Source organism: Capra hircus, chromosome 5 (genome assembly GCF_001704415.2).
Source record: "Capra hircus breed San Clemente chromosome 5, ASM170441v1, whole genome shotgun sequence".
In the NCBI taxonomy this organism is placed as follows: Eukaryota; Metazoa; Chordata; class Mammalia; order Artiodactyla; family Bovidae; genus Capra; species Capra hircus.
The window spans coordinates 73410284-73553635 of NC_030812.1; the positions used below are offsets into that span (position 1 = coordinate 73410284).

The 143352-nt window shown below is 50.2% G+C and overlaps 1 protein-coding gene across 1 annotated transcript; it reads right to left on the minus strand.

The window, feature by feature from the left end:
* MYH9 (myosin heavy chain 9) lies at window positions 6158-91602 on the minus strand. The gene is made up of 41 exons (XM_018048283.1): window positions 91442-91602; window positions 61186-61537; window positions 57224-57380; window positions 44031-44058; window positions 42944-43037; window positions 38742-38834; window positions 38207-38270; window positions 37343-37441; window positions 36837-36980; window positions 36030-36125; window positions 35152-35270; window positions 34217-34369; window positions 32857-33030; window positions 32009-32182; window positions 30088-30202; window positions 27673-27866; window positions 27224-27345; window positions 25862-25931; window positions 23938-24098; window positions 22978-23086; window positions 21835-21966; window positions 21178-21384; window positions 20521-20658; window positions 19778-19901; window positions 19355-19526; window positions 18465-18677; window positions 17587-17731; window positions 16135-16341; window positions 15827-15931; window positions 15408-15560; window positions 14087-14335; window positions 13736-13948; window positions 13384-13596; window positions 12934-13095; window positions 11567-11695; window positions 10591-10679; window positions 10366-10489; window positions 9941-10149; window positions 9153-9261; window positions 8876-9048; window positions 6158-7718 (listed from the first exon to the last, which is right to left on the minus strand). Exons 2-41 carry the CDS (start codon window positions 61516-61518, stop codon window positions 7586-7588), a joined length of 5898 nt encoding a protein of 1965 aa, XP_017903772.1. The 5' UTR covers window positions 61519-61537; window positions 91442-91602; the 3' UTR covers window positions 6158-7585.

Sequence of the window (143352 nt, forward strand, 5' to 3'; positions counted from 1 at the left end):
TGATTTCTAGTATCATAGTGTCGTGGTTGGAAAGATGCTTGATATGATTTCAGTTTTCTTAAATTTTCCAAGGCTTGCTTTGTAATCCAGCATGTGATCTATCCTGGAGACAGTTGCGTGTACATTTGAAAAGAGTTCATTTTCTGCTGCTTTCAGATGAAATGCTTTATAAAGTCCATCTGGTCTAATGTGCCATTTAAGGCCTGTGTTTCCTTATTAATCTTCCGTCTGGATGATCTGTCCATTGGTGTAAGTGGAGTGTTAAAGTCCCCCACTAGCTCAGATGGTAAAGAATCTGCCTGCAATGGAGGAGACCCACATTTCATCCCTGGGCTGGCAAGATCCCCTGAAGAAGGGAATGGCTAGCCACTCCAGTATTCTTGCCTGGAGAATTCCATGGACAGAGGAGCCTGGTGGGCTACAGTCCATGGGGTCACAAAGAGTCAGACACGACTGAGCTACTGACACACACACGTTATTTTGTTACCGTCAGTGTCTCCTTTTATGTCTGATAACTTTTGCCTTATATATTGAGGTGCTCTTACAGTGGGTGCATATAAATTTACAATTCTTATATCTTCTTCTTGGATTGAATCCTCAATCATATGTAGTGTTCTTCTCACTGCTATGTTTAAATGGATAACCAACAAGGACCTACTCATGATACATGAATGGATACATGAATGGATACATGTATATGTATGGCTGAATCCCTTTGCTATTTACCTGAAACTATCACAACATTGCTAATTGGCTACACCTCAATACAAACTAAAAAGTTAAGAAAATCATATGTGGTGTCCTTCTTTGTCTCTTGTAACAGTCTTTATTTTAAAGGCTATTTTGTCTGATGTGAGTATTACTACTCCAGCTTTCTTTTTTGTACGCATATAATTCTATTCATTCGTTTCGTTTCTGGTTGTGCTGGGTCTTAGTTGCCGTGCGGACTTTCCTCTAGCTGCAGCGAGTGGGGACAGCTCACTAGTGGTGTGCAGGCTTCTCACTGTGGCACCTTCCCTTGTCGGGGGCCGCAGGCTCTAGGGCAAGCGGGCTTCAGTGGGCTCTGCGGTTGCAGCTCGTGGACTCTCTAGGGCTCAATAGTTGTGATACACCGGCTTAGTTGCTTCACAGTATGTGGGATCTTCCCGGATCAGGTGCTGAACTTGTGTCTCCTGCATTGGCAGGCAGAGTCTTTACCACTGAGCCACCAGGGAAGCCCCCACACTCCAGCTTTCTTTTGCTTTCCATTTGCATGGAATACCTTTTTCCATCCCCTCACTTTGAGTCTATGTGTGTCTCTAGATCTGAAGTGGGTCTCTTGTAGACAGCATAAATATTGGTCTTGTTTTTCTATCCATTCAGCCAAGCTATGTCTATTGGTGGAGCATTTAATCAGTTTACATTCAAGGTAATTATTGTGATGAGTGTTCTTATTTTGTTATTTTGAATTTGTTTCAATAGGTCTTTCTTTTCCCTTTTCCTCTTTTGTTCTCTTATGATTTGATGCCTATCTTCAGTGTTGTGTTTGATTCTTTTTTCTTTTTTGTGTGTAAACTCATTATAGATTTTTGATTTGTTACCTTTAAGTTTTGGTATAGCAGTATATATATATATATATATATATCATCCTTTTAAGGTGGTCTCTTAATTTCAAATACATTTAAATACCTTGCATTTGTACCCTCCTCCTATCATGATTATTCATTTTGATATCATATTTGTATGTGAATAGTTTCCTGCCTTTACTGTATGTTGGCATTTACCAGTGAGCTTTTCCATAATTTTTCTTGATTCCTAATTGTGGTCTTTTGTTTTCCGTTAAGAAATTCTTTAGTATTTGTTGTAAAGCTGGATTGTTGGTATGAATCCTTTTAGCTTTTGCTTGTCTGTGAAGATTTTTACTTCTCCAACAAATCTGAATCAGAGCCTTGCTGGGAGGAGTATCCTTGGTTGTAGGTTTTCCCTATCATAACTTTAAATATACAGTGGCACTCCCATCTGGCCTGCAGGGTGTCTGCTAAAAGATTAGCTGATAGTCTTATGAATATTCCCTAGTATATGCATATTTTTTCTCATAGTGATGCATCCTGAAACAGGTCTGTCTCTCCCGCCTCCCCTCAGACTGTGGTCCTTGACAGCAGTGCTGTGTTGTCCTTTTATAATTTATTATTATTACTGCTTTGGCTGCACTGGGTTTTTGTTGTTGTGTGCAGGTTTTCTCCAGTCGCAGCGAGCAAGGGCTGCTCTTCCTTGTGGTGTGTGGGCTTCTCACTGCCGTGGCTTCTTCTGTTGCAGAGCATGGCCTCAGTACTTGTGGTGCATGGGCTCAGTTGCCTCACAGCAAGAATCTTCCCAGATCAGGGATTGAATCCATGTCCCCTGCATGGGAAAGCAGATTCTAAGCTATCGGACCATCGGGGATGTCCTCCTTGTATATTATTTGTAGCTTTTAATATTTTCTCTTTGTTTTTCATTTTTTTTCAGTGTAATTATTATGTGTCTCAGCATGTTCCTCCTGGTTAATCCTGTATGGGACTCTCTATTTCTATTTCTAAATTTCTATTTGTGTTCTTATGTATATAGTGGGTGAGTTATGTTTCACTCTGAACTTGAGTAACTGTTACCTTTCCCATGTTAGGGAAGTTTTCAGCTGTTATCTCTTCAAATATTTTCTGAGGCCCTTTCTCTTCTCCTTCTGGGAGTCCTATAATGCAAATATTGGTCCATCTGATATGGTCCCAAAAGTCCATTAAACTCTCATTTCTTTTCGTTCTTTATTCTGCTCTAAAGCAGTGGTTTCTACCTCTCTTCCAGCTCACTGATTCGTTTTTCTGCCTCACTTATTGTGCTATTCTTTTTAGTGTATTTTTCATTTCGGTTATCATATTCTTCAACTCTGATTGTTTTTTTTTTCTTTTCTAATCCTTTGCTAAAAATTTCTTGTAACTTCTCATTCTGTTTATCCATTCTTTTCCCAAGTTCTTGGATCACCTTTACACCCTGAACTCTTTCTCGAGTAGATTGCCTATCTCCACATCACTTCGTTCTTTTGGGATTTTGTCTTTTTCCTTCATCTGGAACGTATTTCTTTGCCATCTCACTTTGTTTAAATTTCTATTTGTATGTAGTGGGTGAGTTATGTTTCTCAACTTTGGAGAACTGACCCTTTGTGAGCGACTGAACTGAACTGAAATGTCCTGAGTCCCAGCAATATACTCCCCTCTCGTCACCCAAGGGCCAGGAACCAGCTGGTGCAGGTAGTTCTGACCTGCATTTGCACACTCGCTTCCACAGCTACAAGATCAGTTTTCCTGCTTCTGGTGTCTGCCCCCTGGTGGATGAGGCTGGTGGAGAGGCTTGTGCAGGCTTTCTGCAGGGAGGGGCCCGCGTCTGCCCACTGATGTGTGGAGCCAGGTCTTGGCCCTCCGGTGGGCAGGGCTCTGTCAAGAAGTGGCTGTGGGCTCAGGAAGTCTAGGAAACCTGTGTGCTGATGGATGGGCCTGTGTTCCCAACTTGTTGGCTGTCTGGCCTGAGGATTTCTAGTAGCAGGATGAGATCAGGTCTCAGTGCCAAGGACCCAGGATACCTGCCTGCAGCAAGTTCACATAGGTGAACACTCCCCGCTTTGTGCACCACCAGATTTTATGACCCCAGAGAGAGCCACAGCTGCCCCCACCTCCCCAGGAGATCCTCCAAGACCAGCAGCTAGGTCTGGCCCAGGCTGCTATGGAGTCACTGCTTTTGCCCTGGGTCCTGGTGTGTGACATCTTGCGTGCACCCTCTAAGAGTGGAGTCTTTCCCTCAGTCCTGTGGAGCTCCTACAATCAAGCGCCACTGGCCTTGAAAGCCAAGAGTCTGGGGGCTCCTCCTCCTGAGGCCAGACCCCTATGCCGGGAAGATGGGGGCTCGTCCTCCTGAGGCCGGACCCCTGTGCCGGGAAGATGGGGGCTCCTCCTCCTGAGGCCGGACCCCTGTGCTGGGAAGACTAGCGCAGGGTTCAGAGCTCTTGCTCCTGTAGGACTTCTGCAATATCGTCATTCTCCAGTTTGTGAAGTACTCACCGGGTGAGATGGGATTTGACTATATTGTAAACACACACCTTCTACTGTCTCGTGATTTCTCCTAATTCAGGTCTTTGGATGAGTTCAAGGTTCATTCTACTTAACCAACTTGTCCCCCTTCCAGTGGTTCATCGATTTTAATTATCCACATGCCCATCCTTTCCATTAGTAGTCAAGATTTAACTGATAAACTTCTAAAAACAGACTCTTCCAATACCAGAAATCACCAGTGTCACTGGCAAAGCCCACTCGGGTCCCCAGGAAAAATAAGATGGAATCTAGGTGATAAGGTCTACCCTCTTTTTTTGTGATTAGTGTAGTTTGACTTAGGTACAGAGGGCCCTGTGCAGGGGCCTTGCACGTAGCACATTGGATTAACATTCTCAGCACAGAACCACTGGGCCAGACACTTGCCAGCCATGTGCAGAAGCCAGCTTTTGTGTTCATAACCATAGTCTGGATGCAAGATTTGGAATTTTCTGGAAAAAATAAGCAATTGAGCAGAGTTAGGGATGAAGAGGTCTCTGATGCCAGCAATCAGAGACCACTGGGAAAGCTGATTGCTCAGTGGAGGCAAATGAAGAGGTGAGCACTTGCGGGGACCAGGGTGGATGGTCCACTTCAGGGGCCGGCAGTGAGGAGGGATGAGCAGGGGGAACGAGAGAGGCTGGATGAGGGGAGGCATTAGCATGCTTTAGGCTCCACAGACACACATGGATGCCTGGAGAGGGAGCCAGGACCCCTCCCTTCCACAAGGGACTTTGAAATCTGCAGACCCCGGGCTCTCATGCTTGTGCATGGTGGGCGGTCAAGCAGCCGACTGCTCCCTTCCTCCTGATGTGCAGCGGCGGGCACCCCCCAGCACTTCCTAGGCACAAGGTGAACAGCCAATCCACAGGACCTCAAGGGGGAGAACTAATATTTACGGGTCCTGTACTGAGTTAAATGGTGGCTCCCCAAATAGTATGTCCACGACCTAATCTCTGCAACTGTGTATTGACCTTAGGTGGAAACATGTCTCTGAAAATCCTTTGAGTGAAATATCTTGAGATCAACATTGATTACCTAAATCCAATAACTAGCATCCCTATAAGAGACACAGAGACAACAGAGAGTAGGTGGAGAAGGCCACAAAGAGACAGAGGCAGGATGGAGGGGTGCAGCCGCAGCCAAGGAACGCTGCAGGCACCACCAGCTGGGAGAGGCGGGGAAGGCCCCCAGAACTTCTATAGGAGTGGCCCCCGCTGACAGGAAGAAGGGCCCCAGACTCCAGTGCTGGCCCTCACCCACCTCTCCCATCACCTCCTGCCACTCCTTTCCCAGGGCCTGAAAGTGCACCTGCTCAGAGGCTGGACGGGTCAGCTGCTGGAGGCCTGGCAAGCATCCAGTCTAGGAGCCTGCAGCTCTCCTGAGCAGCCAGGCTGGGCAAACAGTGACCTGGGTTGGTTGGGGAGAGGAGGCCTGCATACAGATAGGCTGCTAGAGTCCACATCTTGAATCAAGTGCGAGCCCAATCCCTTCTCTAAGGAGAGCCTTTTTCTCCCTCCCCTCTCACCTGCAACTGCAGGGACATCTGTCTTTACTGCCCTCACACTCCCAGTGCCCGGCGAGGGGCCTGGTTTCCACCCAGCCTTTGTTGAAAGAATGAACAAAAGCTGACAGTCCTTGGAGAGCCTCTGCCGCAGCACCCACAGGCTTAGGCACCAACTCCCTCATTCCTTCTTCTGCAGCCCCTGGGACGAACCTCCAGAGGGCAGGCTTTGCCTTGTCTGATGACTAAGGAACCTCGAGAAGCTGGCGTCTCTAGCCCCTGAGCCAGCTCGGCGTCCAACACATAGTACGTGCTCAGTAACTGAAAGGAATCAAGATTTATAAGACACTTGTAGCATCCTTGAATCTGGCCAGCCTACCTTTCTGCATGACCACCACCCCCTATTAAAGCCTGGCCCCAACCATGCTACACTCCTGGAAGCTTCCAGAAATTGCCCAAAGGAGGTATCTGCTGCAGAAGCAAAGCACAGTCCCTTCCAGGGGAGCCCAGATACAGTGCCCTCTAGGCCACCTGCTCCCGTGCACAGACAGCCCCCAGACACGTGTCTCGTAGCACAAGGATCTCTTTATTGTGACGCTCAGTGGAAAACATCTGTAAACCAGCTCACTGTAGTGGTGACAGCTGCAACCATGCTAAGGCACTTTCATTATATAAAAAAAGGGCGGGGGTGGGAGTTCTGTCCACTCCTTTGTGACAGCAACTGGGACCTGAATTCAGAGCTTTTTAGGCATATGTAGCTTTAATATATCTTCATGATTTCTTGAGAGTTTGTTTCCTTAAAAAAAAAAAAATGCCTTCTTTGCCATAAGTAAGTCTAAATGCAGCATATACAGAATAGTTAGGAATACAAGGAAATCCAGCCACCAGTGTAGACCAGTGCAGGACAAGCTGCTCTCTCCTAGACGTGCTTCTGAAGGAAAGGCAGTGATGAAGACTGGGAATTTCATCACTAATTACAGTGAGAGGGAGAAAAGACAACAACGTTTTCTGTTTCTTTTAAAAATGTCTGTGCAGACGGCAGCATCTTGAGTTATACTGAGTCAACGGTGCTGATCAACTACCCTCGGGCCCCAGTCCTGGCCCTTTCCGCTGCTCTGGCTGTCAGACTTGGGACAAGTCCATTAACCATTAAATATATTTGGTCCCCAAGAGTGTTGGGAGAGGCCACTGCTGGCCTTTCCAGCTTGGCCCCTAGGCCCTGCCTGCTCAGCCCAACAGCCCCGCTGCGGCAGGGATGGGCTGCCCTGGGCCAAGGAGGGGAAGGGGTCATCATTGCACTTGAGACATTTGAGAAGCAGGAAGGGGACAGTGGCGCTGCCCAGCGGGGTAGGGAGGAAGGCCCTCCCCTCCCGCCCCCGGCATCCTGTGCCCTGCACAGAGGTGGACCCCCTGGGGCTGCTCATGTTAGACCACCCAGAGTCCACGGGAGCAGGGGGGCCGGTGGGGCAGAGGGTGTGAGGTCACCGAGTGTGATTGCCAACAGCAAAGGAGGGAGAGGGGACAGCTGGTGGCAGAGGCGGGGGGGAGGTTACAACTCTTCCTGGGGCGTTGGGCTAGCGAAACTCCTTAGTCTAAAGAAAAATAGATTCATAGAAAACTCTCTTGCCCATCCCCGGAGGCCTGCTCCTGCCTTCCTCGCCTCACCATCTTGTGCTCTGTGGCGAGAAGGCGGGAGACCCAGCTGGTCGCTCTGTCCCTGGGCCCGGGCCCAGGACCCTGACTCTTTGGTATCAGATTCGGGGTGGGGGTGGAGGGGAGCAAGGGGGCTGCAGCAGAGGAAGCCGAACGCCCTCAAGGAGGCCTGGGGGACAGGCGGGGTGGTAAGGGGGGGCCTGAGGTCCCCAGCCTGGGGGGACAAGATGGGGTCACAGTCACAGCAGTCCCCAGAGGGAGGAGGGGGTGCTGTGGGGGCTGGGGAGGGGAGGCGGAGTCGCTGATGTCCGTCTCCAGGCAGCAGGAGAAGAAGAGCCGGTTACTCGGCAGCTCTGGCCTCGGCGGCTTTGGCCTCTGCCCCGTCGGCTTTGCCATCCATCTCATCATCCGAGCAGTCGCTGGCACCTTTCCGGGCCATTCGGCGGGGCACAACAAACGGCAGGTCCCCACGCCTGGGGGCAGAGGTAGCGGTTAGCAAGGCTGGCAGGCGGCCACAGCACAGCTCATGTGTTTCAAAGCAACCTCAGAGGAAGACTAGCTCCTGACATCCCACAGGGAGAAGCAACGGGGTGGGGGGCCTCAGGGGCAGGACAGGAGGGCTCACGATAAGGGGGTGACTGAAGCTTCCTGCTCTCACCCCAAACACCAGCAAAAAATTGTCAGGTAATAGGGGCTGATTAAAGGAGGCACAGTGGTAAAGAATCCGCCTGCCAATGCAGGAAATATGGGGGACACGGGTTCAATCCCTGGGTCGGGAAGACCCCCTAGAGAAGGAAATGGCAACCCGCTCCAGTATTGTTGCCTGGAGAATCCCACAAAGGAGCCTGCTGGACTGCAGTCCACGGGGTCGCAAAGAGTCGGGCACGACTGAGCGACTAAACAACAGAAGGAGGCCCAGGAGCAGCAGGAGCCACCTCTGCAAAACACCACCCTCTGGCCACACTTGGCACCGAACAGGTGAGACCGTGAGACAGAGGCCGACAGTGCAGTGCACACAAACGGGCATCTCTCCCAGTCCCGGATAAGAAGACCAACAACAGACACACTGGCTAGGCTGCTGCTTGCATGCTTGAAAAAAGGAAAAGGATCACTGGGAAAAGGAGGCCAACAATGAGAATGTCGACAAAAAAGGCCCTCTGCCTCAACCATTTCACACTGCCTGATCAGGACACTCCTTTGAGAAATGCCAATCAGCCCTCTCCACCTGATCAGGGTTGGAAGACAGACCTGAGCTGTGCCAGAGACTGGCTGGGTGGCCTTGAGCAACTTCTAGTTCACAAAACCTGAAAACGTTCTCAGCGGGCTTAAGGGCCGTGACAGGAACAGACTTTTCAGGCAGGATGGGAATCAATCACCCAGAGAGATTATTCAAAAGGCTGGGCTACAGCCTAGGAGGCTGGAGAACCAGGAAGGGCTCTCTGACAAGCACCCTTCTGGTGTCTGTAAGTGCCCTGCCCACTGACAGGGCTGAGAAAGGGACTGAGTTTACAACAGCCTCATGATGAAATTCTGCTTTTCAGGACAAAGGAACTTTTCGGAAGAGAAAGGGTCACGTGGCGGGGTGGGTGTGGGTGAGGGAGTGGGGTGGGGGGCGATTGGCGGGGCTCACCTGAGCTTGTTCTTGAGGGAGCTGACCTCGCGGTTCATGGCATCCGCCGTCTCAGTGGCATCCTCCAGCTCACGCTGCAGTTTCCGGCGGGAGGCATTGGCCCGCTGGGCCTCCTCCTCCGCCTCCTCCAGCTGCCGCTTGAGCTGCTTCAGGCGGGTGGATGCCTTGTCCGCCTGGAGAGACGCAAGGCCAGGGGCCCAGGTCAGGACTCCACGTGCCGGTGGCCCACCCCGCCCTCAGCTGCCTCGGGGCAGGGCCCTGCTCCGCCCCAGCTCACCTGGTCCTTGTACTGCTCAGCGTTCCTCCGCTCGTCATCCACCTGCAGCAGCACGTCCTTCAGCTTCTTCTCGGCCCGACGCACCTGCTTGCAGGCTGCCTGGCGCTCCCTGCGAGGCACAAACACAGTGGCTCAGGGGCACCCGCTCTTTCAGAGGGTCTGGTGGACAAACCCACAAACTGGGCCACCCACATCTGGGTCTCACTGGCCTGTCCCCTGTAGGGAGGCCTTGATCAATGCTCTTATGAAGGCATTAGGATTGGTCCCATTTCACAGATGAGGAAACTGAGGCTCAAGGAAGTGACACATCTCAGAGAGCACAGATAAAGCTAGAAAAAAAAAACGACTGACGCCCATTAGACCCGGGTTCGATCCCTGGCTTGGGAAGGTCCCTTGGAGAAGGGAATAGCAACCCACTCCAATATTCGTGCCTGGAGAATCCCATGGACAGAAGAGCCTGGTGGGCTACAATCCATGGGGTCGCAAAGAGTCAGACATGACTGAGTGACTTTCACTTTCACCCCTAAAGAAGTCTTGTCTTGCTGAGCCCACAGATGGGCTGCCCAGGGAGTGGGAACTACCACCTCTCTCTGATTCAGCCCTGAGTCACCAGGCTCAACTTTAGAAGTGGGCCGTGGGTTCCTCTTCAAACTCTAAAGCCCTAGCAAAAGGCCCCAGGAAAAAAGATGAGAGCCCCGCCCCCTCCTTAGGACAGGGGAAACAGCATCAGGGACGGGCACACAGAGAGGCCCGCAGATGGTGCTGGGTGGCGGGCGAGGGACACCCACTTGGTCTCGTTGTCCAGCTGCTCCTCCAGCTGTGCAATCTTGGCCTCCAGGGCAGTGATGGAGGCCTTGTACTTGGACTTGACAGTACCCTCCATCTCCTGCAGCTTGACCTTGAGCTCCTTGTTCTGGCGCTCCAGCTGCTGCCTTGCGTTCTCGTTCTTCTGGGTGTGGCTGCGCTCCAGGTTCAGGTCGGTGTTGAGCTGGTCGATCTGTGGGAAGAAGGGCTGGTGACCTCAAGGAAGGCGGGGACCCTCATCACCAGACCCTCCTGGAAGAGGGAGCTGCCCAATGGGAAGGGTTCAGAAGCAGCTCGACCCCTGAAAGAGAGGAACCAAGGAGAGGGTGCAGGCGCCAGGATGTCCTCCTCTAAGCATCGGATGGCTTCTGCTGGGGGCCCCGGTGTGGAGGGAGGCCCGGCTGCCCACCTGCAGGTTCGCCTTCTTCAGCCTGTCGTTCACCAGCTCCGTGTTGCCCTGCTCCTCCTCCAGCTCCTCCTCCAGCTGTGCGATGCGGGCCTCCAGCCGCCGCTTCTCCTCCAACGCCAGGGCACTGGGGAGGGTGGAGAAAGGTAAGAGGGGCTAAGCTGGAGCGGTGAGCCCCCACACCCACCACCTCCTCCAGTGGAACACGCCACACTTGCCCCAGCTCACCCCTTGCCGCTGCTGTTGGCTATCTCGTCGGCCAGCTCGTCCCGTTCCTGCTGGGCCTGGCGCTTGGCGCGCTCGGCAGCTGCCAGCTCCTGGCACGGGAACCCAGAACATGACCCATGGGGGTCCCCACAGCCGACAGCACCCCTTCTCCATTCCCAGTACTCTGAGCCCCTGGCCTCCTCTTCTCAAACCCCTTTCCCAGGCCTACCTCCTCCATGAAGCCCATTCTCATGAGCCCCTCTGAGGTCACAGCTTAGGCACCGTTGTTTACACAGCCCTCATATCTAAGTGCTAAAAACTAAGCCAGGGGTGTTGTAACAAATAAGAAATCACCCTGGCCTGATGGAATGCTGGTCCCTCTGCTTTCCAACGAGACAGGAAGCAGGGGCAACAGGACAGAGATGTGAGTTAAGGCCAGGGTGCCAGGGCTCTGAAAGCCAGAAGGGGAGAGGGCTTCACCCTGAGGCTGAGGAGGCCTCGCCAGAAGCACACGCACGCAAGAGGGCACAGCCAGTCTTGACAGGAAACCTGGCTACCTGGCCCAGTCAGGAGCAGGCTCGGCTGCCAGCATCCTCTCTGCAGAAGACGGCCTGGAGCCTGGGGAATGCTTTCACAGTCAGCCTTGCATGAGGCAAGAGGCCGCCAGGGGACATTCAGTGCAGGAAGCCTCTGGGAGGGCCCCCTGCTCACCAGGCGGCAAGTCACAGTGGGCAGCGGTGGTTACTACAGAGCCCCGGCTTGTGCAAGGGAGTCAGCCCCAAATGGTGACAATCTAATTCACACACGATTTAATCACACCAGGAAGCCTTCCAACTTAATGAAACCTTGCACGGCAACCTTTCAGAAAACAAGAACCAGCCCTGCCCACGTCTGGAGCTTGGCCCCTTTTTCAAAGCCTTCCCCGGTGACCCAGGCTGGGGAGTGGAGGCTCTGGGCTGCCACCTGCTGGTCAGAGGGCGCACTGCACCCGGCCCACCTCCTGCAGCTGGATCATCTCGGCCTCCATGCTCTTCAGCTTCTTCTCGTTCTCCTTGGCCTGCGCCAGGATCTCCTCGCGGGAGGCACGTGTGTCGTCCAGCTCCCGCATGTAGTCCTTCATCTGCGCCTGGGGGCGGAGAGGAGAGGCTTGGCACCACCACCCCAGCCACTCCCGCGCACCACCCACTCCTGCCCCCAGCCCCAGAAGACACCTCACCAACAGGGACCGGTGGCTGGTTCTCAGCCTGCACCCATGTTCAGCTCACACAGATATCAAAGGGCAAGAGGGAAGACAAAACGTCCCTGTTCTACACCACTGGCAGTCTTTGACCGTTAGGGTTTACAAAGGACACCTGTGGCAGCGTTAGGCCCTGGGTGTGTGTTAGTGCAGCTGCATTTCTGTTTACTTTCTACCACTTCTGGTTGACTTGGATCCCGTGCTCCAGGTCAAGGGCCACCTGCCAGGTTAGCCCCAACCACAAGACATAAGCCTATGTCCTTTGTTCTCCTGTGATTCATTCTAACTCTAAAGATCCTGGGACATACTTTTTCCCTCTCTTTTCTTTTGTAGGTAAATCCCAAACTGGGATTCCCCAGGCCCGAGGGTACAAGCTTTGTTGTGTGTGGCCAGGTGGTGTCAGCTAAACTGCCACCATCAATGCATCTACAGCCCACGACCTTGCCAGCACCAGATGTTGACATGTGTTACTGTTGTTGGTTTGCGGGGTATAATGAGGCATCTCAGAGCTGGGTTGTTTTTTTTTTAACTTGTTATTTTTAATTATTGACAAGGCCAAGCATGTGTTCTGTTTCTGGACTGCTGCACTGATTCATCAGCTTGGAACCTTCTGTCACTGTCCATTAAGGCTGGATTGAGTCATGTCTGGCTTACTCTAGAAAACTGCCACTAAGTGACTAAGTGACTGTAACGCCATTGCACTTTTAGCTTTACACTTGTTTCTTTGTTTAACGTGAAGTCAACAATGTTTGACTACTGCAAGTTTGCTTCTGACTATAATATTTTGTCTCCACTTGGCCTCTGGGTCTGCATCTGTGTAGCAGCAGTAGTCTCTCAGTCGTGTCCGACTCTGACCCCATGGACTGTAGCCCGCCAGGCTCCTCTGTCCATGGGATTCTCCAGGCAAGAATACTGGAGTGGGTAGCCATTCCCTTCTCCAGGGGATCTTTCCTACGCAGGGGTCGAACACAGGTCTCCCACAGTCAGGCAGATTCTTTACCACTGCGCCACACCCAAGACCTTCAACGTGGCACTTCCCAGCACTCACAGGCCAGCCCAGCAGTGTCCAGCCCCGTGCTGGGCCCAATGCTGCCGTGTGCGGCTGGATCAGACCAGCCTGAGCTCACCTGCAGCTTCCGCAGCTGCTTGATGGCTTCGTCCCGGTTCTTGTTGGCTGAGTCGATGTGGGCCTCCAGGTCCTTCAAGTCCATCTCCAGCTTCTTCCGAGCGGCCACAGCTATCGAGCGCTGCTTCCTCTCATCCTCCAGCTCGGCCTCCATCTCCCGCACCTGGGGAGGTGCCGACAGCTCAGGGGCCCAGACGGACCCGAAGATACCGCCTCAGCTCAGGGCCCAGGTGGGCTTGGTCCAGTCCCAGGGAGTCCACAGGGCCTCCAGGGACAGTGAGGATTACTGACCATAAAACCCTGGTAGAGGGGGTCACTAACCCCCAGGCAGAGAACTAGGACGCAAGGACGTGGAGGACACTCCCACAGACCTGTGGAAGCAGAAAGGAGCCCCCGAACTCTGGGGCATCCCTGCCCGCCTCTGCCCAGGGAGTGGGCAGGCCCTCCGCACCTGTTTGACCAGCTGCTTTTTCTTCTCCTCGCTCTGCTCGTCACGGCCCTGCAGGTCCCTCTCGAACTGGGCCTTCATGGCCTGCAGGTTGACCTCCAGCCGCAGCTTGGCGTCCTCGGTGGCCTGCAGCTCGTCCTCCAGCTCCTCAAGCTGCGTCTTCATCTCCTCCACCTGCTGCTCCAGGGCCCGCTTGGACTTCTCCAGCTCATGGACCTGTCACCAGGGGTCCGGGTCAGGCCCCAAGGGGAGCCAGGCCCCCAGGTCCCCGGCCCCAGTGTCTGTGAGGCCCTAACTCTTGGTGTCTGGAGGCCGCCCCCGACCCCGAGAGCCAGCCATGGGCTCAGGGACTCACGCTCTTGCCCACGTCATCCTTAGAGCTCATGAGGTCTTCCATCTCGGCGCGGAACTGCTTGTTGAGCCGCTCCAGTTCTGCCTTCTGTTCCATGGCCTCCTCCAGGGCCCGGGCCAGAGACAGCGCCTTGGTCTCCTTCTCCCGGGCCTCCGCCTCCGCCCGGTCACGCTCCTCCGCATACTTGGCGGAGATGGTCTTCTCCTCGGCCAGGAGCTGGGGGACAGGCGGGCACCATGAGTGCGAGCAACGGGCTCTCGGAAAGGGTCAGAGCCTGACAGACAGCAGCCTCTGCCCGCGGCAGGGTATCTGCAGCCGGACGAGAGGAGGGACTGATGCACTGGCGGCACCCACCTGGTCGAACTTCTTCTGCTTCTTCTCCAGGCTGGAGACGCTCTGCCGCTGGTGGTCGAGATCCACGAGCAGGTCGTCCAGCTCCTGCTGCAGCCGCGTCTTGGTCTTCTCCAGCTTGTCGTAGGCAGCCACCTTCTCCTCGTAGCGCTGGCTCAGCCCCTCCAGGTCCTTCTGCAGCTTCCTCTTGGCCTCCTCGGCCGTCTCCAGGCACCCCACACTGTCATCCATCTTCTTCCTCATGTCGGTGACCTGGGCGGGAGCAGGGAGTAAGGAGGATCCAGTTGGCACCTGCTCCGGGAGCTGGGCTGCCACTGCGAGCAGAGTTATGGGGCACCAACTCAGTTATGGAAACAGCTTCCCAGCCGCTTCTCTATTCCTCTGGGGCCAGGGAAATGGGACGCTCCACAGAGTGCAGGTGCCTAGCACACGGAGCCCAAGGCAGGTGGACGTGCTGGCCAGCTTGGAAAGGGCACTCAACACTGACCTGACCAGCCGCTTGTACCAAGACTGAGGCCCAGAGGAGGGAGCCTCCATCCCTCCCCTCTCCCAGGCAGTAGCCTGGCGTCCCTGGTCCATAGGTGTCCATTCCGCAGCCCCCTCCTCCCACCCAGACACACAGCCGCCACCATAGGAACGTGCTCCCTGTCCCGACCCAGGTGTGGACCCGACTCCGCACCCTCCCCTGAGCTGGTGCAGCTCTGCGGGCACATTTAAGTAAGTCCTAAGACAGGATCCACAAGAGGGCTCTCCATCTATCTTTGGCCCCAGATCCTTTAGGGGCCAAAGAAGACCACGGCCTTCTTCCCATGACGATGTTTTAATAGGCATAAAGCGAAATATATGGGGCCACTGTGAAAGAGCGCAGTTGTCAGGTATTTTTAAGACAATGGTTCGGTAACTGGTGTGCTTCTTTAGCACAGCAGAGAGCAGGCTCTTGAGTAGCGAGGAGCACAGTGACCTTCCCAAAGCCTGGCCTCAGCTCAGACACAATGACCAGTGGTTTCCACTCAACACGCCACAGGCGCTGCTACCGTCACGGCTTGTTGCCCACATCCAAAAGGGAACAGAATGCTGAGGGTCAGCTGGAGACTGGTGAAATGAAGATGAACTCCAGCCAAGTTCACGGATCCCTGAATTCTCCTTGGGGACCCCAGGAGTAAGCCCTGGTCTGGGGAGGGCAGGAGCTCCCTGAGGGAGGGCGGCCAGCTTGGGGAGGCCTGGCTGTGCTTCCAGGTCCAGGTGGCTACCCGGCCAGAAGCTCCCCAGACTGCAGGCTCCGACCACCGTTTCCGGGGCGATCTGAGGGGAGCCAGCTCCGAACCTGGGCGTGGAGGGTGGAGATCTGCTTCTCTAGGTTCCGCTTGGCCTCCTCCTCCTCCTCCAGCTGCTCCTTGAGAGAATTCTTCTCATCCTCCACCTGCTTCAGTTTGGTGCTCAGACTCAGCTTTTGCCGGTTCTCCTCCTGCAGCAGCTCCTGCTCAGCAGACAAGGGGGGCAAGGGCTCAGGACCCACGCTGTCAGAGCCTTGTGGTCCCCATGCTCTTGGTGGGAGAGAGAAGCAGGCCCCAGATTCAGAGGGCAGCCAGCAAAGGTCTGGCAGGGAGCCAGGAGGTCCCAGAGAGCCTGGGGACGCTGGGGAGGACACTGTGAGGAAGGCCCAGAGGCCTGGCAGCTAAGGCCGTGTGAGCACAGGGTCCTCCCAGGATAAGAACAGCTGCGGGGGGCCATTGCTGCCCTTACCTGCGTGTCCTGCAGCTGTGACTCCAGAGCAGAGAAGTCCTTGGTGAGCTTGCTAGACTTGCTGTCCGACTGGGTGAGAAGACCCGTCACATTGTCCAGCTCGACCTGTGCGTGGACGGGAGACAAAGCCCCATGAGCTTGACCAGGATTGCTCGGGGCCCACCTCGGCTCTCTCAGCTATGCTGGACCTGAGCCACAGGCTGAACCCCAGGGGGCTCACAGATGAGCCGGGTCATGGAGAGAGCGAGAGAAGACCAGGGGCCCTGGCAGCAGGGGCCAGGACCCAGGCAGTCCGGTGGGGGCCTCACCTGCAGCTTGGAGACCTTGTCAGCCAGCTCCGTGCGCACACGCTCGCCCTCAGTGAACTTCAGCTGCAGCTCCTGCAGCTGGGCCTCCACCTTCTTGCGCTTGTGCTCGGTGTCCGCCTTGCCCTGCTGCAGCACCTTCACCTCGTTGGCCAGCTCCCCTCGCTCGTTCTCCAGGGTCTGCTTGGCCTTCTCGAGGTTGGCTTTCACCTGCGAGGGGAGAAAGCAAAGACATAAAAGGGGGAGCCTGTGACATGAGGCTGGTTTTCCCAACATCATCAAAGAGCCGGTGGAGCCAGACTCGGAATCTGCCGCCCTGCAGCAAAAGCGACACCGGGCAAGTCCAGGGGGCAGCGAGCTGGCGAGGACCGTGGACTTGGAGGGCTCAGGCCGGATGTGGACTCATCACCCAGCTGGGACAGGACGCCTGGCGCGTGGCCTCACCTGAGGACCACTGTTCCCCTGGCTCTCAAACCATCCCTGCCTGGCCTCCCGCACAGGGCACAGGGAATGTCCAAGGGCAAGACACTGCCATTGCTGATGTTAAGATTTTAGTAATGTTATTATAGGCTTAGGGAAACTATAACTGTTCATAGTTAGACTTCCAGGAAAGCCTCTTAGAAATTTGATGTTCACCATAACACTGAAATGTTCTTCCAAAAAATATAAAAGCCAAGTTTACAGAACAAACACAATCCCAATCTATTCTATATCAAGCCAGTCACAGTATGAAAGGCAAGTTCAAGGGTAAATCAGACCCCAAGTGCATGCAAAAGCTCTTTGGGTGAAAACAGCTAGAGGAAAAGGCAAGGGTTCAACCTGCCCAGAACCAGGAGGAAGTCAAAGGGAAACAGAGGGACAAGGCATGTTTCTGAAAATATCGTACAGGCTGCCACACAGAAGAGCCTCTGTCTTCTTGGGCTACCAACAAGGGTGGCCATGAGCTGGAAACCACAGGAGGCAGGACTGGGCTTGTTCAGGAACTGCCTGGTCACAGTCCCCTGGCTGAGAAACCAGCCGGGTCAACATCCCCAGGGTTCTCCCTGAAGATTCCAGTTGACCATGTGTTGGAGGTGTTCTAAAGAAGGGCTGGGCTTCAGGAAAGGGACCCAGTGGCCCTCTGAGACTTGTTTCAGAGTCACTCCAATTCCATGAAACTTTGGTCTGGCAGGGTGTTGAACAGGATAATAATGGTAAGACTAGAACAACTTACTGAGCCCTCACCGACTGTGCACTGTCACGCGTTACCAACTCCAACTCTCACGTAATTGCATGCAATGGGCTCTCACTAGCCTCCCTCACAGAAGAGGAAACTGAAGCACAGAGGGACCTGTATGGCCCCCAAGTCACGCAGTCAGGAAGGGCTGGAGCCTGGACTACGCGAGGGTCCCCCAACCCTCCCCCCGGCCCACAGTGGCCGAGCCTCACGGAGCCAGTCCCGGGGGGCCCACGCACCCGCTTCGTCTGCTCCAGCTGCTCAGCCAGCTCCTCCACGGCCTGCGAGTGCTTCTGTCTCATGTCCTGGATCTGGGCCTCATGGGTCCTGGCCTCCTCCTCAAGGGTCTTCTTCAGGATGTTCACTTCTTGTTCACGTTTGGACCTGAACAGAGAAACGCCTTCAGGAGGGAGGCCAGGGCCCAGGAGCGACGCTGCCCTGGTGGCACAGAGTCCGGTGGGGAGCACTGGCCATTCCAGGCAGCTTTCTGCCTGCTGGCTTCCCTCCTCAGCTGTCCATCCTATAGCACAGGCTCACAGACACACTTTTTTTCTCTCCATTAAAAAAAAAAAATGTAATATAGACCTTTTATGCAAGGAATTGGATTTTATTCTAAATATGGGGAGCCAAGAGTAATTTATAAGATTTTTTTTTGGCTGCACCACAAAGCATGCTGGAGCTTAGCTCCCCGACCAGCGACTGAACCATGCCCCCTGCAGTGGAAGCACAGTCTTAACCACTAGGGAGCCAGGAAGTCCCCACAGACACACCCTGTAGGGGCTTCCGCAGCCTTTCAGCCTTAAAGCCCACCCTTGCCTCAGCCCAACTCCAAGCTAGGTTCTTCAGCTCTAGAGAGAAGCTGCTGAGGCACCATCAGCTTCCATCTGTTCTTGTTGTTCACTCACTAAACTGTGTCTGACGCTTTGCAACTCCACGGACTACATCACACCAGGCCTCCCAGTCCCTCACTATCTCCTGGAGCTTCCAGGCTCCATGACAACAGGCCACACTGAGTGTGTGCAGAGGCCCTGGGGTCCCCCCTCTGAGGCCAGGGGCCCCCTTTCCCTGCACCACCACCCCCATCCTCAGTGACGAGGCAGTCAGCCCCAAGGCACACCTGAGCTCCTGCTGCGCAGCTGTGGAATCCAGAGTGTCCTCCAGCTCCGTTTTCAGAGCCTCCAGCTCTTCCCCGAGGTCTCGTTTCTGCTTCTCGGCTTTATTCCTAGCAGCACGCTCAGATTCCAGGTCTTCTTGGAGTTCCGAAATCTGAGATTCCAGCTCCCGAATCTTCTTCAGGGCCATGTTCTTCTGGGTGGTTTCTTCTTCCACTCTGCCAAAGAGAGCACCAACGTCAGGATGAGGTTGCTGTCACCTTCAGAGAGCAGAGTCTGCAGAAAAGGCTTAGAGAGATGCAGCCGAAGCCAGTCCTGCTGGTGACAATCATAGCCCCTTAGGAGCTCTTCTTGGCAAAGACACTGAGGCATCCGGAAGACTTAAGGGCTATTCCACTAGGAGACTTCAAAAGCCTCACAGAGGAAAAATTTCATTTTCCAAATTAAACTTCAGTGCTTTAAACATTTTTTTTAATTGAAATGTTAAATGAAAAAAACAAAAAGGAAATAAAATGCTACAGTCTATGATTACAATATCAAAGTAGAAACACAAATGTGCTCTGGACTTAGGGTGATATTCGAACATTAGAGCAGCTTCATGAGTTGTAACAAATGTATCACTTTTGTGGGGGCAGTTGCTAATTGCGGGTTCTTGGGAAAGCACAGAATTGCTGTGATTGGATGACTAGGACTGTAGATGACTTCTGGGCGGTATTACAGACGACCAAGAAGCCCAGACTGCACTTTCAGTGAACAGAAAACGCTTTGCTGTAAACTAGCTTCCCAGACAACAGTGGAGTGCCTGCCCACAGTTCACTGATGCACCAAGAACCACAGCAGGAAGCCTGCTGAGAACGCAGGCACTGGCCATCCGGCCTGAGGCTCTGACCCTCACCTGGCCAGGGCGGCCTGGAGCTCCTCCTCCTTCTTGGCCAGCTGCATCTTGAGCTCGGCGATCTGAGCCTGCAGCTCGGCAATCTGGTCATTGAGGTCAGTGGAGTCTCCTTCCAGCTTCCGGCGGGTCTTCTCCAGCTCCTGGCGCTGCTTCTCCTCTCTTCGCAGGCGTTCTGAGAAGGAAGAGCGGAAAGATGCCAAGAGTCTTCAGTAGCTTCTCTTTGTCTTCAAATCTTACATAAAATACCAGGCTTCACAGGGAGCAGCTGCCGTGTCCCACGTCTGGAGGGCAGTGGCTGAATGCCACAGGCCCCGGGAGACCTGCTTACCACCTCAGCTCCTGGCAGTGAGGCCCATGCTGGTCCTCGAGTGGTGGGTACCCCGGCAACCCCAAGTCCAACAGTCCCTGCGTCCCACCACTTACCTTCCAGGTCGGTGATCATCGCCTCATGCTTGTTCTTGAGTTTGGCGAGGCTCTTCGATTTCTCCTCCTCTTCCATGAGGTTGGTGGTGAACTCGGCTATTCTGTCTTCCAGCAGCTTCTTCTCCTGGGGTGCGAGGGTGGGTCAGGGCTTAAAGTTAGTTGAGTGCAGAAGGCACTGGGTCTCCTCAAGCATGACTCACCCAGACACTAAGGTCTGAATGGAGGGGCAGGGCCTTAAACATTTGTCAAGTGCATTAGGATTTCTCAAGTCAAAGGGGTCATTTTTAAAGTCACTAGCTCCTCTGAAACAGCTGGGTAAGCTTCCTTGGGACCCATAAACGGAGTGCCCAAAGCCTTTCCTGTATTATCCCTTTCTGCACAGATAAAAAGACCTCCCAGGTGATGGTGAGTGTCAGTGAGAGAACTTGGGGCAGGAGGACGCTACCTTCTCAATGCCTGTGACCTCGCCCTTCCTCATCCCCTAAAGTCCCGCTACTCTTCTCACTTTCTCCTTTGTGTGGCCACCACTGGAGTCCTAATTCCGCAACAGCAACCACACAGCTCGCTTACCCCCCACGTGGCAGGGTTCCGGACAGCCATCCTGCCCTGTGAAGCTGGCCACCCCCATCCTCCTGAGATGAAGGTCAGCATCCTGACGGGGTCTCTCCCACTCCTCTAAAGTGATGCCCAGCTATCATCTGTGGCCAGGAAGACATTGACAGGGGCCCGGCCACCGGCCTCACCTTGGCCAGCTTGCAGTTCTGGTCCTCCATGATGATCTGGTCCTCCTCCAGCTTCTTCAGCTTGGCCTCAGTGGTCACTTTCTCCAGCTGAAGCTTCTGCCGGGCGCTCTCCTCCTCCTCCAGCTGCTCCTCCAGCTCCTGCCACGAGCCAGGGCAACCGTGAGCAGATGGGACGGGGCCCAGTGCCCACGTGTGGAGTCACATATTTAAAACTGGGGTGCAGGGATGAGAATCCCAAGTCCTGGTTCCAATACAAGGTCATGTGTTCTGAGGGACCACCTCTAGTGAGTGTCCACCCTCAGCTCCTCAGACCAGCCAGAGTGATCACAGAGGAGGGGAATTAAATCGGATTCAATGCTCAGCGGGGTAGTGCTCATGAACACCTGACAGGTGTCAGAAATAATGAGCCAGGGAATTCCTCGGCGGTCCAGTGATTAGAATTCTGAGCTCTCGCTGCCAAGCGAGAACTAAGATCCCACAAGCCACAGAGCATAGCAAACAAACAAACAACAAAAAAACTGCTTCAAAGAGAACACCTCCCCAAGGCTGCCCCCAGGACAGAGACTGTCCTTCCATAGCACTTGGGACACCCCTGCTCCCCACCCGCCCTGCCCCCAACTCCCCTCCTGGGCCCGGCCCAGCCCCTCCTCCAGGCACCTGGATGTTCTGCTGCATCTTCTTCTTCTCGGCCTGCAGGTGCTGGCATCGCTCCTCCTCCTCCTCCACCCTAGCCTCTAGGTCATGGCAGATCTCTTCCAGCTCCTGCTTCTTGGCTGTCAGACGGGCGCGGAGCTCCTCAGCCTCGGCACATAGTTCCGTTTCCGCCTGGAGCTGCTCCTGGAGCTGCAGCTTCTCAGCCATGAGCTGCGGGAACACAGAAGGAATGTGAGCTCTGACAGCTGCTTGCGGGCTGCCTGGCCCCATGGGAGAGCTGGCCCCCAGCGAAGGCTCCATCTCAGGATGCTTAAGCTGCCAGGCATGTCTAAACATCACATCCTGCATCAAGGAAATTACCCCCCAGTTTCCCTTCAATGCCAAGTTTATGCTTTGTCTACTGGGGCTTCCCGGTGGCTCAGTGATAAAGAATCTGCCTGCAATGCAGGAAACCCGGGTTCGATCCCTGGGTTGGGAAGATCCCCTGAAGGGCACGGCAACCCACTCCAGTATTCTTGCTTCGAGAATCCCATGGACAGAGGAGCCTGGCACGCTGTAGTCCGTAGGGTTGCACAGTCAGACACAACTGAAGCGGCTAAGCAGTAGCCCTGGTGGCCAGCAGGAGGCAGCACTACGCAGGCAGAGTCTGCAGACACCCACCTGGGACTGGAGGGTCTCCATCTCTGAGAGCCTGTTCTCAGCAGCCAGCTGCTTCTCCCGCACCTTCACCAGCTCCTCCTCCTTGGCCATCATCTCCTCCTCCTGCCGGCTCACCTGCAGCAGCGGCTTAACCTAGGAGAGGAGGTGGAGGAGACAAGCTCAGGGAAAGAGGCCCGTCCAGGCCAAGAGTTGGGGGCTTCCTCCTCACTTGGGGAAGCGCCAGGGCACGAGAACAAGGAGCGGGCAGGACCCTGGGCGGAGCAGGTACGCCCGGGTACAGCTTTTCAGGAAATCAATCTGGTGCTGTGCTCCATAGGCCTCTGACCCACTAATTACTATTCAGGGAAACTAGCCCTGTATGTGCGTGAAGATTTTCAGAACAGCATTGTTTACAACAGTGAACATTTAGCAAAGAAATATAGATCCACTGCTGGAAAAGTAGCCAGATAAATTATGAAACATCTCTAGGGAACAGTGCGCTGACTTTTAAAAAATTACGCTCATGAAAAAATTTTAAATGGAAAATGCAAAAAAAAAAAAAAATGTTTACACAAGTCAAAAAGCTCAGCTATGTAAGAAGGTGTATGGTTTACACAGCAGAGATTTAATGGGAGTGTTTAAAAGAAAACGGAATAAATATTGAAACATCTATTCAATATTGATGTTGGCTCAAGGTTGAAGGGATTATAGCTGAATTTTTACTTTCTTATTTATCCTTTTTGTTGGTATGGTATTTTGCAGTTACCACAAATTATGTACCATAAACAAAAGTAGCTTGACCAACATTAAATGCAAGAGAATTTTTTTGTAAAGGCTAGGGAGGACCTAGCCAGCGTACAGACCGCGGTTTCCTGAGTGGGCAGCCCTGTCATCACACAGAGCCGTGGTGGGCAGGCAGGGCCTTGACATCCCAGGAGCTGCCCCTGGAGCTGCTCCAGCCCAGCCCCGCAGCACCTCGGCCATCCACGCTGGACACACACCCCAGCTCACGCCCCTCTAGACCCCACAGGGCAGGAACATCCTGGGTCAAGTTCTGGGTTTGGAGACACAATGGCGAAGCGCCAGCCCCGGGGCCTGAGCCCCGCAGGAGGCCAGCGTGAGGCCCGCTCGTCCCTGTGCCACGCGGAGCCCCTCCAGACCCACCTTGGTGAAGAGCCGCCACCACTGCCAGTTGCGCAGCTTGAGGTAGGCGGCGCAGTTCCTCTGCAGGACCTTCATGGCCGTCAGCTGCTGCTGCCGCTTGGCGAAGGCCCTGTGGGGCGAGGGGCACCGTCAGCGCCTCCAGGCGGAGGCCGGCCAACCTCCCTGCCCACAGTCCTGACCTCGCTCCTGGGGGCTTTTCTGGAGGGACTGACCCCTGCCCGGAGCACTTCAAAATAGATGTGGGGGGAAGGAGGCAGGCTTGGGGTGGAGTCCTACAGGTGACCTTGCAGTGGTGACCAGGACAAGGTCACAACCACCTTCCTTCACTAAAGGGTGAGTGAGGTCCCTACAGAGTCACTTGTAACCACTGGTCATTAAGGCCACCTGTCAACTGCAGCTCCCCACCCTCGTGTCACCCACAACCTTGGGGCTTTTGTTTGGGGAGAGAACGTCAGCAGCTCATGTCCTGCAAATGTCCATCTATCCAAACACCCACACTCATGCTCTCTCCACAACGTTCAGAGCTCAGGCTGGAACAGACGCCCCAGAGCCCAGACACAGAGGAGTCAAGGGGCAAATGTGCAGCTGCCCCGCCCACTGTCCTGCACAAGTCAGCCCCTGACCCCACAGGAGCTGCCAGGACTCAAGGGCACCTCCTCCTCGGAGCTCAGGGTCCTCTGGGGACAGCCAGCTCTGGGTGTCACTCCTACAGAGGGACACAGTGAGGAACAGTGGGAGGCAGGGGCTTTCTTGGAGGGAAAATCTGAACACAGTCACTCCTTCCTTCAGCTCACTTTAAACCTCAGGCAGAAATCCAGGAAGCAGAGGGCAGGGAAAGCTATGTGGGTCTCCCCAGGGGACACCTCCTGCCATGAGGGCGCCCAGGCCCTGCTTCCTCAGTGCCCTCCACTACAGGAGAGCCGGGAGTCCCGAGCAAGGTGTGGGCGTCCCGGGACTCACTTCCTGGCCAGGTAGCCCCTGCAGCAGGCCTGGAAGCCGATGATGACGTCGGTGATCTTCAGGTCCCGCTCCTCCTCCAGGTGGGCCAGCACGCCGGCCCGGAAGAAGACCTTGCTCTGCCCAATGCGGTACAGGTTGCTGTCGAGCTCCAGGGCTTTGATCTAGAGGAGGAGAGCCGGCTGCTGACCATGTGCCACCCCCACCACCACGGACCCCTGGAGCAAGGCCAAGGCCAGGGAAGGGGCCTGGAGCCAGGGCTGGCCCTGTTGCTCTATGAGCAGCCTTCTGGTGCAGGGAAAGTGGAGCTGGGGAAACGCCGGCATGGGGAAGGTGGGGGCCAGCAAGGAGCAGGTAAGGAGTCAGACTTGCAGAGAAACACAGGATCTCAGCCCTGAAGGGACCCTGTAGGTCTCCTCTTTCTTCTCTGCCCCGCCCCCTCACTACAGGCCTGTTCTACAAGCACCCAGTCAGGTCACCCTCTGAGCAGAGGTGGTCAAGCATCATTGCTTTGTTCAAGCCCAGCACCAATTCCAGCTCAGACCAGGATCAAATACTAACTAGGTGACCCCAGGCATTAACCTTTGTGGGCTCACATTTCTGCAGCTGTAAAATGGAAATAATGGTCTCTTTAATTAAAAGATAAGTTAACAAAGCAAATAAATAGAACTTCCTTCCTAGCAGAGCTGTGGTAATGAAACCAGAAGAAGGCACACAAGGCACTGAGCACGGGGTCACACTTGGGACCATTGCTGAATAAGCTTTAGCCAAAGTGTCATTACCATCACAGGGCTGTTTCGGTACAGTAACAAGGCTCTCTTATTAAGCCCACTGGTAACAGTCTGTCTGTCCATCTGTCTGCCTGGGAGAGAGGGGATTTAGAACAAGCTCCAAGAGGCAGAGCCTTCAATAGGGTAAGAGGAATCTCGGGCCCTTGATGCTCAACGAAAGGCCCTGCATGTCTGGAGGAGGCCCTGGGAGAAGGGCAGGCCAGGGAGGGCAGAATCGCTGGGTGCCCCACCTCCCGTCATGACGACCTGGCCAACTGTCTTCCCTACAGAGCTAGAGGGAGGAAACCTGCTTATATCTAAAAGGGGGACACCCCTCACTGACCAGTAGCTGAGTCTCCGGAGAAACAGTGGCCCAAACACGAGCTGAGGGCGTACCTCTGTCCTTCACACCTCCCTTCCACCGGGTGACAAGCATCACAGAGCAGAGACCCCTGTCTCCTCCCTCCTTCTCTAGGCTCCACCTCCCCGTCCCTTACAGGGCTGCTCTGAACAAAGGTGGTACTGAATTTTTCTTCCCTTTTCTCTTTCCTCCCCGATGCCCACCCATCCTCTGCTGACTCTTTGGCAAAGATGCAAAGTAAAGAAAGCAGGGGGCGCTGGCTGCTGACCCTGGACACAGGAGACCCAGCCAGATGCCTGTCTGCGAAGCAGAAGAATGACCGAGTGGGTAGAGCCCCAGTGTGGCCACTGGGTCATCTCAGGGCCTTCATTCACTAAGCACAATCCAGTGCCCACTGCCAGTTGAACACTGGCCAGTGGCGGGGAAGAGAGGAAAGGGCCAGAAACTCAGACTCTGCTAGCTTTGGGCCAGTTGTGGGGCCCTGGTGGTGAGCTGCCCCCTGTGAAGATTAGAGGAGATGGGAGCAAGAAAGAACCAAATGTACCCAGAAGGAAGGGTCTCGCCTCACACCACAGCCTTGCTATCTGAGCCCTGGCCTCCTCCTCCCCTCCCCACTCCCACACACCATCCTGACCACCTGATGCTCAGTGCGCCTGGCAGAACCAGAACAGGCTCACTGGAGGATCAAGAGAGCACAGGCGTCAACAGATCCAAAGGGCCCTGAGCAGGCACGTGGGCACTGGCCACTCAGGTGTTCATACCAGCCACATGTCACCCACCAGAAGAGCCCACTCACCATGAGCACACACGCCTGCTTTCCGTCCATGAAGCCCTTAGGAATGGAATTTGGAGTCAGGATCTCGTATCTGAGGAGGAAAAGGGCGGCAGGTCAGTACACCCTTTGCTCGGATTCTATGTGGCCTGGAATATCCACAAGACGAGGGCCATCCCTACAGTGGAGCAGGTGTAGGATTTTTCCACAGAGTGTCTGAGGGAAAGAGGACATTCAGAGAATCATAGCCTGCTCTTTCCTGAGGCTGAACGGCACGAGGAAGGCCTGGCATTTTCCAGAAAGTGAATGGAAACTTATGTCAGACTGTTTCATTCACCTATGGGTGAGCTCTGAAGTGGGCTTATTAACTGCTAAGCAGCACCTGCGTCTTTAGCCCCAGAAGTTTTTTAAATTAAATGTCTCGTTTTACAAATCGGAGAAGGCAATGGCATCCCACTCCAGTACTCTTGCCTGGAAAATCCCATGGACAGAGGAGCCTGGTAGGCTGCAGTCCATGGGGTCGCTAAGAGTCAGACACGACTTAGCATCTTCACTTTCACTTTTTTCACTTTCCTGCATTGGAGAAGGAAATGGCAACCCACTCCAGTGTTCTTGCCTGGAGAATCCCAGGGACGGGGGAGCCTGGTGGGCTGCCGTCTCTGGGGTCGCACAGAGTCGGACACAACTGAAGCGACTTAGCTGCAGCAGTTTTACAAATATCATCTGATACAAATCAGAAAACACCTCATGATCTCATGATTAGAAAGATATGTGGAGTTCAGGCATTGTCAGAAAAAAAATCAAGTCATGCTATGTCTAAAGCCACCATTTCCCACTTCCAAACACATCCTCCATATTTGTTACCAAGAAGGAGAAAAACGAAATAAACGGCATATATTGAGTACAAAGAGAAAACCATTTGCTGCAGAACGTTTTCCTAACAATCTCTGTCTATATAACAGACCACAATTGGTGAACACGGCCAAGCCCGTCTCTGCTGAGATGCTGCAGAGAACCGCTAATCAGCTGGGTGGTCCAAGAAATTAACCAGAGGGCTGCGACAGACAGCAACCAAGGCTAAACACGTCATTAGGCAAATAAGCCGGTGTCACGACTGTCCCCCTCCGCACACAGAGCAGACATCCAATTCCATCAATTTTTTTCATACTCAAGGCTCCAGCTGATCCTCCTTTAATGTCTTTTCAGAGCTCCTCTAATTAGAGCAAACAGCACCCGGCCCCCACAGTGACTGGGAGCGGAAGCCAACATGATAACTTGCATTTAAGCAACAAAACAGAAGTCCTTCCTCACGTGGAGCGCGGCACAGAGGACCCCAGCTCAGTGTGAACAAGGAGGTGGCTCCCCCACTAAAGGCTCTCCACTCACCTCTGCCGGAACTCCTGGAAGACCACGCGGTTGGGGAAGCCCTGGCGACAGATCCGGATGCCTTCAAGAACCCCGTTGCAACGCAGCTGATCCAGCACCAGATGGGGGTCCAGCTTGCCGGCCTAGGAAAGAAATCCACGCACGTGCTCTTCTGTATGCTGTGGGACTGATGGAGAAAGGGCGGGCCCCTCTGGACACAACAGGACACACACCGCCCCCAGGAAGGAGCAGTCACTGCCCGCCCACCCATAGTAGTGACAGCTCAGTTACATGATCCAGGTCTGAGAGGCAGAAACACAGGCTCTATGGGCAGGCTGTACCCTAAGAGTGCCCGAGCCAGCGGGCAGGGTGACTGAACCAATGGCGCTGTGTGCCGCGGGCAAGGGGTTTCTGCTCAGGGAGACAGACGAGGGCTGGGCGGCCCGCGCCACACTACCAAGCAGCCGCACCTTCTTCTCGTGGTTGGGGATGATGCAGCGGACGAAGTTGGGGTTGGTGTTCCTCAGCGTGGCCATGAGTTTGGCCAGCTGCTCCTTGTACAGCTGCCCCACCGTGCGGAACATGCCTTTGCGTGTCTTGAAGGCCCCGGGCATCGCTGTCTCCGACATGCCAGCCACCTGGTCCAGGCCGATGATGCGGTCCACTGGAGGGAATAGGCAAGAGCACGTGAGTGCCCGGCAGTCCGGGCCGGGGCAGAGGGGCGGGACAGACAGACAGGCCAATCTGATTAGAGAAAGAGGAGACTACAGAGTGGCAGGCCGTTTCTACGTGGAGCTTACGAAGCAGGCTAAGGTCATCTCCAAAGGCTGAGAGCAAAGGTGACCTTGTGAGCAGAGAGGAGGGAGGAGGAAAGGCTTTGGAAAGACTGCACAGCCGCAAAGTGGGGAAGCACATCCGTGAAGGCTGACTCCACGCTGTCACTTATCTCAGCCACCCTGGGACGCTCCTAACCCAGAGACACAAGAGCTGATGATGCATTCTGGAGGAGCGAGCAGAGCTGGTCCACTAGCCTGGCTCTGAGGAGCTGTTCAGACTTGACTGACAGGAACCCGATACTCCATTCAGTCATTTGAAAAAAGCAGACCAGTATCCTGAACTCACACTGACCGTTACCTGAGAGCACTGGGCTAGGTCAGAAGGCAGGAGCTCTAAAGCTACTCAGCCTGCAGGAGTCTGGCCCACCCTCTCTCTGTCAGCAATCCCCCCATGCAGAGCTCTCTACATCAGGGGCCTAGAGCAACATGCACGGTGCCAGGGCAGAGAGTTCCAGAGAACCACCACTGCCCACGGCTACCCCAAAGGCCGAGGATCCTTCTCCCTCTCAGGTCTCGCCTGGTCTCCAAGATCACAGGTCTTTCTCATCTAGACCAACCCTCCAAGGAAGCAGCCATCATCACCGTGGCTCCTGCCCAGAACAATGAAATGAACCGCCTCCTCCTGGGCAAAAGCCAAATGATGAACAAGCCCAACCTAAGTGGCCAGTGATCTGAGGTCAGGCTGACACCAGAGCCAGTATTAAATTTGAAGACTTCCATTGCTGGATGCAAAAGTTAAGAATTCTATAACAAAGTCAGGTTCTTGTCCCTTTGTGGCCAGATCTCTTTTATTTGAAAGCAACAAGAGGGAAGCCAGGAGTGAGGATAGACCCAATGAACCCCTCAGTTAAAACAGGAGGCAACTGTACCTCTTGCAGCCCCCACAGGGCCCCTCTGGCCACCAAAGGTGTCCTGGGACTGGGTGGCTTGTGAAAGTCACTCAGGTTGTCCAGGGGAAGGTTGAACACAACCCCAAACAACTGGTCATTTCATGTAAGGGTGTCTTGGCCCTAAAAGACCCTGCCCAGGAGGAGAGGTAACGCTGCATAGACACACAGGTGCCCTTGTCAGCACTGAAGTGTCTGGGCCCACACGCATGCACACGCACACACACGGCAGCGCCCCCCCCCCACACACACACACACAGCAGCACACAGCACCCTGTGCTGGGACACAGCAGTCATCACACACACACGCACACATGCACGCATACACGCACGCACACCCACACAGCACCTTGTGCTGAGACACAGCAGCCATCCAAGCGGTGAGATGCCACCTTCATGAGGGGAGTTCTGAAGGGGACTTTGGACTGTGAATTTTTTTTTCTCCTTTTAACATCTATAACATGAAGCTGTCAATATCAAACCACAGCCCAGATGGGCTTGGCTTTCTACTGGAGGCCTGTGACAGGGAGGGGGCCAGAGCCTGCACACAAGCCCAGGGCAAAGACCAGGGAAGGAGCACAGGCAGGCAGGAACAGCCAGGCAGAGCAAGCAAGCTCAGCAAAAGTGCCAGCCACGCAGCCCAGGGTGCAGCACACGTTGGCGCCGCGCCAGGCGGCCAGTCACCTGGTTCTAGGTGGAGGATAGGAAAGCGCTGATAGAAATAGGCTCTCTGGGTGCTCTGCATCTCTGCAACAGAGAGGTTAAAGCAAAACCCAGGCAGAGGGAAGGAGAAACTGGCAGAAACAAGGAAAAGAACGGCTTCCAGAGGTACTGGCTACCAAGGAGATGCAAGAAGGCAGTGAGGAGTTGGACAGAACCCAGGCGGCCGAGTGCTGGGCCACCGCACGACCCCCTACAAGGGAAGGGTCTGTGGCCTCAGAGCCTGGAGAAGCCTCTGCCCCAGAGGAAGTTCAAGGATGCTTGGGGCTCAAGGACACCAGGATTCAGGGACAGGGTGACCCTCAGGGCTGGAGGAGCCCATGCTCCTGGGAGCTAAGTGGGCAAAAACCCTCTGGCTTGAGCCCTGCACTCAGCCAGTGGCCAGGAAGGGAAAGGGCCTAGCTGTGGGCACAGGGAGGCAGGGTGAGGGCCAAGAGCGTACCATCCTTCCACAGCTCCGAGACAAACTTGTCCGAGGACTGGTGCAGCAGTGTGGCGATGTTGTCGTTCAGTGGGTCCATGTTCTTCATCAGCCACTCATCAGCTTTGTAATCCACCTGTAAGATCAGACCTCTAGTCACAGGCTGCTCAGGGCACACTGGTGCGCACAGGCTCTACGGCAGCAGGCTGACCCCATGGGCGGAAACATCAAAAACAGCGAAGACCCTCAACCTGGTATTTTCATCCCCAAGAAGGAAATAATGAGTGATCAGGGTGAAAGCCTCGAGATGTTCTCTGCAGAGCTACGTGAAGGCAAAATATTTAAACAGCAGCAACGTCTGGCTGCAGGGAACAGGCTAAGAAAACTATGTTGCAGCTACATAGTAGAATGTTCTGTTTTTAAAAATGTTTACGGTAATGTGAACGTTAGGGGAAAAAAATCCTAATCCTTTTAGCAACAGGACAAGTAGTTTTTGTTTTGTTTTTCTCAGGATATTCAGGTTTTCTCAGAGCATATATTCTTATCTTTTTTGAAATATGTTCTCAAAAACAAGAGTAATAAAACACTATATATTGTAACAATACAAACAGAGTGACTGGCCACCACAGCCTGCTTCCTAACTAACACAGCGTAACTCAGCCTGTGGTCCCCTCCTGGCCCCTTTCTGCAGGTTTTCCCACATGCAAGGCTGTCAATGATGAGGTGCAAGATTGTGACGTCTTTCTCCCTAGAGGCAGAATGACCTCCTGGGAGAGGACAAACCCTAGAGTTGGGTGTCTTGGCATCTGTCCCCTGGGCACAGCCAGCATCCTTGTCCTTTGAGCTGCTGCAGTGCAGGCCGGACGACGATGCACATGGCCAGTTTCACCATTCAGCCCTTCGTGGGCTTTCAGGTGTGCCCAGGTTTTGCATCACCTACAACAGTGCAACAAAAGCCTGCCTGCGTTTCTAACAAAGGCGGCGGGAGACGTGGGCATTCGGGGGGGCATGACCTCAGGTAACTAGGAAAAAAGAGATCTCCTTAACAAGTAGTTTAAAATCAAGAGTGGCTTTAACAGCCTTAGGAGACAAAGGAGCTAAGCAGGGGAGGCCAAACAGTGCAGGGCCACGTGCAGGGTAGGAGAGGACCACGGGTGGCCTGGGAGCACCGCTGTGACAGCACAAGTTTCTCATCAGCGGTCCTCACTGATGGGCAGGCTGAGGACCGACCCGCTCGTCACACATCCAAGTGCTACGCATTCTGTGCAAGCAACACAACCTCCTGAGAAGAGCCAGCTTTGGTCTCAGCTTGGACCTCTGCAGACTCAGGACACCCCTGTTCAGGTCCAAGCCCTGGGATCAAGCCCACTGGAGGACGTCTGACAGCTGGTATGAAGACAGCTCGGCTACTTCCTGGCCAGTGGTCTTGGCAATAACAAAGCCAACAACACCTACAGGCATGACTCTCATCCAGGGGACCAGGTTACCCCTCAATCCCACCCAGCAGATGTTCCAGGATGTCTGGAGACATTTCTGGTTGTCGCAAGTAGGGAAGGTGCTACTGACCTCTGGTGGGGAGAAGCCAGGTCTGCTGCTAAATACCCTACAACATGTAGGAGGGTCCCTGACAATAAAGACTGATCTGGCCACTGAGGTGGGCAGTGTGGAGGCTGAGAGGCCCTGCCCCAGAGCACTGACTGCCCAGCAGTGGGCTTTGTGAGCTCCTTTAATACACATTCCCCAGTACAGTGGTGGTCACCTCCATCTTCCAGATGAGGCAACCAAGGCTCAGAGAGGTGAAGTAACTGGCCCAAAGTCACACAGGAGCAGAGCCCTAATTCAGACTGCAGAGCCCATGACTTTAGCACCAACAGCACATCTACACCTGGAAAACACACTTAATACTAACACACCGCATGACACCAGGGTGTGCGCTCCTCACCTTGCCAGCGTAGTGGATGATGCAGAAATCTGCCTTGTCCTTCAGCTGCTTGGGCTTCTGGAACTTGGGGTGAGTGCCCTGCTCCTGCATCACCTTTTCCACGAAACTCTTGTCCGTGGCTTTGGGGAACCAGCACTCCTCGTCCAGCAGGGCCAGGATGCCAGGAGGGCCTGCCTGGAGCAAGCATAGAATCACAGAGGTCAGCTTGACCTGGAAACCCACCAACTCTCACCCTTGTAAAGAAGTCACAGCCTGGTTTTCAGAAACTCAAGAGAAGGTGGGCAGTGCTTTCCTCACACGAGAAAAAAATAAGGAGCATGACTGAAAGCACTCCAACTACAACTTGTAGCTGAAAAAGAAATTTCTGAGGTCCAGGCTATGTCCAACACACCTTAATCCAATGATCCATTGTAAGATTCTCCCATGAGAACACTGGAAATCACGTGGTGGCTTGATGGGCCACGCAGACCGCTGACCCATGTTCAGAGGCTGCCCCTCAACAGGGATCCTGGCCCCTCGAGTCCCTCTCAGACCCCACTCGACACACAGTGTGTCCACACAACTACGTGGTGAGCGGGGACATTTAGGATAAGGCTCCTGAGGAAAAGGAAGCACCCCAGGGCCCCAAAGCCTTCCAAACTCTGAGTTTATAAGAGAGCAGACTCGGGCACTGTGGGACGGGCTGACAGGCCTGGGAACCAAATACCATCTTGTTTGTTGGAAAACAAAACTGATTTAAACAAAACACTCATCGTCAAAGTAAACCATTTGGTATTAGGATCACAGATGGTTCCGTCCCCAGAGGGGCGGAGCAACGGTGGGGCGAGGCGCAGCCGCACGGCTCTTACTGGCTTCTCGATGAGGTCGATGCAAGGCTGCAGGTCAAGGCCGAAGTCGATGAAGTTCCACTCGATGCCCTCGCGCTGGTACTCCTCCTGCTCCAGGATGAACATCGTGTGGTTGAAGAGCTGCTGCAGCTTCTCGTTGGTGTAGTTGATGCAGAGCTGCTCGAAGGAGTTCAGCTGCAAGAGGGAGATGGGGTCAGACAGATCCCTGTTGTTGCCGGCGAGCCCCCAGGAAGGACCGGAGGAGTGTCTGGGCAGAATCTCCTGGGGCCCCACTGTGCCGCCCCCGTGGGCCTTCCCTCATCACACCCACAGCAGGGGCTGCACTGCTGGGGCCCATGGACCCCACCAGCAGTCTGGTGGAGCCCCTGTATCAAGGTGATGTTTTCAAATGCACAAAGGAGATCAAAAGAGAAAGAAGTTATCTTGAAATGTAATTATGAAACACAGTAACATAGAAATCAATAGTGCTTTTTAATTAACAAGCACAGGTCCAAGCTGTCGGGTTCTAACACCTAGAATTTGAAGTAGAGGTGAATGCAGACAGTATCCATGTGGGCCAAGTCACTTCATTCGTGTCCAACTCTGCGACCCCGTGGACTGCAGCCCACCAGGCTCCTCTGTCCGTAGGATTCTCCGGGCAAGAATACTGGAGTGGGTTGCCGTTCCCTTCTCCAGGGGATCTTTCCTATCCAGGGATCAAACACACATCTCTTATGTCTCCTGCATTGGCAGGCAGCTTCTTTACCACTAGCACCACCTGGGAACCGAAACAATTCGACAACAGGCAATGAGTGCTATGATGCGGAAACACCTGATTTCCACTAGAGACAGAACACAAGCACTGCTAGTGCAGCTGTGGTGTGTGTACCCTGCTGAATCCACAGCTGATGAAACGGCACCATATACTGAGAGGTCAGCGAAAATAAAGAGGCAATTCTCTCCCCACCCAAGTTTACGGCTCCTCTGAAAACAGCCATGGACCCTAGGCTGAAGAATCTGGGCTCCTGCAATTACCAGTTTTTGCTACCTGACCTCAAAGTCTTTATGGGCAGGGACAAAGTCATGTCACAACACTCAAAATCAATATTTGAGAAAACATAAACAATAATTGAACAGAAAGCCCCTGCCTGTGAGGCCTCCTAGAACACCGTCTAGATGGTGCTATTCTCGCCAGCATTTCTGTTTGGGGAAGGGCACTTTGTTTAAGCTTTAAATACACCCAACTGCTGTCTCCTGTCTCCACACGAGCAAGGGGGCGCCCAGCTCAAATTGCTGTGGGACCAGGTGAGAGAGGACCCCAGCCCAAGAAGGCAGCCCCAGAGGCTCGGGAGGTGGGAGGGGTCTCGAGGGAGAAGCTCACATCGAAGATCTCGAAGCCAGCAATGTCCAGGATCCCGATGAACGAGGCGCCCTGCCTCTTGGTCTTGTCCAGAGCCTTGTTGATGCGCAGGACCAGCCAGCGGAACATGCGCTCGTAGGTGGCCTTGGCCAAGGCCTCGATGGCAAAGTCAGCCTGCGGGGACACCCGGGGTGGAGGGGAAGGGTCAGACACAGGGAGTGCGCTCATTTCTTTTACCCCAACAATGTCACCTGCAGGGCCCACCCCCAGGAAAACAGCCTCAAAGATGAGAAAAAACCTTAAAGCACAGATACGTTCACTGCAGTGTTGTTTATAATGAAGGAAGTGGCAAGAGCCTAAACTTTCAACATTAAATGCCGAGTGAACTTGTGTGCGTGCATGCTAAGTCGCTTCAGTCATGTCTGACTCTTTGCAACCCCATGAACTATGGCCCGCCAGGCTCCCCTGTACATGGGATTCTCCAGGCAAGATATCAGAGCAGGTTGCCATGTCCTCCTCCAGGGGATCTTCCCCACTCAGGGATCAAACCCGGGTCTCCTGCACTGGCAGGCAGGTTCTTTACCACGAGTGCCACCTGGGAAGCCCCCGAATGAACCTAGAGCTTTGCAAAGACTTTTTTTTAAATAAATGGATATGAACTGAAGTAGCTACAGAAGAAATGACATCTGAGATGTGCTTCAAGTAACACAGCTAGGGGTATGGAGACCAGATTAACCAGGAGCCAAGACCAGCCATGAGTCAGTGACTCCTGCAGCCTGGACCCTGGGCCCAGCTTCCTCCTGCTCTCAGTGGGGGTGGCACCACCTGCTCTCCAAGGTTCCATGAGGACTCAGAGAGGTGACAGCGCTAACACAGGGGACGCCCCAGGGCAGGCCTCAATGTGGCCACTGCAACCTCCTCGCCAACGCAGCCCAGCCCCCCAGCCGAGGGCTCACCTGCTCCTTCGTCTGCGCCTTCTGGACGTAATCCCGTCCCACCTTGATGCGCGGGGTGAGGATTCCTCGGGTGAAATCGGTCACATTGATACCCAACAGGTGGGATACTTTCTGGGCAGCTAATATTTTTCAAAGAGTAAGGAAGGAAGGGGTAAAAGGTTTTAATTAAACCCAAGAGAACGAGTCCCTCTGCTCAACCTGCGAAAGGTGTGGTAACTGAGTGATTGTTACCAGGACAATCAACCCAGGCCCGGCCCTTCCTCCACAGGGCACAGAACAGCCGGCTCTCCCCTTAGACAGGCCAGCGGGCATGGCTCCCAACTCAGGGCCCCACACTGGGACCTCTGCACACCCTTGGCCACATCCTGAGTGTATAAGAGGGTCCTGAACACAAACAGCACCACCCTAGACATAGGGACAGAACAGGACAACTCACACACCCATGCATTAAATTCTTCTGAAAGCCCCTCAGAAGCACATGTTAAGGCTAACTTAAGTAGGGTTGCTTGCAATGACCTGAGGACTAGCAATGGCTGAAGAGCTAGGGTGAGGACAGTGTTTCACATCCTCCCAAGTCCACAGGCAAGTCGAACGACAGCAGAAATGACCGTTTTACAAACGGAGACAACCGGTCTGGCCTCAGCATAAATGAGAGAAACTCGGGGCCACAGATCATGGGTTTTCTAGCTCATGCTGACACTCCACGAAGGAGCATCAGGGTCATGTTCACAAGTATTTTACAAAAATACGGAGTGACAGGCAGCCATACAGGTGCAGTAAAAAAGAAGAGTGTCTAAGATCTCTCCAAGACTCCTTCTCCTGAGCCATCTCACCCAGGCCCCTACCCGCATAGTCAGGTGAGGGGCCCACGGGGTTACCTGTGTTGTCGGGCATGGAGGCCTGGTCGCTGTTACGCTCCTTCTTGAAGACAATGTTGCCGAGCTGGAGGACCCCTGAGATGACTCGCAGCAAGCCTTGGGGTGCAATGAAAGGCAGCTCAGAACCAGGTGGGGTGTCACCCCTCAGAGGCCCTCGGGTAAGATAAACCACGTGGGGCACCAGGCCTTGGCCTAAAGCACATCTCCAGGGCCTCCGCTGGGGCAGCCTCGTGCTTAGATACAAGCTCTGTTAATGCTTCTAAGTTCAAATGTGCCTCCACCTAGGGCCCACAGTCTGTTTCTAAAAATAAAGTTTTATTGGAACACAGCCAGGCCTGTCCATGTACATGCTGTCGGTGGGAAAGCAAAAGCGACCCTGACTCTAATGCTGGAGAACAGGGTACACACGCCCCAGCCCCTAATCTTCCTAAAACACAGCATCAAGGCCCCCCTCACCTCCCTCTAGAGAAACAGGAAGACACAGGCAAGCTCCACACCACTTCCACTCTGGGCGTCACCAGTGCAGAAGCCCCGGCCCCTTCCACACTCAGCTCAGACAAAGCAGGAATATTCCACTTCCAGCAAATGGCAAGGACAGGAGCAGCAGACCCAGGCCCTGGGCAGTTAGGAGTCTGTTGTTTGTCCTCATATGCCCCGGGCAATATGACCAAGAAGAAATAACCCTGAATCTCAAATCTGCGGGCCCACCTCCCACCACTCAGCCTTCCTCCAGTCTCTATGGACTTCCTAATGCCCAGCGCCAACAGGAAGCACTCCCCAGCCTCCCCGGGGAGGGCTGGCCCATACCCATCTGCTCTTCCTCTGGGATGCCCATAATCCGAAAGGCCTCCATGGTCTCCTGGAACATGTCCTTGTCCTGTTGCCCGGGGATGGTGACATGCCCGTTGGACAGGAAGCGGTATTTGTTGTATGACTCCAGCAGGAGATCAGCTGTAGGGGGCAGAGCGCAAAGTTCAGTGAGGGTCAGGAGGCTCCAGTCAACCCTGTGACCTCAAAGGTGTGGGAGATTGGGAAGCACCCCGAAACACCCCAGGAATGCTGACTCTCCCCAGCATGTGAGACGGGCACACACAGGGCTCCCCCCACCCAAGAGCATCAAGGCCCAGAAGTCTGCAGCTGCACAGTGACCTGCCCAGGCTCCCTCTGGCCTGGTTCGAAACAGGGGCCAAGCCCGCAGCTGGTCCAGGAACAGAAGTCAGGCTCGCCTTGCCTGCCCCCAGGCAGAGTTCATTTCCTGACTGCAGTGTGTGGCCTGACTGCAGGGGGATCCCCTGGGTGGGCCCACAACTCACACTTGAGGTGCTCCCCAGCCCCAGACAGCAGGTAGTAGAAGATGTGGAAGGTCCGCTCTTCCTTGGCTTGGCGGATGGCACGCGATTTCTCCAGGAGATCTTCAAGGACGTTAAGGAAGTGTGCACACTGTTGGGAAGGCAGCCTGCCACATTCCCCCATTCAAAAGCCATGGAACTTCACCAGTAGAAAACAGCAAAACAAAACAAGGGCAAACTACCCTGGCTCTGTCCCTCATGGCGTATAGCCCGTCCAAACAGCAGCCCTCACACTTGGGAGTCTCATCTGTGTAAAGGACCCCCCTCGTCTGTGTAAAGGGACCCCTTCTCACGAGAGAAGGGAGCTAAGAACACTTCCCCAGGCTATTAAGATAAAGGAGCATCCACTCAACACTACCTTCAGGGAACCACACTGGAAGACCTTCTCTAGCTCCATCCTATTCGAAGATCAACTTTGCACATATGCTCAGTCATGTCCAACTCTTTGTGACCCCATGGACTGTAGCCCGCCAGGCTCCTCTGGCCATGAGATTCTCCAGGCAAGAACACTGGAGTGGGTTGTCATTTCTTTCTCCAGGGAATCTTTTCAACTCAGGGATGAAACTCATGTCTCCTGTGTCTCCTTCACTGGCAGGCGGATTCTTTACCACTGAGCCACCTGCAAAACCCTAAGCTCAATTTTATCCCTCCTATAAACAAAAATCAACTTATCCTTATCCTGGTCCTTTCCCTCGTGCCATAGACAAGGCGTCGTAAGAGGCCGGTAAAGAGGAAACTGCAGGAATCAGGAAGCAGCCTCTTCTCCATCAAGGTCACTTCCCCCAACCCCAGACCCAGAACACTTTTTACAGTTAACCACAAGGATACAGGTCTCAATGTTGGCTCCCACAATGTAGCCATTGACATCAAAGTTGATGCGGATGAACTTGCCCTGAGGAAAGACAGATGAAGAGATCAGAGCCCCATCGTCCAGCCCCTTCCCCAGTGGCACAGCCTGGAGGCAGGAAACCAAGAGACTGAGCCTGCGTCAGGCAGCCAGGGACCCGGCACCCCAACCGCACAGGAACTCAGAAGGGCCACACAGCCAAGCATGAGCGGGACCAGCTCCAGGGGCACCCAAATTCCTCCACAGAGGGGAGGAGGGAAGCAGTTATCTGGAGGCGCTCCTCCTGCTTGGTCTGACTCTGGGTTCTAACTGGCTGCGGTTACAGTAGGACAAGCAGGGGACCGGTGGGGACTCCCTGCTGCCTCGCTGTCTTCACCTGAGCTGAGGAAGCTCCTTACGCAGGTGTGTGACCTAGTCTATTGCCTGCAACAGGCCCAGAAGCACCAAGTCTGACCCTTCTCTACATCTGGGGCACAAACACCCGGTGGGAAGGTGCCCATGAGCACCACCACTCACAAATCGAGAGGAGTTGTCGTTCTTGACAGTCTTGGCATTCCCGAAGGCCTCCAGGATGGGGTTGGCCTGCAGCAGCTGCCGCTCCAGCTCACCCTGGAAAGGAACCCAGAGGCGTGGTGAGGGCCAGACAGTGGCACGGCTGCCAGATCTGCTCTGCCAGGCGGAGGGGAGGCGGCAGAGCCGTATCCACACGCCCCACGTGCCAGGGATGGGGGCTTCCGGACTCCGACCACGCCAGCCTTGGCCTGGTCCCCACTGTCACTCCAAAGCGACCTTCCTGCCAGATGTCTGGAAATGCTGCCTGACTTGAACTTGCTTCCTGGGCTAATCAACCAGCGGCCCTAGAAAGGGAAAGCAGGCTGCCCATCCAGCTTGGGGACCTGGCGGGACGGCCTGGATCAGCCCTGGAGGATGCACTGGGAAGCAGCACTGGAAACAAGAAAAGACACAGAGGCATCAATCCTTCCCCTGGAGCGTTTCCATCCAGGACGCTGCCCTTCCTCTGTCCCACGGGCCTCTACTCCCCACCCAACAGCCCACAAAAAAATTTTCCCTTTTCACAGGACAAGGAGAGAGGGAACCAGATCTGCAAGACACCACCTGTCACATCTGTGTCCTAATAAACTCTGCATTTTCCCTGCTGGTCCCCTGTCCTGCCATTCCCTAAGCTCCCCCACCCCCCTAAACCTTCCCCCAGCAAATCAGGTATCTGAGCATGGGATTAGCAAGGCCCAGTTTGAGTTCTAATTATTTATTGATAACATCAATAAGCCCTACTACGGTCTCATGATACTTGGTGGTTGGCAAAAATGTCCCCTTATTTACGCCTTCTTATCCCTGGGTCCTTGTGATACTTAAGAGTAGGAAAGACAAGAGTAGCCCCATTTCACAGAAGAGAAAACTGAAGCCGAGGGAACGGGAATGAACTGCCTGAGGTCATCCAGCCATCATCCAGCAAAGCAGGTCATCGAATGCAAGGTTTCTACCTCACACCCGTCAGTTACCACACCGTCCCTCGCCACGCCCCAGCCCTACCTGGGGAGCTCCCTGCTATCAGGTGGGCAGGACTTTGGAAGCAGTTATCATCCTCCTGGCAGGCCAGGTAATAACTGACACTGCCTGAGGAAAAGACGGCTCTTGTTCACCTTAATACCTGGGCACTCTAGGGAGACAGCACATCACACAAGGGCCAGGTGAGGTTTTCTAATTTATCGGCAGGGCTGGAGTCAAGCCAGGACTTTCTGAGAATAAAGGCTGCCTGCCTGTAATCTGTGATGAAAGAAAGAACTGGCGGCAGATGCTCCCCGAAGAGCCATGAGCTACAGCCTCCCAGGGACGCCTGCGTCACACAAGGCCACTCAGGCACACCATTCTGTACATAAGTCTGCAGAACACTGAGGATACTCTGGGGTCTGGAAAGGCCACCAGAGACTGGAGGGGACCCCACTACAGCCATCCCTGATCAGAGATCCTCCCAGGGTTGGAGAGTATTGATTTTGGACTGTATAGATTAAGCGGAGGAGGGTCAGTGCAGCCAGGTCAAGGGGCAGAGGTCAAGCCCACAGAGCAGGCCCTACAGGAGTGCAGGGCACCAGCAGTCACAGGACACTGGCTTCCATCCCCCAGCTCAGCTGGGCTGGGAAGACAGCGAGGCAGCCCACGGATCCAGAGTTGGTTTCAGCGCTGCTCCCTCATCCACTGAAACACCTTCTCCAAGCACAGGCCAGGCTGCCAGGCTGGCCGAGCCACTCCTGTTCCCACAGTCAGATGGGAGCTTGGTCCCCACCGGAGCAGGCAGCCTGCTTAGAGGCAAAGCTAAGGCCTCTGTTGGGGCCACAGGCTGCTGCTGTGGAAACACAGGGGCCCCAGGCCAACGCAGGAGCAACCAGCTTGGATTCCTGAGCTGAACTCAGCCGAAATGAATTGAATGGTGGCGGCTAACCTACAGGTTTCTCTTCATTGATGCCTAACCGGGCACAGGAGAGACCTTTATTTGTCAATGAAACCTGCATACTGTGAAATTACGAGGCACTGCTATAGGCAGAGTGTGCTCGTGAGATTTGGGATTATCTGCATGGTCTCTGAAGGGCTTCCCTGGGTGGAGTTTCTGCCAGGGGCCTCCAACTAGCACACAAAAACCAGAGGGAGGAAGAGCATCAGAGGTGGCTGTTCAGACTCCGGAAGTCCATCTGGAAAGTCCCTTCACCCTGCACCGCTTTGCCAGCTTGCCGTCTGGCCAAAGCCTTGACCCCCATAAGGTGAGGTTTGGGGTATCCCAATGGGTGGTCTTGGGATAAGCACTTGGGTCACTGCGGGGAGCAAGCTCCCCAGCGTATGCCGCGACAGGCCTAGAACACAAGGCACAAAACAAGTTCAAGAGTGTCTCGTGGCCTGGCTGTGTGTGGAAAATCACTGCACAGCTTTAGGCAAGGAAATCAAACAAACTGGTCAATGGCCTTTACAACTGAGGGCCTGGACAGTCATGAGAAGCCAAGGGCAGCCTATTCAATCATTCGAGTTGAGCTTGGAGCTGGGTACTGGGTGCCCATCACACATCAGTCTGAGAAAGAGGACGTGCCAAGTTCACCTCCACTCATCTCAGCTCCCACATGCCGTCGTGAGTGCTGGGGGCCTGCCTCTCCCCGCAGATGGATCAGCCCCAGACATAATGCACGTGGGTCGATGTCACTGCTCTGTAACTGCGGTCTCCCCACTCCTGTCCCACAGGGCAGCGACACCAAGGCCACCCTCCGGAGATCCAGACATATACTAGGCATTCAACCAGTAGCTGGGAAGTGGATTTTCCTACAAATCCAGAGATGGAAAACCGCAGCTAGAGAACTCCTAACCTCCCCGGGCCTGTTTTTAAAATAGGTCCCTTAAAAAGAATGGAAAATGGGGGAAGGGGTGGGGAGAGAGAGAGAGCAAAAGAAAACTTCACTCGTTTCTAAATATAACTCCTGACACCCCTTGGAAAAAGATTCAGAATGTCTGGCAAAGTCTGGCACATGAAAAGTTACTTCTGGTTTGATTCCAGAAGACTATGCTCTTTAGAACATTCTGCAGGACACACCCCAGGTCTGCATGCAAGGAGACACACACCGCTACTTACTTACACACGCTGCACATGGCGCCCTGGGAAGTGGGGGGCGCCCAGATGGCTGCCGGGGACACCGGTGGCACTTAGATTTCATAGGGAAGTTCAGGAGTGTGTACTTGAGAGACAGACAGAGCGCACCACAGGGGCATGCTTCAGACTGACCACACCCGGCTCTGGGGAAGCCCAGTGAGCAGATTCTTGGCACTGCTTCCGGCCAGTGCGGGAAGGGCTGCCCACCCCATCTGGTCCTGCACGCTGAGCGTGTGGGGGTTTGGTCAGGCAGACGCTCACTCCGCTGTGCCTCGGTCAGGGCTCCGCACGGGGACTTCCGCCCCTTATGCTCCTGGGAACTCTGAGCTTCTGAGAACAGCTGGGCGGTGAGACTGGTCCCCTTCCTGCCAGGGCCGTCATTGCAGAGTGCACGCGTGGTCACCGTGTGTCACAACCCAGCCCCTCCTCCCAAGACAGTCAGTGAACCGAGCCTATAAGAAGAGGTCTAGCCGCAGAGTGACAATGGTGTGGAGTGAAAAGCTGCTCAGAGAAAAATCGTAATTCAAGGGCACACGATGGGCAGAACACGCATTCCTGGTGTACAACGTGCAGTGAACGTGCAGCTCACCTAGCGAGGACACCGCTGGGTTCGACCACAGTCCACCAAGGGGGAGAGGGGGAAAAAAAGGGACGTGAGATGACTTTGCAGCTGCCTTTTCTCTCTTCACTGAGGGATGTCCACCCAGAGGCATTTCAACACCAGGGAACAGAAGCAGGGGTTCCAATGCCAGCCTGCCCGAGATCCTTCAAGTCTCCATCGACTTGAGAACCAAGCTTTGGAATCTGTCTTCCAACCTCAGAAGTGGAGGCCACACAGCAGGGGCTGCAAACTTCCAGCAGTCTCCAGTTTCCACAGCAACTCAGGGTTAGGGCCGGTCAAGGAGGAAGTGGGCTGGCTCTCACCAGACCCACTCCCAGGATGGCCAGGACGCAGGCTCGGGCAAAGTGGGCCTGGCCTCTACTTCAGTCCCCCAAACGCCAAGCCATGGATCATTAAGTGCTCCTCCTTGGGGAAACCAGGCACGTCCGTGGGGAGGAAGGCCACACTCACCTGGTCCTTCTTGCTCTTGTGTGATGAGGCCACGTGAGCCAGGTACTGAATGACCTTCTTGGTGTTCTCCGTCTTGCCAGCTCCAGACTCACCCCTGCCAGGAGAGCCAGACAAGTTCTCAGGGGAGAAGTGGCCACATCTTTGGTGTCTCCCCTTTCCCCCTGCAGGCTCTACTGTCTCCCATTCTGTGGGTGCCAAGGTGGGACACCCTCCCACCCCTGCAACAGCCCGTGGCAGGAAAGGGACAGGTTAAACTCTGGAATCCTCACTGGGGTCCTTTCCCACGGCCCTCCAGAGGCGTGACAAGAGTAAACTTCGGTCCACTGCCTGCCCTGGTCACTTGGCAGCCTTTGCTTCCAAAAGTCTCAGGAATAAGTTTTCGGCAGCTATTGACTCAGGGGTCAAAGGCACTTATACATCTTCCCTTGAAACTTCACTTGAAGGAATGTTCTGTACCATTAACTTTCTCGGCAGTGGGTTGATTTATCAGCTCCTCGTTAGGTTCAGAGGACGGAAGTGAGAAGCCCAGGTAAAGAAAGCTGAGGTTCAAAGCAGGAGAATGCATTCTGGGGGCCATCAGCTCCCAACCCTGCCTCGTTGAGAAAATGCTTGCTTTTCTTCTTGGCTATAAACCCCAGCCCCGCCCCCTCCTTTGAGGAAGGAGATTAAATCTTTGAAATAAAGCTCATTCATACCGGGACCACTGAGTAGCAAACATTAAGCCTGTTCCTTGGGGAAGTGGGGGCTTCCCTGGTGACTCAGACAGTAAAGAATCTGCCTGCAATGCAGGAGACCCAGGTTCAATCCCTGGGTCAGGAAGATCCCCTTGAGAAGGGAATGGCAATTCACTCCAGTATGCTTGCTTGGAGAATTCCACGGACAGAGGAGCCTGGTGGGCTACAGTCCATGAGGTCACAAAGAGTCAGACGTGACTGAGCAGCTCACACTTTCACTTTTCACTTTTTGGGGAAGGGGTAGGGGATTGACTTGGGAATGGATCTCGTGGACCTCGGTTTTGGTAGGAGTCCCAAAGAGTATGAACAGAACAGAGTGACCCAGGCCCCGCCACCCGGACAGAAACACTTACGTGCACAAAATGGACTGGTCCTCTCGGTCTGAAACAAAAGAGACACGGGGTTAACCTCCAGGAGAGTAAAGCATCCCCCTCCAGTTTCTGAAGAGCTGCCCACTGCCCCCAACCCCACCTTCCATGAGCAGAAAGCCTCAGACGCTGGCCTTGCAAGGGGATTGAGGGTTCCACACTACCAACACACGCTGACCCCCTGCCTCACTGGGAGGAGGGACATTCCCCGGTGGCAGCTGCTCCCTCCTCCAGGGACTCAGACTGCCTGCCCTGGCTGCCCACCCAGCCCCAGTTCCATCTGTCCACCTCTGAGGAAGCCAACCTCTGGAAAGCTCCCTGGAAATTACTTTCCTGAGTGCTAAGGTGGGGCCTGCCCTGTGCACTTCTAACTTGGGGTTGTTGGAAACAAGGTCTGTAGCAGATGTTTAAAAACACTGTCCCCATCCAGGTAAGAGGCACAAGTAAGACGTTGGGTGAGAGGTGGGGTCAAGGCTGGCTTTGCAGCGGGACAGCCCTGGGCTAAGATGCTGCCTTGGCGTGGCCTTCTCGGAGCCCAGCCTCCTCCCGTGATGTGGGATAAGAGTGTATACGGAAATTACACGTGAGAAAGCACTGGTGTGGCATCTGGCATGGGGAAAGTGCTCAGTAATGTGAGTTCGGAGGCAGGTCAGAAAGAACAGAAGCTCTTCATAATCAGCTCCTGACCAGTTTCTGTGACAACTGGGGTCTCCCGGCCTGGGGGTCAGAAACTCTCAGCCACTCTCCTAGCTCTGTGAGCCACTCAGTCAGCAAGGATGTAAACAGTGCTCTCCCCTTGGGGCAGGCAGAACAGTAACGTTCAGCTCTGAAAGCAAAGTTTGACAGAAATGCTTTATTTAAGATATCAGGGTTGGCCTGGCTCAGTCCTCAGTGCGCAATTTTAAGCAACAGCTAAAATTAAAACCTTTTTTTTTTTTCCCTTTTTATCCCATCGCATAGAACACCCCACCCACCTCCTTGAGGTCAAGTCAGCCTGAATCCAGGACCAGGCTACTAATGGACACTTGGCTGCAGTGAGGTCTGCGGTTCCTAAGTCCTGGTTTCCTTACCCATTCGTAAACATGCTACTAACTCCCTGACAGGATTAGTTTGAAAAACAGAAAGAATGTACAAAGGACCCAGCCTGGAAGCCTGTGCAAGGAATGGACTTCACAGGCAGCTGCTGTCCATCTACCTCCCCATCAAGAAGTCACCACGATGGGTGGTGCTGACTCGGTCAGGGACGTGGAGGAACTAGTTGACAAGTAACCAGGGTTCCAGCAGTTGTCAGGAGCCTCAGTGCTGGAGAGAAACTGACATCAGCCATCTGGAAGAACACCCTCACGGGCTCGACTGCCCAGCCAGGACCCTGCAGGACAGGGCATCTCGAGGCAGACTCAGGGCGGCCTGTGCGTTCAGGCTCGAGAGATGGATTTAGCTGTTGGGCACCAGCAGATACTGCGCAGCAGGGTCACGTGCCTCTCTGCGAGGGGGACCCTCCTGCATGCTGATCCCAGCACCCCACTCGGCTGCACATTTCTGATAATCACCTCTTCTCCTGTCTCGAGAGGGAGAAAGGGAGTCCAGCCAGGGAGGAGCAACAAGAAAGCTCACGTCCAACACAAGCTGCAGTGGCCCCTCCAGCCCTGAGAAATATCAACAGTGCGAGGGTGTGGAGGGAACTCGGCCGCTCACACGGACATAGCCTGCACCCTGCCCCCCGCTGGGCAAGAGTTCAGAGCAGACCCGGAGGGTGACCTTGCTTCCAGCTCTCGACTTTCCCAAAGAACAAGGCCCTTAAAGGCTGCACAGCAGAGCCTGAGACAGACCCAGAGGGGTTCCCGATAAGGCAGCAGGGAAGGGAAGGCAGGGGGAGGGTAAGGAGGGAGGTGCTAAAGGTGGGGGAAGCCAGGGCAGAATAAGAGAATAAGGGGACTGGGGGGGTGGGGGGCGGCACAGATCTGAAAGAACACAGCTGTGATGGGGTCAGGCCTCCCTCCCCCACCCCCTGCTCCATCTCAGAGGCTGCCCAGCAGCTAGCGTGTTCAGTCCCGCTCCCTGGGAGCAGGCAAGAATGTACCTGCGCGGCGCGGCAAGTCTGCAGGCAGTGGCGGCTGAGGCTACCATAAAAGGAAACATTCCCATCCCTTCCAGAGGAACCGTTTTCCCAGGGCTGTCCGGGCCTGGTCCCTGGGACGGCTGGAATTCCTCTGATTGTGTGAGGGGGAGTCAGATGCTGAACGGCTGAACAACAGGAAGCAGAGGCCCCAAACATACACGTGTGGGCACGCACACACAGTCGCACTGTGCACACAGACCCACATGCACACACACAGGGTTGTGGACAAGTTGCATGCGGACACGCATACACATGAATGCAAAGACCAGACATGCCTGGGCACATGTGCAGAGCCATGAGCGCGCACACAGGCACATGTACACATAGACACGCACACCTGTGGGTGCACACACACAGATAGAGACACTTACACAGAGGCCTGCACACACTTCACATCCCACTTCCAGAACCAAACGCTTCATGTAAGCTTCATCCACTCCACCATCTCCAGCTCTCCCTGCTCTGACTTTTCACCTCCAGCTCCTGAAGCCAAGGCACCACTGTCAACACAGCCTAAAAGGAAACCCTCTAACCCTTGAATTTTACACTTTAAAGAAACCTTAATTTGCTTCACCAGAACATTTGCTGAGGCAAATACTTTTGCAGAGGAAGCCTGACAGGAGACGTTTCTGATTTCCTCAACTCTTGCCCCAACCACTTTTTTGAAAGTGAAGTCGCTCGGTCGTGTCCGACTCTTTGCAACCCCATGGACTGTAGCCTACCAGGCTCCTCTGTCCATGGGATTTTCCAGGCAATAGTACTGGAGTGGGTTGCCATTTCCTTCTCCAGGGCATCTTCCCGACCCAGGGATCGAACCCCGGTCTCCCTCATTGTAGACAGACGCTTCACCGTCTGAGCCACCAGGGAAGGCCCCAACCACTGGGCATCCCTGAATCCACCTGCCCACATCCCCCAGAACCTGTCGATTTCTCTCTTTTTATAGAAGGTTGCATCGGCACCTCTTAGGAGGCTCGTGAGGCAGGCACCGCCCCTGGTCTGCACAAGCCTGTCTCACGGCATTTGGCTCTGTTCCTGCACTCAGAAGCATATCTTCTGGGTAGGGCTATTGTTTTTGTTTAGTTGCTCAGTCGTGCCCAACTCTTTGCAACTCCATGGACCATAGCCCACCAGGCTCCTCTGTCCGTGGGATTTTCCAGGCAAGAATACTGGAATATGTTGCCATTTCCTTCTCCAGGGGATCTTCCTGAGCCAAGGATCAAACCCAGGTCTCCTGCATTGGCAGACAGATTCTTTACTGCTGAGCCACCAGGGGTCAGGCAGGAGATGGGGGAGGGTGGAGGGAGTTCTCAGTGACTCTCCCCCTGGCTTGGTTCACTGTGCTGGGGCCCCAGTGCATTCCAGCCAGAACCCTCCTTAACACACACTCCATAAGCTCTCCCCATACGGTCCTCTCTAGGGACACGGACCCTTGAGAGTCCAGCCCACTCCATTGTTTGCTCAAGTCCTTATTTGAGCCTATGTGGAATGAAGTCTTATTTGAAAACACCCTTCCTTCCTCCACTATAGAGGAGACAGACAGATAGGAATCCAACAGCCCAGAACCAGGGAAGTGCACCCACCAGAGAAAATCCAGTTCTGGGAAACAGGCTCCCACAGGATGAAGACAGTAGCCTGACTTAGGGCCCCTGAACCTCTCCTGCCCTGGTCCTTCCTCAGCAGGGACAGGGTAGAGACAGGAACACGAATCTCTGCAGTGATTTTCAACTCTTTTAAAAGCTGCAGCAGGGACTTCCCTGGTGGTCAAGTGGTTGAGACTCTGCCTTCCAATGCCTTCTGGTTCAGTCCCTGGTCAGGGAGTTAGGATCTCACATAGCAAAAAACCAAAATGTTGAAACAATATTGTAACAAATTCAATACAGACTTTAAAAGCAGCAGCAGCCTTTCCTCAGGAAAATCTTCCTGAGTCCCCCATATGAAGAGTAGGAGACAAAAACCAGAGCTGCTTGGGAGGTGGAGACAGGGTTCCTGGGAACACACTTTACAACTACCGGTCCATGTGTCTGGAGCCACGGGGGAGAGAAGAAAGCCGCTGGCGGGGTGCCCTAGAGCCCGGGGCAGCACCCTCGTCCTGCACGTCCCCACAGGACGCCTGGCCCCTCGGCCTCCGGGCAATGGGAGGGCAGGGTTCCCTGGCAGCGCCGCTCCAAGGATCAAATGAGGCGGGTGAATAAAGCCCGAGACACGGCAGGGTTTGGAGACTGACCGGAATGACCCCAGCCCTCTGCACCTTCCAGCTCTCCCAAATGCATGGCCTCCTCACAACAGTGAGAAAGGTTTTAAGTTACATATCCAGTGATGAGGCCATTCCCTCCCTGGATTTTATTTTAAACCCCAAATGCCCTGAGGCCTTTTGGAGCCGATTCTGATGTCCACATGGACAGGTGTTTCCAGCCAGCTCAGGAGGCCCCGTCGCAGGTTGTGAAGGGGGGCAGGGGGGAGCGCCAACCACAGGTATTTCAGGCCAGGTACAGGCTTTACAGGCTTTTGTGAGGGGCCTTCTCACTCACTTCCTCTGAGAAAGGAGCTGCCGATTCTTGTCCATAAAAGGCCACGCGGCTCACTCAGCCATGATGTGACATCAGCCCCGACAGGAAGTATGGGAGGAAGGGAACAGGTCTGGTTCACCCACTGCGGCTGCCCAGGACTGACTCATCAGACGCTCACTCAGATAACGCCTGCTGGCCTTCCGCAGGGCTGCTCTCTGGGGGCACCTGGAACAGGGTTCTGCCTACAGGACCCGTCTTCAGATCAACCGGGTTTTTCTCTAGAACGGACTGAGATGTGGATACAGCCCAAGCAAAAATTAATTCACAGGGCAGCTGCAGCTTCGACAGCCCACCTGAATGGGTGAGAGATGGCACAACCAGTGGGCCTGCGACTGTCCACACCAAGGAGGCTGTTTTTTTGCTAAAACTGCACAACAGACCCCCAGGTCACCCACTGTCAGACCCCTGCTCAGTGTTGCCTGGGACAGAAGCCTCGAGCTGCGGGGACAAATTCCAGGGCTGCAGGTTACTTCTCCTGAGACTCTATCAGAGACAGCATTTTGGTCCCAGTGGGTGAAAACACCCGGCACTTTGCCAGGTGTAAAATGTGGAGAGACTTGTGGGTTTAAGCTCAGACGTGGGGGCTGGGAAGGTTCTAGACAACAGGTGGTCCCATCAGCTGCATCTAGAAGTCAGGACACTAAGTCCTGAGAAACCCAATGACTTGGTCAAAGCATATAAGCTGGGCCAAGAAGCCAGGCCTCCAGATTCTTCCCCACACTGCTCCCATAGGCCAGGGCCTCAGGGCTGCACGTGACGTGCTATTCCCACTACGAAGGGTCACGCCAGCCTTGCAAGCTGTCTGCTACTTTTTCCAAAGCCAGCCCAAGTCATGAGCTTGGGTTATTTAAGTGCATAGGAAGCAAACAGAGGTGAGGAAGAGAGGGGGCAAAATAATGCCTCCTGTTAGTGGGTTGCTGCCAAGCCTCGGTGGCCTGTGTCATGGCACCCAAGGGAACCTACCAGCACCCCACTGCAGTCAGTGAACAGGGAGAAAAACCCACTGGTGGCTCCCAAGCACATGGCGGTGTCACCAGCTGTGTTCTCTTCAGGAACAAAGGTGGGCCCAGACCAAGCAGACACTCGAACCAGAAGCCAGGGGACCAACCCCACTCGGTGCCTCTGCCCACGCTCTCCCCCTGTAGGGGCGGGGTGTGGACTCTGCAGAGGCCCCAGTCCCCAGGCACAGGAGGCAGAGATCTGGTAGGCCTCCCCACCAGCACCCCTGACAATTAGGAAGAAACTCAAGGGACTGCTCTTTCATTCTGTTAGGAGGCCCCAGATAAGCCCCTTCTTGGTCAAAATGCATCCGGTGGCTCACGCAGGAAAGCTCCTAGTGCACAGGTAAACCTGCCCAAACCACTGCTTCTGGCAGGCAGGGCTGGGAGCAAGAACTTCTCAGAGTGAGCTGCTGCTGAGGCAGCTCTCATGGGTCTGCCAGGATGGAGGGAGACTCAAAAGCCACATGTGGGTACAGATGGCCCACAGCAAAGGTCATGAGGACATCTGGAGGGACCTAACAACCCCTGAGGCCAGTTTCACCCTCTGAAATAACCCCTCATGGAAAAGGAAAGACAGGGAGGAGTCTTGGACAGAGAGCACTAAGCCACCGGTCACAGCTCTGCAGCAGAGAAGATAGGCGGGAAAGACAATGGGACACAGACAGGAAATGAGATGGACACCACCAGGCAAGCTCAGGACAAACCTGGCTTCAAGTTGGAGCACAAACAGCCCTCCCAGGAGGCAGCGGGCTTTGCGAACGTCCCATTGATGGGTTCGGTCCAAGTTAGAGAACCAGGAACATCAGGGCTAAGGAGACAAACTGCAGTGGCACGTGAAGATGCGCCCGGTAGAAGCCAGGGGATGAAACGTCTTGAGAAGGACAAGCAAATGAAATAAAAGATGGGCTGGGGACTGTGGGGCCAGTATTTGCCCCCAGAACATGGCTTCTGTTCTCAGCTTTCAGCTTAGAGGTCTGCCGTATTGTGTCTGCAGTCCATCGTGGGTTGGAGAGACCAGCTCTTCAATAAGAATCAGGAAGTCCAGTTGGAATGACACCCCAAGCCCCAGTCAGCACCACCTGTTTGCCAGAAGCACGGAGTTATTACAAACGTCAACAGTGGGCCATTAGCCTTGGTCAAGACTAGAGGAATTTTACAGAAGCCACTGATGTTATCCTGAGTTTTACGCCTGCAGACTCTCAGCTCCCTTATCTCTTTAGGTTGGAGGAATTTATCTTGTTCTCCTCTGATAGCTAAATTCCAGAAATCAAGCAAGCAAAGGAAAGCAATCCTTTCCACCAAGTGCACCAGTGACCAGCCCTGACATACCGGGACACACTCTCTTGGGGTCTCCAGCCAAGAACTTGAGAAAACAGGGAAAACGAGCTTGTAGGCAGCAGAGAGGTTAAAAGCACAAAGCGGCTTAGCCATTAGAGACGTTGCAGGTGAGTTTTTGTTGTTTGCATGTTGCGGGGAGGAAGATGTGAAGTAACAGAGACATGGGGCCAAGTTCTCGGCCACCGGCAAAGTTTCAGGTTCCGAGAGGTCACTTCTTTCTTCTCTCCCACTTCAGTCGGCCCAAAGCAAAGCAAAGCCGGCCTGCTGGGTTGAATCAAAAACAAAACAAAAAAGCAAGCCAAGAGCTGAATCCTTGAAAAGGACTCATTAACCACAGATTCCTCTTCTAGAAAGGACATTTTATAGAAATGAGACTGACAGGCGTGACCACATTGTAAGCAGGCAGCCTCATTTCAGGAGCTGACTTTCCTTCTGGGGGGCCTGACCAAGCAGCCTCTATGCAGGCGCTCTGGAGTTGGGGTGGCAGGCCCAGGGCTGCCTGTCACAATGCCCCTCTGGTAGCCCACCAGCACATAAACAGACGACTGCTCCAGAGCCAGGGAGGAACTGTCTCTCGTGTGCACGACACCTTCCTGAAGACCCACCCTTGAGGCCTCATCAACCCCAAGGCCCAAGGACCAGATCAGACAAGCTGGAGGCTGCATCTGCCAGCACACACCTTGTGTCACGTGGTGACTGTGGGGATGGCAGCTAGATGAGCCACTTCCTGCGCGTGCCGGTACCCAGAGCCTGGCCTCTCGGAGGAGGCTCACCAAGGAGACTTTAAGAAGCCACCTGAGAAAGTGTGTGCTTATCACCTTCTTCAAGCAAGTGGGAGAGTGTGTGATGAGCAGTTCTCGCAGAAGGCAGGGACTGTTCATTCAGGACATGGCATCTTCAGGCCCCACTGCTACCTTCTATCGGACATCATCACAGGACATGGCCTCTCGTTCAATCCTTGGAGTAACCCTGCCAACTTTGTTTATCCAGTCAAGAGGCAGAAGAGAAAATGAAGGCCCAGAGTTGACCCCGGTCGGTCAGGACACAACAGGGCCAGACTCCAACTAGTCCAAACCCCGTGCTCTCCTCTGCACACACTCTCTGCTCACAAGGGAAGTCTCTCCTTCAAGCTAAGGCCCAGAGAGACCTAGCAGACTAGACTCCTCTGATGACCTGCTCCAGAAGCGCCGTGTCATCTGTCAAAGCTGGACCCCCGACCCTCCTGCTGTGGCATATCTGCCTGCCTCTCAGACCCCAACCCCAGCAGGGCTGCATCCAGCACAGCCGGCTGGCAGGGGTGACCGTGGGACGGCAGGGGCGACAGAGTGCGGCCCTAGGATAAGCCGCTGCCTCCGGGCTTCCCTGCAGACAGCGGGGCCTTTGTGTGCAGCCGGCTGGTGGGGCTCCCTGGCAGGGCCCGAGCCTCCTGGCCGGCACATTCCTGGCTAAGTACAATCGTCATATCTGTGGCTTCCTCGGCTGCCTGTCCTGTGAGTCTGCTTTAATGCAGGGACCGTTGAAGCACTTCCGACACAGCACTTTCCCTCTGGAAGACCTTAGAGGGTAGACAGCTCCATGGGAACAACAGTCACCAAGCCCGGGTGAAGGTGGAAAGAGGGCCCTAACCGGCCAAGCCCACAGGGAGCATCCCTCCAACTCCAGCCAGGGAGGAGGACCAGCGGTGAGCCCTGGAGGATGGGCACCAGGGTGGGAGTGGGAGAACTGGTTTCTGGGGCTGGCTCTCTGGGGGCCTTAACATTTCGGGGCCTGTCCTTCTACCTATAAGGCAGGAGGACTGTCCTCAAATGTGAAGAGAATGATCAAATTCTACCCTTCTTTGCTACCCAGAAAGGTTACTCAAGCACCGAGAGGCTGGTGGACACTCACCCAGCCCTTAGTGACCAACCACCCTAAGGCAGCTTCCACTGAGGAGCAGAGGTGGGACTAGCGTGGAGCAAAGGGTTAAATAGTTCTCGCATTAGCTCAGGTCCGGAATGAGAGCAGACCCTGCTGCCCCTCCCCCAGCAATGCTGGGAGCTCATTAAAATACCAGAGTCACCAAAAGTGAACCAAACCTGGTATTCTAACTAATTAACATAGAAGAGAGTCCTTTTCTTCTCCTCCTGGGGGAGATAACTGAGCTCCAATTCTTTAACTGGCTGAGTCTCCAGTGAAAACACAGGCAGTCTTTCCCACAGAGGAAGACTCCCAAATTCCCCGGGGCAGCCCCTGGTACCCTGGCCCCAGACCTGACGTATGCCTTCAGTCTTCTCATCCTTCTGGCCTCAGATCATTCAAAGCCTTCCGCTTTTTACAGAATCCTTAGGAACGCGTTAACCACAAGGTAGGAAGACCCAGTAATGCCCAGGACAACAAATTAACCCAACGGGAAAGCCAACGTAGGAAGGGTGAACCTACCAAGTCACCACAACTTTAATTAAACCCAAGGCTGAGGCTTAAAACAAACAAAACTGGCACGCCTGGGCCATGCCATAACCATTTATTGACACATAGCCTGCCAGCCTTTCCACAGGATCCGACCTCCACGGGGTGTTCCGCGGTGACTTTCTGACCACCCCAGGCCCCGGCGGCAACATCTTCTAAACTCTCAAGACACCTGACACTTGCTGCAGTCGTGCTGACAGCAGGTATAGGTGGCACCTCATCCTGTTATACAGCTTCGGCCACAGATCTCTGTGTACAAACATGTCTGTCTCTCCACCCATATTGCCAGCGCCTCCAGTGCCAGAATAACGTACTCAAGTATTCTGGCACTTTCCATCTCCTACTGCCATAGCCTAATCTGGAATACCGTGTGCCGCCATGCCTCATCTGGTACCCAAGGCAGACAGCACTAATCTATCCCAGCATTCTCTGGCACTGAGTCTCAGATCCTTGCCAACACAGGGTTAGGCAAGGCACTACTGATTGATTGGATCTGACACTTAGAACAAAATCCATCTGCAATACCTAGTATAATAGTTCTGAAGTAAGTGGGGGCAATTTTGCCCCCCCCCCCCGCCAGGGAACATTCAATAGCTATGTCTGGGGGCATTTTTGATTGTCACAACTGGAGAGGGAGGGTGCTATTGGCATCAAGTGGGCAGAAGCCAGGATGCTGCTAAGCATCCCATAATACTCAGGATAAGTCCCACCCCCACCCAGCCTGCAACAACGGAGTATCCAGCCCAAATGTCAGTGGTGCCAGTTTGAGAAACCCTGGCTTAGTCTAACAAATAGATAGAGAAACCATAGAATTTATCATCCAAACTGGGGTGGCTTCTGAAAGTAAGAGAGCAGTGTCAATACTAACTGCAAGACAGCAGGCATAAATCGGGACTTACAGGCACACCAGAGCACTTAAGAGATGAAAGGCAAGGGAGGTCCCTAGGAGAAGTCAAAGAGCTCCTCTCATAAAAGTCCCCAGACAAAGCCACCAACTCCCCTATTTGACAGAATAAATGCCAGTATGTCATAAGCCACAGCCAGCTAAGGGACGAGATCTTTTTCTAGTTCTCATTTAAAGAAAAAGCAGAAAAGGAACCGTCTGGCTGTGCCTTTTAGGATGTGTGTGTCAGAGAACAGACTTGTGTTTCTCAAAGCCAGGGGAACTGCGTGTATTAAGTAAAACACTCTCTCTAAAAGAGAGAAGCAACCTGAGGACCCCAATGCTCCACTGTTACTACCTGACTTAGGGCAAGAACCAAAGACTCCTCCTGGGAACTTTCTTTACTGGTGAGCCATCTTGTCATAACAGGGCAACTTCTGTTAATTAACTTCCTCCCTGTTGTCTCAAGAACAAGAAATCTGTTGCCGATTGCTTTGCTGGTCAACTATGTGCAACGAGAGGGAACTTGGAAATGTCCCTGGTCAACACGGGGGCTGAAGAGCTGCACCGAGTCCAGTGTGAGGCAGAGAGTGGGTGAAAACTTCTCAGTCTGAGGTTCAGAAAATACATGGACCCAGCATCTACACAGATCATTAAAGAGAAGCACTAAGACCCTAGGTTCCTCATGCCTGCAGATATATTTCCTATCCCTGTTCTCCAAAAGATGAAAACACCCACACATTTGCCCTCATAATTTGAGACAGCTCCTTGGTTCCTGTCAAGAACATTCCATTACAGCCAAGACTTCCTGCTCAACACAAAGGAAAGCTCCAGTCCTCTGCAAGTTCCCTTTTCCTTTTTTCCCCAATTGTTTCCAACCTGTAGAGCTGACTTTTGTCCCTCAAAATTATCACGGTTGAACACATATAACTTGGGCAAATCTCTTTGGGAAGAAGTCCCACAGGTTGTTAGAAAAAAGGCTAGCAGTCTAATTTCAGAAATTCCAATTCCTGGAGCCATGCTATAGTGATATAGCTATAGCTATATCACTACGTTATTCTTATCATAATGGCTTGACGAGAAGTGAAAAAGCCCACTTGCTAGAAAAAAACCTTTTGGGTTCAGGATCCAAGTGTGGGAACATGCTCTAACTCAGCAGCGCAGAGTTCAAGAAGACTCCAGTCTGCATGAGGCCAATTATAAGAGCCAGGAGAAAACTGACTCATAACCTCTGGAGACAGACTCAGGCTCTTCTGGAATCCCACAGAATGCTCTCCCATCAGACTCTTCTAGTTAGCACTCTGAAACCAACATCCTACTTTAAAACTAAAACGCTGGCTTCCTCAAGGAATTTTGATAGACGTCAACATGAGCCAAAGGAGAGGCCAAACTTGTACATCCTACATAATTCACCAAGTTTGGTGATGAAACACCTTCCACAGCACTGTGTGGCTGGTACAATACAGACCCACATGTTGCCATTTTAAACCACTAAACCAGGGATAAAGTTAACGCAAGACTCATCACCACCACTGCCTAGATTGACTATTAAGATTAAAGGAAAAAAAACAGATGCCCATGTAATAAGTAAGACATGAAAAACCACTATCAGTATAAGATATGAGAACATAACCCTATGCTAAGCAGTAGGCTAAGCTCTGAGAATATAAAGGCAACATGGGCCTGGTCCACACCTAAGTCAAAGTATTACCAGGGTTAGCCCAGACATCCTCCCTAGCTAGCAGTAATACTGCAGTCACGTCTTTAACAAAAGAGTAGAGACTTGCCAGCTATTGCAAGGCAGAAGGAACAGCCATGGTGGTTTGAAGCAGAAAGGCCTATTGGAGAAATATAAGGAGTTCCATGCAGCCAGGAAGTTGGAGAGGTAGGCAGCAGGCCAATTGAAAAAGAGACAGTGTAAGATAAATCAGGTTCCAGGCTTGAGTGATTGGGTGGATGGAGAAATGGCATCTGGGAGCAGTGGGCTGGCGGCAATCAACTAACAGAGCTGGTCCTCAGCTGGAAAGTGATGGCAAAGCCACTGAAGCGGGTGGGGCCATGGTCCAGAGGATGAGACCTTGAGAAGCAGCAGGTGTTAATAGGGGAGAAGACGTGAATGGGGCCGTAGAGATTAGGGAATCATAAAATCACAGGAAGGAAGGGCTTTCAAAAGGAAGTGGTCAAGACTGTCCAATCCTAGGAGAGGTTAAGTAAGATAAGAACCCAGAGCTCCACAGAAGGGAGGGTGGCCTTTACCAGACAGTCTGGGAGGGCAGCGGATGACGTGCAGGGGCAGGAGTATGGCTGAGAAGTGCTGAATGGAGGCAGTGAGCGTGGATACTTCCTCTAAAAAGCTTCACTGTGATGGAGGAGGGCAGAGACAACCTACAGAGGGCACAGAATCCAGGAGAGACTTTGTCTGTTTTTTTCAAAGACGTAAAAACACACGTTTCCAGACTGTGGAGAAGAGAGGAAGAGGTTAAAATCATGGAGGAAAGGGAATAACAGGTAGAAAAGGCAGCCTGGAAGTCAGAGAACTGGCACAGGAGCTCTTGATCAGAATGAGAAATTGGGAAAATAATTAGTAAATGCACTTTTTTGTTAAAGCCTCTACAATATTCTATCAACATATAAACGTCTCCTTTGACAGCCACCACCCTTGGCTCTGATGCAATGGCTTACAGACCTCGATGCACAGCCCCCTCACCAGTACCAGTGATAGCCAGTCCACAGGATCACCATGGCTGTGAACATGAAGGAGCACCTGCAAAGTTCCCGACAAGGCTGCAGGTAAAGACAGACCCTTGGAAGGCTGAGGGACTCACCTTGCATCATACTCCTATAGGCGGTGTCTGTGATAGCGTAAATGTGGGGGGGCATCTCATGCCTCTTCTTGCCTTTGTACATTTCCACGATCTCTTCGGAATAGATAGGCAGGTTCTTATAAGGGTTGATGACCACACAGAACAGGCCTGAATAGGTCTGAAAAGAGCGACAAGAATGGGTTAGGAAGTTTGACTCACAATGTCATGGAAATCCTGTAGCAAAATGTCTGCTGCCTCCAAGGATCCCAAGTCAGCCTGATGTGAAAGCACCTCCTGGAGCCCCTGGTTTTCCAGGTCCTGCTCCAGCAGACCTGCTGAGGCATGGGGGCACCACCAGCATTTCTGCTCTTTCAGTGGGGGTCCTCCCTTGACTGCAAGACTGCTGCCAGCTGTGCACGTCAACAAGCATGTGCTTTGGGCAAGATACGGCGCAAGCCTCATGGACAGTAGGAGTCCAGTTATGAAACTGAGATGTAAGGACAATAAGAGATGTGTTTGCCTTCGTGAGAGATGCACAAAGGGAAAAGGATCCAGCTGCAGCAAGCCAACTGTGTGACGATACAAATTATTCTATCCTGAAGGACTTTCCAAGATATTCAAGCCAAAACTTCTCCATCATTGGGAAAGACTCATTATGCTCCTCAACCATCTAGATCCTTTGTGGGAGAGTAGATCACTGACAGATATCCCTCCCTGGAATCTTCCAGAGACAATAACAGGAAGATCTCTTTAAAAAAAAAACTTAAAAGACCACTGTCCCGTCCCCCATGAACTTTCTCCAAGACTCAGGGCTCTGCTGAAGGGGAATTCAATTCGTCAGCACTCACAGTGAGACTTCTGGGAACACACCTGACACCCCAAGTCTGAGTTCACCAGGTTAAATCAGATCCCAGAGTCAAATCCCAACAAGGGCAAGTTTCTTAACTGCCCCCTCCATTTCTCAATCTGTAAAATGGGCACAGGCAGGCTAGCTGATCTTCATTGAGTGAGGAGCTCAGAGTAGTTCAGGAAAGCAGTTTCCAGCAGCAACAGTCTAGGCAGACCTGCCTTTCTTTGGTGTCTTCTTTTTCTAATAATTTCCCTGCTATTTTCTTTTTCTTCCAAGATCCCCCTCCCCCTCCCCGCAACACACAAAAAAAGACAGATTCCTAATACCTGGATAAGACGCCCAAGACCACCTAGGGGACATGGGTACTCACTGCGGGACATAACTCTCTTTAGGCAGCTGGAGCAACACAAGCACCTTCTCCCAAGAAAAACAGGCCAGAGGCCCCAAAGAAGCCAGGCGAAGCAAGACCCACAAGCCATGACTCACGCACACCTGCAGCCCCCGACTCTGCTGAGTGACAGCTGAAGACTGCGGGGCAGGTTCCTGGCAGAGTTGGGAGCAGACCCAGGTCCCACGACCCCCCTCCCCACCCCCAGCCAGGGCAGACCTTCTTGGCTGTGGAGACTGACTCTCCAAGCTCCTCACATCTTTTTGTTTCCCTCGCTACAAGTGCCCTTGACCCTCACTGTCCACATTGTTGCCTCTGGATCCAACAGCAGCCCACATCTGAGGGGCTGTGGGTGTATCAGTCCAGTTCCTTCCACCCCTACCCTCTCCAGTCTCGCCAAAAATGAGGGTGGATCTTGTAGCCAAATCCAAACACAGGATCCACATGGGAACTGGTCGTGAGGACAAAGTCCTTCCCAGCACCGGCCAAGGGCTACAGGTCTTGAACTTTCCAAGCAGCATTTAGGATGAAAGCAGAACTCCAGAGGGACCCACCAACCATGCACTGGCCCGCATGCAAAACAGCAGCTGAGCTTGGGACATGAACAAGTGTGTTTGGCTGCCTCTTCTGCTTGGAGGAGGGGATGCAAGGCCCTTAATTTCCTTTCTTCCTGGGATAATCAGTCAATTGTTTTCCCTCCAACTACTCTTTTCAGGAGGGACCAGGAAAGCTCTAAAGCAAAGCCGTCTGCACACGGTATCAGCAAGCTCTGGCTCGAGTACTATGAGAAGACAGGAGTGCCTTGGGGAACCTCTGGTTTTCCCTCCACTACTGTTGGGTGGGGACGAGATGGCAGACCAGGCAGCAGCGAAGTCATCCCAGGAGCTCAGAAACAAGTGCGCTTTGTTCCTGGGGTTTGAGAAAACCCACACTCTAGGAAATCCAGCCTGATGAAAGTGAAGGACACGTGGCCACACATTTAGGGCGCGCAGTGGGGCCAGATGTTTGGAAACAGCTGGTGGTGACAGCAGAAGGAGACTGAGGTTTACTACGACAAGTCGTTCTGACAGCTGGGTGGGCAGACGGTCCTGAGGGGGGTTCAAGAGGACCTCAGAATTCTCTGAGCTAATCCCATCAAATCAGTGGACTATCAAACTAAGCCCCGTGGAATGAGCACTGCAGCTCAGGTGGGAGGCAGGGGGCTGTACCTCGAGCCCATGGCGCTGGAAGCCCGTGGAGGCACAGACATTGAGCAAGCGGCTCCGTTCCCACTTAGCCACGCCAGGGAGCTGCTCCATTCACGGGCCACAGAGGCTCTTTGTGCCTGACCGCCCCCTGTCCCCAGGCCTCCCCCCACTGAAGAAACAGAGCAGCTGTGGCACAGAATTACCCCACGCCGCCCACAACGCCAGGCAAACACACCACACAAAGGCTCCCAGGGTCGCAATTTGGAACCTCGTGTGCAGGGGGCGGGGCGGGGGGGGGGCCTGTGAAGGAGGTGGCGCCCCCTTGCCCAGGCAGCCCCACCAAGCAGCTTTGATCTTCCCAAAGCCCTGCACCTGCTGGGGTCTCCATTAGGGCAAATGCACAGACAATCAGCTTCCTTCTGGTGAGGATGCTGAGGAGGAGGCCAGCCAGACGGAGGCAGGAGGCTCTGTGCCCGGGTAAGGCCAGCAAAGATGCAAAAACAGGGGTTAATGCCTGATGTCTCCAGCTGAAGAGTTTCAGAAAAAAGCCTCAGATTCTACCCCTGAGCTTATAGGCGTAGGTCCATGCCTGCCTAGAGAGCAAAACACATGCTCTGGGAGATGAAGCAACTAACACACTTTCATAACTTATATTCCCCTTTGCAGTATGCTGATAGGCAAGTGCAGGCCATCAGTTTGTTTCGTACTCGGCGGTTCTCTAACAGGACCCAAGCTTAACTGCGACACGTACAAAAGGCCAAGCAGAGGGTCAGAGTTACCTTCACCTACAACAAATGGCAGCAGCTACAGAGCCCAAGTCTGAATGAGCCCAGGATTGGCTGGTGCGTTACAACGTTCTCACAACTCCTTGTAGATGGGGAAGTGAGGCCCCACGTAGCCGTGTCAAATGTTCGGGGAGGGCCAAGATGCGAACCAGGTCCTGGAGGCTCCAACTCGCATGACCTGAATCACTCTGCTTTACTGAGCAGGACCATTTCTTAGAGGCCAGCAGAGTGGTTCTAACATAAGTCATCAAGGATACCAAGGGAAGAGTCCCCTGCCCAGACAATAGCACTTACTCCCATCTCCCCTCCACAGACAAGCAATGCTTCCTTAAGGCCGTTTGTTTTTCTGCAAGTCACTAATTCTGAATTTCAATATTAATACCCCAAGAGAAGGGGCTTTTAACTTGTCCATACAATATTTTCATCAAGAACTCCTGACTTCCAATCTCAGGCCTGCCAACACCTGGCTGTGTGTGTAAATCCCTTGCTCTCTCTGGGCCTCAATCCTTCCCACCTGCCATATTACATATTAGAAAGCTGGGTGAGGCTGGTCCATTAAGGACTTTTCCACTGAGATAGGTCAATGTATCTCCTTATCCTAACAACTGCAAACACCACCCACTTATGTAGATAAGTCCTGGAACCACCTACTCCTGCAGAGCCCCGCCTACTTATTTAGATAAGTCCTGGGACCGCCCACCTGTGTAGAGCCCCGCCCACTTATGTAGATAAGTCCTGGGACTACCCACCCATGCAGAGCCCCGCCCACTTACATAGATGAGCCCTGAGTAGTAGCGCTCCTTGAGGTTGTGCAGCACTGAGGCTTCGTTGAGGCACGTGAGCTCCGCCATGTCTTCCACCTTAGAGAACTTGGGTGGATTCATCTTCTGGATATCATCCTTGTTCACCTTCACCTTCTTCCCGTTCTCCACCAGCTCTACAATGGCCTCCTCACCCATCTCTTCCTTGAGGCTGGCGGGCTCAAAGCCACTCTTGTCAGAAGGCACCCATACCAGCTTCTTGGCAGCCCAGTCGGCCTGGGCCAGCGGGTTATTGATGAAGTTTTTATCCACATAGAGATACTTATCAGCAGCTTGCTGCGCCATGGTGACTTACAGCCAGGACCTAAGGGAGAAAAAAGGATAAAAGGTTAGCTATGCACCATGTAAAGATCACTCATCTCATATCTTTGCAAATTGTACAGCATTATAATAAGTAAATTATAGATAACCAGGTTGTACAATTTGTCAAAATTTTCTCACTCTCTACTTGCAGGAGAAAGATGTACGTTGCTGAAGAAAAAAATGATCAAGGATTCTGTAAGGAAGTAATGGTAAGATGTATCCTACGGTAAATACATAATCAAATCTATAAACAACAATTGTGCCAAATGATGAGCATAATAAGAATCTTGGACAGATGTAATTATAGTCACACTAGGCTACACCCACTAAGGCCAGGAAAGTGACCGCACAGTTAAAGAAGACTTCCAACAACAACAGATTTCTAGTTAGCCCAAAACAGGCAACTGACTACAAGTGCACAGAGTGGAAGTCTCCAGTTTAAAAAACTTTCTCATTTCATGGAGTCAACTAAGAGAAGAAAACACACCACCAGGATGTTGCCAACAGATTTTAATTCCACTGCCCCAAGAAACAAGGCGAAAAGGAAAGAAGTCAGGCTCCAGGAAACGCTGAGAGTAAGTAATCACTGTTTCCCTTTTGGGGCCCAATGTGAAAATGTAACCCTCACAATTCATAGCCCAGGAGAACTTAAGCCCATGTGTGTTTGCTTTTTCTGAAGCTCATTTGCAAAACAAAGATGATAAAATAAGAACCCCTCACATCCGAGTGGTTTTATTTATTTTTTTTTTCTGAGTGGTTTTATAGTTTATCAAATACTATCACACACACTTCTCTATCTCAGAAGATCCTCATTCTAACAACTCTGTAAGGTGGGTAAGGTAAGTGTTATTATCCCATTTTACAGATGAGGAAACAGAAGCTCTGGAGGTAAGGGGCTTTGTCCAAAGTTACCTAGGAAGGACTCATGCTCCTCCTCTAACTCCCGCTTCCCACGGCCTAACCACAGTACTTATTCCTGCTCAGAGGCTCAGCTGGGATCAGCTAGGAGGACAGCTGTTTTGAGTGAATCAAAAGCAGGATTTAGACGCCCTGATCCAGAACAGAGCCAGCCAGAGCCACCAGAGGAACAGCCCAGAAGCTCACTGCCTAGCTTACGACACAGAACGGTTTTTCCCCTGTGAGATCAAGGGCCCCTCCCCAGGTCCAGGAAGCCAGGAGGACCCCAGATCCACGTCTAGAGTCACACAGTCTTTCATGCTTCCAGGTCCCAGCAGGAACTGCGATGCCAGGGAGGCTTGGAATGGAGAGAACAAAAGGAAAAGTCTGGGCCATCCAGGCCTTCTTATCTGGGCTCATTAAATGGTTTCCAGATCAAGGCTGAGGGGCTCCCTTGGACTCACTCCAGGAGAGGCTGTTTTCCAGGAAATCTGCTAGCTCCACACCACCCCCACCCCCAACAAAGAGAAGGCAAGTCCAAGGAGCAGAGCCTGGCAGCCTCCCCAGCAAGCTTAGTCAGTGGCTTTGTTTACATTCCCAGCAAACCCTGGCAGCCCCTCTTGGGGGACCAAGGGGCACCATCCACCTGCAGGGACCACCCCCAGAAGAAGCAGGCAGAGCCCAGAGTTAGGCAGCAGCGAACAATGCAGGAATGGGATGGCTGCAAACCACCTGGCTGGCCGCATCTTCTGTGTGGGGCTGGAGGATGAGGGGCTGCACAGGCCCACTTGCAGCTGTCCTCACTTCCACACTGGCCAGTCCATTCAAGCAAATCAGAGGCTTCTCTCTGCCAGAGCAAATACCAACTGTCCTCTGCCTCTCTGCCGTCCATCTGACCACAGGCCAGTCGTCCTCCACAAAACCCTAGCCCTCAGGCTCCCCAAACCAACCTCCCCAGTCACGTCACCACCAAGCTCAAGAACCTGCAACAGTCACTGGGCACAGGCCTCACTGGCTGCTGGTTCTTCGCCTTTTCTCAGACCTCAAATAGGTAAGGGACGAGACAGACTCCCACCAGGATGCAAAGAGGGATTCACTTCAACCCTTTCCCCCAACCCTAAGCCCACTGTTTGTTAAGAGTTCCACCAACCCAGCCCAGTGAAGGGGGTCAACCATTAAGTACCTACCCACCAACATAGAGCTCAGTTTATTCACAACCTCACTTAACCATCAGTCACCCTGGGGAAAAAAAAAAAAACCTCTCTGTACCCCCAGTTTACAAATGAGGAAACAGCCCAGAGAGGGCAAGTCACTCACCCACAGTCGCCCAACCTCATCATGGGCTAACCCAGATCTGCCTGATCTCTAGGTTTGGGCTCTTCCCAACACACTTATGCCTGGGGTCTTGCAAAAGAAATCCATCCAACATTTTAGTGGGGCTAAAACTGCCAGTAAATTGAGTAGAATACTGGGAGTACAGGGGGACCCATTCCACGACATTCATCAGGTATCTACTGGGCATTAGCAGGCAGGTGAGGAGGCTGAGAATGACCCTTCCGGTGTGGACCGTATAGCCTGTCAAAAACAGAGCAGGCTGAAACAGCATTCTCGCTCCCTGGCCCTGTGACTCTCAACAGCCAGCAGCCCATCAGTGATATCAGAATGACTCCTGGCTCTCATCAAACTCCAATTCACCTCAGCAACTCCAACCCTGGGGCAACAACAAGGCGGCTACCTAGGCTGCAGGCCATGGCCACATGACCTTCCCTGGGAATGTGGGTAAACTGCCCTTTCTTCAGTGAGCCTGGAGGCCATGAACTTACAGTAGGCAGTGGAGGAAGACTCCACCCAACCCCTCCACCTTAAGCTCCTGGTTCTGCCCTAGCTTCAGGCCTCAGTGGGAGGGCAGGGGGCATGTATAGGCCTGCACTGTCTACCTCTGACAGCCATCAGAGATGCGCTGGCCAGGCACACACCTCCTGTAAGAGAGAGAGGTACACCCCACACCCTCAGACCTCAGGGGGGGCCAAGCCCCCATGGATGGTGAGCCTGAGGAATTCCCCCTGGCCTCAGCACCTCAGAAGTTTTCATTAAACATTCCCGCTTGGCCAGGCCAAGGACAGAGCTGTTTGGCTTCAGCAACTCTGCTGGAATGATATGCATTAGCAGCAATGCCAAAATCAATACATGGGCCTGACCGGTGGGAAGGGCCACAGAGGTCATGATAAACAATGGAGCTTCTATTCAAGCCCTCCCACTTAGACCCAGAAGGGAACATCCACATCTGAGGGTTCATGGGGGCACAGGGCTGCAGCTGAGCTCCTGTTTTCACCTGTGTTAGGTAGAGGCTCATGGGCCCCAGTGCCCAGAGGGGAAGCCAGCACTGCAGACAGGTTAACGCTCACCTCTAAGGATGCAGGTGGAGCAAGCCACCCCTGTCCAGAGCTATGAGCAGTGAAATAAGGCCTGTTACAGAAAGGGCATTAGGGAGAGACTGCCTGATGGCGGCAGCCAGCACACTGCCATTTCTCCCTGCCCTGTCCTGGGACCATGCTAAATAGCCTCTGAAATTTTTTTAAAACTCCGTGTAACAGAACAATTTACAGAATCAAAGAAAAATATCCCTCCCCCACTTAAATTCCTGACATTCTCCTCACAAAAATTAGTTTTCTGTTTTAGTGGTCCTTTCTACTCCTGATTCACAGAAACACTTGATTTTTAATTATCACAGGCAGAGCAGGGAATTCCACATTTTTGTATTTTCCCTTCTGACTCTGACCACTTCCCCACAAGGCCCCACAGAGCCTGCTTGTTGATCACTTTTATCCAAATGCTTCATTGTTACAGGTGATGACACAGAAGCTCTGAGAGGGAAGTAACCACTCCTTCACACAGCTGGAGGAGTGAGGACTTGGACCTAGGACCTCTGACTCCAAAGCCTCACTGGCAATCACTTTTAATGGCTGCATAATATTTCAAAGTGGTGGTGGGGGGTTCTTTTATTTTGTTTTGTTTAAAGGAAAAAAAACACCACTTACTAGGTCTTTTCCTCTTATCTATTGGACCAGCTTGAGATAAATTCTCAAGTGGAGTTATGGAAGCAAAGGAACATCCAAGCGTTTTTATGGTCGTCAGATGTATTATCAACATGTTTCCTCAAGAGCACACTGATGTGCTCGGCCACTTAGGGTACCCACACGCACAGGCACACCAGCACTAAGAGAACTGCAGGAAAGAGTCAGACTAGGGAACCCAGAAGTCCTGGGAAGCAGCAGGACCAGGCCAGCAAGGGGTTAAGGAGGAAGGAGGCGGCCCTGGCGCGTTGCAGATCGGATCAGGCCGAGGCCAGCCCTTCCCATGCTGGCTTCCTGTGGGTGCCAGTCCAACTCCAAGAAGCCCAAGGAGTTGCCTTTTTAGGCCATAATCGAGAGGACACAACCAGCGGCTAAATTAGGATTCTCAGGAAATGATGAAACTGAAAGTAAATAGGTTGACCAAAAACCTCTGCTTTCAACCCAAAATGTCATTCCTCGATTATTTGCCTTCTCCCCTTACCCCTAAAGACCCATTTGGATCTATTACTCCTTCCTGTTTTTCCCAAGGAACCCCTTCTCTCCCTCCCTTTGGTTGGTTCTCTTTTTGTTATACTTGTTTATGTGTTCGTCAGGAAAAGAAACTGCCAGCCCCTTGAAGACGGAATTTATTGTACTAGGACAAATCAGTGGTCCAAACACAGTGAACTTTTCCATTCCTAGACAGTAGGATTTATGTAAGCCTTCCATGGACCAAGTTCTAGGCTTGAGCTTTCAAAGTCATCTCAATTCATCTGAAAGCTACCGTCTTAACTCACTGTAAAGTACTGCAGGCCTGCTACTAAGGTCTTCATTTTCTCAAGCCTCATAATCATTTCATAAGGGGTATGTTATCATAGGGCTTCCCAGGTGGTGCTAGTGTAAAGAATCCATCTCCAACGCAGGAGATATGGGTTTGGTCCCTGGGTCAGAAAGAGCCCCTGGAGGAGGGCATGGCAACCCACTCCAGTATTCTTGCCTGGAGAATTCCATGGACAGAGGAGCCTGGTGGGCTAAGGTCCACGGGGTCACAAAGAGTTGGACACAACTGAAGCAACTGAGCACGCACGCATGTCATCATAGTCATTTGATGGTGGGGGAAATGAGGTTGAGACAAGTCACAAAACCCAAGTTCAAACTCAGAGCCACTCAGCAGCAATGCCCTGCTCAGTTTCTACTCAGACTGCCCCCTCCCGGGAGCTCTCCAGGGAGAACGTGACCTGAGAACCCACCCTGGGGAAGCAAACCAGTGAAACAGACATTATGCCAACTCCAGGCTGCAAACCCCATCTCCCCCACCTTAAATTGGCAGAGCTAAAAGTAAGGTGAGGGCCTTGAGGGAGCCATTCAAGATCTCCAAGTCAAGGTTCCAGTTCAGAGACCCAGGCAGCCTCAACCCAGACCAGAGACCAGAGTCCTGTTCTGGCTTAGTCACCGATGTCTGCAAGCAGCCCCCTTGGATTTCTTTCAATCCCCACCCGCATTCCAGAGAACACAGGTAAACAGGCCCCTTCTCTTTCTCCTCACAGCCACTGCTGAGTGAAAAGGTGCCCAAGCACCACTGTTAAGGAAGGGTCTGTGAAAGTAACTGCTGAAATAACAGAAATTTTCCAACCCACGAGATTTAATTATTCAATCAACTAATACGTACTGAGGCTCTACGTGCAAAAATATTGTGACACAGCTGCAAAGGACCCAAGGAGCTTTAATGTAGTGAGATGACAGGACAGACATGTACCCCTCGGGACAGTGCCAATCAGAGATTGTATACAGAGTACAGAGTGGACAGAGAGCAAGCTCCTTGGTTTTTTCTCCCTTTCACTGCTATACCCAGCATCAAATATGGTGAGCGTCTAAGACAGGTTGGTCATATGGATGAAGAGGATGTAGAGCCGCCCCTCCGAAATCTGTGGATTCCACCAACCAGGGATCAAGACTCTGTGAAGGAAGACAGAGGAACAGCAGCTTGTTTATAGGAAAAGAGACAGAGGTAATTCATTGGAAAACTTGGAAGCCCAAGGGAGTTTCACAGAGGAGATAACATTCAAGTTGGATTGTGGAAGATGGGTAAAATATTGAAGGGGGAGGGGAGAGGAGGTCAGAAAGTATTCCAGGCCAAGGGAGAAGAAGGTAGAGTTTCACATGAACTCTGAAATTATGTGACCACATAAGGCAGGACTTCTCGGCCTCAGGACTGTGAACATGTAGGGCCCGGTAATTCTTTGCTGCGAGGGCTGTCCTGTGCATTGAAAGATGTTTAGTAGTATCTATGACCTCTACTCACTAGATGCCAGGGGCACTTGGTCCCCAGTTTTGACACCAAAGACATCTCCAGACATTGCCAACGGTAGGGAGTGGCGGAGGGGGACTACCCCCAGTTGAGAACTGCTGAGTTAAGGGATAAAACATGAATAAATGTTGCACCCAGACCTCTCCTTAGTAAATTTTCTCCCAACTCTCAAGTGCACAAGCCAACTTTCCTTAAAACTGAAGTCCTCAGCAAAATGATTCCCAAGATCCAAACAATGACCATCATGGATGGCATCATCACCAAGGAAGGACGGTCCCTTTTAATACACTGTAAATTAAGGGATATGACCACTACTGGACTGTACTTTAAAGATTTCTAAATGCCCAATTAAAAAAAGAAAAAATTCAGGCAAAGGAGGCTGATGTATCAATACCCACCCTGGCAGGACACAAATCTCCCTTGGAGTCTCCAACATGACAGCTCAGCCACTGACTCATTAGCAAAGTTCACCAGCATCAAGAGGCCCAGGTAATTAATGGAAGACAAGAAGTAGCCACATTGGGGAGCGTTCCCAGGGCTGGGCTAGCTCACTCCATCACATCCTGGGAAATCCACCAAATGCTATTTACTGGATGTTTTTGGCAAATCAGATCAGCCCCAGGGATGATAACCAGGATGAATGTTTCCCACCTACCAGAGGGATATCTCCACCTGGAGGACCCACAACCATCATCACACCTGAACTCTCCTCAAATCTGCACTCCCTTCTGGGTCTCCATCTCTGGCTAAGACGCTGGCCCTCTAGTCACCCAAAGCAGTCACTGTAAACTCTTTCCTGGTAGATTAGCAGGCCCTCCGCCAACCTCATGGCCATCACCCCTTGCTTCCAGACCAGGCCTGCCTCCCCTCCTTTCTGGGCTGTCATAGCCATCTCCTTACTAGCTTTTCTTCCCCTGAGTCTTCTACTAATCCAGCCTCCTCACTGCCTTCAGGATGACTCAGCAGCTCCCTTTCTATGCATGCTCCTTTCTATTTTATTGATATTACTTGCACGTTCAAAATAGTTCAAGACTTCCCCAGAATACAACCTAATCATCTTTGCACAGTGAGCAGACCCCTTGTAATTCCCATTAATCTCCCCCATGCTCCCAGCCCTTCTCCCTCGTCTGCCCTTTCTTTCTCGCTCAGTCTAAGCCATTCCCAGCTCCTCAGAAACAATTCCTACACATCCGACTTGGCTTATGCCTCCGGGCCTATGAAGAAGAGGTGCCCTCTGCACCAAGAACCCTCTCTCAAATAGCTCCACGCTCCATTCTCGGCTGAGAAAGACTTTCCTCGTGTCCCTCCCCTCTGGGCTCTGTCCCTGTCTCCACTGCAGTAATCCAGCAGCTGGACCATCAAGAGGACAGGGACCAGCTTTCATTCATTTCAATTTCAAACAGCACAAGGTCCGACTCCGGGCAGGTGCTCAATTAAAGCTTCCCGAATGAATGAACATGAAACAAGGTGAAGAGGAGGCAGGAGTAACAGGGAAGGTTTCAAGGAGGCTGGAGAACCCCGTTGAGCTTTGCAAAGAAGCCAGAGAGTAAGAGAGCTGAAGTGACAGAGAAAGCCAAGCTGAGAGCACACATCAGGGTCACAGCCACCTAATTTGTTACAAAACCCAAGCCATTTGTGGACTAATTTTTATATTCTCCCCAAACAAAAAGGGAAAGAAACCATATCAGGGCTTTCAGTCCACAAAGAGAAAGAGTACTAAAGCTAAGTTACTGGTCCCCAAGAAGCTCTGCATACGGCTGAATAAACCATCACAGTTTTCTGGAGCCACCTAGCACCCCCTGATTAACCAAGGTGGAGGTGCCTACCATCTACCCCCAGATGTAGCAGAAAGGACCTCAGTTGAGGTAGCGTGGCTTCTACCCTCGTGGGGACCCAGGAAAAGGCCTGAGTCACCCTTCCTGCCTCTCTTGGCCCTCGGTCTGCATCTGCTGAGCAAGCGCTGTAGGCACATTCTGTGGTACCAATTCAGAACAGAGACAGGACTTGGAGAAACCACTGCCACACAGGGAACCAACTCTGCAGATCCTTAGATAAGTGTTTTTAATGCACTGTGATGGAATGCAGTGGAATGAGTGCGAACTTGGAGCCAGATAGCCCTGGGTCTGAATCCTCCACTTGTCACTCCTGTGATCTTGAAGCTGTGAACACCTCAATTTCCTCACTTTAGAAAGAGGAAAAAAAAATGGACCATGGACAATTGGAGGAACTGTAACTCAACTTCCCAGCAAAGAAAACACTTACTAGGAACTCCCCTCCTAACTCCTCTATCTTGTCCTCTTGATCTGATTAATCCTAATCCTTCCCGGAATGATATCCGGGGCTTACAAAAACCTTCCAGAAGCTTGGTGACTCTCTCTGGGTTACTAGTCCACAGAGAACAACATAGTATAATCTGGTGACCCCCAGACAGTGATTGCACGAGGGGACAAGGTAGGTTGGAAATGCTCTGTCCCATGGCCCTCCTGCTGAGAGGCACTGGACACCCAGATTCTGAGATGCCTGCAATAAGGAAGCCCACTGCATTTTGTCCCCTCGGGCTTTGTTGTTATTGCTGGTGTTGTTTAGTCCCATATCCTTCAAGAACAATATGTCTCAGTGCTGGCCTGGGATATACTGGTCTGGTGGGATGTGTGCACGAGGCAGGTGGCAGAAGAGCTGGCCTTTGAGTCTGGTGTGGCGCTGACCAGCTGGGTGTGACCCTGTAGACTTGCTGGGCAGCAGTGATCAGGCTCAAACAAGATAATGGACACAGAAGCCTCCCAATATAAACAAGGCAATTCAGCTTCTCTGCTGCCCAGGGCCACCCTCACAGCAGCCCCCCACCCTGAGGTGCTTGCTCACTCTCCCCAGGCTATGAAGGGGGGAGGGGACCCTCCCCTCCCCACCTCAGGAATGTTGTTTGCTTACAGAAGAAGCTGGGACTTGTTTCCATTAGCAGTATTCCAACCCAGGCCTGTGTTGATGCTCAGCAGATAAGAAAACCAGACCAGAGACAGGCCAGAGAGGAATTTAGCACCAGAGCCCCAGAACCCTCCCCCTTTGACCTTCTCTCCTCAGAGGCCATCTGCAGGGACTTCCCAGGACTCCTGAGATCCCCAGGGAACACCAAGACGCAGGGCCTGCACCCAAGGGACCCAGAATCTCAAGAGTGACACCAGAAAGGAGTATGTAGATGCCTTCCTCCTACGTGAGGACTAGGGGGTGGGGGCAGGGGGCATGGGAGGGAGTAGAGACTGGCAGTGGAAGCAGGGGGCAGAGGGGGGGAATGCACAGCTGCTCACCAGTATCTTATCAGCCACTGAGGAATGTGGACTTTATTCTAGGGCAAGAGGAGGCGGGAGAGGGTGACATCATCAGATTTGTATTTTAAAGAGATCACCTTCCCCGACCTCCATTTAAGAGGGCAGCAAGAGAAATCAGCAGTTGAAAAAATACCCTGGACCAGCCAGGAGGGGGGCTTCCAACCTGAGAGAAGAAATAGTTCCATGACAAGGCTGGGGAGAAAGGGATCCCAGGCCACATGAGGGGGACAAAGGGAGGTAGACCTCACCCTATGAGCTACCACTTGGAACAGCCCGGCTCAGGGGGGACCTTGGCAGCCCTGCCCAGCTCCATCAGTTCCTCCTAAGTGAGAAGTGGCCCAGCATCCCAGGAACTCTGCAGTCAGTGTTACCGAAGTATCTTGGGCATAGATCTGTATCAGGTGTCACGGAGAGCATTGCACCCAGGTGAGTCTCCTCCAGAGATACCATCCTGTCCTCAGGGCCACGAGGTACATTTTTAATGAATGAATCAAGCGGCTAATCCGTGCAGAAGCAGTTAGTGCTTAAAGACAACTCCACTGGTAAGAATTCCAGGGACTGCCCTGGTGGCCCAGTGGCTAAGACTCCAAGCTTGCAATGCCAGGGGCCTGGGTTTGATTCCTGGTCAGGGAACCAGATCCCACATCAGTTCAGTTCAGTTGCTCATGCTGCAACTGAAATAAAATAAAAAGAATTTCCACCATTCAGAATAACAGCCCTTCTCACCTAAAGAGAAAGATCCCTATGGCCTTTAGAGCTTAACCAACTCCCTCAACCAATGCCTCCATCTTTCCAGCCCCATCTGTCTTGTCCCCTGCCAGACACTCAATCTAACCATGGCTCCCCAGAGGACAGTCTTCGCACCATCACGACCTTCCACTCACCCAGGCAGCCTTTCCTAACACCCATACATTACTGCTCTTTCTCCTCTCCCCAGGCCTGCTCCAGCACAGCCTGCCTTATTCTGGAACTGCCAGAACCTCTCTCTGCCTGGCCCCGTCGTCCCCGGAACTCCTTCAGGTGCTGACTGAACCCAGGGTTCAGAGAGCAAGTCCTCCTCAGTCAGTCAACGCTTGTGGACGTGACCTTGACTGTTGAGAAGGCTTGGGTTTACGTCCACATTGTGTCTTCCAGAACCTGGCTGTCCAAGAAAATTGCCATTCCCTCCTAAACCCTTCTGTCTGGTGTCAAGGGAGGGGAGCAGACACATTAGCAATGTAGCTCTCACTCAAAGGTAAGAGGCCAGGCACACACACCACTGGGTAAGTCATCAACACTGGACCTTGAATCTGCTTTTAATTGGTTCAGTATTTGTGTAGTGAGATCACACTTGAGCCTCTCCTGCTTGGTAATGAGCTTCTATTTGGCTGCCCAGGAGAAACTGCAGAGAAGCAAGTTGTTCCAGACATGGGGGTGGGGTCCCCTCCCAAACAGCAAGGTGCAAGTGACACCCCTAGACATGCCCCTAGGTTTGACAAGGTTGACAGAATTGCCTGGCCTCCTTCCATCAGGAACTGTGCATGGAGCATACCACCCTGCCCTGCGGACAGCATCTCTGAGCCTCGAGAGCTCCCCACTCACACGAGGGGCAACTCTGACCTTCGCATTCCTGCAATGAAGTTATTCCTTCCCTTTGGTTCTGCTGATGATAGCCTGGTTTTTCTTTCCCCAAGCCTGCGAGCACAGTTTGCTAAAACCCAACACAGAAAAATAACCATACTGAGAAGATGTAATTATACTGCCGCAGTCTCAATGGGAAAGTGCGGCAGGCTGGATTCTGGACCCCACATCAGGAACAGCTGAGAAGCCCAACCAGAGATCAGAAACAAAAGACAATTTTGAAGATCACTCAACCCAGGACCCACCAGGCCTTCAGCAGCTTGTTATTCTGATTGATGTTTAAATGGCACCAAAAACAAACAAAATCCCTGAATATCACAGCCTCTACTACCAACAGCCATCCTGATCCCATTGTTGCCACGCTCAGAGCTCTAAGGCCACGATGGGGCCCAGGCACCCCTGGGTCCGATGACCAATCTATGTAGATGTTGAGTAACCCCTGATGAACTTTAGGAATGGGGAAGGTTCCAGTCTCCCAAAAGGTCCAAACTCCAAGGACCAAGACCTGACTCTCTGCCACCCATTCTTAAAGTGCCTAAGGATAACCCCAGTGATCGCACATCTTTTCCAAACCTCAGTGACTCTCTTTGGTAGATGAGGCAGGAAAGGCCCACAATGAGCTGATCTGTGGCCACTGAGGATCATGCCAATGTCCTCTTCTTCTCCATCGCCCTTCCAGCTAAATCTGATGTTCACTAATCTCCATGTTGTTTCTAAGAGGCACATGACTGGTCAACAGTTATCTTCCTGAATTGATCAGGCGGTCACTTAAGACTCCCAGAGAGACCTTCGAAATGGTTAATAGCTTACTCATGACCTTTATGAGGAAGGCATCTTAGAAAGAATCAGACTCAGGAGGCAGCCAGACTGGCCAGGGAAATACAGACCCATCGCTTTACTAACAGGACAAACTGGGCCAGGCCGACAGGGCCCCTGGGCCTTGGTTTCTCGGTCTGTAAACTGGAGATGCCACAAGCTGCCCCAAAGGACAGGAGGGCTCCCCTAGCAGAAGCTGACAGCCCCGACTCTGCGATGCAATCAAAGCCTGGCTCGACTCACAGGGCTACTGTGAGGACCCAAATGAACTAATGCAGGAGTGGTGCTTGGTGGCGCCCCGGGCCTGCTGGCTCCCTGCCCACAGTCTTGCCTCTTCTCTCAAGGAGTCAGTGTCGCTGAGCTTGCTCATAATGAGTCAGTCACAAGCACTGCCCTCACAGAGCCCACTTTGGAGGGGTTTGAAGTCACATCCTGCCTCGCCTCATTCGACATGATTTATTCCACCCCAGGAATGCAGCTCATTTCCCAGAATTTTGTAAAGAACTTTAGTTAAAGAGTTTGATCTTGCAGGGAGCTCCATTTACGGCTCAGCTGTGGGGGGGTGGGGACCTCAGCTCTGCCCAGACCTATGGGTGGGAACCACACAAGTCAGGGCTGAAAGACCTCTCCTCCACCAAAGGAGCATCTCATCCTGGGGGCGCCATTTTTATTTTTTTAATCTCAAGCCACAATAGAAAAGAATTAACTTAAAATCTTTATCATAAACATGCAAACGTGTCAAACACAAGCTTCACAAAATGATGTATACACCCTAGGCACTCTGATATTTTCCATTCAAATCTATTTAATTTCTAAGACTACTGGTTGCCACCAATAAGCTCAGGACCCACCAGTGAGTCTCAGCTGATAGCCTGAAAAACACCCATCTGACTCAGCCTTCACTGGGTAGATGAGTCTCAGACTCAGCCAGCAGCTTGCCCAAGATCACACAGTGAAGTTCACAAGGAGAAGTTCAAGTCCAAAGCCAAAGCAAGATTCTCGGGCTGTCAAACCTTAGGCAGGTAAGACGGCAGCTGTAGCAGCCCAGTCACCCGACATGGGTTGGACGGTTGGTCCCCCGCTGCTCCCATCTTTTGATCCAGACAACCTCAGTAAAGCCACAGCAGGTATCCTAAGGCCTCTGCCTCATTCCCTGCTCCCCACCATCTCCCTTAAAAAAGAAAGAGGCTGACACTCAGGGAGATGAAGTGACCTGACTGGATCTGGAGCTTTAGGAAACGTCCTTTGAGGACCTGGAGTCTGGCTGAAAGATCACAAGGACAGAAAGAAAGAGCCCAGTTTCCTCTGTATGCAGAGTCCATACCTGATCAAATCCACTACATTCAAAACCTCACCACTCAAACCTCAAGGCCTGGCCCCACAAGGAAGAGACGCCCAGAAGTGCTATAATATTAAAGGCTTAATACAGATCAGATGGGAGAGGAAGGCCACTGCCCCAGGAAAGTGCTCTTCACACATTACATCTTAGGGCAGTGTCACCTAATCCCATAGTGAGCAGACCCTCCTGCCTGAGCGCGCCCGCGTGCGCTTGTGTGTGTGTGTGTGTATAAACAGATATGCAGAGACATATGTTTATACACATACACATATTCTATAAACAGGAAACCCAAAGTCCCCATCTCTCTAGATCAGTGGTTCTGAACACTTTCAGCCTTCAAAGACCCCCTTTGAGAACTGCTTGAAGGCTGTGAACCCTTTGTGTACCATCTTAGAGGTACATCTACAGAGACCCTCAAGCACAGTCCTGGGAGTTTTAGGAGCCCCCTGGTTACCAGCTCAAAGGCAAAGGGGCATTGGAGTGGCTTCCTCCTCCACCAAGGCAATGTGAACTTATTTGAAAGGATTTTCTTCCTTCATTTTCCTCCAGAAGGTTAAAGAGAGGTCCAAGGAAACAAAGCTGTGGTCGGGATGACCCAAGAGGGAGAGTCCGCGTGGGAAGCAGAGGACCTGGCCCCGCTGGTGGCGTAGGAGGCCGCCTCCCCGGGGTGCTCTCATCACTGGACAGCAGAAACAAAAATCCAGACTGAACAGCAAACTGTCTCTCTCTCTTTGCATCCCTTGGGCCTGTCCTCCACTGAGCCAGCCGTGTGCCAGCCCTGGGCACACCGGCTGCAGGGCAGGCAGAATCACACTCTCCAGAGAAGCAAGGATGGACAAGCAGCATTCCAGGGCCTGTAGCCTCCCCAGGGGAAACAACCCAAATAGGAGCCATGAGCAGGATGAAGAGAAAACCTGCATATTTCACACTTGACACAAAAATGAACAGTTCCTAGAGCAGGTAGTGGTAGCATCTGTGTCTCAAAGTCTGGCTGGTATGAGCAGGCAGCCTGGCCGCAGGGATGAGCCCACCGCATCCTTCACCAGAACCCTAGGCGCTGCTTATTTTATAGCTTGCCGAGAATCACTATTTTGCCTGGGCCACAAGCTGGGCCTAGGGGAGCCAATGCTGGTGAGAGAACTAGCTGCTGCCCCTACCTTAGGGAGAAGCCAGATTCAGTCACCTCAGCCTGCCCAGGGCGAAGCCTCCCCTCTCCCCATGCAGATGTGAGCGTGAGCGCGAGCGCACGCACACACACGCGCACACACGCACGCACACACGCGCGCGCGCACACACACACACACACAGTGCGGGATCAGCTCAGGGTTGGATGTGGCCACTGGAGTCTCCATATCACACACACACACACACACAGTGCGGGATCAGCTCAGGGTTGGATGTGGCCACTGGAGTCTCCATATCACACACACACACACGCACACACACACACACGCGCGCGTGCACATACACACACACACAGTGCGGGATCAGCTCAGGGTTGGATGTGGCCACTGGAGTCTCCACATCACACACACACACACACACAGTGCGGGATCAGCTCAGGGTTGGATGTGGCCACTGGAGTCTCCATATCCAGTTACCCGGGAACGTAATTTCACCATTCTGCAGCTCCCTTTCTTCGTCTGTACGATGGGAATCACAAAGTCCCTGGCATAGAACCGCGCTTTTCATGGTAGACCTCACGATCATACACGACAACCCAGACCTGGAGGCAGGTTCCATGAGTGTCCTGCTTTGCAAAGCCAAAGCCCAGGAGATTTCAATGACTTGCCCCAGGGCACAGGGAGTAGTAGCTGTCGGTGCCTAGGAGCAGCCAGCAAGGTTGGTAAGAAGACCTGGTGACCAGCAGTGAGCGATGAGTCAGGAACAGGAGGGAGCCTGGGATGACCCACAGTCTTCCGTGCCCTCCAGAACCTCCAGAAGCAAAGCAGCAGCTGCGGTTCTCCTGGCTGCCACCGACCCCCTGTGCCCAACCCCTTGCAAACTCCTTTAACCCAATTTCTCTATGATGAATGTGTTGGGAGGGGGGTTTCTCCCCCAGCCCCTCCCAGCTGTCCCCGGAGGATCCCACTGAGGAGGCAAGAATTTAACACGCCTCCTGACCACCAAAACCAGTGTGAAATGTCCCAGGTCCAACAGCACAAAGGCCGCCTGCTAAAGCCCCAGAAAGGCCTAGAATCCTGCTCCAGCCCCTGATCCCTGATCCTTGCTCAGGTCCAAAACGGAGTATCACATTCTTCAGATTCTTGTCTGAAAGCCAGAAAGGCAGGCGGGCGGGGGCGGGGGCGGGGGTGGGGGTGGGAGGTGTAGGGGGTGTGGGGCTCTCTGCCATTTCAACCTAAGGATAATTAAAGCCTGCAACTTGCTTTAAAGGGGAAGAGAGTCACCATTTTTCAGCCTCTAACACACAGATCTGTCTCAGGTGTGCAGGGAAGAAGGTTGGAGGTGTGAAGCCACAACGACGAAAAGGCCTGATGAATTCCACCGTGCTCGGCGGCCAGTAATTAATCCCATGATGAGGCATTCTTCATGAGCACTTGGCAAGGCGCAGCTACCTCCTCCTCACCCTGGCAAGCACAGGAGACGGTTGGTGGGTGGCAGGCCCAGCTCTGGGCAGAAGGCAGGCTGAGAATAGCAGGCTGATGGGCTCAGAGGCGGCCAGGAGATGGCTAGGAGGTGGTAGCAGTGCTGGAAGGCTGAGGGGGAAGCAGCTATGGATCCATACAGAAGCCAGGCTGTGCCCAGGTCACACACTGGCCATCCACCCCAACCTGCTGCCCACTGCCCTGTCTTAGATGGAGCAGGGGTGGTTGTTCTTTACACCTGACACCAGAAGCCAGGGAATCACCAGGCTGACAGCCACTGTATACAAAAGCCTGAAAGTCTACAAGCCCCTAGCTTCACAAACACTTACAGGGTCAAGTAGGACGACAGGGCAGAAAAGGCAATGGAAGCAGATCTATAGAAAATGATTGGCCTGAAAATTAGAGGAGCAGGGAGAGGACTTGGGATCTCTTACCTGCTGCCTGGGTCAAGGCACTTAGCTTCTCTGAGCCTCCATTTCCCCAGCTCTAAAATGGCAACAATAACCTCAGATATGCAGATGACAATACCCTTATGGCAGAAAGCAAAGAGGAACTAACAGGACAGTGAAAAAGTTGGCTTGAAACTCAACATTCAAAAACGAGATCATGGCATCAGGTCCCATCACTTCATGGCAAATAGATGGGGAAACAATGGAAACAGTGACAGACTTTATTTTCTTGGGCTCCAAAAATCACTGTAGATGGTGACTGCAGCCATGAAATTAAAAGACACTTGCTCCTTGGAAGCTATGACAAAACCTAGACAGCAGATTAAAAAGCAAAGACATTGTCAACAAAGGTCCATCTAGGCAAAGCTATGGTTTTTCCAGTAGTCATGTATGGATGTGAGAGTTAGACCATGAAGAAGGCTGAACATCAAAGAAGTGATGCTTTTGAACTGTGGTGCTGCAGAAGACTCTTGAGAGTCCCTTGGATTGCAAGGAGATCAAACCAGTCAATCCTAAAGGAAATCAATCCTGAATATTAATTGGGAGGACTGAAGCTGAAGCTCCAATACTTTGGAAGAGCTGACTCATTAGACAAGAACCTGATGCTGGGAAAGACTGAAGGCAAGAGGAGACGGGGATGACAGGATGAGATGGTTGGATGGCATCACCGACTCAACGGACAGGAGTTTGAGCAAGCTCCGGGAGATGGTGAAGGACAGGGAAGCCTGGTGTGCTGCAGTCCATGGGCTCGCAAAGAGCTGGACACTCCTGAGCAACTGAACAACAACAAAATGGGAACATTAATACTATCACTTTGGTGGGATTGGGAGTGTGACTTCAACCTTCATAGTGATTAAAAAAAAAAGCTTTGGGGCTTCCCTGGTATTCCAGTAGAAGTTGGTTCACATTCCCAACTCAGGGAGCCTGGGTTTGATCCCTAGTTGGGAACTAAAACTCAGCACAACCAAACAAATAAATAATAAAATAAATACCTTTTTAAAAAATAGATGAAAACTGGTTTGTTAAAAATGGACAAAATGAGAGACATCCAGCTGTTTCTTGGGCAAGTACTAAGTGCTTATCGTGGGCCACATGCAGTGCTAAGGGTCCCAGTGGCAACTCCTCTAACAGAGGCAGGGACACCAGCAAGTATGGTCAAGAAGGGCTGAGATGGAGACCAGCGAGGGAAGGCAGGGGAACTGCCAGAGCAAGGGAAGCTCTCCCGGCAGCCATCCGACACTTCGGCCGGCAACTGGGAATCTAGGTTTATGGTTCTGCACCAGTTTGCCACAAGCCTTTCCCCTTCCTCACATAAAAGCAGTGTTTATGGCTCATCGGAGGGGAGGCCATCTCCAAGAACACTTGGTCCATGAGAAGGGGCGGGGGCGGTGTGCCATCACTCTTATAAGGAAGGTAGAGAGACCTAGAAACTGGTCCATTCCGTGGGCCCAGTTACTGAAGCACTTTGATGACAATGAGTGGCACTCAAGAGAAGAGAGGATGAAAGCGGACAGAAGGAAAAGGGAAGGCAGGGGAGGGTATGGGGACACATTTACTGGGCCCCCCCAAAATCAGGCATTGCACACAGTGCCTGGCACACTTCAGCTCCCCGAAGGCACCAAGAGGCGGGTCTATCAATATTACCCAGATTTTACAGATGACCAAACTGGGGTCCAAAGCAGTTGAAGAAACAACTGAGTGTCCATCAGTGGGTCCCTGGTTAGAGAGGCCTCCCCGACACACACACTCCCCCTCCCTTCTCCCCTCTCATGGGCTGTTCCGTGCCCTCCCTCCAAATTCACCTGCTGCAGCCTTAACCCCCAGGACCTCAGAATGTGGCTGCATTTGGAGAGAGAGTCTTTAAAGACGTATTAGGTAAAAAGGAGACAGTAAGAGTGGGCCCTAATCCAATCTGACTAGTGTCCTAAGAGGAGGAGGTTCAGACACAGGAACACAGCAGGGATGAGGACGGCTGCCTGCAAGCCAAGGAGAGAGACCTCAGTGGAAGCCAACCCTATGGGCACTTTGATCCTGAACTTCCAGCCTCGGGAACTGTGAGAAGTAAATTTCTGTTGTCTAGGTGGCCTGGTCTGTGATTCTTCCTACGTGCCTTCACCTGATCATCCTTCTCCATAGCATAATGACCTGCCACCGTGAGCCTGTCTGTCTGGCTGCCATCTGCTTTTCCCCACTGCAATGTCAAAGACAGGCTTCGGTTACTTCTATCCAATCATGTATCCACAGAACCCAGTCTCCAGCACACAGCCAGCATTTGATACATATTTAATGAATAAATAAACTGAGTGAAAATGGGATTTAAACCCAGCTGCTGCTTCTAGAGTCACCCACTCCCTTCCCCACGCCCCACTGCCACCTTCTGCTTTATCCAGTTCTCTATTCCTGTACCCATCTCTGCTCCTCCAATATAAAAGCCATGAATAATTTTAAATAGTATAAATCCAAAGATAATCTCTAGCCTATAATCGCTACCAAACAGTAGTATGTTTAAGGTGACAGGAGATGTAAAAAAAGATACAACGGACTTCATCTCAACCACTAGGGAACCCTATCCTCTACTAAGTGCTGAAACCCCCAGCTAATGTGTTGTTCTTATTAGTAATTTTAAGTCAATATGTAAAAAATAAGGTTAGGTTAGGTTTAGAGTTTGTTTTTGGTTTTTTGAATGCGTATTTAATGGCAGGGGCGGGGGAGAGGGAGGGAATTGAGGACCACGACAGAGCTCTTCTACTCAAACCTCAACCCTGCAGACCTGGTACTGATCCAAAACCCGACAACAGACTGGAGTGGGGACCCGGTGAGGTTGGCAAAACCTGAAACAGGACCACAGAAGTCTCCAAGTGACCACATCCCACCCTGGCCTTCTCACTCTCCGGGAAGATAACAGAATTCCTGCCAAGCAGCTCCCTTGAGCTGGGAGCTGGGGCTAGTGGGGAACAGGACAGCAAAGAGATGGAAAGAGTGAAGAAATGACAGCAAGGAAGTCATTTATCTGGAATGAAAGAGAATGCCAGAGCAAAGACACAGCATTCCAGTTTCCAAGCCCTTGACCACCCATCTTCTCCGCTTGCACGGAGCCCCAAATAGCTCCTTCACAGTCGTAAACATCTTCCTGCTCACAAGCAGCCACTGGGATTCTGAAACTTCCTCTTTACAACAAAACGACACTGCTGCAACTTGTTGCTGCAACTGGTTCCTTCCCCAGAGGCAGGAGCCGCAGCAGAGCCCAGGTAGCCTGCCTGGCTTTGGACAGTTCACGGACATCCCCTCCTACCCTCACTGCCCCCACCCTCAGCTGCCTGCCACTCATGGTCACCAAGGGGCCTCCCTCCGGAAGGCCAGGGGCTAGTTCCCCAGCCTCTTTGTTGACAAGGTCCCTTGGAGGCTCTGTCCCTCACTCCTCCCCATCCCACCCCAACTCCTCGTGTGTCTTCTGGCCCAGACCTGTATGAACCACTCAGGGAGTTGGGGGGACATGAAGATATTCCTCCAGTGAGCCCAGAAAGCTCTCCCAAGTCCAAGTTCCTGTGCTTTCTCATCACTGATGATAAAGTGGTTTTACCTGTTTTTCATCAACTCAACCTGGGCGTCTAAACAGCCACTTTCTCCCATGCTCACCCCCATCACAACCCGTAACAGCCAAGTGAAGTGATTCTTCCCTGGGCATAGACTGTGAGCCCCTTGAGGGCAGGGCCTGGAATGTCTCATCCTAGGCACCCAGCAGTTTCTTTCCTAAAACAGATTCTCAGGATACACTTACTGAATGAATGAATTTCCAAGAGACTCGATAAAACCCATGGAACTTTCTGGCAAAGTCAGTAATGGTTCTTTCCCACAGTGGACCATAACATAGCCATTAAAATAATAATTGTGGAGCCTGTTGCAACATAAGAAACTTTATATTACAGCACTGAGTAAGTTAGAACACACAACAATATCTAATTTAATATTTAATTTTAGTATTTAATTTTGCAAAGTATGCATGTCCATGGACAGGAAACCCAGAAAGATGCAGAGGGTGGATAGGGTGAGGGCAAATTTGTTTCTTGCTAGTTTTGTTGTTACATTATTTGCGCTATAAACAAACCTCCACCCCCTTTTCTTTTCCTTTAAAAAAGGAACTGATTCCAGTAACAATTATGTCTCTCTCAACACTCCATGTAAAAAATCTCATCCCAAGTCCTTCAGCTGGCTGACCACATAACCAGAGGGCACAGGCAGAATTCCCAGCCGGCATCCAGAGGTTAAGGCCCTGGGAGTGGAATCCTGCACCCCCACATTTCCCAGGAAATGGCACAGGGTAGCAAGCCTTATTGGGCCATTTGGGCTGCTTAAGGGGCTTCGAGATGGGGCTGGGGCCCAGAGCTACTTACAAGGAAAGGAAATCTCTTACGAGGAAAGGAAATCAGTAGCCCAGAGTGACTCAGAGGGCCTTGGTGACCTGAACCACCCTTATACAAAGCTCCGCTGAAGTCTGAGCAACTGAACAAGGTCCCAGCCCTGTTCCCTGGACATGCTGTGCCACGTCCCCACCTTGCAAACCAGCTCAGATGCCGCCTTCTCCAGGAAGCCTTCTCAGACCCCCCTGGGCCCGCAGCATTCTAGTGGGATGCTGAGAGCTCCTGGAAACAAGAGTCCCTGATTCCTTCCCCTCCTTATTTCCAGAGCCCAGTCAAGCACCCAGCACACACTGTAAAGCTCTGAGTGGTTGCCAAATGAACAGACAGACAGACACATGAAGCAGGAAGGAATGCACTCTGCAAGTGGACGCCAGAAGCGCCCACTACGGAGATGGTGGCAGGCTCTCTGTCTGGCTGGCTCCCAGTGACCAGCCAGGGCCCCTCCAATGGCAGGCAGACACAGCAGCCGGGGGTCACCACACACACTTGAAAAATGGCCGGTTGAGGTTAAAGGTGAAGTCAGTAGCCAAGGCAACACTATCAACCTCGCTCCAAGCAGCCAACCGCACTACGGATGAGGAGCCCAGTTCCGCCGCAGCTCCAAAAGTTCTGCTCCTCTCATTAGTTCTTGGCCACAGGTGAGGGAGGAGGCTTGGGAACCAGTCCAACCCTTCACTGTCAAATGACAACAGGCAAGCCCAGGAGTGAAGGGCATCTGCAAGGCCACACAGGGGTCAGAGCACAAGAGTGTGAATCAGGCTCAGTCTCCTCATCTGTAAAATGGGGGCAAACGTCCTACCTCCCAGAAATGAGGGAAGAATTAAATAAGAGAATCATGTAAAAACACTAACACAGTACCTGGTACGTAGCAAGTGGTCAATGAGACTTCACTCTTATTATTATTTTTATTATTGGTAGAGCTGGGACTTCAGCCCAGACATCCTGATTCCCAGCCAGCGTCCCCCCACCAGAGCTCCTTCCTTCTTTCCCCATCTTCCCTCCTCCCCACCAGGCAATTCTAGCCTCCAGGAAGCTCAAGCTGACACAAGCCGCCTCATGTCCCAAGTTTCTGTCCCCATTTCCCAACTCCCTAGTAGAGAGTCAGGCTCCTGACCAGAGGCAGGCTCTCTGCCCTTGTTCCCACTAAAGGCCAGCCGTTCCAGCACAGGGAAGGTCATGCAGCAGGAAGGAGTCCTTTGATGGTTGACTTGGCCAAGAAATTTGGGATCAATACCCAATAGCTGATTCTTCAATATTAAAAAATAGACAAAAACTTTAAAAGAGCTCTCTGCAACAGGAAAAAAAGAAAAAGAGCTCCCTGCTAACAACTTTCCTATCCCAGGAATTTTCAGATAAGTACTGAGCACCCGCCTTTTGTGAGACAGAGAGATCACTAAGTGGCATTCTAGAGCTTCGGCTGCCCAGGGCTTCACATCCCAAGCTTACCGCTAAGTACCAGTGAGACCTGAACTCCACTCACGCAAGCAGAACGAGGGATCAAGTCCATGCAGGGTGCTGATGAGGACTTGTGGATAAAGAGATGAAACAAGACCCTACTTCTGACCTCCCAGTTCAGCCTTTGCCCCCATTTCAGCCCAATTAGATTAAGTCACCCAAATGGTTCCAAATGCTTCTTTATGTTTATCAGACAGGAAGCTGCCTTCTCCAGCCCAGGGCCTTATGCAAAACACAGGAAACTCGGTGGCTTTTGAACACCAGACAACTAGAAATAAAGGTGCCTTGGCAGCCTTGTAACAGCTTTTTTTTAAATGCTTAAACTGGTTCAGATCTGCGTCACCAGCTGAACTGTGTGATCTGGGAAGAAGAATGCAAAGGTCATAGGCTTAGAAAAACTCAGTCTCCAAGCTCAAGGAATCTTCCCACAGGTTCCTCAGTCATCTCACCATGCCTTATCATTAAGGGACAGGCTTAATTTAAAATCTTTAAAACCTGAACATACATCTCCTACCACCCAAAGACAGAGGATGTTGGTGACAACCTGAAAAGGGGAGGAAGAGGAGGACAAGAACTAAGCCACTTGGTGTGTGTTTCTATGCAAGTTACAACAAGCCTATAAAAGAAGCATCTCCATGTGGCCAATGAGGAAGCTGAGACTCCACCCTAACAGCTAGCAGGAGCAAAGGCAGAGGTCTGGTCCCAGCTCTGCCAGAGCCCAAAGCCCTGGTGTGGTTCCCTCTACATGGGTTTTGTATCGAAAATACAACTAATCGATCACCCAAGACCTTAAGTGACTTAAAATTACTAGAAACCAGGACTAGCTGCAGGACAGTGGAAAGCCGATGTGGCTCTGAGTGGCCCACCCACCGCCTGGCGCTGCCCCATGTGAAATATTGATTTTTGAGCCGCAGGAACTTCCAGCCCAAGTGGAACTGTCCAACTGGAAGAAGTTCAGAGAAACTCAAACCACTTCCCACCCCATTTCTTAACTCTTAGGCCCCTCCCCGCCCCCAGCCCCCAAAAGAAAACGATTAAGGCTGTGGAAGAACAGACTTAAGCAAAGATGAAAGGAGCTAAGTACGTGTTGCTGGGCTGAACAGTGTGTTAAGGCGAGGAAAGGCATGATAACAGCTCAGAAACACTTTTAAATGAGGCCGTGTGATTCTGAAAGGCACTGGGGTTGAGGGAAACCAGGGGCCAGAGCTTTCTACCAACTCAGACTGAGTTTGACTCAACCCTGTCATGGGCGGGGGGCGGTGCGCAGTGGTGAGAGGAGTGAAAATTATAAGATCCCTTCTGAGCTTCCCAGCGGGCTCAGTGGTAGAGAATTTGCCTGCCAATGCAGGAAACACAGGTTCGATCCCTGGCTGGGGAAGATCCCCTGGAGAAGGAAATGGCAAGCCCCTCCAGTATTCCTGCCTGGAAAATCCCATGGACAGAAGAGCCTGGCAGGCTATGGTCCATGGGGTCACAGAGTCAGACATGACTATGCAACTCAGCACATACACACAGGATCCCTTCCATCTCAGACACTCTACGATCCTACATAAATTCAGTAGGGAAGATTGTGCTGTTGCTGCTGACTTCTCTCTCTCTCTTTTTTTTTTTTTTGGTGTATGGGATCTTAGTTGCTGGATCAGGGATGGAATCTGCGCCCCCTGCGGTGGCAGTCTGGAACACTGGACCACAAGGTTAGTCCCTGTTGATTTTTCTTTTAAGCCGGGCATCATTCAGAATTAGAGTTAAGGAAACATGAGATCGAAGTTTCCAAAATAACGTCCATGGAGGTAAGAGAGGGACTCGCCTCGCAGAAGCCCCCTGTTCCTCTGGGCAGCAGCATAAGAACCATAAGGACCAAGAGGCACCAAGGAAGTGAGAGGCACCCTGAGAGGCACCAAGGAAGTGACCTTCAAGAGGGAGGGGAGGGGAAACTCAACAGCACTTCAACTTCCCTGCAGGCTGCAGCCCCACCTGCCCAGGCAGGAAGCCACACCTTTCAGTGGCAACTTCCAGAAGACCCTGCAAGGGTCTCTCCAGCCACAGAGGAAGGCTTCCCCACCCAGGGCTGCAGATGAAGACAGCTGCTGAGGGCACTGTCGTGAGATCTCCCTAGATGGCCTGGCCCTCAGCCAACGGTTGGCCAGGAGCCTTTTCTGGCCCACCTGCCTAGGCCTGGGTGTGCTGTGTCCACCCCGGGTGCTGAAATCACCTCAGGCCAGAGACATCAGTCAGCAGAATAGAGGCCTGAGGCTTTCTGACAGCAGCCTGCCTGCCTCAGTTACTTTTTAAAGAGACCTGCATCAGACACAAGAGGGCAGCTCCCCACCTGCTCCCCAAATATCTGGTGCCATCAAAGCCTGAGGGGCAGGTGGGGGCAGAGAGAAGGGGGCAGATACAGGTTGGCATCCCGCCTTCAAACCACCTGCCCATGGGGTGGCAGGCCCATTTTAGACCCAGGCTCATTGTGTGTACTCATGTGTGACTCACATCACCTTTCAAGAGGCCTAGAGCTGCCTGGCAGGGACACAGGCCTGCCTGTGACCCTAAAGGGGTCTTCCACCAGCTGCGCTACAGAAAAGAGCCAGCTCAGGAGTGAGCTGAGCCTGAGTCTTCTCTGGGGCTCACACTGTGCAAGGCTATGGCAGCCCTTCTTGAGAAGGCTAGCAGGGCTCTCCAATTCAAAATCCCGCTCTGATCACATTTTCTTGAGAATTTGGGCTTTTCCAATGTTATTAATACGTAAAAACCACAGGCCAGATCTCTAAGGGACAACTGGAGATGGGGTAGGTTGCAATGACCCCAAGTTTACGAATGAGGAAGACCCAAGAGAATAAAGGTCTGGTCTGGCCTCCTGGTCAGGATGGATTCCCCAGGAAAGGACAAGTAGACAGCGTGGAGCCAGGGGGATTGTGGGAAAGCTGGCAAAAGGGCTTCCTAGAATACATTCCAGACACGTCCCGCGGGCTTCCTTTTCTCATACAGCAGAGAAAAGGCAATCAAAGCACCTACCATTTTCCAGAAACAAGGGAAAGGATCAGAGTAGACATTTGTTTAAAGGGGTTAGTCTGGTGATAATATGACATCATGGAGAAGAAAACAGGCCCCAAAATGTTCCAACCACAGAGCAATTCAGTCCATTTTTAAGACCCTTCCTCCTCCCCTGCACGTGGCAGGCACTCAGTATGCAATCTGAGATCTCAAGCAATGCATTTTAAAAGCAGAGACCCCAAGACTGGCCAGCCAACCACTTATTTTTGTTGTTAGTAAAACTAACAAAAATTTCAATTTCTGGCTATGTAAGTAGTCAACACATGTAAAAAGGCATTTAGTGGAAAAAGCAATGCTCACCGCAGGCTCTGGCTTCCTGGGCCCTTTCTAGAGGCAACCACTGTTACTTGGGTTTCTGTAGCTTTCCATGCACAGAGCGGAGGCATCATACAATGATTCGCACAGGAGGGAGCAACATGTATCCCATTTTGTATCAAGTTTTATCCACTTAAAATATATCTTGGAGAACATGCCCAATCAGTACCTATAGGTACTCAGTCTCGATTTTTTAAGGGCTTCAAGGATTCCCACTATACAGCTGTACCATGATTTATTTGACCTTCTTAATGGGCAGTTAGCTTATTTCCTGTCTTTCTCTAGACAATGCTACAAAGAATATCCTTGGACATTTCCCTTTGCATGTTTGAGTTTATCTGCCGGTGAGTTCCTAGAAATCAGTCAGAAGGACTATGCTTTGACAGATATTGCCCAACTACCTTCTATAAAGAGAGTTGTTACAACTTAGACCCCATCAGTAGGGCATAATGGCACTTAAGAAACTGGGGCATTATGGAAAAATTTAAATTCCTGCATGTCTCAATTTCCCAAACTCTCTTGGGTATAACTGGCAGACACGTAAACTGGTGTGGTGTCTCTGTGAAGCAGTACGTGCCTTCTAGCAAAATCAAATGTACCCCCAACCAGGGCCAGAGCCAGAAGCCAGGCCTCCAGACAATAGGTCCAGTGTACCTCCATGTCACCCCTTAGCTCTCCCCTGGACCACGGAAGCTGTGTCTGAGAACTGAAACACAGTGAGCTTGTGTATCTTCTGCCTGAGCCGGGGCCCTGCAACAAGGCTAGTGAGCACAAGCTCATCACCAAGAACATCAGCAGATGGGCCCCGGAACCATCTGTTTTTACCACTCAAGCTTTGTGGTCCATAAGCAAACACACACACACAGCACATCATTTTTAGAAGCAGAAAGAGCATTGAGCTAGGAGCCAGGAGAACCATCTACCCTTCCTATCCTGTCTCCTTACCTGACAACCCAGGGCATGAAGACTGATCACATACATTTTCTTAAAAACGTACACAGTCACGATGCATCAGGCCCTTTACATACTTAATTTCTTTTAGTTCCCACATCTAACCCTGTAGGATGGGTATCATGACTCCTGTATTACAGATAAGGACACTGAGGCTTGGGGGGTTAAGTGACTTGCCTACAGTCATATAAGTGGCAGGGTCAGGATCTGAATGCTGTCTAGTGCCAAAACTCGGGACTCCACTCTTCCCAGCTCTCATGAAGAACCGGATCCCATTAAGTCACAAGCCTACTGCTTCCCAGGGGGCAGCCAGGGTTCCATTCCATTGTCACCAGAGGGCTTAAGCCCAGGGGCTCAGCACACCAAGGGTTAAAGCCAAGAGGCAGTGACTCTCTGGGGCTGCACAAAGGGAAAATGCACTTCCTGCCCCTGTGGGCAGAGATGCTGTTTTATGCTCAGCAAATTAGGAGGTTTGTTTAATTAAGACGACACACAGATTTTGTTATTCTAAATATTTTTGGAACATGATGCTTGGGAGGAAGCTGTCAAGGCCTGGATTCTTTTTTTTTTTCCTTTGCCTGGGGTTTCTCTCCGCCACCCCTCCCCACCGCCCCCACCCCCACCAAGAGAAGGGTAGGGCCAGGCTCAGAGGAAAACAACAGCCAACTCCTCCTCTCCTTTTGAAATAAAGATGTCAAGCTGGTAAGGGCTGTCTTAAGTACTTTATGGAAGGATTAGCTAGAAGAGGAAGTGAAGAAAGCACAGTTAGCCTGGCTTCTAGCAATACCCTCCACCAGGCGACACAACAATGCAGCATTTTTTGAGTGTGCTTTTCTCCTTTTAAAAAGCCAACAGATCCGTGTTTTGTTTTTTTCTGGAGCAAGAACAGGCAAGAGGCAGGCTGTGATTAACATGCGTCCTTCATCCAGTGAGAGGGAAGTTGTCCCATCTCCAACCCCTTAGGTTAACAGTTTAAAAATAAAAAATAAAAGTCAGAAAGCCCTGCCCCTCTCTTTTCCTCTACCCTCACCTGCCCTTCAGACAAGGAGCCCCACAGAACACACCTCTGGGAGTTGCCCTTCCCCAGACACTGCCTGCCAATCTGAGCACCTGGATCTGCCATGGGCACTGCCGGGACTTGCTGAATCTGAAGAACAGAGCTCTTTTAGTGTCACCCTGCAGCCATCTGGGGGGCACAGCGGCTCTCAAATTACACTGAGCAATCTCTTGACGTTTTTAATTACACCTCAATTATCGTAAATGAGTCCTCACTTTCCAACACTGAATGCTTGCCTCGGTTTGGCAAACCTGCCATGTCCTCCTTCCTCGAGGCAGCTTCCCTTCTCATCCCAGACAGAAGTGGCCCCTCTCAGAATTCCTCAAATCCTTTGTCTGAGGCCTGTTTGAGACACTCATCACAGGCAGCTTCTGTATTTCAGTCACTGGGCCACTATTTCCCCCTGAGGACTGTAAACTCCCCTAAGGCAGAGGCCTCTGGGCTCTCCGCAGGACGGGCTGGCTCCTTTCTCCCAATCCCATGACTCACAGCACCCTTCTAGGGTCTCTGTCATCTTCGCCTCACCTTAGAGTCATCTACGGATTTGTCTTGGCTCTCCCCTAAATGCCCCAGGGCACAGGCCAGGTCTTACTCAACCTCACACCCCACCACCACCTGGCAGAGTCTCTGGCACAGAGGAGCCAGTTAAATATTTGCTCAATTACACATCTGTGTACCCTCCCCCCACTCCCAGCAGCCTTGTATATAAATTGACTAATATTAATCAAGTGACTGTCTAAATAGGCCTTAAACCAGCCTCCCTTCTTACCATAAAGGGAATAAACCACCCGGTGAGGTTACAGGTTCAGACAGCACTCAGAAATGGCCACAGTGTTGCAGGAAGGCGCTAAGGTTCTTCCAGTTCAACAGTTACTCAACAGTTACTTTGCAATCCTGTTAAGCCCAGGAAAGGGTGCAGCGAACCCAGAAGCGGCTGGGTCTCTCAACTGCCCAGCGGAGAGAAATCCGCCGGTGCATAGGACCTGGGACTTCCCGGGAACCTTTTCCCCACACCAGCTGGGTGGGGCCGCAGATAGCAGCCCCGGTGCTCACCCTGCCCCCACACCTCAAGACAATCTGCAACCTAGTCCAGGAAGATACTCCGTCTCTGAGACACCTGGGCTCTTGGGGGCGCGGTGGCGGGGGTGGGGAGTGCAGGCCCGGGTCGGGGGCTGGGGGTAGGCGCAGGGGGGGTGGGGGGTGAGGGGTGAAGTCCTCCCCTGGACAGCAAGAGATCAGGATCCTGAAAGGAGACATTTGGGGCGGGGGGCGGGGGGTAGCGGGGTAAGTAGAAAACCCTGGATCTGGCCCAAACGGGCACGATGCAATAGCCCAGCCCGGATCCTCTAGGAGCAGAACCCAGCTCTCCCCGCCCTCGCCCTGCTGTGGCGGTCCGCAGGTGCGCTGGAATCAGGTGCGCGCCGGGGTCGCGGAGATTGGTGCGGGCCTTCCCGGGCCTTCCACTCCCAGGAAGCAGAGGCCAAAAGTCAAAGGATGTGGATCTGTGAGGGAGGGGGAAGTCTTTCCTGTCTCGAGCCGGGATCCCCGCCGGGTCCCCTTTCCCAAGTACCCGGCAGCACCTCTCCCGGTCCCCCTCCTCCGACCAGCCGATCGCACCCGGGCGAATGAGGAAGTCGGGAGCCGAGGGCGGAAACCCGGCCAAGAGCAATGTCTGCTGCAGGACTGTCCGATTCTGACTCGGGAGGACGCTCTGACAGCTGCCAAACGGTCCCCGCCTGCCCGCTACCCCCGTTTCGAAAACGCCCGGAAACTTCCCAAGGAGCCGCAGCCCCGAACCCCCCACCTGAACCTCGCCCAAGCAGCTGTGTCCAAGGGACAGAGGCTGCCCGGAAGGGGTTAAAAAGTTTGCCCAACTTGGGCACTGGGCGAGGCGAGGGCGGGGCGCGTGCCCCGGCGGCAGGGGGAGGTCGAGGCTCCCGGGTGCCCGGGCTGCGGAGTGCGCCGGCGGGAGGGCAGGGAAGGGGTACGGAGGGTTTCCGGGAAGCGCCCGGCCCCAAGCCTTCCTCGGCTCCCCGGTCTGGCTTCCGTCGGCGTCTTCACCGAGCATCCACGCGGGGGTCCCGGGGCCCCTCTGTGAAGGGTGCCCAGCCCGCTCTCCCCAGCCCATGCCGGCCGCGCGGAGCCCGAGAACCACTCATCGGCCCGCTCGCCCAGACTCCACGCGTCCGGTCCCCGCCACCCCCGCTCACCCGCTCGGGGCGGGACCCGCCGGTGGGGCTCGCTCACCTGAACCTGGATCTGCCCCGGGGAACAGGCGCTGCTTCTCCCGAGAGGGCTTCCTCGAGCGCTTCGGGCGACGGCGGGGTGGGGCGAGCGCGCGAGGCGGGAGCTGCAGCAGGTCAGCCTCGCTCAGCCTTCAGTGCCCTGCCCAGGAACAGCTAGGATCTGCGCGCCTCACCGCACCCTGCGCTGCTCCTCGCCGCCCTGCCGCCCCGCCCCTCTCAGAGCGCGCCCACTCCGAGCCCGGCGCCGGTTGCGGGGCGGAGCCTGAAGAGACGAGCCCGCCCCGAGCTGTCTCACCCACTCCAACCAGCTGCTGCTCATGATGAACAGACAGCTTGACCTGTGGAAAGGCAGTGGGTGGAACCTATAGGCCCAGAGGGGTGGGAATACGTTCTCCCATCCGCCCCCATCTCCACCCTCTCCACCTTCCCCCGGTCTTCCTAGGCGGGAACCCCGCCCCCTAAGGCGGGCACAACGAACCGCCAGGTTCCAGGAGAAGGATTGACACAGAGACAATCCAACCAGGAGGAGTAGAGTCTCGGCGGATCCCGGCAGGGATTTTGGTGCATTGCCTGATTCCGGGCGAGGCCCGGCGGGAGCCGACTGAGAAAGTCCGGGCTGCTGACACTCCGCCCCGCGAGCTGTTTTCCCTGACCCATGTCATTCTGTTGATACCAGAACAGATATTAAGTACCATATATGGGAAAAGTGCTATTTTACAATGCAGATGGCCTGTGGGGGCGGACCTGGACTCAAGCCTCGGATCCGTTTGTGGGCGCCCTGAGTTCCATTTTTGACCCTGTCTTTGGAGTGCGCACGCTGCAGTCTTTCAGCCTCCAGACATCTGCTCCGGTGGGTTCCTTCAGCCTGGAGTGCCCTTCTGAGCCTCTTTACCTCCACGTGGTTAACTCGCACATTTCCTTTCAGATATTTTTTCCAAAATGTTTTCTTGGGGTTCTTCAGGCTGGCAAAGCGCAGTGTGTGTGTGTTACTGCCCACAACAAGAGGATTACAGAATTTTTTTTTAATTTTTAAAAGATTTTGTTACATTAAAAAAAAAGATTTTGTTACATTTTTAATCCATCTGGAATTCATTTTAATTTTGGAGTGGGAAAGAAATAGAATATAATTTTTGTAATAGCCAGCTGTCCACACACCATCATCACCTACCAACTCATATATTCTTGGATCTGTTTCTGGGTTGTATCCATTCGTCTTTCTGTGTGTTCCTGTGCCAGTTCCACAACACTTAAAGGATGGTAGCTCTATAATACATTTTATATCTAAGAGGGAAAATTTCTTATTACTCTTTCCTTTTGGAATGTTATTCCTACTATGACTAAACTAGCTTCCAAATGAGCTTCAAAAAAATTATGATCCATAGGCAAGACAAAACTGGAAAAAAGGTTTTGCAACTCTGTGACAAAGAATTACCAACAATATGTGAATATCAACAATATGCACCCATAAGGTAAACCCCAAATGCTTTAAAATAAAAATGGTCCAAAAAGGAACGGTCTATTTAAAAAGAAGGAATAAAAATGTCCATGGAATGCCATTTTTCACCTATGAAGTTTTTTTAAAAAGAATAAAAAATGTCCACCGTCAGCCAGATTTAGAGATTACAGGTGAGAAAGTAAGTTGATCAATTTTTCTGATAATTAATCATAAAGTAATAATTGGAAAAGCACACCAAGATGAGTTTAATAGTTCTTCTTTGCAGCATATATAGCTTGTATAATTTTTCTAAAACTGGGAGAGACTCACCCCAACATCATCTTGCATTTATCTCTGATAGCAGTAACACACTAGATTTTTTTTAATATTTTTTACTTTATTTATTGTAATTGGATTACTTTACAATATTGTGATGGTTTTTGCCACACATCAATATGAATTCGTCATAGGCATACATGTGTCCCCTCCATCCTGAAACCCCCTCCCACCTCTCTCTCTACTCTATCCCGCTAGGTTGTTCCAGAGCACCGGCTTTGGGTGCCCCATTTCAAGCATCAAACTCACACTGGTTATCTATTCTACATAAGGTAATGTATATGTTTCAATGCTGTTCTCTCAAATCATCCCACCCTCTCTTTCTCCCACTGAGTCCAAAAGTCTATTCTTTACACCTGTGTCTCCTTTGCTGCCCTGTAAACAGGATCGTCAGTACCATCTTTAGATTCCATATATACGTGTTAATAGACAGTATTTGTCTTTCTCTTTCTGACTTACTTCACTCTGTATAATAGACTAGGGGTTTATCCACCTCATTAGAACTGACTCAAATGCATTCCTTTTTGCAGCTGAGTAATATTCTGTTGAGCACTAATACATTAGCTTTTAATTGTCCATATACTTACTGTTTCCTCTGCCTGAGCTAGGAGCTGCCTGAGAGCGGATAGGAAGTATGCCCTAAATGTCTCTGTGGACCCAGAACTGACACAAGGCTTGACATAAAATGGTCTTAAGTGGATGCTTGAACAAGACTCAGAGAGCATCCATTTCCTTATCCATAAAATGAGTGTAATCACAGGGCCTTGCCTGCAGGACTGTTGGGGAGAACACAGGAGAAGTGGGCCTGTAAGTGTTTTATAAACTGCTAAGCAGTGTGTACTCTTGCCTGGAAAATCCCATGGACGGTGGAGCCTGGTAGGCTGTAGTCCATGGGGTCGCTAAGAGTCAAACACGACTGAGCGATGACTTCCCTTTCACTTTTCACCTTCATGCATTGGAGAAGGAAATGGCAACCCACTCTAGTGTTCTTGCCTGGAGAATCCCAGGGACAGGGGAGCCTGGTGGGCTTCTGTCTATGGGGTCGGACACAGAGTTGGACACGACTGAAGTGACTTAGCAGCAGCAGCAAGCAGTGTGTACTTAACAACAGAGCATTATCAATGATGATCATATCAATTTTCCTCACCTTCAACCTCCTACACCACCTTCTCCAGAAAACTGAGGTCCCTAAGAAGATGGAAGGCCTGTCAGCTGAGCTCTGAATTCTCTCCTCATCATCTACTAGCCTGGATACCTTCCTACTTCAGGAAACCCTCCTGCTTACTGTCCGACCTAACCCTTCCTCTGTCTCCTAGAACCTACACCCTGGTGGTATTTTAGAAAAATATTTTATCTATTTTGTCTGAGTATTAAAATAGTATTATGGTTGGTATACATGAGTGCTAAGTTGCTTCAGTTGTGTCCAACTCTTTGCAACCCTATGTACGGACTGTAACCTGCCAGGCTCCTCTGTCCATGGGATTTCCCAGACAAGAATACTGGAGTGGATTGCCATTTCCTCCTCCAGGGGATCTTCCCAACCCAGGGATTGAACCCACGTCTCTTACATCTCCTGCAATGATAGGCAGGTTCATTACCACTAGCACCACCCAGGAAGCCAGCCCATGGTTGGTAGAGAAAATACTAAAAAATAAATCAAAAATATCTACAACCTTACAAACTCACTATAGCACCTATTAACAAATGTTATTTCCTTCAAATCTTTCTCAGACTGAAGTCTGAAGTTGCTTAGTCGTGTCCGACTCTTTGCGACCCCATGGACTGTAGCCTATCAGGCTCCTCCGTCCATGGGATTTTCCAGGCAAGAGTGCTGGAGTGGATTGCCATTTCTTTCTCCAGGGGATCTTCCCAACCCAGGAATTGAACCCAGGTCTCCCACATTGCAGGCAGACGCTTTACCATCTGAGCCACCAGGGAAGCCCTTTCAAATCTCTACACATATATATTTAAAATAAAATTGACAGATCAACATGTATATGGTCATCTGATTTATTACAAAGGTGCCACTGTAAATAAGGGGGAAAGATGGTCTTTTTTTTTTCATTTTATTTATTCTTTTTTTTTTTGCCACCTTACACAGCATGTGGGATTTTAGTTCTTCAACCAGAAATAGAACCCACACCCTCAGGATTGGAAGCACAGAGTTTCAACCACTAGACCACCAGGGCAGTCCCAGAGATGATCTTTTTAATAAATGGTGCTAGATCAACTGCCTATCTACACATTGAAATAGATTTTTTTTTTCTCCTTCTCTTATACCATTGAGAGGAATAGCTTAGGATGAATCTGAGACCTAAATGTAAAAAATTAAACATGAAACTTCTAAAAGAAAGTTCTTCATGACTTTGAATTAGGCCAAAAAAATTTTAAGACACAAAAAGTATAAATGATAGGAAAAGATTGTTAAATTCAACTTCGTTAAAATAAAGAACTTTCATCTATTAAAAGATGCATTTAAGAGAGTGAAAAATCAGACCATAGACTGGGAGAAAATATTTATAATACATATATACAAAGCAAGGGTGTTATCCAGAATTTATCAAGAACATCTATGTTAAGAGAAAGACAAACAACCCAATTTTTTTTTTCTGTTTTAATGGGCAGACTTGAATGAGTACTACATAGGAAAGGATAACTAGCCAGGAAGCAAATTGAAAAGGTGCTAACCCTCATTAGTTATCACAAAATACAAGTTGAAACCACAATGAGTTAGCACCACTCCAGCTAGAATGGCTGAAATTAACATAACATGTGTTAGCGAAGATGGGACTTCCTCAATCTCTCATAAATTGCTGATGGGAATGTAAGTTTCTATAACCACTTTGGGAAAGTGTTTGGCTCTATGTTCTAACATTGAATATACTTGTATAGGGGTTTACCTGGTGGCTCAGGTAAGATCTTTCCTGAGTTGGAAAGATCCCCCTGGAGAAGGGGATGGCAACCCATTCCAGTATTCTTTCCTGGAGAATTCCATGGACAGAGGAACCCTGTGGGCTACACTCTACGGGATCACAAAAAGTCGGACCCGACTGAGCAACTAACACACTATACTTATATAACCTGTGATCCACAGTTCCACTCTTAACTACATACCCAACAGAAGTGAGTGCTCACACCTGACAAAGACATGTACAGAAATGTTCATAGCAGCTTAACATGGCCAAGAACAAGGAAGAGAAAAGCCTACCAACAGTACAATGGATAAACTGAGAATATTCATACAGTAGACTACTATACAGAAATAAAAAGGCAGAAATTAGTATCATGTGTGAAAAAAACACAGTGACTCGGATATCCATGAACTGATGAGCGGATGAATAGAACCGTGGTATATTCCTACAATGGCATATTACTCAGCAACAAAAAGGAATGACGCACAAACACATGCTACAAGATAGACAAACCTTAACAACATTATGCTAAGTAAAAGAAGCCAGTCACAAAAGACCACATAGTATATAATTGCATGTGTGTAAAATGTCTAGAATAGGCAAATCTTTAGCGATAGAAGATAGACTAATGGTTGCCACAGGCTGGGGAAAGGAAACAATAGGAATTTACTGCTAATGGGTATGATGAGGGTTTTTTTTTTTTTGAGACAATGAAAATATTCTGAAATAAGATAGTGGGGGTGGTTGCACAACTCTCTGATACACTAAATTGAGAAATTAGACAAATTGAGAAAGTAGCATGGAAACATGTATATTACCACATGTAAAATGGATAGCCAGTGGAAATTTGCTGTATGATGCAGAGAGCTCAGTCAGGTGCTCTGTGACAAACTAGAGATGTGGGATGGGGTGGAAGGTGGGAGGGAGGTTCAAGAGGGAGGGGACATATGTATACCTATGATTGATTCATGTTGATGTATGGCAGAGACCAACACAGTATTGTAAAGCAATTATCCTCCAATTAAAAATAAATTTTAAAAAAAGAGAAAACAACTGAATTGCTTTCTTTAAAAGGATGAACTTTATGGTATATAACTTATATCTTAAGCTGTTATTATTTTTTTTAATGAATGACTTTCACAGACACACTGCTAAGTGAGAGTTTAGACACACACACACAAGTAGATATTGTATGATTCCATTTTTGTGAAGTTCTATAACAGGCAAAATCAAACTCTAGTAAAATAAGCCAGAATAGAGGTTTTCTTTGAAGAGAGTTAGTGAATGGGAGAGGAACCAAAGGAAACTTCTGGAGTACTGGAATGTTCTGTGTCTCAATCTGGTTGGTAGTTCCAACTGGGTCTCCACATGTAAAATTCATTGATTTGTACACTTAAGACTTCTGTGCTGTGCTGACGCTAAGTATGTATTTCAATAAAAAAGGAAGATAATAAAGTAAAACTGAAGCAAACTATAAACAATGGGCAAAGAATGGATAAAAGGTTTATGGGAGTCCTTTGTCCTAGTGCTACAAATTTCTTTAAGTTTGTGACTCTATAAAATTAAAAGTTACAAATAACATGAAAATGAAAGGCACTGCTGCTGCTGCTGCTGCTGCTAAGTCGCTTCAGCCGTGTCCGACTCTGTGCGACCCCATAGACAGCAGCCCACCAGGCTCCCCCGTCCCTGGATTCTCCAGGCAAGAACACTGGAGTGGGTTGCCATTTCCTTCTCCAATGCATGAAAGTGAAAAGTGAAAGTGAAGTCGCTCAGTCGTGTCCGACTGTTCTCGACCCCATGGACTGCAGCCTACCAGGCTCCCCCTTCCATGGGATTTTCCAGGCAGAGTACTGGAGTGGGGTGCCATTGCCTTCTCCAGAAAGGCACTCAGTCATCTCCAACTCTTTGTGACTCCATAGACCTTACAGTGCATGGAATTCTCCAGGCCAGAATACTGGAGTGGGTAGCCTTTCCCTTCTCCAGGGGATCTTCCCAACCCAGGGATCGAACCCAGGTTTCCCACATTGCAAGTGGATTCTTTACCAGCTAAGACACAAGGGAAGCCCAAGAATACAGGAGTGGGTAGCCTATCCTTTCTCCAGTGGATCTTCCTGACCCAGGAATCGAATCAGGGTCTCCTGCATTGCAGGTGGATTCTTTACCAACTGAGCTATCAGGGAAGCCCTGATAACATATAACATAAATAACATGTATATGTTATTTGTATTAACAATAACAACTGATAACAAATAACATAAAGAAATACAATTCAAGTCATACTGTATACATAGTTTATGTTCCTGCTAATTCTTTTTCTCTTCAATGTCTTGGCAGCTCATCCGGCTATAACCATACTTGGGGATTTCTCTGTCTTAAAAACAAATCAGAAAAAGGATTACTATCCAAAATATTCAAAGAATTCTTAAAACTCAACAAGAAAAAAACAAACCACATGATTAAAAAAAAAAAAAAAGACAAAAAAACCTTAACAGAAAAATGATATACAGAGGGCAAATAAGCATATGAAAAGATGTTCACATCATATATCATGAGAAAAAAGCAAATGGAAACAATGAGCCTCCACTACACACCTGTTAGAATGGCCAGAATCTGGAACATTGATAACACCAAATGCAGGTGAGGATCTGGAGCAACTGGAACCCTTATTGATTGCTGGTGGGCATGCAAAGCCACTTTGGAAGCCAGTGTTGTGGCTTCTAACAAAACTCAGCAAACTCTTAGCATCAGTTCAGTTCAGTCGCTCAGTTGTGTCCGACTCCTTGCGACCCCATGAATCGCAGCACCATACTGCTACTGCTGCTGCTAAGTCGCTTCAGTCATGTCCGACTCTGTGCGACCCCATAGATGGCAGCCCAACAGGCTCCCCCATCCCTGGGATTCTCCACGCAAGAACACTGGAGTGGGTTGCCATTTCCTTCTCCAATGCATGAAAGTGAAAAGTGAAAATGAAGTCGCTCAGTCGTGTCTGACTCCCAGCGACCCCATGGACTGCAGCCCAACAGGCTCCTCCGTCCATAGGGTTTTCCAGGCAAGAGTACTGGAGTGGGGTGCCATTGCCCATATCATCCAGCAATTCTTCTCCTCAGTGTTTATCCAGAGGAGTTGAAAACATGTACACCTCCAAACCTGCACATAGATGTTTCCAGTTGTTTTATTCATAATTGCCCAAACGTGGAAGCAACAAGATGTCCTTCTGTGGGCAAATGGATAAATAAACTGCTCCACATCCTGACAATGAAATATTAGTGCTAAAAAAATATGAACTCTGGAGATATGAAAAGCCATGGAGGAAGCTTAAACATATTAGTAACTGAAAGACTCAATATGAAAAAAACTGCCTGTTAATATGATTCCAACTATATGACATTCTGAAAAACAGCAAAACTATGGGGAAAAAAGATGAGTAGTTTTTGAGGGGTTGTAGAAGGGGAGGACCAAACAGGAAGAGCACAGAGAGTTTTTAGAGCAGTGAAAATATTCTAGCGACCTCCCTGGTGGTCCAGTGGTTGAGAATCCACCTTCCAATGCAGGGAACAGGGGTTCAAACCTGGTGAGAGAATTAAGATTTCATATGCCTCCAGGTAACTAAGTCCATGCACCATAATTAGAGAGACCCTCCTGCCGCAACTAGCGAGCCCACATGCTCTAGAGTCCTTGCTCCACAATAAGAGAAGTCCACACCCACAACTAGAGAAAGTCTGTGAGCCACAAGGAAGACCCAACACAGCCAAAAAATTTAAGTTTAAATTAAAAAGTTTTTTAATTAAAAAAAAAATTACTCTCATGAGTGATGTATTCCACGTTCTCCCCTAGATCTCATCAGCAGATTTATCCAGAAAGTGAGCCTTAACTCACAGCATCTGCATCAGGCCCTCAGATACCGCACCTTGCTCTCACTCACGCTCTCTCTGAATCTGCTCTTCAGATGTCCACAAGCCCAAAGCCTCACTGAGATCTTGCCTTCCTAGATGGCATTTGAATCTGTTCAACATCCCTTCCTCCCAACACAGACTTTCTAGAAACTCCCAAGAAGGGCTGGTTGCTTTCCCTGTTCTCCCTTCCATGATTGCTTCCTGGTCTAGGGTGGACACACAGCTGGAATGCACCGGTTTGGGCTATAACTGTTTGTGGAAGGTGGTGTTTCTTTCAACTGGCTGGCACCTGGTTTATATTGATCCTTCAGTATTTTTAATAGCACCTCTGTCAGAGGCTCCCATTTACCGAGTGATTACCATGTGGCAGGCATGGTGCCAAGTGCTTTGGTTAAACATCTCATTTAATCCTCACAAGGACACTAGGAGGTTAGAGATGAATATTGTCCCCATTTTACAGATGAGGAAGCAGAGGCTCAGAGAACTTAGGCTGCCTTGCTAAGTTCACACAGTGCTGGGGCCAGAGTTCAGCCCATGTCCGTGGAGCTTCAGAGCCCAAGTGCTACATAGTGCTACACAGAGGTGCCCAGTGTTTTCGGCTCTCTTCTCCCTTCTTCTCCTCCCTCCTAGATCTGGCTTCTGACCTACTCCCCCACTTTCAAATATTATATTCACGTGTGGTGGTTTAGTTGCTAAATCATGCCTGACTCTTGCAACCTCATGGACAGTAGCTTGCCAGGCTCCTCTGTCCAGGGGATTCGCCAGGTAAAAATACTGGAGTATATTCATGTGAGTGACTTTCAAATCCGTATCTCCAACCCCAGCCTTTTCCTGATGGTCAGTCTTTCTTTTTTTTCCCAATTTGTTTTTATTGTGGTTAAAATACATACATAACATAGTATGTGCCATCTGAATCATGCTTGAGTGTATGGTTCAGCGGCATGAAGAACATGTACTGTTGTGCAACCATCACCACTATACCGCCCCAAAATCCTTTTCATCTTGCAAAGCTGAAACTCTATAGCCACTCAACAAACAGTACCTCCCCCATCCTCCTTTCCTGCCCCACCCCACCTCCTGGAAAACCACAGGGCCACTTTCTGTCTCTTTGAGCTTGACTATTTTAGGTCCTTCTCAGATGTAAGTGGACTCAAACAGCATTTGTCTTTTTTTTCACTTAGCATAGTGTCATCAACTTTCATCCATTTCCTTCTTAATGCCGAATAATATTCTGCTGTATGTACATACCGCATTTTGCTTATTCTTTCATCCATTGTTGAATACTTGGGTTGCTTCCACATTTTAGTTATTGTGTCTAATACTCCTATGAACATAGATGCACAAACATCTCTTCTGTTTTCAGTTTTGGGGAGTATATGCTCAGAGTATAATCACTGGATCATAAAAAGTAATTCTATTTTTAATTTTTTAGGAATATCATACTGTTTCACAGCAGCTATATTCCACCTTCTTACCAACCGTGCGCAAGGTTTCCAGTTTTATCCACATCCTTTCTTCTGTTTATTTATCATAATAAAAAATATTGTTAACAAAGAAGATACATACAACAGGAAAATAGGTGAAAAGCTTTTGGTTTTGGATAGTAGCCATTTTAATGGATATAAACTGATATCTCGTTGTGGTTTTGATTTGCATTTCCGTGATGATTAGTGGTGTCGAGAATCTTTTCATGTATGTATCGGCCATTTGTATGTCTTCTTTGGAGAAATGTCTATTCAAGTCCTTTGCCCATTTTGGAATCATATTGTTTGGGAGTTTTTGTTGATGAACTTCAGGAGTTCTCTGTATATTCTGGATATTAATCCCTTATCAGATGTATGATTTGCAAGTACTTCCCTTTAGTCTCTGGGTTATTATTTACCCTGTTGATATTGTTTTCTGATGCACAAATTTTTTTTTTCATGAAGTGCAACTTGCCTATTTTTTTCTTTTGTTGCATGTGCCCTTCAGTCTTTTTTTAAAAAATCCCATAAAATATTTTATGCTAAAATAATACATCTTAGACTAAACAGAATATCTTTGGAAGGATATACAAGAAGTAAGTAACACTGGCTATTCTTAGAACTGGGTGATGGGAAAATAAGAGTGGGAGAAGTTTCACTGAAGAAAAATACCTTTCTCTCTCTTAAATTTATACTCATATAAATACATTACCTATTTAAATAAAAATCAAATTTAAATATAAAAAGACATGCTACAAATTAAAATATAGATATAAAATAATACATTCTCATTTTTTTAACCTAGAAAAAAATTTAAGCACTTTTAAAAAAACGTGTAAATCACCTGCAGTTTTATTACCCAAGATTCTCAGTGTGTTTCCCTATTGTTCAGTTGTCTAATGATTTGATTCTTGCCAAACCTGTCTGCAAGCCTGACTCCCAACTCTGCTCATATTCCCAGCTTCTCAATTCCAACCAGACTCAACCTAGAGGCTCCTCCTTACTCCTCCGTCAGTTTTCTCCCCTAACTCCTAGGAGACTTCACTCCTCACTTCCCTCACCCTCACAGCCTCCTCATCCAGCCTTCCTTTCCTTCTCCTCAGCATCTCCTTACCTGGAAAATCCCATGGATGGAGGAGCCTGGTAGGCTGCAGTCCATGGGGTCTCAAAGAGTCAGACATGACTGAACGACTTCACTTTCACTTTTCACTTTCATTCACTGGGGAAGGAAATGGCAACCCATTCCAGTGTTCTTGCCTGGAGAATCCCAGGGACGGCGCAACCTGGTGGGCTGCCGTCTAAGGGGTCGCACAGAGTCGGACACGACTGAAGTGACTTAGCAGCAGCAGCAGCAGCATCTCCTTGCACTCTGGCACTTTCCCTCCCCTCCTCCTCTCCAGACCATGACCTGAGCTTCCCAGCAGGGCCCTCCCCCACTGCCTCTTCCCACTTCCACTGGTACTTTCCCCTATCCCAAGATCAGTGTCCTGAAGCCCAGCTTGTTGTTGTTGTTTAGTTGGTAAGTCGTGTCCAACTCTGAGACCCCATGGACTGCAGCTTACCAGGCTTCTCTGTCCATGTGATTTCCCAGGCAAGAATACTGGAGTGGGTTGCTACTTCCTTCTCCAGGAGAATCTTCCCAACTCAGGGATTGAACCCACGTCTCCTGCTTAGCAGGTGAATTCTTTTCCAATGTGCCACCAGTGAATCCCAGCTTAGCACAAACTTACTATCATGTGCCAGGCATGGAGTTATGCACTTGGCACATTGCCTTATTAAATCCTCATCTCAGTCTTTTCATGTGGGTATTATTATTCTCCCCCATCTCACAGATGAGGAAACTGAGGCTCAGGGGAGTTAAATAATTTGCCTAAGACTAGATCTCTCAGATCATGATAACAACATTATGATTATCATTTGTTCATTACTCTCAACAACCCAATTATCATTACTTTTTCTGAAGCACGGAACATTAAGTAACTTGATCAAGGTTATTCAGCTAGTAGGTAGAAAGGCTGAGATTTGAACCTAGATATTGGGAAGATGCTCTGGAGAAAGAAATGGCAACGCAGTCCAGTATTCTTGCCTGGGAAATTCCATGGACAAGAGGAGCCTGGTGGGCTACAGTCCATGGGGTCACAAAGAGTCGGATAGGACAAGGCACGCACGCAGTTCTATCACTTATGCTCACTGCACAGAATCCAAAACCTCTCACCTTGACGCTCTGCCATTCGTAGACACCACCCTGGACCTCAAAGAGCCTGGGGTACATCTTGCTCTTCTCCTGCCAAAAATCATTTCAGCACTTTCCTTGTGAAGCCCAAACTCCTAGCCTGGTATCCTGAGAAGTAGAAGTGTTAGTCCCTCAGTCATGTCCAACTCTTTGCAGCCCCATGGAATGTAGCCCACCAGGCTCCTCTGTCCATGGAATTTCCCAGGCAAGAATACTGGAGTGGGTAGCCACTCCCTTCTCCAGAAGATCTTCCCAACCCCAGGATCAAACTTGGGTATCCTGCATTGTAGGCAGATTCTTCACTGCCTCAGCCAATGGAGAAGCCTGGTATCCTGGGCTAAGGGCAATTATCTCTAACTACTTGATAAGACCTATCACCTCCTGGCCTTCTGCAGGGACTTAGAACAGAAGCAGCAGCTCACTGAACCTGCCCATCCTCCGAATCCACCATGGGCACACCACTGCTTTCATACTTTCTCCAACAGTTCTGCCCACTGACCACTGCCCATCCGTCCAGACCCCAGCCCCGCTCTAGAAAACAGCCTCTCCGTCTGCCTCACCTATAGCGTCCTCTGACGGCACTTTTCCCCCTGTCGTGTGCCTGTTTTTTGCTGCCTGGATCACAATTCAGACTCTGCCACCTACTGTGCTTCAGGATCTTTGTTTGGAAAATGAGGAGGGTGATAGTCCTCTCATCGTCATCAGGTTGTTGTGAGGATGAAATGACGTCATCTATGTCAAACACCACCAAGAGTCGGCCCAGAGTAAGGGCCAAAGAGTGTTTGCTGGGATTTGGCGTTGAACAATCTGCAGTCTCTGCTCTGATGATGCCTTCACGGGTGCTAACCTAGTGAAGGCTGAAAGGTTATTTGCTAGGTGAATAACCTATGAGGGCTGCAAAGAATAAATGCTGTAGGGATGCTGTGGGTGCAGAAGGGGGGGTGGGCATTTAGGGGAAGAGGGAGGAGAAGCTTATTCCAGACCAGACAATGGGGTACAAGGTCCAGTGAGGAGAAGAGAGACTGTGCAGGACTCAGCAGCTCGCCGTTCAGGTGGGAAGTATCAAGGAGGCAGGAGGGGTAGGAAGGGGCAATGACCTGCCGCAGAAACTGGGGCCCTCAGACCAACAGCATGGCGGCACCAGCCTCACCTGGGAGCTGGTTAGAAATGCTGGGTCTTAGGATCCAACCCAGACCCACAGAATCCAAATCTGCTCGTTAACAAGCCCCCCAAATAGTTTGCATTGTCTTTAAATGGGGCAAACCCTGGCCTTAATCTGGTGTCCTGTGGTACTACTAAGGAGCTTTCACACCATTGCACGTTGGAATTCCTGGGGAGATTTTCCTTAACTTAGTATCTCAGGCAATGGGTCCTGAGTACCCTTATTTTATAAATGTGTTATTCATTCAACAAATGACTACTGGGCACAGGACCATGCCTTCTCTCTCCCTGGAATGGCACACAGGGCCTCTCTTTTAGCATGCACTCAACAAACATCATCCCCTGAAGAAGGAAATGGCAACCCATTTCAGTATTCTTGCCTGGAAAGTCTCATGGACAGAGGAGCCTGGCAGGCTACAGTTCACGGGGTCGCAAAGAGTCGGACACGACTGAGCACAACACACATCATGCCAGTAATCTAGGCCTGGGCTCCCTTGCCCAACTTACACTTTCTGTCTAGGGCCATCCAGGTCTCCCTGTCATCAAAGATCTACACTTTCCCCCACCTTCCTCTTGAGCCTCTGAGTGGGCTGACTCCTTCAGATCCTCCCACTCTGGTATGGAGATGCTCCCTTGTGCTCCTGTAGCTCGCTGAGCTCGTTTCTGTCACAGCATCCCTGTGATGTCAGCCTGCCTGCCTCCAGTCAGGGAGCCAGGAGCTTCCCATGCACAGATCAGCGCTCTGTTTGTGCCTGTATCCCCAGGACCTGGCGCGGCTAAACGTTTGTAGGGTGAATGAACAAACGAATAATCTAATAAACATTAAAATAGACACACTACTATATAAGCGTAAATAGCCAACAAGGACCTTCTGTATAGCACAGAGTACTTTATTCAATATCTTGTAATAACCTATAATGGAAAAGACTCTGAAAAAGAATATATACATATATGTATATGTATAACTGAATCACTCTTCTGTATGCCTGAAACTAACACAAATTGTAATTGACTATATTTCAATAAAAAGAGAAAAGGAATAGATGTGAAAGCACAACACCAATCCAATGCTAGATAATACAATTATTTATTTGTGTTTGTCCCAGGGTGTTTTTCCACAGATGGGTGCTAGAGAATAAATAACTATGCTTTCTATTTTTCTTAAGAGCTTTCCTGAGATATAATTTGCATACCTTTCACCCATGTAAAGTGTACAATTCAGTGGTTTTGAATCTAGTCACAGAGTTATGCAACCATCAACAGTTTAATTGGAGAACATTTTCATCACTCCAAAGAAACCCCATATCTGTTAGCAGTCACTCCCCATTTCCCCCCAACTTCCTCCTCCTGCCTGAGGCAACCACCAGTCTACTGTCTGTCTCTAGAGACGTGCCTTTTATGGACATTTCATGTAAGCAGAGTATATAATATGCACTCCTCTGCATCTGGTTCCTTTCACCAAGCATGAGTATTCCAGGTCCATTTATGTGGTGCTTGTATTAGTACTTCATTCCTTTTATTGCTGAGTCATCTTCCCGTGTGTAGGCTTCCCTGGTGGCTCAGATGGTAAAGAATCCACCTGCAAGGCGGGAGACCTGGGTTCGATCTCTGGGTTGGGAAGACCCCCTGGAGGAGGGCATGGCAATCCACTCCAATACACTTGCCTGGAGAATCCCCATAGACAGAGGAGTCTGGTGGGCTACAGCCCATGGGGTTGCAAAGAGTTGGACACAATAGATGACTAAGCACAGCACAGCGTCCCCATTGTATGGATATACCACATTCTGTGTATCCACTCATCAGATGACAATAATCAACTTTCCTGTAGGTTTATAACATTTAGCTTTTGCAACTGCATTCTCATCCCCCCTCACTTCATCTTGACATTTACTGTTTGAGGAAGGTTGTGTTTATCCCAGGTGGTTCAGTGGTAAAGAATCCACCTGCCAATGCAGAAAACACAAGAGACTTGAGTTCAATCACTGGATTGGGAAGATCCCCTGGGGTAGGAAATGGCATCCAATATTCTTGCTTGGAAATTTCCATGGACAGAGGAGCCTATAGTCCATGGTGGGCTATAGTCCATGGAGTTGCAAAGAGTCAGATTTGACTGAGCATGCAAGCTGAGGCAAACTGAGGCTAGAATGAGCAGGTATGACTTGCCAGATATCACAGGCGATTAAAAGGCACAGTTACAATCTGAAGCCCTTTCCTCTGTGTTGTTCTGACTCCCTCCTCAGTCCATTTTCTGTCACAAGCCCCTTTTCCCTTTGTATTAATGACTCTGCTCCTCATGGCCTCCACAATGCCCCAGGCTACTGTGCCTTGGATACACAGAGGTTCGGATGTGTGCTCAGAGAGGGCATTAAGTCTGTATCTGATCTGGATTTATAAGCCAAACGTTTGCCGTCCTTCCAGCCCCTGTGTAGATGGGCTGCTTCTGGGTCCTGGGTGTGGGGGCGGGGGTAGCCCAGAGGAGACAGAGTTTCAGGAGGATATGACCCCACCATCCACTCTGCAGAAAGAGGCCTCCCCCACCTGCTCCAGTGCCACCCAGATCTTCCTGTGGCCACTTCCTTCTGCCTGCCGTACCCCTTCCTCTCTAACCACAGAGAACATTAACACACCTCTTGATAACACTGGTCACATTGTCACACAATTCTTTATTTGTCTGCTTCTCCAAACCTGGGAGCACAGATCTGAAAATCACCTTAGTGTCACAGCAGCTGACACTTATTAGGATCTGGGTCAATGTTGGTGGAATGAATGGGTCTTCTTTTTTTTTTTTTTTCTCTTATTTTGGCTGCTCTGAGTCTTCTTTGCTGCACAAGGGATTTCTCTAGTTGCAGTGAGAGGGGGCTACTTTTCATTGCTGTGTTCAGGCTTCTCATTGCAGTGGCTTCTCTTTTTGTGGAGCAGGGCATTCAAGCTTCAGTAGTTGCAGCACGCAGGTTCCATAGTTGCGACTTGAGGGTTCTAGAGTGTGGGCCCAGTAATTGCGGTACATGGGCTTGGTTGCTCTACGGCATGGGGGTTCTTCTCGGACCAGGGATTGAACCTGTGTCCCCTGCCTCAGCAGGTGGATTCTTATCCACTGTGCCACCAGGGAAGTCCCACTCTTCCCTGTTTTAATAATGGTGCCTATTGGGAATTCTGGGCAGTTCAGTGGTTAGGACTCAGCACTTTCACTGCTGAGGGCCAAGTTTCAATCCCTGGTCAGGGAACTAAGATTCTGCAAGTCATGTGGCATAGCTAATAAAACATGAATTACTTAATTTAAAAAAAGTATCTATCATCTATTACATGCACCATAAGACATTTATCCTGACAACAACCCTCGGATATGGTGTCTTATCTCCTTTTCACAGAGGTAGTGGGGACTCAGAAAGGTAAAGCTTACAAGCCCAAGGCCTCATAGACAATAAGAAACAAAGCAGAGGTTTAAATCTACACCTATTTGTCTTGCAATATGCTGCTTTTACCACCAGTGGACCCCTCTTGCAGCAAGTGTGAATTTAGAATCAGGATTTTGGAAGTGAATAATATACAAATTAAAAAAAAAAGACAAATTTCAACATGAATAAACTATACCTCAATTAAAAAATGGAATATGCATCACATTAAAAAATAAATAAGTAAATAAAGCACAAGGTTGCCAATAGCTTCACACACTCTTGCCTGTAATCTCTACTATTAGATCTCACTTCTGGTCTCAGGAGAGAAAAACAGCTCAGAGAGGTTAAGAGACTTCCAAAAACACACAGCTCGGTAGGAAGACCAGCCTTCAAGTCCAAGCCTGCTTGTTTCCAAGGGCAGACTTGCATCAGCACAGCACGACTGTCGGGTGATTATTCCACACTGCATTGCCCAAGTGAGTCTCAGCTTTCACGGAGAAGCTTTACAAGGAAATAAGTGAATGTAAATATTGGAGAAATTGGTACCCTGATGCCTCCCTGGTGGGACTGTAAAATGGTGCAGCCACTTTGGAAAACAATATGGCAAGTGCCTCAAAGTACGAATCATGGAGTTACCAGCTGACCTAGAAATCCCACCCCTAAGCAGATGACACCACCCTTATGGCAGAAAGTGAACAGGAACTAAAAAGCCTCTTGATGAAAGTGAAAGTGGAGAGTGAAAAAGTTGGCTTAAAGCTCAACATTCAGAAAACAAAGATTATGGCATCTGGTCCCATCACTTCATGGGAAATAGATGGGGAAACAGTGGAAACAATGTCAGACTTTATTTTGGGGGGCTCCAAAATCATTGCAGATGGTGACTGCAGCCATGAAATTAAAAGATGCTTACTCCTTGGAAGAAAAGTTATGACCAACCTAGATAGCATACTGAAAAGCAGAGACATTACTTTGCCAACAAAGTCCGTCTAGTCAAGGCTATGGTTTTTCCAGTGGTCATGTATGGATGTGAGAGTTGGACTGTGAAGAAGGCTGAGCGCCAAAGAATTGATGCTTTTGAACTGTAGTGTTGGAGAAGACTCTTGAGAGTCCCTTGGACTGCAAAAAGATCCAACCAGTCCATTCTGAAGGAGATCAGCGCTGGGATTTCTTTGGAAGGACTGATGCTGAGGCTGAAACTCCAGTACTTTGGCCACCTCATGTGAAGAGCTGACTCATTGGAAAAGACTCTGATGCTGGGAGGGACTGGGGGCAGGAGGAAAAGGGGCCGACAGGATGAGATGGCTGGATGGCATCAATGACTCGATGGACATGAGTTTGAGTGAACTCCAGGAGTTGGTGATGGACAGGGAGGCCTGGCGTGCTGCGATTCATGGGGTCACAAAGAGTCGGACACGACTGAGCGACTGAACTGAACTGAAGAGAAATGAAACAACTGTACACAAAAATGTGTACAGGAAATGTGCATGCCTGTTCATAGCAGCATGATACATAATAGCCAAGAAAATGAAGCAATTCAAATGCCCATGAACTGATAAACAGATAAGCAAAATATGGCATTCTGTATAATGGCCTGTTATTTGACAATAAAAACAAATGAAGTTCTGATACATGGTACAACGTGGATGAACCCTGGAAACCTAATGCTATGTGAAAGAAGCCAGACACAAAAGGTTACACATTGTATGATTCCATTTCTATGAAATGTCCAGAATAGGCAAATCTATGGAGTGGGAAAGTAGATTAGTGGTTGCCGGGGGCTGAGGGGAGGAGGGAAAGGGGTGTGACTGCTCATGGGTACGGGGTTTCTTTGGGGATGACGAAACTGTTCTGGAATTGGTGGTGGTTGCCCAACGCTGTGACTACACTAAAAACCACTGAATTGTACACTTTAAAAGGGCGAATTTTATGGTACGTGAATTATATATCTATAAAGTTGCTATAAAAAGAGAAAAAAAATGGTCTCTGCCTTTTCCAAGTTTCACGGAAACAGGTATTTGAAGGTGCCCTGGTCCCATACCCATGCTGTGCAGAGCATGGCCTCTGCTCCCTGGCCCAGGATAGTACCCACTGCCAAGCGTGGCCTGTTTGACTCAGTGTGAGGGTGTCTCTGAGCCTTTCTTCCCTTCAAAGGTGCACTCTTAACACTGGGCCTTCTCTGTGTGGCAAAGGACTTTACAGTCATAACAGATCCCTTGCTGGGAGGTCAGGCCACGTAGTGTGAAGTCCAAGGTGAAAAAGCCATGGCAGCTGTCCAGCCCAGCCAGGTAGTGATGGAGTCAGGTGACGTCATAGGATGTCAGCAATTTGGAGCCAATGATTTGACCTCCAGGGTGAAGCAGCTGGGATATAAAGGCCAGCATCCTGGATCTGGCACCTGAATGCCTGGGTTTGAATCTCAGCTCCATCACCTGCTAACTGGGTGGTCTACAGCTGTCTCTTAACCACCTGGAGCCAACATTCACTCACGTAAAAGGATGAGGGGGATGATCCCTAGCTCCGAGGATGCTGAGAGGACCCTGGCTACTCAAAGTGTAAGTCTACTGAAAGCAGCAGCTTTAGTATCCCCTGGGAATTTATTAGAAATGCAGAAGTTCAGGTCCCACCCCGACCTGCTGGATCAGAATCTGCATCCCACCTATGGGATTCAGATACATGGTAAAATCTGAGAAGCACTGGGGAGAATTAAATGAGATTATGCAGGTAAAAACTTGCCACAGTGCCTGGCACACCAGAGGTGCCACACACATGAATTTTGGTGTTTTACTGTTACTTAGAAAGAGGGCTGGACTGGTCCCAGCTCTGCCACTGCCTCACTGTGTGATGTTAAACTAGTCCCTTGACTATGCTGGGGGCTTGGGGTTTCCATCTCCCATTTATCCAACAAGATGTTATGTGGCTCATCTGATAAAAATGTGTGAGAAAGCGCTTTACAAATGCAAAAGGCCTAAGTGTGGACGTGGTTCTCTTGGCCAAAGTGGAGAGACAGTGACTTGCAAGATGCTAGAGATAAGAGAGGGTTTGAAGTAGTGGAGGGGCATCGGGGTCTGAAGACCCTGGCAAGCAGAGAAGAGTGATTGAGGAAGCACTGCTCTTGCCCAAGAGAAGCCCCTGCACCTCAAAGGCTTTTAACCAAAGGAAATGGAGAAAAAAACCACAAAGTGCTTGGGTAAGATAGGGAGGTGCCAGCAAAGGACCGTGCAGTGGAGGGTCACAGCTGGTGCCTCCTCGTAAACTGAGGGCAAAGATTCGGGCTACTAGAAGCACCCGTGCAGGGGGCAGATGGCAGTGTCTGGATTTAAGGTGGCCTCCAGGGGCTGGAAATTCCTCCTCTGCTTATAGTCCATAAGCGTCCTATGGCCTTTAGGAGGACAGTAACCACTGATGTTTATACGTCCCAGACATTTTCTGAGAACATTTTGTATATTCCCTCCCATGATGCTCTCAAGGGCCCTCCGAGGTGGGTCTCTTTAGATTCCCCACATCACAAATGAGGCCACTGAAGAACAGAGAGACCGAATGACTTGCTCAGTATCACAGAGCTAACAAGTGACGGAGTCAGGCTTCCAGCCCAGGACATCTGACTCTAGGGTCCTAGTTCTTAGTAACCCTTCTCCTGCCCCTGTTTTAAAACTTGATTTTATTTTTTAGAGCATCACTAAGTTCATAGACGGAGAAGACAATGGCACCCCACTGCAGGACTCTTGCCTGGAAAATCCCATGGACGGTGGAGCCTGGTAGGCTGCAGTCCATGGGGTCGCTAAGAGTCGGACACGACAGAGCGACTTCACTTTCACTTTTCACTTTCATGCATTGGAGAAAGAAATGGCAACCCACTCCAGTGTTCTTGCCTGGAGAATCCCAGGGATGGGGGAGCCTGGTGGGCTGCCGTCCATGGGGTCGCACAGAGTTGGACACGACTGAAGTGACTTAGCAGCAGCAAATTCATAGACAAGCCAAGGGGAAGCTACAGAGAGTTCCCATATACCCTTTGCCCCCATATACGCAGAGCCTCCCCATTATCAACATCCCCCATGAGATTTACTGAGATACTATAGTTTATAAGAAACATGAATTTGGTCATTCAGATAATCAAAATATACTTTTCATGTATATATTTGGTCTTTACCCATAGCTCCCGGCTCACAGCTCTTAAAACCTTTGGAATTTCCTAACAGAGCAGAGAAGTTTTGTCATAACTTTTGGATTCCACTTAAGGATGGGACTGGTTGGAACTTCCCTGGTGTTCCAGTGGCTAAGACTCCACGCTCCCAATGCAAGGGGCCTGGGTTTGACTGCTGGTCAGGGAGGTAGATCCCATGTGCCACAACTAAAGATCAAAGATCGTAAAAGGATGGGACCAGCTGTCAGTGGAATGAACCTTGCAATTAGAGGGGAGGGAGAGGGACTAGAGGTGGAACAAGGCCAGTGAGTTAATCAAGCAGGTCTGCAAGGAAGCCTCCATAAAAACCCTGAAGAACAGGGTTCAGAGAGCTTCAGGTTGGGAAACACGTGGAGGGTGATGTGCTCAGAGAAAGCATGGGAATGACACTCCCTTCCCCATATCCAGCCCTATGCATCTCTTCCATCTGGCTGTTCCTGACTTACATCCTTTTATAACAAATCAGTGATCTAGTGAGTAAATGGGTTTCCTGAGTTTTAAATTAATTGAACCTAAGGAGGGGGTCATTGGAACCTCCAGTCTATAGCTAGTTGGTCAGAAGCACAGGCAGCAACCTGGAGTTGTGATTGGCGTCCCAAGTGAGGGAAGGGGATAGTTGTGTAAGACTGAACCCTTAACCTGTGGGATCTGACGCTATCTCCAGGTAGGTAGTGCCAGAATTGGGTTGAATTGTAGGGTACCCAGCTGGTATCCAACGCAGTGCTTATTGATGTAGGGAAACACACATACACACACAGAGGAATTGGTGACTTGAACCCTATTAGTGGTACATTGGTTACAACTGATGAACCCACACTGATACCTTCTAATCACCCAAAACCCATACTTCATTCTTGATCACTTAGGGTTCACTGTTGCTGCTGTCCATTCTGAGTTTGGATAAATGTGTCATGACGTGTATCCTTCATTATAGTATTATGCAGTTTTGTCACTGCCCAAAAACTCCCTGTGCTCCACCAATTCATCCCTCTCTCCCCCTATTTTACTCAGGCCTCAGCAACCACAGATCTTTTTACTGTCTCCATAGTTTTGCCTTTTCCAGAATGTTATATAGCTGGAATCATACAGAATGTAGCCTTTTCAGATTGGCTTCTTTTACTTAGTAATAATGCATTTAAGGTTCCTCCGTGTCTTCCTATGGCTTGAGAGCTCATTACATTCTGGCACTGAATAATATTCCATGGTCTGGAGGTAGCAGTTTATTTGTCTGTTCACCTGTTGAAGGACATCATGATTGTGTCCAAGTTTCAGAAATTATGAATAAAGCTGCAGTAAACATCTATGAGCAGGTTTTTCTGTAAAAATAATTTTCACTTATATTGCTTTTTAGTCTGGAGATGGGGACAGTGCTTAGAGGCTGGCCTGAGAGTCCCCAACAGAGGGACCAGACGGGGTATGGTCTTCTGGGACCTTCATCATCATCACCATCGTGAAGCTGTAATAAGAACGAGGAATCCAGGACTTCTCTGGTGGATAAGAATCTGCCTGTCAAGGCAGGGGACATGGGTCTGATCCCTGGTCCAGGAAGATTCCACATGCCACAGAGCAACTAAAGCCCAGGGGCCACAAGCTCTAGGGGCCATGCACCTACAGCCTATGCTCTGCAATGAGAGAAGCCAGCAACATCAGAGAAGCCCGCACTCCACAGCAAAGACTAGTCCCCACTCACTGCACCTGGAGAAAGGCCACGCACAATCATGAAGACCCAGTGCAACCAATACATAGAAAAAAAAAAAAAATATATATATATATATATATACACACACACACACGTGTGTGTATAAAGAACTGTGAATCCTGTGAGTCCAGCTGTGTTGTTGTTAGCATCTGTCCACCATGGAGTCCCTAGGATCCAGGGTCACTGAGCAGCTTCAGGTGTGCTGCTCAACTCATTACGTTCCTACAGTTCAGATGCCGCTGATTTGCACAAGGCTGAGCTTTTGTTTTTTACCCCCAGCCCACTATAAGAAATACATTTAATAATACAAACAGCCTCAAATAAGTGAAACAAGTGTCCCCCCAGTACTCTAATATCTTCTAATCTTTTTCATTTTTGAAAATACTAGTCATGACATATTTGTGGAATTCTATTTATGCTGCGGATTCTGGCAAATTACTGAACCTCTGTAAGCCACCTGACATACCTCAAAATGTTGTTGTGAGTAGTAGATGAGATAAGGTATGTGAACAGTTTAACACAGGACCTAGTTTATGGGTTAGGAAGGAAGAAATGGTCCTTATAATACGTCAGCAAGGTGGACGTTATCACTTCACTGATAGGCTAGAAAGTGGGGCTTAAGGAGATTAAATGGTTCCTAAGGTCTCACAGACAAGAGCCAAAACCAGGATTGAATTCAGAATCAGGCTCTTTTTTCTGCAATTCTAAGCTGCCTTCCTAGAGAAGCTTAATTTGCTGGGTGTGGCTTCCAAAGGTTGTACTACTGGTTACAGCTCAGTCACTTGGGTACAGGCCCAGCTCACCTCTCCTGGAGAATATAAGAAGCTATTAATCCTCTCCCCTGAGCTCGTAACTGTCTTCTCTCCCCCTGCTCCATTGTCTAGTTTAATATCCATTTGCTGGGCACTGACTGCCTAATAGAGTTCTGCCAAGAGAACGCACTGGTCATAGCAAACACCTCCTTCCAACAAGAGAAGACTCTACACATGGACACCATGAGATGACACTGAAATTAGATTGATTATATTCTTTGCAGCCAAAGATGGAGAAGCTCTATACAGTCAACAAAAACAAGACCTGGAGCTGACTGTGGCTCAGATCATGAACTCCTTATTGCCAAATTCAGACTCAAACTGAAGAAAGTGGAGAAAACCACTAAACCATTCAGGTATGACCTAAATCAAATCCCTTATGACTATACAGTGGAAGTGAAAAAAAGATTTAAGGGACTAGATCTGATAGACACAGTGCCTGATGAACTATGGATGGAGGTTCATGACATTGTACAGGAGACAGGAATCAAGACCATCCCCAAGAAAAAGAAATGCAAAAAAGTAAAATGGCTGTCTGATGAGGCCTTACAAATAGCTGTGAAAAGAAGGGGAGCAAAAAGCAAACGAGAAAAGGAAAGATATACCCATTTGAATGCAGAGTTCCAGAGAATAGCAAGGAGAGATAAGAAAGCCTTCCTCAGCAATCAATGCAAAGAAATAGAGGAAAACAACAGACTGGGAAAGACTAGAGATCTCTTCAAGAAAATTAGAGATACCAAGGGAACGTTTCATGCAAAGATGGGCTCGATAAAGGACAGAAATGGTATGGACCTAACAGAAGCAGAAGATATTAAGAACAGGTGGCAAGAATACACAGAACTGTACAAAAAAGATCTTCAAGACCCAGATAATGATGATGGTGTGATCACTTACCTAGAGCCAGACATCCTGGAATGTGAAGTCAAGTGGGCCTTAGGAAGTATCACTATGAACAAAGCTAGTGGCGGTGATGGAATTCCAGTTGAGCTATTTCAAATCCTAAAAGATGATGCTGTGAAAGTGCTGCAGTCAATATGCCAGCACATTTGGAAAACTCAGCAGTGGCCACAGGACTGGAAAAGGTCTGTTTTTATTCCAATGCCAAAGAAAGGCAATGCCAAAGAAGGCTCAAACTACTGCACAGTTGCACTCATCTCACAGAGAAGGCAGTGGCAACCTACTCCAGTACTCTTGCCTGGAAAATTCCATGGATGGAGGAGCCTGGTAGGCTGCAGTCCATGGGGTCGCTAAGAGTTGGACACGACTGAGCAACTTCCCTTTCACTTTTCACTTTCATGCACTGGAGAAGGAAATGGCAACCCACTCCACTGTTCTTGCCTGGAGAATCCCAGGGATGGGGGAGCCTGGTGGGCTGCCGCCTATGTGGTTGCACAGAGTCGAACACGACTGAAGTGACTTAGCAGCAGCAGCAGCAGCAGCAGCACACACTAGTAAAGTAATGCTCAAAATTCTCCAAGCCAGGCTGCAGCAGTATGTGAACCATGAACTTCCAGATGTTCAAGCTGGTTTTAGAAAAGGCAGAGGAACCAGAGATCAAATTGCCAACATGCGTTGGATCATCAAAAAAGCAAGAGTTCCGGAAAAACATCTATTTCTGCTCCATTGACTATGCCAAAGCCTTTGACTGTGTGGATCACAAGAAACTGTGGAAAATTCTGAAAGAGATGGGAATACCAGAGCACCTGACCTGCCTCTTGATAAACCTGTATGCAGGTCAGGAAGCAACAGCTAGAACTGGACATGGAACTACAGACTGGTTCCAAATAGGAAAAGGAGTACGTCAAGGCTGGATATTGTCACCCTGCTTATTTAACTTATATGCAGAGTACATCATGAGAAATGCTGGGCTGGAAGAAGCGCAAGCTGGAATCAAGATTGCCGGGAGAAATATCCATAGCCTCAGATATGCAGATGACACCACCCTTATGGCAGAAAGTGAATAGGAACTAAAAAGCCTCTTGATGAAAGTGAAAGTGGAGAGTGAAAAAGTTGGCTTAAAGCTCAATATTCAGAAAATGAAGATCATGGCATCTAGTCCCATCACTTCATGGGAAATAGATGAGAAACAGTGGAAACAGTGGCTGACTTTGTTTTGGGGGGCTCCAAAATCACTGCAGATGGTGACTGCAGCCATGAAATTAAAAGACGCTTACTTCTTGGAAGGAAAGTTATGACCAACCTGGACAGCACATTAAAAAGCAGAGACATTACTTTGCCAACAAAGGTCCGTCTAGTCAAGGCTATGGTTTTTCCAGTGGTCATGTATGGTTGTGAGAGTTGAACTGTGAAGAAAGCTGAACACCGAAGAATTGATGCTTTTGAACTGTGGTGTTGGAGAAGACTCTTGAGAGTCCCTTGGACTGCAAGGAGATCCAACCAGTCCATCCGAAAGGAGATATGTCCTGGGTGTTCATTGGAAGGACTGATGCTGAGGCTGAAACTCCAGTACTTTGGCCACCTCATGTGAAGAGTTGACTCATTGGGAAAGACCCTGATGCTGGGAAGGATTGGGGGCAGGAGGAGAAGCAGACAACAGAGGATAAAATGGCTGGATGGCATCACTGACTCGATTGACATGAGCTTGGGTAAACTTTGGGAGTTGGTGATGGACAGGGAGGCCTGGCATGCTGCAATTCATGGGGTCACAAAGAGTCAGACATGACTGAGCGACTGAAGTGAACTGATTGGTCACATGGCCATTCCCTCTCTTAGCCTGGAACACTACCGATACTGCCCTCCCCACCTCATTCAAGTCACCCCTAATATGTCAACTCCATACTATTATCCCTAGACCCCAAATCTGAATGAGAACAAACACCCGCTCTCCAGGACCGCCCCTTTCTCCTGCTTTAGCTTCTTTCATGTGTGTGTTTTGGCCTGACAAGTTATACGCTATCCTGGTTTATCCATTAACTCTTGTCTTTGCTAAAACATAAACTCCAGGATAGTAGGAACTATTAGAGTTGGATCTCTGCTCTGTCTCTAGTGGTTAGAACAGTAACTGGCACAGAGGAGATAAATGTCGAATCAGTCAATGACTTTTGACTCAGACTGCAGAGGTGGGCTTATAAACTAATGCAGACCATAGCGAGCCATTTTGTTGGACATTCTAACTAATGGACTCAGACAAGTACAAAAGGAGCTCCCTGGAAGCACAAAGGAGGCAGGGATCAATTCTGCTTATGGATCAGGGAGGAGGAGGTCTCTGAGTGATCTCTGAAGGTGGGTGGAACTGCAAAGATGGAGACAGCATCCTACGTGGAGGAAAAGGCAAGAGGGAAGATGCAGGGGCAGAAAGGTGGGTTGGCACATAGAACAATCCACAGGGCCTGTAGGTTTGGGTTCAGGATTGATAGGCAGGTGGGAAGATGGCTAGGCTGGGTTGCTGAGGGAGTTGAATGCCAGGCTAAGGAGTTTGGAGTTTGCAAGTCTCTGACAGTGTCTTAAGGTGATCCATCCATCTATTATCTTTATCTATATTCATCTAAATATATCTGATTCCTATCTATCTGCACACACATATGTGGAACACATATGTGGAACACATATTTACACATGCTGCTGCTGCTGCTGCTAAGTTGCTTCAGTCGTGTCCGACTCTGTGCAACCCTATAGACGGCAGCCCACCAGGCTCCCCTGTCCCTGGGATTCTCCAGGCAAGAACAGTGGAGTGGGTTGCCATTTCCTTCTCCAATGCAAGAAAGTGAAAAGCAAAAGTGAGCCGTTCAGTCCTATCCAACTCTTAGCGACCCCATGGACTGCAGCCTACCAGGCTCCTCCATCCCAGGCAAGAGTACTGGAGTAGGTTGCCATTGCCTTCTCCCTTACACATGCTATGGGAGCCTATTAAAATATACATGTAAAATAAAAATTAAATATAAAATTAAAATTATATATATGCTGCTGCTGCTACACATGCAAAAAAATCACACATATACATACTTGCACATGTATATGTGTATGCATAATTTTTAATTTTATATTTAATTTGTATTAAATACATGTATATGTGTTTTAATAGGCTCCCAAGATTCACAGTTTGGGCATAAAAGGTTTTGCGATGAAACACTCCCTCCGGCTTCTGTCCTCCCCTAATGTTACTGTATTTTGTGTCTTACCACAGCAGATTTACATTTACTGTAAGGCCACAGTTGCAGAGCGGCTGTAAATCGGATGCAGGCGTTCTCACCTCTGACCCACAAACAGGGCGTGGCCTCTCTCACCACTGCCGGGTGGTCCTTCCACTTGCTTCTGACCGGAAATCCTGCGCGCTCCACCCTCTGCCAGGTGGATGGATTGAGTCCGCCCACTTCTGTCACATGAACCAATCGAGCATGTTTATGCAAATTGAGATCCATTCCCTGCCCCCCGCCCCGCTCAAGACAACCAATGGTTGCGGAGGTGCAACAGGTCCGCCAGGTTCCTGTTCTGACTGAGCTCAGAGAGGTCTGTAAAATTTCTGCCAAGGGCAAAAACAATTTGGAAACTTCGGGAACTGGAGACATGAGGACTGGGGCATAAATGGAATGCCGCAGTAAGACTGATGGCACTGAATCACAGAAGCTGAGGCTTGAAGGGTTGCTGGAGGTCATTTTGTCTGACTTCTGGACTGACATTCTGCCTCACCCCGCGTGATTCCTGTCAGGTGCTCACAGGTGCTGGTGAAGTCACTACCTGCAGACATGACCCAGCTGACGAGAAAGAGCACGTCCCAGATCTGGCTATTCAGTTCAGTTCAGTTCAGTTGCTCAGTCGCTTCCGACTGCGACCCCACGGATTGCTGCATGCCAGGCTTCCCTGTCCATCACCAACTCCCAGAGCTTGCTCAAACTCATGTCCATCGTGTCAGTGATGCCATTCAACCATCTCATCCTCTGTCATCCCCTTCTCCTCCTAACTTCAATCTTTCCCAGCATCAGGGTCTTTTCCAATGAGTCAGCTCTTCGCATCAGGTGACCAAAGTATTGGAGCTTCAGCTTCAGCATCAGTCCTTCCAATAAATATTCAGGACTGATTTCTTTCAAGATGGACTGGCTGGATCTCCTTGCAGTCCAAGGGACTCTCAAGAGTCTTCTCCAACACCACAGTTCAAAAGCATCAATTCTTTGGCATTCAGCTTTCTTTATAGTCCAACTCCCATATCCATACATGACTACTGAAAAAACCGTGTCTTTGACTAGACAGACCTTTGTTGGCAAAGTGATGTGTTTGCTTTTTATGCTGTCTAGGTTGGTCATAGCTTTTCTGCCAAGGAGCAAGCGTCTTTTAATTTCATGGCTGCAATCACCATCTGCAGTAATTTTGGAGCCCCAAAAATAAAGATATAGGGCAAAGCCCCGTGGAGAATCAGAAATGGTCTCAAATACTGCTGTGGTATCTTTGCTGTGTGACTGTGGCACTCCGCCTCAACTCTCTGAGCCTCAGTTTCCACACCTGAACATTGGGTGTAATAACACTACCCTCCTGGCTACTAATAACACTACCTTCCTTGATGTGAGGATTGATGGGCTAGTCAAATGGACAACGCAAGGCGTTTCCATCTCTGCAAGTCATAGTGTTTTATAACTGAAAAAGTATCACTTTGGGGTTAGACAGACCAGGGTTTAAATTCTGGTTGTCCTAGCTGCTTGTGATACCTGCTTTAGGAAAGTCACTTTTACCTCTCTGACTCTCACTTTATTCAGTTTCAAAGTTAAAATTTTCATGGGCTGTTGATAGGATTAGACGAGTTGAAGTTTATAAGCCACTTGGCACAGGACTAAACCACTTGTGGTGGCTAGAACCAAGGCACCTCCTGGATCCTCTGTTTCATCATCTGTCTTCTGGGTACAACCATCATGTTCCCCGTATGCCTCAAAGGATTGTTCTGAAGCTTAAATATCTTGTGACACAGTTCTAAATAGAAAAACATCACACCAATATTAATTAGTGATAATGCAAGGCAGTCAACATGTTGGAAAAAAGCCTGGCCTTGACTGACCCTGGCTCTACCTTTCATTCCCTGTGTGTCCTTGGACAAGTGACTTCCCCTGTTGAAGGGTCAGTTTCCTTGCCTGCAATAGACCATCTGTATGGGCCATCTTGGACACTGGTAAGATGGACTATGAAAGTGCCTACTATAAAACTTGCACACAACAAATTTTAATAAACAGTTCCTATTATTACTAGCAAGTTTATCTTTAAATTTTCCTAATTCTGTTTCTGGAACTGAGAGAAATAGGGTGAAAACAGAACTTATTTCTCATAGTACATTATTCTGTATCTTTTGACTTGTATTATGGGAATGTATCAGTTTTTTAATAAACAAAATTTAAATTTAAAATGGAAATACAATACATTATGTCTATAATGTACAATAACAAAACATAATAAATTAAAATTTTAAACTAAATTTTAATCTCATGGGTAGAGGCCTTGTCTGGTGTAAGAAGATACCCAAATGCAAAGTATAACCTGGTACCCACACAGGCCAGAATGTACCATGGAAAGGCAGAGTCATGTTTTTTTCTAAGATCACAGGGAAAATTGCCAAATCCAACAAGGGGTCACCTCTGAAGGGACTGACCATACATTGGTGTAAACATTCTCCAAGCCACTTGAAGTCATGTTCTATGGAAGGAAATGACCTCGATTTGGAAACCCTCAGGATGGATTTCCTTATACATCAGAGGTATTCAGGACTTTGGGTGACTCACTCCTCCCTGCTGGGCTTGCCCTCCAACCCCAATACGGTTGAACAGCTCATTTGGGAACAATAGCTCTCCCCTGACCCTAAGGCCTTACATGGATATCAGCTAGCTCTGGGCCATCCACCCAATCCACAGCCAGACTTCTCCAATGTCCTAGGATACCGCTGGCCTTGGACAGCCTCCCTGCCCCTTTCTCCCCTGGGGCCCTAGTCTGAACTGATCACCGCTGCTCTTCACTGGAGGTTCCCATGCAGCTGAGAACGAAGGGCAGATAGAACATCACAATCCAAACCCACGTTTTCCCCTGTGTCTACCATCACGTCTTTGCTCTCTGTGGCAGTGACCTGGCAGTTAAGGTGCAGCTTCATGGATGACCAAGGCAGGCAGGAGAAAGACTGACGTTTAGGGCCTGGGCTTTAACTGCCTCATCCTGAATTTACATGTCACTTTCACACATCTCACTGGCCAGGACTAGTCACAGGTGCCTCCCTTTCACTTGGGGAGTGACTGGAGCATCGCCATGTCTGCTACATTCTTCATTCTCAGTCTTCTGGCCAATATTAACTGACTCTAGACTCAGAGGACATTAGAATGGGAGAGACCTTGGGACTCTTCACCCAGAAGCGAATCAGAATCCTCTGAGGTCGTTGTCCAAAATGCAGAGTCCTTGCTCCTACTCCAGACCTGCTGAATCAGAACGGTCTGGAGCCTGGGAACCCACACTGTTTTTCTTTTAAATTTATTTATTTTTGGCTGTGCTGGGTGTTCGTTGCTATGCATGGGCTTTTCTCTAGTTGTGAAGAGCAGGGACTACTTTCTTTTTCTTTTTTTGGTGACTAGTTAAAATGTTTTAATAGGTTTATTTATACAGTCCACCACTGTTTTCTAACCTGAGAGATCTTCGAGGGGATGAAACTTTGTATAAACCACCCCCACTCCCTCCACATTTATTTCATAAGAAAAAAATATTGCAGGAAAATAAGCAGCTTTTTAAAGCACAATTTGTAAAACTGGAGACAGCCTAAATGGCCAAGAATATGGGTTGTTAAATGAATTATGGTAATCATAAACAAATTAGAAAGAAACCATTAAAAATGATGTTGACATGGAAGGACATTAAAAAGCAATTTTTAAAAAGCAATTTATACAATAATGTGTACCATATGATCTAATTTTTATGTAAATGCATAGTAGACATAATAGAAAAACCTAGAAAGATGCTAAAATATTAATAGATGCTAAAATATTATCCTTAAGAAATGAGTAAGTGAGTGACTGAGTGAAAGTTGCTCAGTCGTGTCTGGCTCTTTGCGACCCCATGGACTGTAGCCCAACAGGCTCCTCCTTCCATGGAATTCTCCAGGCAAGTACATTGGAGTGGGTTGCCATTTCCTTCTCCAGGAGGGACTACTTTCTAGTTTCGGTGCACCGGCTTCTCATTGCAGTGGCTTCTCTTGTTGCAGAACACGGGCTCAGGAGTTGTGGCACGCTAGCTTAGCCGCCCGGAAGCATGTGGAATCTTCCCAGATCAGAGATCCATCCCGCGTCCCCTGCATTAGCAAGCAGATTCTTAACCACTAGACCGCCAGGCAAGCCCAGAATCTACATTTTAAAAGCTCACTGGGAGATTCCTGCAGAAATTAGCCTGGAGACCTACTGATGGAGTTAAACCCCCTTTTACAGATGAGGAAACTGAGGCTGGGAAGGACAATGACTTTCTCCAGGCCACACAGGAAGTAAACGATCAATCTTAGATCAGAATCTAGGCTTCCTGGCCGTTGCTTTTAGCACCTGTATTTGTCACCTGTGGTCTCTGCCCTAGCTTCTGATAACAGCATTTTAATTCTATTTTGTGGAGACAGGGTTCACAGTTCAAGTTCCCAGGGTTCAAGTGGGGCTGACACACCCAAGCTTGGAATGGGTACATGACATAGAATTAACCAATCAGAATCCCAGGATATGTTCTGAGACAGTGTGAGATTAAGTTCAGAAAGTGGGAGGCAGCCTTAGGATGTTTGCTGGAACTATTTAGGGAAAGAAACTCTTTCCACTGAGGTTGTTCCCTGGTCTGCTGTGAGCCTGGAGCAGCAGGCTGTCTTTGCTGTCATGAAGGGACAGGCCCAGAAATAAGCCCTGAACAGAGAAAAGCAGAGATAAGGGAAGGAGAAGGGACCTCATAGCATCCTCAGATGCCTGCATCCAGCTCTGCCTGGACTTTTCCCTGAGCCAGTAAATTCCATTTCAGTTCCTGGAGGTTGAGGTTCTGCCCTTGTGGATCCAAATAAATGACTGGGGACAGAGCCCTGGAGGACAGAAGCACGGCATCCAGTTAACAAGCATCTACTGAGGGACTGTGGGGAGCTTTGAGTGTGAGGTACTGACCGTGCCCCTCACAAACCAGGACACAGGACCAACACACGAGGCAGTTGGGGTGTCCACGACAGTGAGATGCCTAGAGTGGCATCACAGACATCCAGGGTCTCATGTGATCTCCTCCCCAGGAGTTAAGCAAGGGAAGCATAATCATCTCGGAATGATGAGGAAACTGAGGCTCAGAGAGATAAAGTCACTTGCCCAAGGTCACATCGGAAGTGGCAGAGCTGAGGCTTAGCGCAGGTGTTTGCACATTTAGCCCAAGTGCTTGGTGCTCCACTGGGCTTCACTTGGCCTGGAATCACTTGCCAGAATCATCTGAATGCCTGCCACAAGCAAGACACTGTTGTGAGTACTTTCCATGTTTTGCTTATTTGGTCTGTACAACAAGACACTGGTGAATATGGTGATGGTGAGGATGACATTGCACAGTTGAACAAATAAGGGGGCTTGGGAATTTAGCCAAGGTCACAGGGCTGGGCAGCATCAAGGTCTGATTGTGGCCCAGGGAGTCTGGCTCCTGAGTCCTCTGTGGCTGGAAGTTCACTCACTGTCCTTGCTACACCACATCTAAGCAGATGGCTCCCTAGCCTCTTCTCACCTTGATGAGAGTGGCTGATTAGAAACCAACCTGGGGAGGTGGTGGGGGTGGGGTGGGGGGGAGAGGGGGAAGGATGGATGAGAGCATCTTTTCTGATCACATTGACATTCCTGAAATAGCTCCGGCCAGAGTCACTTCTGGGAAGCCTTGAGCAAGATCCATGGGGATTCTGCCAAGAGGCAGGGGGTAAAGAGTTATCTCCAGACTCCTATATACACAAAACAATTGAAAGCAAAGTCTCAAGAGGCATTTGTAAGCATGGACATCTATAGCAGCAATATTCACTGTAGCCAAAAGGTAGAAGCAACCCAGTGTCCATTAACAGATGAGTGGATAAACAAAATCTGATATCCGTGTGTTTGTGTGTGTGCTAAGTTACTTCAGTCGTGTCTGGCAGTTTGGCACCTCATGCACTGTAGACCACCAGGCTCCTCTGTCCATGGGATTCTCCAGGCAAGACTACTGGAGTGGATCGCCATGCCCTCCTCCAGGGGATCTTCCCGACCCAGGGACTGAACCCACATCTTTTATGTCTCCTGCATTGGCAGGTGGGATCTTTACCATTAACACCACCTGGGAAGCCATATATAGGAAATTCTGAGACAACACGGATGAAAACATTGCTGCAAAATGGGTGAAGACATTCTACTTTGTGAAATAAGCCAGACACCAAAAGATAAAAACTGTATGATTAAACCTATATGAGCTACCTGCAGCCGTCAAACTCACAGAGGTAAAAACTAAAATGCTGCTTGCCAAACATTGAGGGGAAGGGCAAATGGGGAGTTACTGCTGAATGAGGGCTGGGTTTCAGTTTTGTGGAAGAAAGTTCTGGAGATGGATGGTGACACAATGTAAATGTACTTAATGCCACAGAACTATACACTTTTTCGTCTTTTTTTAAATATATTTTTTTTCTTTTTTTGAGAACAATACACTTAAAAAAAACATATTTATTTATTTATTTTTGACTGGGCTGGGACTTCATTGCTGCATGTGGGCTTTCTCCAGTTGGTGAGTGGGAGCTACTCTTTACTGCAGAGTGGGCTTCTCATTGTTACGGCTTCTATTATTGTGGAGCACGCTCTAGGGTGCACAGGCTTCAGTAGTTGCAGGGTGTGGGCTCGGGTAGATGCGGTTCCTGGACTCCAGGGCACTGGTTCTTTAGTTGTGGTCCTTGGGCTTAGTTGCTGGCCGGCATGTGGGATCTTCCCGGACCAGGGATTGAACCGATGTCCCCTGCATTCCAAGGAGGACTCAACAACTGGACCACCAGGGAAGCCCAGACCTATACACTTGAAGATGGTTTAAATGCCAAATTTTATATTATATGCTTTTTACCACAATTAATAATTACTTAATTAAGGGAAAAAAAGAGTAGTCTCCAAAGACAGCCCACTCTCAAATCCCAGTTCGGCCACTCATGTGCTGTGTGACCTTGGGTAAGTTGCTTCCCCTCTCTGTGCCTCAGTTTCCCCACCTATCAAATGAGGATCATAATAGCTAGCTCAACAGAATCATAGTGAGGTTTTAAGCACTTCATACCATTGAAGTCCTCAGAGCTGTGCCCGGAACTCCGTAAGCATGTGGTAAGGTTAGCTATTATTATTTTCATGCAGTTACTTAGGACTGAGACTAAATGAGAGAAGAAAAATGATGATTCTTCTTTATAATCCCTGTCTCTTTCCCCATTTTCCAACAGGCTAAAGACACTAGATTGGGAAATCACTGGTGGTCCAGTGTTTAGGACTTTGTGCTTTCACTGCCAAAAGCCTGAGTTCCATCCCTGGTCAGGGAACTAAAATCCCGCAAGCCTCAAGCAGTGACCAATTTAAAAAAAAAAAAAAAAAGACACTGGACTGTGCTCTCAGCCACAGGGTGAACTGGTGGGAAAAATAAATGTCATTGTCAGTCAGCAGAAGATTTCAACCCAGCCCCTCCATGTGCTGCGCAACTTTGGGCCAGCTCATTGACCTCTCTGTGTCAGGTTTTTCTCTTCCATGAAATAGGTAAACTACTGCCTATCTCACAAGTGAAGTGAGGATTAAGAGAAAGAATGGACCACTCCTCACGTGTCCATCCCTCCTTCCTGGATCCATAGCAGGGGTGAGGGATAGGGGGTGCTGCTCTGTGTTCCCTCCCTTCCCAGGCTGCTCCTGGTTTGTAAAGAACCGGAGAAATGTTGTCTCCAATGACTGGTACTTCAGTCCACGTGACCAGGACGAGCACCATCAACAAAAGGCCACCCACCCCCCAAGATCTGCAAAAGAGCCCTCTTCCTCCTTTTAGGCCTTCAAATGTGGGCCAGGGAGATGCCCAGGATGAAAAATAAAGAAAAAGCAAAAATAAAACCCCCAAAGTGTTTATTTTGGGATAAGAGTACGTTGCTAAACACAAGCTGCAAAGACTTGTGTACAAAAACCACAAGCCAGGGTGCTGAGCAATGCCCCAGGCTGCAGTGCTGTGAGGAGGGGCTGGGCCGGAGGAGCTGGGCTGGGCCTAGGAGGCAGGACCAGGCGCTTCCCACAGCAGCCCTCCAGGGCACCTTGGCACCTTGGCGTCTGGGAGCTCGGGATTTCTCACACTCCAGACCACACAGCCTGGCAACCTGCATGGACACTCGTGGTGCCCCCCTCGCCACTATTCCTGCTTCGGCCCCTCTCCTCTACAGGGCCTCCTCTGCCCACCCCACCCACCTCAGTCCCACTAACTCCAGCTCATCCGCTGTGTTTAGATACCATCTCTGCTGGCAAACCATGACTGACCCCACCACCACCACCACCCAGACTCCGTAACCCCAGCGTTCATCTCTATCACAGTTATTCTATGATGTGTTGCAATTTTTGTGTACTTGCTTTTCCACTAAGCTGCAAGCACTTAAGGGTAGGCATAGTATAATGGTCAGGGACATGGACTTGAACCAAATTGCCATGGCTTGAATTCTAGCTTTCCAGCCCTGTGACCGTGGATATTTGACTCAATCTCCTATGCCTCAGTATTTCCCTAAGTTGGAGATGATAATGACTGTGCCCGCCTTATGGAGATTCTGCTGATTGCTGAGTATGTCTGTTCCAGTTTTGCATTTCAAAACTGGAGAAATAACAACAGGATGGGTTTCTGGGACCCATTTAGCCAAGCACTGAACAAACCTGAACAAACCTCCACTGATCACCGGACTTCCATAAGCCCTTACCCTGGTGGTGGACCACATTGTGACATTTTGGGTCTCCTGGAATTAGAGTCAATTCAGAGCCAAAAAAGTCTGATTATTTCCCTCTCCTTAACACACTGTCACCCTGGTCAGTGTCTGGAAGTCCCTTTGGGGGAAGGCTGGGAGAAAGACAGAGAGGGTAACTCTTTGATAGTGTAGTGGGGTCCCTCCTCAAGGTAAACTTCTTCATTCCAGCTGTCTGGGTCTGTAAACTGGTTCAAGTCTGGGAGTTGGTCGAGGGTGATGATGGTTTTGGTGACTCACGTTAGGCTCTGTTCACTTGAACTGGAATTCTGCCACTTATATAGATCAAGGAATGTTTAGTAGACCACCCATCCATTATTTCTAGGGATGCAGTGATCCACTAGGCAAGACCGCACGTCTCTGAGAGTTTCATAGGATTTGAACGGATTGATGTAAGCGAAGCGCTAGGGTAGTGTCTGCCATGCTGCGCGCAAAAGAGAAGCCCTCCTTATCACTGCCAGGCGTCCTTACGCTCCCTGTGCCTGGCAGCAAGCAGGCGCCTGGTCAACGACTACAGAATGGGGTGGGGAGTGGACGGGTCCATGGTCCAGGATCAGCTGGAGTCTCCACTCAGACATAAGCTGACTTCACCTGTGATTCAGGTAAGACTGGAGGTTCTGGGACATCCAACATGGGCCCACCTGCATGGGGCCCAGAGGAGTTCTGGGAAAGAACTCAGTAGAAGGTAAAAGAGAGTCCAAGGGCTTCCCTGGACGTCCAGCGGTTCAGACTTTGCCTTCCAGTGCAGGGGATGCAGGTTCAATACCTGGTCAGGGAACTAAGATCCCACAGGCCTCGGGCCAAAAAACCAAAAACATCAAACAGAAGCGGTATTGTAATAAATTCAACAAAGACTTTAAAAATGCTTCATATGTTTTTAAAAAATTTTTAGGAAAAAAAAAGAGTCCAAACATGGAAGGCTGGGTTTTGTTTTTTTTTTTTTCATTTGGAAGGCTGGTTTGAGGACATCAGGCCAAGGTCAGAAGGGAGAATTAGGAACACAGAGCAGCTGGGGTGTGACCCTCAGATGATCTCTGCTAGACTTAGTTATTGGTTTTTATTTAGCTTCTATGGACCACCAGCTACATGGTGTTGACATAGTTTCAGGGTGTAGCAATTCATCTCTGGTAGTTTATTTAAGACTCCTTTCTCATTCATTTTATGTTTTCTTTCTTCCCTGATTATACCTTCCCCAAATATGTATCAGTCTTGTAAATTTCTTGTAAGGATTTCTTGCATGCATTTTAATTTTCAGAAATGACATTTTACTCTCTTTCCTACTTCATGGTCTACCTCTCAGCATGGTTGTATGTACACTATATGCTGTTTCTTGCTGCTGCTCCAACATCCCCAGCCTGGATCTGCTATATTTTGCTACCGGTTAAGGCTGCAATGAACATCCCTACCCAACTTCTCTTAGGGATTTTTAGGAGAGTTTCTCTGAGATGATAACCCAGAAATAAGATGTCTGAGTGACAGGGTGTGCCTGGATTTAATTTTGCCAAATATTGCCTGGTATTTCCAGAATGGCTGTGTGAATTTACATGTCCACAGTGGTACTTGGGGTCTCCCAATTCCTCACATTGTCACCAACACTTGAGAATATTGACCTTTCTGATCTGTGGTGTGTGCAAAAGTGGTATCTCACTGTTTTAAAGTGTTTTTGTTTTCTGGCCAAGCTGTGCGGCATGTGGGACCCTAGCTCCTCAACCAACGATAGACCCCATGCTCCCTGCTTTAAAAGCTCGGAGTCCAAACCAATGGGCTGCCAGGGAAGTCCCTATATCTCGCTGTTTTAATCACTGTTAACTTAGAATCTGTCTTCTCTGCTGAACTGTAAGTCCGTGAGGGTGGCAGGCCCACACAGAGGGTATATCTGTGGCCTTAGCATCCTGAACAGTGCCTGCCACGTATGAGGCACTTCGATTTCTACCTTTGAACAGATGAGTGGATTACTACCACATACAGCCCTCCTGAGCTCAAGCTTGACTCTTGGGGAGGGGAGAGGGATGAGTGAGCCAAATAAGAAGAGCTGTTTACTGAAGTCTCAGAACTCACTGGCCAAAAGGAAATTCTCCCGAGACTCCCATACGCAGCTGGAGGAATGCAAAAGAGCAAACGTTCCCACAGAGCCAAAGACAAGCCAGGGGTTGTGGAGAGAAGTGTCTCTGCTCATCAAGAAAACACAGGCTCTGCTGAGATCCCAGAAGACTCTGGTAGCAGCTGCCAGGGCAGAGTCCCCACAGACAGGATTGAATGTCAGAAGAAAACAGGACATTTGTTTCTGGGTAGTTGGACCAAATGGGACATTTCTCATGTGTTGTTATTATTATTATTTTTTTAAATTTGAGATGAAACAGAAGTCACAAGCCTCTGAACTGTTTGGAGGACCACCACTTGTCCTGTCCTGAGTCTAGGAGATGCTTTTCTGCTGGAAGCCTCAGTTTCCTCATCTGTAAAGTGGGTACAATAATGGAGCCCACCTTATTGCCCAGCTTGTAGTAAGCCTGGTTTGGGGAGACTTCTCTAATGCTCAGCTCAGTTCAGTTCAGTCGCTCAGTCGTGTCCAACTCTCTGCGACCCCATGAACCGCAGCACGCCAGGCCTCCCTGTCCATCACCATCTCCTGGAGTTTACTCAAACCCATGTCCATTGTGTCAGTGATGCCGTCCAACCATCTCATCCTCCGTCATCCCCTTCTCCTCCTGCCCTCAATCTTTCCCAGCATCGAGGTCTTTTCAAATGAGTCAGCTCTCAGCATCAGGTGGCCAAAGTATTAAAGTTTCAGCTTCAATGTCAGTCCCTCCAATGAACACCCAGGACTGATCTCCTTTAGGATAGACTGGTTGGATCTCCTTGCAGTCCAAGGGACTCTCAAGAGTCTTCTCCAAAACCACAGTTCAAAAGCATCAATTCTTTTGTGCTCAGTTTTCTTTATAGTCCAACTTTCACATCCATACATGACTACTGGAAAAATCATAGCCTTAACTAGATGGACCTTTGTTGGCAAAGTAATGTCTCTGCTTTTTGATATACTGTCTAGGTTGGTCATAACTTTCCTTCCAAGGAGTAAGCGTCTTTTAATTTCATGGCTGCAATCACCATCTGCAATGATTTTGGAGCCCAGAAAAATGAAGTCAGCCACTGTTTCCCCATCTCTAAGGCTCAGGTTTGGCACTAATGTGGGCCAGGAGCATGGCAAAAGGCAGGCAGCCTGGCCTCCCTATGGCCTCACTTTTCTGGCTCCCTCTTGTGACTTCTGTATCTACATAACGCTCACTCATTCGGTTGGCAAACTCCCATAGGAGCACCGAGGCCGCAGTGACAAGCTAGACCCACCCCTGCCCTGGAGGGGCATTCAGACACAGCGCAGGACGATGACATTGCGATGAAGGCCCACACAAGCATCCACTCTGTCCCTTTTAGTTCTGTTGAAGCGTCACTTTTCTCACTGACAAAATGGGACTCACAGAGTTGCTTTCAGGTTCAAATAAGATAATGCACCGGTGGGAAAGAAACTTCCAGACTGCTAAATGCTTCTGAATAGATGACCCGGACTGTATTAGGAAAGCAGAGATCTACTTACAGAGTGATGCTCAAGATTTGTGTGCTCTTTCTCCTGGGCACTTTAAAATCTAACGGCTGAAAAAAGCTTTCAAGGAAAGGAATGATGCTCTTAGCCGATCCCTGGGTTGGGGCAGTGGGGAGTGGAGGAGGGGGCTCCAGTTTGGTTGCTCATCCTTGCTGTTTTTGGTTATCTAGTCACTAAGTCGTGTCTGGCTCTTTGCAACCCCGTGGACTGTAGCCCACCAAGCTCCTCTGTCCCTGGGATTTCCCAGGCAAGAATACTGGAGTAGGTTGCCATTTCCTTCTCCAGGGGATCTTGCCGACCCAGGGATTGAACCAGTGTCTCCTGCATTGGCAGACGGATTCTTTACCGCTTTCCACCAGGAGAGCCCTTGGTTGCTCCTTTTGTTTTCTAAACTGACAGAACCTGTCTGAGTGATGGGAGGGTCAGGAGCAGAAGCTGGTGGAATCCAATTACTATCTTCCTCTCTCAGCCCAGAGTTCAGGGAGCTGAGGGGAGCGGGGACATAAAGCTCATTGTGTCAGCAAAGGGACAGTGTTAGTGAGAGGACAGACTAGGCTGCTGTAAGAGCGAGGAAAACATCATTGCTTTGATATGACAGTGATGTATTTCTTTCTCACATAACTGTCCTGGGAGATGGTCCAGGGCTGGCACAGCTGGGCACCCAGGCTCCTTCTACTTTGTTGCTCAGCCATCCCCCAGGGCTTGCCATTATTCATGCACCCTTGACTTCAAAATGGTAATCCGCTTGTCATTCCAGGTTAAGGGAAGAGAGGCAGAGGGGAGCGGCTGTCACATTCCTTTCCTATTAAGGGCATGTGGAGCCAGACTCCAAGATTGTTACCATGATCTCTGCTTCTGCTGTTCTTGCTCCTGAGTACACATTGAACAGGAATGACCTCTGTAACTTATAGGATATCATGGAAACATGGACTATGACTTTTCAGGCAAGGTTATAAAAGACATTGCAGCTTTCGCTTTGCTCTCTCTCAGATCACTCTCTCTGGGGGAGGCCAGCTGCTGTGTCCTTTGGAGAAGTTCACAAGGTGAGGAACTGAGGCCTTCCACCAACAGCCAGCATGAGGAAAGCATCTTGTAAGTAGATCCTCCATCCCCAGAGAAGCCCACTGCAGACCCAGCCAACACCTTGACAGCAACTTCATAAGAGGCTCTGAGCCTGGACCATGCAGCTAAGCTATTAATAAACTGACTCACAGGAACTGTATGGGATAATAAATGTCTACTGTTTTAAGCTGCTAGGAGTAGGAGAAATTTGTTACTCAGTACAAGCTAACTAGGGCTTCCCTGAACTTTTATGCAGAGCACAGCATGTGAAATACTGGGCTGGATGAAGCACAAGCTGAATCAAGATTGCCGGGAGAAATATCAGTAACCTTAAATATGCAGATGACACCACCCTCATGGCAGAAAGCGAAGAGGAACTAAAGAGCCTCTTGACGAAGGTGAAAGAGGAAAGTGAAAAGGCTAGCTTAAAACTCAACTTTCAAAATACTAAGATCATGGAATCCGGTCTCATTACTTCAAGGCAAATAGATGGAGAAACAACGGAAACAGTAACAGACTTTATTTTCTTGGGCTCCATAATCACTGTGGACGGTGACTTCAGTCATGAAATTAAAAAGACACTTGCTCCTTGGAAGAAAAGCTATGAACCTAGATAGCATATTGAAAAGCAGAGACAAGCCTTTCCGTTAAGGCTTGACCTGAGGTGACCTCTAAAATCGGTGTGCTATTCACTCGTCCCAGAAAACCCCACAAAATCATGCAAATCAAGAAGTTCAAATATTCATGTTCACTTTAAGACAAATCTTCATGTTCGCTTTAAGAACACTTGTGAAACTGCCCAGGCCATAAAGGATATGCATATTCCGAAAAGCCACCAAATAATCTGAAGGATGTCACTTTAAAGAAGCCATGTGTGCCATTCTGTCACTACAACAGTCGAGTTGGTAGGTGTGCACAGGCCAAACAGTGGGGCTGGATGCAGGGTCGCCGGCCCAAAGAGTGCTGAATTTTTACTGCACATGCTCAAAAATGCAGAGAGTAATGTTAAGCTTAAGGGTTTAGATGTAGATTCTCTGGTCATTGAGCACATCCTGGTGAACAAACCCCCAAGATGTGGCCCAGGACTTACAGAGCTCATGATCAGATCAACCCCTACACGAGCTCTCCCTGCCACATTGAGGTGATCCTTACTTTAGATTGTTCCTAAACCAGAAGAGGAGGTGGCGTAGAAGAAAAAGATATCCCAGAAGAAACTGAAGCAACAAAAACTTATGGCCCAGGAATAAATGCCACAAAAAACAAATGCAAATAAAAGTTAAAAAAAAAAAAAAAAGCAGAGACATTACTTTGCCAACAAAGGTCCGTTTAGTCAAAGCTATGGTTTTTCCAGTTGCTATGTATGGATGTGAGACTTGGACCATAAAGAAGGCTGAACATCGAACAACTGATGCTTTGAACTGCAGTGTTGGAGAAGACTCTTGAGGGTCCCTTGGACTACAAGGAGACCAAATCAGTCAATCCTAAAGGAAATCAGTCCTGAATACTAATTAGGAGGACTAATGCTGAAACTGAAGCTCCAATACTTTGGCCACCTGATGCAAAGAGTTGATTTATTAGAAAAGACGCTGGGAAAGATTGAAGGCAGGAGGAGAAGGGGCAAGAGAGGATGAGCTGGTTGGATGACATCACCAACTCAATGGGCATGAGTTTGAGCCAACTCCAGGAGATGGTGAAGGATAGGGAATCCTGATGTGCTGCAGTCCATGGGGTGGCAGAGTCGGACACGACTGAGTGACTGAACAACAACAACTAGCTAACTAGTATAAGTTCCCACCAGAAGTTGCACTCATCATTTTCACTCACATCTACTGGCCTTAATCTAGCTACATGGTCAGGTGTAACTGCAAGGAAGTCTGGGAAATGGGCATAGCTATGTGTCCAGCTAAGACTTTGATGACTTAGGTCCTTAACTTAATCACATCTGTCAAGGTCCTCTTGCCATGTATAGTTACATATTCACAAGTTCCAGAGATAAGGATGTGGACATCTTTGGGAAACGTTATTCCACCTCCCACAAGGCAGAAGCTTGTATGTGAGTGTTCATAGCAGCAGTTTTATTCATAAAAGTCCAAAAATGGCCAAATGTCCCTCCATGGATGAATGGCTAAACATCTGTGGCCCATCCATTCCATCCATGTGTGTTTAATACTACACAACCATAAAAAGAGATGGCCTATTGATACACACAACTTAAATGTGAAGAAAATGATTCTGAGTGGGGGAAAAAAAAAAAAACCATTTCAAGAGGACGTGTGCTGCTTGATTCCAATTATATGATACCTGTGAATGAAAATCACTCTAGTGATGGAGCATGAAGGTTGCCAGGGGGTAGAAATGAGCAGTAGTGGTGGCTGTAAAGGAGAGTCATGTGGTGATGGTACAGTTAAGTATATATTTTTAAAATATTTGTTTGTTTTTGACTGCACTGGATCTCTATAGTCGCATCGTGCAGAAACTACTCTCCGGTTGTGGCGCGCAGGCTTCTCTTGTTGCGGAGCATGGGCTCTAGGGTTTGTGGGCTTTAGTAGTTGCAGCATTCAGACTTAGTTGCCCCAAGTCATGTGGGATCTTTCTGGACCAGGGATCGAACCCATGTCCCTTGCGTTGGCAGGTGGATTCCCAACCACTGGACCACCAGCTGCTGCTGCTGCTGCTAAGTCGCTTCAGTCATGTCCAAGCCTGTGCAACTCCATAGATGGCAGCCCACCAAGCTCCGCGGTCCCTGGGGTTCTCCAGGCAAGAACACTGGAGCAGGTTGCCATTTCCTTCTCCAATGTGTGAAAGTGAAGTCGCTCAGTTATGTCCGACTCTTCGCGACCCCATGGACTGCAGCCTACCAGGCTCCTCCATCCATGGGATTTTCCAGGCAAGAGTACTGGAGTAGGGTGCCATCGCCTTCTCTGTGGACCACCAGGGAAATCAACAATTAAGTATCTTGATTGTGGTGGTGGCTGCATGACACTACACCTGCGAAAAATTGCAGACAGTTATACACAGTGGGCCTGCCTGTCGGCTCAGACAGTAAAGAGTCTGCAACGCAGGAGACCAGCATTCTATCCCTGGATCAGGAAGGTCCCCTGAAGAAGGAAATGGCAACCCCCTCCAGTATTCTTGCCTGGAGAATCCCATGAATGAAGGTGCCTGGAAGGCTACAGTCCATGGGGTCACAAAGAGTCAGACACAACTGAGCGACTAACACTTTCACTTTCACATACATGAATGCATGTCAAATCTGAATAAGCTCTGTGGATTGTAATAAAGTCAGCTTCTTGGTTTTGATAATATACTCTAGTTATGCAAGATGTTAACGGAGGGGGAGGCTGGGTGAATCTCTAATTATTTCAAAATTCAGCGTTTAAAAAAAAAAAAAAGAGTATGGGACTTCCAGACCAGAGACCTGGTTTCTGGGTTCTCATCCTGGTTCTTTCCTTCTTGTGCCTTAGGCCAATTCCTTACCATCTCTAGGACTCTATCAGCCCATCTGTGAAATGGGGGTTTGGCTTACATCTTACTTACAAAGTTTTCTGTTTCACAGGAAATGCTTTGTTCAAGATCTGACACTGCAGCAGGCACCCTGAGCACCCCAATATTGTGAACTCCAGTAGGATTTACTTACTATCTGTAAATTCCACTGCAAGGCTCCCCTGAACTCAGGGGAAGGCTGGAAGTGCCAATAAATGAATGCCCTCTGATGGGAATTGGTAGTTAAACAGTCCAGCCCCCTGAGCTTTTGGAAGCCTGTCTGGGAGGTCCTCACTCTATACTGGGACCTGGGGATCCCCAGTTGCCTTGCTTGAGAACAGGTACTTTACAGTTTGTCTTGTCTTCTCTGGGCTTCCTTTGTGGCTCAGCTGGTAAAGAATCCACCTGCAATGCAGGAGACCTGGGTTCAATCCCTGCGTGGGGAAGATCCCCTGGAGAAGGAAATGGCAACCCACTCCAGTATTCTTGCTTGGAAAATCTCCTGGATGGAGGAGCCTGGTAGGCTACAGTCCTTGAGGTTGCAAAGAGTCAGACACGACTGAGCGACTTCACTTTGTCTTCTTTGTCTCACTTTCACCCAAGTTGCCTGGGAACACAATCCAAACAACTGATGGGTATTCAGATCCTCATCTTAGTGTCTCCATCTGCTTCCAACCAAGTCAGGATCCCCCAGAGGCAAAGCAATAAGACCTGAGTGTGAGGGAGAGCAGTGTCCTGCGGGGACCTCCGTGGAGGGGTGGGCCTGCACCTGGATCTTGTGGGAGAGTTGAAAAGGGAGGGAGTAAACAGGAACCCCTGGAACCATGGTGGCAGGAGGTGGAGCCCTGTGATGACAACTTGCTGTACTATCCTCTGAGCTGACCAAGTCACTTTGGGGCAGTTCTTGTCATATCTTCCCTTTTCACTCAGGACCGTGTTCCTCTTTTGACCAAGAAAGTGACCCAAAAAGGACTGTGGTCACTTTCTTATCAGGCCTGTGGTAGAGACTGAGGACATCCACATCAAGCCCTTCCCCAGCTCCCATGGCTTCAAGCAAGGAGGACACCCAACTCCACTTGGGGCCACTACAGAGCACCCCAAAAACTTTAAGCCAGATGCGGGAGCCTTAGATGGCGCCCTGAGGTTGGGTCCTGATGCGTGCAGTCCAGGACTGCAGCTGGGAGGGAGTCCAGCTGCTGACTTGCGGAGCAGCCTCTTACTAGTGTCTTCATCCTCTAAGTCTCTGTCTCTCCAACAGCATCCACACAGCAAGGTCACAGGACAGACACGTGAAAAGGTTTCAGAAACCAGAGACCAGGGACTTCCCTGGAGGTCCAGTGGTTGGGACTCTGCACGAAGGCCATGGGTTCAATCCCTGGTCAGGGAACTAAGGTCCCACATGCCGCGGGGCACTAGAGAAAGCCCTGAGGGCCACAGAGAAGAGCCAGCACAGCCAAAAAAATTTTTAAAAATTCTTTAAAAAAAGAGGATTAATGGGCATTTTTGTTCAATATCCTGCCTCTGTGCACCTTGACTCTTCTTCAAGGCCACACAAAACCTTCAGTAAAGTCTCATTACTCACTAAAATCTCACGGAGCTGTTTCTGCCTGTGGAAGGAGACATGAAAGCTCCTTGCAGGTGAGCACACAGATGAGAGCAATAGCTCCCTGGGGCTCAGTCCCATTCAGGAGAGCAAAGTTCAGAGAGGGGCAGTCATGTGCCTGAGGTCACCCAGCAAGTACATTTATTAGAGTCTGGATTTGAACCTGGCTACAGTCCATGGGGTTACAAAGAGTCAGACACGACTGAGCAACTAAGCACAGTGGCTTGCCCTCAAAGCCCAGACTCTTTCCACAATAAAGCCTGAACGGTTGGTTTATATATACTTTCTTTTAAAAGTTATTTTCTGTTCTGGCTTATCACAGGTTATTGACCATACTTCCCTGTGCTATACTGTAGCAGTTTGTTGTTTATCCATTCTCTGTATACTAGTTTTTATACCTGCTAATCGCAGACTCCCAGTTCATCCCCTACACCCCCTCCCTCCTGACAACCATGAGTCTGTTCTCTGTGTCTGTGAGTTGGTTTCCATCTTGTAAATAAATTCATTTGTGTCATATTTTAGATTCCACAAATAAGTAATATCATATATTTGTCTTTCTCTGACTTCACTTACTATGATAATCTCTACGTTTATCCACATTGCTGCAAATGTCATGATTTCATATTTTTAACAGCTGAGTAGTATTCCATTGTGTGTGTGTGTGTGTGTGTGTGTGTGTGTGTGTGTGTGTGTGTGTGCGTGTGTATAACTTATGGTTATCACCAAAGGGGAAGGGGCATGGAGGGATAAATTAAGAGTTTGGGGTTAGCAGATACACACTACTACACATAAAAGAGAGAAACACCAAAGTCTTACTGTATAGCTCAGGGAACTACATTCAATATCTTGTAATAAACTATAATGGGGGGGAAAAAAAAAGAGTTTCTGGATGTGCTTGAGGGAGAGGGTGGGCTGGGGCTTTCCCAATGGTCTGTTACAAGTCAGGGCCCCAGGAGGATGCTTCCCCATGGCTTGTGAGCTGACCACTTCCCCCCGGGGCCCAGCTAGCTTCTTCCAGGCGCTATGACTGGACTGGTACTGACCAGGCCTTCAGTGGCCGTGACGGTGATGTTTATTGGTCAGCTTGATGTGGTGCTAACCCTAGGCCTGAAGCCTCACAGCAAAGACACAAAGAAAACCCAAGAGAAAGTCTGCAAGTTTGGAGGGATTCAGGTGTCTCTCTGGGCTTCGCCTGCCAGGTCTGTTTCTCTGGCGGTTTCTGTCTGGCTGTTTCTCTCTGTCTAAGTCCCCCTTTTTCTTGCACCTCTCAGCGCTGTGTGCCTCACTTGCTTCCCTCTTCTGTTTCTCTCTTTTCTCTCGCGTCTTTCTCTCTGCCTCTCATGCTTTCCCACCGTCTGTCACCTTCTGTCTCTGGTCCTCTCCTCCGCCTCCTTCTCTCTTTCTCTCTCCTGAGGCCCTCCCCCTCCCTTCCCTCTGTCTCATCCTCTCCTCACTGCCCCTTGTCCTCTCTCCCCCCTTGTCTCCTCCTGCTCCTTCCTCCCCCTCTGCATCCCCGCCCCCACTGGAGCTCCAGCATGGAGATCCAGGCAGCCTCTCTGAGAAACGAGGCTCCCGGGGGCCCAGCAGGAAGCATAGTTTCCCCTCTGACCCTGTCAGCTGGCCTTGGGGGCTGTAGTTTCCCTCCCACCCGCTCCACTCAGGCAGCCTGAGCAGGCTCCCGGGGCTCAGGATGGACGATCTCACTTTTGAGGGGCTCAGAGAACAACCTTTACCAGGAAAGTGGAGAGCAGGGGGCTAGGCTGGGGCTGGGGGATCTGGGGAGGAGAGCTCCAAGCTCACTGAGCACCTCCTGGGTGTTGGCACTGCTCTGGGTCCTGAGGGCGGGAGAGCATTAAAGGTCACAGTCTCTTTCCAGGAAGACAGAGGACACAGAAGGACAAGGGGCTAGGGGGCAGGGTGGCAAGAATCGATCAAAGCCTGAGGGGAAAGAGCAATCTCTGCAGAGGTGGGGGCTTCCAGGCCAGGGAGTGGAAAAGAACCACTCCCACAGATTTGCACAGCTCTTAGTGTATTTTTAGGTCCACTGGATGACCTTTAGGAGAGGCGGTGTGCTGTGTTAGAAAGCATCCAGGGGTCAGAGGTCTGGCTTCCAATTTAATTTCCAGCTTGCTGCATGCATGACCTTGGACACGCCCGATAATCTCTCCCAGCAAATCTCTCCCTTCTTCACTTATGAAGTTGGTGCAAAAGACTTGCTCACTGCAGTGTTACAGGGTAGATGGGGGATTAAAGGAGAGGTTATTGGAGAGAGCTCAGGGCCTTGACCCTTAAACCTTGACCCTGTAACCACTTCTTCTTTGCCTCCCGGGTACCCTCTGTCCCACTATGGTGACAAGGCTGTGAAGTCCCTGCAAAATATTGCTTGTATATGGCATCTTTTCTAGGCTCTGCTCTGCATCTGCCCCCTTCCCTGATCTCCTTGTTTCATAGAGACATTTTTTTTTAAAGTATTTTATTGAAGTATAGTTGATTTACAATCTGTGTTAATTTCTTCTGTACAGAAAGTGATTGTTTTATTCATACATACAAACACACACACATATATATATTCTTTTTCATATTTTTTTCCATGATGGTTCATCACAGGTTATTGACTACAGTTCCCTGCACCATACAGTAGGGCCTTGATGTTTATCCATTCTCTACATACAAACTTGTGTCTGCTAATCCCAAATTCTCAATCCATCCCAACCCCATTCCACTTCCCCCACCCTCTGGGCACCACAAGTCTTCTCAGAGGGATCTCTTCTATGGGAGCACCACAAGCAGCATCAGGACCACCTGGGAACTTGTCAGGGCACTTAGTTACTTAGTTAGGTCCCTCTCCAGACTAACTAAGGCAGAAACTCTAGGTGAGCACCTTCAGGTTTTAAGGAGCCTTCGAGGGGCTTCTAATGTTCAGGCAAGTTTGAGAACTCTGGGATGGAGCATCTTCTCAAGGACCTCCACCTCAAGGTAGATCCGGTAATAGTCTCCCCGTGGTCCAGGTGAGGTTGTGAGGCTCAGGGAGGCAACTGGCTCCCCTAAGGTCACACAGGTAGATGACAGAGTTCAGGTTGGAATCCGAGAAAAGTCAATACTCTTTCCACATCACCCTGCACCTCCACCCTGGACCCCTCCCTTCCCAGTGCCACCTGGACACAGGGCCCAGGGCTCAGGCACTTCTAGGGGAAGCTCCACACAGCCACTCTCTAGGCATGGCCCTGCCCAGGGACCTCTCCTTCTTCACCTGTTATTTGGCGCAGGGCCCTGCATTCTCAGGGTCTGATAACTAATTTACAGTCAAGTAGAAATGGCTGATAATGCCTTCAGAGGTACCTCCTGCTTTTTAGGGGATGCTCCTGGTAACAAGGAAGAAAGAAAGCTCATGGGGGGGCTTCTAGATTCCTTGTTAGAAACACGTGTATGTTTGGGTGGGAGGGCCATGGACCCCTGAGCACAGGCCGAGTGGTGTCCTGGAAACAGCACAGGCCCTGCCATTGCTGGGTCATCACTGCCTAGGGGCCTTGGACATTTCCTTAAACCTTCATTTGCTTACTTGTAAACAGGTAGGATTCCTACCTCCTGTTCCCTTGGGAGGGCCTTTATCAGGTGGCCCTCCCTTCCCCAGGTTGCCCTGGTAGGCTGCTGTGAGTGGAGCCCAACCAGGGCAGGGTCACCCCAGGTTATAAAGTAGGGTCCCTTCCTGGGACAGCACTTAGTGCCACTCGTCTGCACTACCTGCCAAAGGACTGCCTGGGGTCTGAGTGCCTGCAACTGCTGTTTCTGGAAGCCTTCCCCAGAGCTGGCCTGAGCTGCAGCCCTGTGGGAGGCAGTGGGGACTGTGGAGAGAGCCCTGGGCTGGGAGTCAGGGGCCCGAAGCCTGGCTGTAGCTTTGCTTGCAACTCTCTGTGTGACCTGGACAATTCCCTGTCTCTCTCTGGGCCTGAAACCTCACCTGAAAACTGAGAGTGAGATCTAAGGGTGCATAAAGACCCTTCCCACATAGGCTGTGGACCACTCCCTAGCCGCCCTGCCTGTGCCCCAGGCATGGTAATGAGCAGAGCCTCCAACACAGCCTCTGTGAGATGTGCTGTTTCCTTCCCTGTGTAAGTGCTTTAAGGAAAAGCCCCTATGTTTGCCTTTACCCTTTGATCTGCCTTCACCCTTGCACTTAGCTCTGAGCTCTGCACATCACTTTGCTCACTAAGGACCTACTGATTAATTCCCAAAGATCCTGGCTTTGTTTCAGAAGAGTACTTTTTTTGAGGTACCACCTCCTCCAAGAAGCCTTCCCTGATGGCGCCTCCCTGTAGACACACGTATAGAATGGCCGTCCACCCCACCCCTACAATAATCTGCCTGCAATACAGGAGATCAGGGTTCCATCCCTGGGTTGGGAAGATCCTCTGTAGAAGGAAATGGCTACCCACTCCAGTATTCTTGCCTAGGAAATCCCAAGCACAGAGGAGCCTGGCAGGCTACAGTCCATGGGATCACAAAGAATTGGACACAACTGAGCGACTAATACTACTACACATGAAGGACTTCCCTGCAGTTCAGTGGCTGAGACTCTGAGCTCCCAGTGCGGGGGGCCCGGATTTTATCCCTGGTCTGGGAACTACACCCCACTTGCTACAACTAAGAGTTTATTTTTTTTCGTGTCACAACTAAAGATACCCCATGCCATAACTAAGACCCAGTGCAGCCAAACAAATAAATAAATCTTAAAAAAAAAAAAAAGTATAACCTTGAGGAAGATTTAAAAAGAAAAGAAAGACAAAGAAAGTCTTTGCAGTGATGGGGGCCACAGCTGGGAAAGGGCTCTTCCCAGGAAGGTCGGCACATGGCAAACAGCTGGCCGGGGATGTCTGTGACTCACCCCACTCCCACAGACTGGCGGATGCTGCAGTCAGGCTGAGACAGGAGTCAAAGGCCTAAAGGAATTTTGATAAAGACAACACAAGCCCTGGAGTATTTCTAGAATGCAGGAGGTTAAGCGTGCAGGGAGCTGGGTCATGACAAAACTGCCTGATTAAGTTACTTATTTAATTTGTTTGCCTAGATAACATATTCCCGTGGTACAAGACTCAAAGGGCTTCCCAGGTGGCTCAGTGGAAAAGAATCTGCCTGTCAGTCCAACAGACACAGGTTTGATCCCTGGGTCGGGAAGATTCCCTAGAGGAAAAAATTGCAGGCCACTCCAGTATTCTTGCCTGGAAAATCCCATGGACAGAGGAGCCTGGCAGGCTATAGTCCATAGGGGAGCAAAAGAGTCAGACACGACTGAGCAACTAAACAGCAACAAGATTCAAAGGGCACCAAGGGGGCACCATGAAAAGCCTCCCATGTTCCTGTTCCTGCCGCCTGTACCTCTGCCCCAGAAGCAGCCGTGTTTCCTTCCAGTTGCTTCTTTTTTTTTTTTCCAGTTGCTTCTACAAACATCCTTGCTCTCCTCCCTTTTTCTTATAAGGATACCCAACACTGTCCTTCACTTTGCTTTTTCCCTGAACATGTCTTTGTAAGCATTTCATATGAACCCATAAAGGGCTATTTTCATTGCTGAATCTAGGCCCCCTTGCTAGATTATGGGAATTTGCTAATCCTTGCTGGATTATGGGAACTGTTTATTATTAAGTCTTTGTGGGCTTCGTGGATTGAGCTCCTGAACCCGGTGGGCATCCACTCCCAGGCCTGATTCTGAACTGGACTTTGCAAGCACAAGGGTTTGGGT

Bases quoted from the DNA above. Each gene is read 5' to 3' on its own strand.
- MYH9 (XM_018048283.1), bottom strand. From the start codon at position 61,518: ATGGCGCAGCAAGCTGCTGATAAGTATCTCTATGTGGATAAAAACTTC. The intron at 32,183-32,856 runs GTAAGAGCCGTG...TGCTTGCTCCAG, and splicing joins TCGACCTCATCGAGAAGCCA to GCAGGCCCTCCTGGCATCCT. The intron at 9,049-9,152 runs GTGAGCTGGGGC...GCGTCTCTCCAG, and splicing joins CTGAGCAGTACAAGGACCAG to GCGGACAAGGCATCCACCCG.